Raw genomic sequence first — 116,043 nt, forward strand, 5'->3', positions numbered from 1 at the left:
GAGCAACTAACCCCACGCGCCGCAACCACTGACCCAGCGCTCTAGAGCGCACGAGCCACAACTACTGAGTCCACGTGACACAACCTCTGAAGCCCACATGCCTGGAGCCCGTGCTCTGCAACAAGAGAAGCCACCGTAATGAGAGGCCTGCGCACCGCAACGAAGAGTAGCCCCCGCTCGCTGCACCTAGAGAAAGCCCGCGCGCAGCAACAAAGACCCAACGCAGCCCAAAGTAAAAATAAAATTTAAAAATAATAACAAAAGAGCACTTGTTGCGTACGACTCAAGAAACAATAATAAAGTAAAATAAAATAATTTTTTTAAAAAAGACAGAAGGCTCGTCACCTTTTCTACATTTCTGGCCTCAGTTTTAGGAAGCTGCCTTTTTCCCAAGGAATTTTTCAAGTCTTCCAATTTGTTAGCATAAACATTTCCATAATGTCCCATAATATTCCCCTACATCCTCTTTGTTAATGTACATCTGATCCGTAACGTTGGCCCTCTTTCATTCCTCATATTGGGGATCAGCGTTCTTTCTATGTTTCCGTGATTCATCGTTCTAGGACTTGCTCGGTTTCCTTGCTCTTTTGAAAGAAGCGCATGGCTTCGTTCACCGTGTCCATAATTTGCTTTCTATCACTGATTTCCTCTCTTAGCTCTCTTATTACTTCATTTTATGTTTCCTTTGCTCTTCTTCTTCTAGCATCTCTCAATGGACTGTCAGCTCACTGATTTTATGTCCTGACTCTTTTCTAACAGAAGCATTTAGAGGAATACAGTTTCCTCCTGTCGCTTTTTGCTGCCTCCCACTAATTTTGGTAAGTTGTGCTTTTTTAGTATTCACTTGGAAACATTTTCTAAGTCCCTCTGTGTTTTTTCTCTTTGATCCATGGGTTTCCCAATATTTGAAGATATATTATCATTAGTACCATCAAATAAAATTCCCCCGTGATGAGAAAACTTATCATGTAAACTTGCAATACTGCTAAATTTATGGAGACTGTTTTACAACTCTGGTATGGCGTGTCCGGGTGAATGTGCAAAGCACCCTCGTAAAGAATCTGTGTACTCTGTGTGGAGGCCAGGGCCTTGCCCTGCCCACCCACCTCTGCAATTCCTGTGCCACCCGGACAGAGGCGACCTGAAGCTCTCGATGCCTCATGCAGTGGGCCAGAGCCCCTCCCTGGACCCCACAAATCCATCTGCCATGGCCAACAGCCTCCACCAGATCACAGCAGCCCCAGCACCTCCCCCCTCTCAGCTTCACTTACGCCCCCCCGTGGCCAGGCGGCTCCTCCCCGACCCCTCGCACTACATCCCCTCCATACACCCTCCCCCACCCACCAGCTGGTGGCGCTCCGCTCTGGGCCCTGGAAGCCGGGCGCCCCGCCATGCGTAGAGGTCAGACGGCCTCTCTCACCTCCCCACACCGGGGAGTCCTCCCCCGAGCACACTCAGCGCCAGGGGCTCTCGCTTCTCGTACCCCAGACGCAGAGCCCACCCGTCTTGCCCCCGCCCACCCGGGAGCCGGAGCCCCCTAACTGCCACGAGCGTCCTCCCCCCCACCCCACGCCCCGCCCTGCCCCGGCGGGAGCTCCCCTAACGCCTACCGCACCCGCGCCCGGGAGTCCTCCCCAGCGACCCCCGCCTCAGCCTTCCTCCCGCCACACGCAGCAGCCGTTAGCCCTCCCCTCCGGTCTCGGCCCCGGGGGTGGGGCCCGCCCGTCCGATCCTCCCCACCCCCGCAGCCAGTCGTCCTCTCCTCTGGCCCCCAAGGCCGGCCCCACCCGACCAGCAGGAAGCCCTCCGCTCAGGCCCCCCCCACGCTTAGCCATCAGCCCCACCCTCTGCACCCCGACTCCAGAACGCCCCCCACCAGCCACCCCGGAAGCCAGCGGTCCTCCCCTCTGACCCGCTCACTGGGGGACCCTTCCCTCAGCCCCCCTTCAGCCCGCTACCCTCCGCCGCCGCTCCCCCACTCCCAACCGAGCAGCCCGTAGCCCTCCCCCGACCTCCACTCCTTCCCGGGGCCCCCGGTACCTGCGGAGTCCAGCCCCCGGCAGAGCCCCCGCCTGTCTCCTGACTCGCTCTGACTCTGTGGATGGCTCCGGAGTCCCGCTCACGAGGGGCTGAAGAGCTCGTCTCAGCAGAGCAGCCAGGAACTGTGCCGCCGACTGTCCCAGGCACTCTGTGCGAACGCCACGTGGGCTTCCGGGAGCTTCCGGAAGATGAAGGAGAAAGTTCTAGACGTCTCTTTACCGAGAAACTGGTTGGATCAGAAGAGCACGTGAGGAGGCGCTCTGCTACGGAAGCAGCAGTAGCCATGCGCACTGAGGGCCTGAGGTCCCAAGGCTTGGCGCCTCCGGAAGCGAAAGACACGCCCATTGGCCTTCCACCAATAGGAAGGCCTCCTGCGAGGCTGCGGAGTTGGGGGAGCGAACTTGGCGATGCAGAGCCCGTTGTGGCAAGTACGTCCATTTGTCTTTACAGGTGGTTTTCTACTGTGATTGATAATGTCATAAACCTATTCTTATTTCTTTGGTTTGTTTTAACTTTTGAATTTTATTTTATGTATTTTTTTATACAGCAGGTTCTTATGAGTTACCCAGTTTATACCTATTAGCGTACATATGTCAGTCCCAATCTCCCAATTCATCACCCCCCCCGCCCGCCCCCACCATTTTCTCACCTTGGTGCCCATATGTTTGTGCTCTACGTCTGTGTCTCTATTTCTGCCCTGCAAAGCGGTTCATCTGTACCACTTATCTAGGTTCCACATATGTGCATTAATACACGATATTTGTTTCTCTCTTTCTGACTTCCTTCACTCTGTATGACAGTCTCTAGATCCATCCACATCTCTACAAATGACCCAATTTCGTTCCTTTGTACGGCTGAGTAATAAATAATAGTAATAAAGCTCTTCTTCATATGGACTGGTTTCTTGTCTAGCTGTATCAACTAGCCATCTTCTCACATGGCACAAGAGGATGAGGCAGCCGTCTGGGGCCTCTTTTATAAGGGAGGTAATCTCATTCATGAGGGCTCCCCCCTCATGGGCTAATCACTTCCCAGGGCCCCACCTCCAAATCCCATCCCTTTGGGGGTTAGAGTTTAACAGGTGAATGAGGGGGAGAGGTTTACAAATATTCAGTCCATAGCAGTGTCTGTCCATCTATTGTTGCTCCTATGTTCCCTTTTTCCTGCTGAGATAATCAAGGTTTTCATTTACATTTTAACTTCTCTACTGCCTTTTTAGGCAATTATCAGTTTTTGCTAAAACTTTACAATTCACCTATGAAATGGAAAAAAGCGCTCACCATCGCTGGGTCTGCAAAGTGCCTACCTTACCCTCTCCCCGGAGAGGTGTCCCATGGGTGCTGAGCAGGAATCGGACTCTGGACCCCCGCCCTCACCCGCAGCAGCCCTTTCCCTCCATTGCCCACAGCAGAGGCCAGACTCAGATGAAACGTTCAGGGAAATTTATTAAACAGAAACATTGACTGAAACCATTGAACACAGGGCATAACAACACACAGAGGAACTTCTAACGGCCACCGGAGCTCACGGGTCCCGGCCTCACCCAAGGTCCTCAAAAAGGTGCCTCCGCTACACCCCACCCGGCGGCCCTCCATCCCCCCCCAGTCTCCCTTCCTGAGGGCCCCGCGGGTGGCCTCTCGCCAGGAGGATGGGCGCCGGCCATGCCCGCTCCCCCCAGGGCAGACCCTCCATTTCAGGCCCACATGCCCGGGGCCTGGCCCTGCCCTATGGCGGGCACAGGACAGTCCCACAGCAGGGCGCACGCCACCGAGCCGGGGACGTGGAGTCCCGAGGAACAACGGGGTGGCCCAGCAGAACACAAGCCCTGGGGGGCCTCCCGCAGACCTCCTGCAGCCCCGGTCAAGGTCTTCCTTCCCAAGGTCCCAGGTGGGATCCCAGGTCCTGGGGTGGGTGCTGGCTGTGACCTCGTCCATCCCGTCCTTCCCGCCGGCTCCTGGGACTGGGCTCGGGGTCTCCACGCCACGCAGGGGTTGGGGGAACTGCTCAGAGGAGAACACATGCACATTTCCACAACAAGAAGCAGCGCTGGGCCTGAATCTATGACCAGAAAGCACACGTTGAGCTCACGACACTGGCCCACAGAGACCAGAGCCTTGGCTGGCTCGTGGCGCACCTCAGGGCTCTGCGAGGGGACGATGGCTAGGGTGTGTGTGTTGGGGGGAGGGGAGCGGGGGCTGGGGGGTTCCTTGACACCTGGGTCCCTCTGGGGCCTACAGGGACACATTTGGGCTTGCCAGTACAGGGAGCAACCTGCCCCAGGGGATGATGAATAGGGGTCCCCTCTCAGGAGGGAGGCCCAGGCACCTGGAGTGGCCCCTAATATGGGGCCAGTAGGCTGCCAGGCCTGGCCTCCCCCTGCCTGCAAGCCTGGCAGCCCCACGGCCTGCTGAGCCTAGTGGCCCGAGGTGGACCCCGGGGGGCTCATCTCTGCAGCCCCGTCCTCATTTCCCGGCTCTTCTGGGATGGGCTTGAGCCCCTCCTCGGGGGTCTCCTCGGCCTCCTGGCCTCCTGCCTGGGCGAGGCCCTCTGGCTCCCAGCCAGGACCTCCTGGGGCCACCGGGGAAGCACTGCCCATCCGGCCAGGCATGGGGACCCTGGGGGCATCTGAGGGTCCTGCCTGACCTAGGCCCGCAGGGGCGGCAGCACTTCCATCTTCCTGAGTGGCCGCGGACGCCTTGCTGGTCTCCCCAGGGCCAGGGGCTGCCCTGGCGGCACCATGGTCTTCAGGGGCCGCCTCGCCAGCCTTGGCAGTGCCGGCAACTGCCGCACTGGCCTCCTCACGTGCCGGGTGGTCCTCGGCGCTCCCTTCCTTGGAACGGGCGGCCTGGGCGGTGCTATCTTCACCATGTGCAGTGGTGCCTGCGGTGATGGCCTCATGGGCCGGGGCGGCCTGGGCGGCTGCTGCCAGGACTGCAACGTCCACACGGGCCTCTTCCTGCCCTGGGAAGTGCTCCCTGCTAGCCGGGTCGGCGTCCCAGGCCTCGGTCTTCTGGATGAGCCGCAGCATCCCCGCAAAGCCGGGAGGCCTCCTCATCAGCCGCCTCCTCCTCAGCGTGTCCCGGAGCGTGTCGTTCAGCCGGGCCCGCGTCAGCACCTGCCGGGCGCGCGCCTGGTCCGCCATGGCCGGGTGGATGGCCCCCTTCTCCAGGGCCGACTGCAGCAGGCCTTCCAGGCGCATCACGTACGCAGAGAGAGTCTCCTGGGGCCGCTGGGCACAGGTCACGAACTTCAGCCGAGCACTCCCCCGGGGGTCCTTGTTCCCAAACACCTGCACCAGCGCGGCCAGGCAGTCCTGGGCAGCCAGCTCGGGATCTTCCGCCAGGAGGCCGCGCAGGAGGTCCAGCGCGGGGCCGCGCAAGCTCTCCACCAGCCTCCTCCTCCTCTCCCTCTCAGACACGTGGCGCCACAGGTGCAGCGTGTGGCTGGCCTGCTCCAGCCAGCTCTCAGAGGACCCTTCCCCGTGGCCCGGCTCTTCCAGCCCAGAGAAGGTTCCCAGCTCCTGGTAGCCCATGCTGTCCAGCACGGGCTGCGAGGCCTGCCTCCACTGCTGGGTCCCGGGCCCTGCCTCACCCATGGCGCCTGCCGCTGTCACAACTGCTTCCTCAGGCGCAGCCATTGCCCCGCCCGTGGGTCCTGCCATACTCAGAAGTCCTGCCACGCCTGCAACATTTCTGTAACCTGCAGCTCCTTCCTCATCTGACTCAGCTCCTGCTTCACCTTCAGCTCCTGCTTGACCCTCAGCTCCTGCTTGACCCTCAGCTCCTTCCACACCTGCAGCTCCTTCCTCACCTGCAGCTCCCTCCTCACCTGCAGCTCCCTCCTCACCTTCAGCTCCCTCCTCACCTTCATCTCCCTCCTCACCTGCAGCTCCTTCCTCATCTGACTCAGCTCCTGCTTCACCTTCAGCTCCTGCTTCACCCTCAGCTCCTGCTTCACCCTCAGCTCCTTCCAGCCCTGCAGCTCCTTCCTCACCTTCAGCTCCTTCCTCACCTGCAGCTCCTGCTTCACCTGCAGCTCCTGCTTGACCCTCAGCTCCTTCCGCACCTGCAGCTCCTTCCTCACCTTCAGCTCCTTCCTCATCTGCAGCTCCTTCCTCATCTGACTCAGCTCCTGCTTCACCTTCAGCTCCTGCTTTACCTGCAGCTCCTTCCTCACCTGCAGCTCCTGCCTCACCTGAGGTTCCGTCGTCACCTGCAGCTCCTTCCTCATCTGACACTCCTGCTTCACCTTCAGCTCCTGCTTGACCATCAGATCTTTCCCCACCTGCAGCTCCTGCCTCACCTGAGGCTCCCTCCTCACCTGTATCTCCTGCCTCACCTGCAGCTCCCTCCTCACCTGCAGCTCCCTCCTCACCTGCATCTCCTGCCTCACCTGCAGCTCCCTCCTCACCTGCAGCTCCTTCCTCACCTTCAGCTCCCTCCTCACCTGAAGCTCCCACCTCACCTGCAGCTCCCTCCTCACCTTCAGCTCCCTCCTCACCTGCACCTCCCTCCTCACCTGCAGCTCCCTCCTCACCTTCAGCTCCTGCTTGACCCTCAACTCCTTCCAGACCTGCAGCTCCTTCCTCATCTTCAGCTCCCTCCTCACCTAAGGCTTCCTCCTCACCTGTGTCTCCCTCCATACCTGCGATTCCCGCCTCCCCTGCAGCTTCCTCCTCCCCTGCAGTTCCTGCCTCACCCGCCCTGCCAACCACTGCTTGTCCCTGGGGCTGCGCAGGGCAACTGGGTCTATCCTGTGAATCAGCATCAGGGGCCTGGGGCAGGCAGACCACAGTCCAGGGCCCTCCCTTGCCTGGTATTTGGCGGGGGAGCAAGCTTCGATTTAAACACTCAGCAAACTCGACCAGGGCAACACTCGACCCCAGCTCCTTTCTGTAGACCTTGCCCAGCACTCGGTACCTGCCCAGGGAACGCAGGGCAGCCTGCACAGCCTCCTGGAATTCCTGGTCTTTGCAGTCATCTGGGATTCCCAGGATGAGCAGAGATCGCTGAGCGTTCACGCCCATCGACCTGCACCAGTCCCGCAATACCGCCAGAGCCATCGCCATCTTCGAGGACCTGAGGGTGGGGGGAAGCGATCAAACAGGTGTGCACAGGCTGTTGAAGTGTGGGAATCGGCCTGTGGGTGCAAAGAGGAGAGAATCATGTTTGTGCCACACAGCCCACCCTAGTGCCCCTCACAGCAGCAGCCTGGAGCACCTCCCTGCCCTGTTTGGTTTGTTTGACTTTAGGAAACTTTTTTTATAAATTACATTTATTTACAAGATAGAAGGCTAGGGACTTCCCTGGTGGCGCAGTGGTTAAGAATCCACCTGCCAGTGCAGGACACACAGGTTCGATCCCTGGTCCGGGAAGATCCCACAAGCCGCGGAGCAACTAACCCCACGCGCCGCAACCACTGACCCAGCGCTCTAGAGCGCACGAGCCACAACTACTGAGTCCACGTGACACAACCTCTGAAGCCCACATGCCTGGAGCCCGTGCTCTGCAACAAGAGAAGCCACCGTAATGAGAGGCCTGCGCACCGCAACGAAGAGTAGCCCCCGCTCGCTGCACCTAGAGAAAGCCCGCGCGCAGCAACAAAGACCCAACGCAGCCCAAAGTAAAAATAAAATTTAAAAATAATAACAAAAGAGCACTTGTTGCGTACGACTCAAGAAACAATAATAAAGTAAAATAAAATAATTTTTTTAAAAAAGACAGAAGGCTCGTCACCTTTTCTACATTTCTGGCCTCAGTTTTAGGAAGCTGCCTTTTTCCCAAGGAATTTTTCAAGTCTTCCAATTTGTTAGCATAAACATTTCCATAATGTCCCATAATATTCCCCTACATCCTCTTTGTTAATGTACATCTGATCCGTAACGTTGGCCCTCTTTCATTCCTCATATTGGGGATCAGCGTTCTTTCTATGTTTCCGTGATTCATCGTTCTAGGACTTGCTCGGTTTCCTTGCTCTTTTGAAAGAAGCGCATGGCTTCGTTCACCGTGTCCATAATTTGCTTTCTATCACTGATTTCCTCTCTTAGCTCTCTTATTACTTCATTTTATGTTTCCTTTGCTCTTCTTCTTCTAGCATCTCTCAATGGACTGTCAGCTCACTGATTTTATGTCCTGACTCTTTTCTAACAGAAGCATTTAGAGGAATACAGTTTCCTCCTGTCGCTTTTTGCTGCCTCCCACTAATTTTGGTAAGTTGTGCTTTTTTAGTATTCACTTGGAAACATTTTCTAAGTCCCTCTGTGTTTTTTCTCTTTGATCCATGGGTTTCCCAATATTTGAAGATATATTATCATTAGTACCATCAAATAAAATTCCCCCGTGATGAGAAAACTTATCATGTAAACTTGCAATACTGCTAAATTTATGGAGACTGTTTTACAACTCTGGTATGGCGTGTCCGGGTGAATGTGCAAAGCACCCTCGTAAAGAATCTGTGTACTCTGTGTGGAGGCCAGGGCCTTGCCCTGCCCACCCACCTCTGCAATTCCTGTGCCACCCGGACAGAGGCGACCTGAAGCTCTCGATGCCTCATGCAGTGGGCCAGAGCCCCTCCCTGGACCCCACAAATCCATCTGCCATGGCCAACAGCCTCCACCAGATCACAGCAGCCCCAGCACCTCCCCCCTCTCAGCTTCACTTACGCCCCCCCGTGGCCAGGCGGCTCCTCCCCGACCCCTCGCACTACATCCCCTCCATACACCCTCCCCCACCCACCAGCTGGTGGCGCTCCGCTCTGGGCCCTGGAAGCCGGGCGCCCCGCCATGCGTAGAGGTCAGACGGCCTCTCTCACCTCCCCACACCGGGGAGTCCTCCCCCGAGCACACTCAGCGCCAGGGGCTCTCGCTTCTCGTACCCCAGACGCAGAGCCCACCCGTCTTGCCCCCGCCCACCCGGGAGCCGGAGCCCCCTAACTGCCACGAGCGTCCTCCCCCCCACCCCACGCCCCGCCCTGCCCCGGCGGGAGCTCCCCTAACGCCTACCGCACCCGCGCCCGGGAGTCCTCCCCAGCGACCCCCGCCTCAGCCTTCCTCCCGCCACACGCAGCAGCCGTTAGCCCTCCCCTCCGGTCTCGGCCCCGGGGGTGGGGCCCGCCCGTCCGATCCTCCCCACCCCCGCAGCCAGTCGTCCTCTCCTCTGGCCCCCAAGGCCGGCCCCACCCGACCAGCAGGAAGCCCTCCGCTCAGGCCCCCCCCACGCTTAGCCATCAGTCCCACCCTCTGCACCCCGACTCCAGAACGCCCCCCACCAGCCACCCCGGAAGCCAGCGGTCCTCCCCTCTGACCCGCTCACTGGGGGACCCTTCCCTCAGCCCCCCTTCAGCCCGCTACCCTCCGCCGCCGCTCCCCCACTCCCAACCGAGCAGCCCGTAGCCCTCCCCCGACCTCCACTCCTTCCCGGGGCCCCCGGTACCTGCGGAGTCCAGCCCCCGGCAGAGCCCCCGCCTGTCTCCTGACTCGCTCTGACTCTGTGGATGGCTCCGGAGTCCCGCTCACGAGGGGCTGAAGAGCTCGTCTCAGCAGAGCAGCCAGGAACTGTGCCGCCGACTGTCCCAGGCACTCTGTGCGAACGCCACGTGGGCTTCCGGGTGCTCCCGGAAGCCCCAGGAAGATGAGGGAGAAAGTTCTAGACGTCTCTTTACCGAGAAACTGGTTGGATCAGAAGAGCACGTGAGGAGGCGCTCTGCTACGGAAGCAGCAGTAGCCATGCGCACTGAGGGCCTGAGGTCCCAAGGCTTGGCGCCTCCGGAAGCGAAAGACACGCCCATTGGCCTTCCACCAATAGGAAGGCCTCCTGCGAGGCTGCGGAGTTGGGGGAGCGAACTTGGCGATGCAGAGCCCGTTGTGGCAAGTACGTCCATTTGTCTTCACAGGTGGTTTTCTACTGTGATTGATAATGTCATAAACCTATTCTTATTTCTTTGGTTTGTTTTAACTTTTGAATTTTATTTTATGTATTTTTTTATACAGCAGGTTCTTATGAGTTACCCATTTTATACCTATTAGCGTACGTATGTCAATCCCAATCTCCCAATTCATCACCCCCCCCGCCCGCCCCCACCATTTTCTCACCTTGGTGCCCATATGTTTGTGCTCTACGTCTGTGTCTCTATTTCTGCCCTGCAAAGCGGTTCATCTGTACCACTTATCTAGGTTCCACATATGTGCATTAATACACGATATTTGTTTCTCTCTTTCTGACTTCCTTCACTCTGTATGACAGTCTCTAGATCCATCCACATCTCTACAAATGACCCAATTTCGTTCCTTTGTACGGCTGAGTAATAAATAATAGTAATAAAGCTCTTCTTCATATGGACTGGTTTCTTGTCTAGTTGTATCAACTAGCCATCTTCTCACATGGCACAAGAGGATGAGGCAGCCGTCTGGGGCCTCTTTTATAAGGGAGGTAATCTCATTCATGAGGGCTCCCCCCTCATGGGCTAATCACTTCCCAGGGCCTGAGGGAGGACTGAGGGGAGCCTGGACCCCAGAACAGAGTTGGCCCTGGGAGGCCAAAGGGCGGAATGAGCACGTGCAGCACTTCCTGACATCCGGGTCTCAGAGACGCTGCGTAGGGGGAGCACGGGGCGGGGTCTCAGAGAGGCTGGGTAGGCGGTATAAGGGTCGGGGTGTCTGGTGGGCACGGGAGAGAATCCCAGGTCCTTCGTTGAGTCAAGGTGAGTGCCCTGAGGGAGGACTGAGAGGAGCCTGGACCCCAGAACAGAGCTGGCCCTGGGAGGCCATAGGGCAGAATGAGCACGTGCAGTACTTCCTGAAATCCGGGTCTCAGACACGCTGGGGAGGGGAGTATGGGGCGGGGTCTCAGAGAGGCGAGGGAGGGGGTATAAGGGTCGGGGTGTCTGGTGGGCACGGGAGAGAATCCCCGGTCCTCCGTGGAGTCAAGGTGAGGGCCCTGAGGGAGGACTGAGGGGAGCCTGGACCCCAGAACAGAGTTGGCCCTGGGAGGCCATAGGGCGGAATGAGCACGTGCAGCACTTCCTGACATCCGGGTCTCAGAGACGCTGGGGAGGGGAGTACGGGGCGGGGTCTCAGAGAGGCTAGGGAGGGGGTATAAGGGTCGGGGTGTCTGGTGGGCACGGGAGAGAATCCCAGGTCCTCCGTGGAGTCAAGGTGAGTGCCCTGAGGGAGGACTGAGGGGAGCCTGGACCCCAGAACAGAGCTGGCCCTGGGAGGCCATAGGGCGGAATGAGCACGTGCAGCACTTCCTGACATCCGGGTCTCAGAGACGCTGCGTAGGGGGAGCACGGGGCGGGGTCTCAGAGAGGCTGGGTAGGCGGTATAAGGGTCGGGGTGTCTGGTGGGCACGGGAGAGAATCCCAGGTCCTTCGTTGAGTCAAGGTGAGTGCCCTGAGGGAGGACTGAGAGGAGCCTGGACCCCAGAACAGAGCTGGCCCTGGGAGGCCATAGGGCAGAATGAGCACGTGCAGTACTTCCTGAAATCCGGGTCTCAGACACGCTGGGGAGGGGAGTATGGGGCGGGGTCTCAGAGAGGCGAGGGAGGGGGTATAAGGGTCGGGGTGTCTGGTGGGCACGGGAGAGAATCCCCGGTCCTCCGTGGAGTCAAGGTGAGGGCCCTGAGGGAGGACTGAGGGGAGCCTGGACCCCAGAACAGAGTTGGCCCTGGGAGGCCATAGGGCAGAATGAGCACGTGCAGTACTTCCTGACATCCGGGTCTCAGAGACGCTGCGGAGGGGGAGCACGGGGCGGGGTCTCAGAGAGGCTGGGGAGGCAGTATAAGGGTCGGGGTGTCTCGTGGGCACGGGAGAGAATCCCAGGTCCTCCGTGGAGTCAAGGTGAGGGCCCTGAGGGAGGACTGAGGGGAGCCTGGACCCCAGAACACAGTTGGCCCTGGGAGGCCATAGGGCGGGGTGAGCACATGCAGCACTTCCTGAGATCCGGGTCTCAGACACGCTGGGGAGGGGAGTATGGGGCGGGGTCTCAGAGAGGCTGCAGAGGGGGTATAAGGGGCGGGGTGTCTGGTGGGTACGGGAGAGAATCCCAGGTCCTCCGTGGAGTCAAGGTGAGTGCCCTGAGGGAGGACTGAGGGGAGCCTGGACCCCAGAACAGAGTTGGCCCTGGGAGGCCATAGGGCGGAATGAGCACGTGCAACACTTCCTGACATCCGGGTCTCAGAGACGCTGCGTAGGGGGAGCACGGGGCGGGGTATCAGAGAGGCTAGGGAGGGGGTATAAGGGGCGGGGTGTCTGGTGGGCACTGTGGAGAATCCCAGGTTCTGTGTGGAGTCAAGGTGAGGGCCCTGAGGGAGCACTGAGGGCAGCCTGCAGCCCAGAACTCAGTTGGCCCTGGAAGGCCGTCACGTGCAGCACTTCCTGACATCAGGGTGTCAGAGAAGCTGGGGACCTGGGATAAGGGGCGGGGTCTCATGAGGGCAGAGGGTAAAATGTCAGGTCCCTGGTGGACTAAGGTTAGGGCCCTTAGGCAGGACTGAGGGGACCCTGAGGGAGGACAAAAGGGACCCACCAGGTCACCGCCCTTGCAGGTGGCCGTGGGAGGCCCCGGGGTGGGATGAGCACGGTAGGCCTGTCCTGACGTCCTGACGTCAGGGTCTCGGAGAGACTGGAGACCTGGTATAAGGAGCAGGGACTCACACTGGCAGACGGGACAATCCCAGGTCCTGCCCAGAGTCCAGCCTGCACGCGAGGAAGGAAGGACTGAGGACGTTAGACCCCAACACAGGGAGGGATCCTTTGCCCTTCCGCGGGGGCCTTGGAGGCGCCAGAGCACGGTCAGCAGATGAGATGTTTCCTGACCTCTGGGTCGGGGTCCTCAGGAGGTCAGGTGTTTGGTGTGAGGGGTGAGCCTTCAGGTCCAGAGGGTGGACTCCCAGGACCCCGAGGGAGGACTGGAACAGGGGCCTCAACAGAAACCTGCCCCTGTGGTCAGCGCTGGGAGGCCAGGCAGGATGTGAGGAGGAGGTGAGGACCCAGCATCTCCCCATCCTAGGACCCTCGGGAGGCCCTGGGCAGGTGCGGCCACCTGTGGGGCCCCCTCACTGCTTTCTGTTCAGATTCGGGGTCCTGTTCTGAGTTTCCCCTCCGGCCTGCAAAGGGGAGGGTCCAGGCCCTTAAGGGGAACAGTGAGCACGACGAGCGACCCCGAGGGGACCACCCACCCCAGAACTCAGCACTGGGGGGACCTCACAGAGTCCGGCCCAATCCTCCTACCAGCACCGAGGCCCAGAGCTGTGCCACAGTGTACACAAGAGGTGCGCCCTCCATTCCTCTTACAGGGGCTCCAGGAACCGGGAGGCGAAGGCCCAGGTCTGAGGACCGTGTCCTCAGGGCACAGAGCAGAGGAGGCCCAGGCAGCGCCAGGAGCCAAGGGGAGGTGCGTGCCCTGAGTGTGTACCCAGGGGCTCCCCCTCCCAGAACAGAGGGGACCCCACAACACCCAAGTCACCCCACCGCCCTGTCAGCCCCAGAACCTGGGGCCGTGCTGGCTGCACCCTGAGGAGCCCCCTCACTTCCTTCTTCAGGTTGGCAGGGGACAGGCCACCCGGGAGGAGCGCCCCTGTGAGGCCCGAGGGCAGCCCTTGAGACGAGACCTGTAAGTGGCCTTTGTCAGGGCTGCCCAGGGTGCCTTTCTCCGCCGAGGCCGCTCACACCCCCTCTCTTCCCCAGGTACGAGGTCCCCTGCCCACACTCCCGTGGGCGGCCCGACCCCAGTGATCAGGCCCCCGGTCGAGATGAGTGAGCTCCGCCAGCCTGAGGCCGACCTTGAGGCCCCAGTCCCGGCCCAGGGTCCGGTGGAGGCGCCGCTGCTGGGGGCTGCGGGGGAGGAGGCCGCATCCCCCTCGTCCTCCGCCTCCCCTGGCGCCCCCTCCTTCTCCGCCTATGCCGAGCCCTTGTCCCGCGAGGCACTTGTTGCGCTGATGGCTGACCTGGTGGGGTTCCTGCTCGTCAAGTTTCGTACCGGGGAGCCGACCTCCGAGGCGGAGATGCTGAGTACGGTCGTCCGGGAGCATCGGGACCACTTCCCCGTGGTCTTCCGCCTCGTTTGCGAGTGCCTGCAGCTGCTGTTTGGCGTGGACGTGAAGGTGGTGGACCCCCGCCAGCGCACCTACGTCCTGGTCCCCACCCTGGGCCTCACCTGGGATGCAGTGCTGAGCGACTGGCAGCGCACGCCCGAGGCCAGCCTCCCTCTGCTGGTCCTGACCATGGTCACCCTGTTCGGTGACCGCGTCCCTGAGGAGGAGGTGTGGGAAAAGCTAGGCACCCTGGGGTTTTGTGGCGGGAGGGAGCTGCTCACCGAAGTGTGGGTGCAGACGGGCTACCTGAAGTACCGGCAGGTGCCCCACAGCGACCCTGCCCGCTACGAGTTCCTGTGGGGTCCCCGGGCCTACGCGGAGGCCAGCAAGCGGCAGGTCCTGCAGTATCTGCTCAGGATCAATAGCATGGATCCCAGGTTCTTCCCATCCGTGTCTGCAGGGAGTGTGAGCGATGAGGAAGAGGGAGCCTGAGCCAGTGCAGCAGCCAGTCCCACGTCCAGCAGCTTCTCCCGTGGGGCAGGAAGGGGGGCTGATCCTTCACTCTGAGTTTGAAGAGGGAGCGGTCAGCCTTCTAAGCAGTGAGAGCCGGGCGAGTTGGGGGAAGCCGGTGTGCAGCATTTTGGGTTCCTGTTGTGTATGTTGACATGGACTTCCATGTCGTTTTCTTTAGGAATTTTTCAAATGTTGGTTCTTTGAATAGAAGACTAAACAAGCTTCAGTGTCTAACTTTGTGTATGACGTTAATCCCACAGGTATTTGCACTAATTCAGTTCAAGAACAAGAGTTTTGCTGTTTTGTAAGAGAGGTTGGGAAATCTCCCAGTTCGTTTTGTGACCGTGTACAAGATAACAGGGAATTGGAATCAGAACTGCTCTGGAAAGGTGGAAGTACTTAGCAGTGCTATAGATGGGAGAAGAAATAGAAAAATAAGAGTCATTGTTGTTCCAATTCTTGCTTCCCTGTCTTGTCTGTCATTCTGTAAATAAAACGAACTATCTCTGTTGAGTTGGATTTGCACGGGTATTTTAAGAAAGTAGGAGAAGGTTCATCTGCGTCAATAAGCCCCCTGCCCACTGGCTTGTTTATTCCGCAGACCTCCACGGAGCCTCTGCTCTCCGGAAGGGCCTGTGTTAGTAGCGGGAACGCTAGGAAAAGCAGGACACACCCACACCTAGAGTGATGGTCTAGGAGCCACTGTCACATGAGGAAGGTGGTGAGACGTCCCCTAAGTCCCACAGAATAAGACAACATGGGACGAGGCGGTGGGGCTCCAGGAGCGAGCCCTGGAGTGTTAAGTGCCCCGAGCCAGGGCACTTCGGGCCTTTGGGAAGTGGGGGTTCCTTCTGTGGGAGGTGATGGTGATGAAGCTGGGTGGTGGCAGCAGCCGGACATGCAGAGGGTGTGTCTTGGGTTGCAGGGGAAAGTCTGAAATGGGACATTGCTGTGAGATGTCCTTCTGGGTCGTGGATGAAGCCGAGAGAAATCGCCCTGGGGCAGGAAGGAAGGGGTGCTGGCTCTCGTTGCATTGCAGTGGGCCACAGTGAAGAGGTAGGTGTTTCATAGCCGCCATCTGCAAGGATTTCCAGAGAAATGAGGGTCTTGCTCTTTGAAGCCCTGCTCGGTATTCCCGGGGCTGGCCCTCCTCTCCCTGCCCTGGGAGAGCCAATTACCAACTGTATGGAAACGACCATTTTAGTCACCTGGAGTTTACTTTGGCCACTTGTGAGCAAGGTCTAGATTTCAGTGGGATGAAATGAATGAAAATAGGGGGTTTGAAAGAAGAGAGGCTGCCGAAGTGGAAAGGAGTCGCCGTGTGACTGGAATCCTGGGAGCTTTGCGTGAGCTGCACCCAGCTGGGGAAATCACCACCCTTCCCTCCATGCCGACAGACACACACACACACATCCAAATTGAATAATATATCCTCCAGGAGTAAAACACACAGAACAGCAATTTTGACTGGTATTCTATTCCGTTTCCTATGGAGCTGCAAATTCTCTGAGATGTCATGAAAAGAAAGCAATTTCCAGAGGGGAGAAGGACAGAGTCTGGGATCAGAATAATACTAGAAATAAGTCCTAGCCCCTAAGAGGCAACGTCCGCCAGTGTCCCCGCGTTCAGGCAGGTGCAGAAATACGGCGGCATCAGAGACCCACAGGTTTGGGCTGTGACCTGGCATCGAAAGGAAGGGGCAACTCCTGGGCCTAATGGGATTGGGAGGTCACTGCAGTGGGAGGTGCAGACGGCGCCGGGGGCTAAAGAGGCAGCCCTCCCTGCTGAGCGCCGTACGACAACGTGAACATTACGTGGGATCCTGGATTTGAAGCACCTGCCATATAGCAGGTGGGCACTTGGAAAAGGTGGAGAATTTCAGGGCCAATGGAACCTGCTCAGACACTCCTGCCGGAAAAGAAGGGGATTTTGTCATCACAAATGGTAAGCACTCCCGGGGGAAAGCAGGGATTCCTAGTGCCCGTTCGTGCAGTGAACTGACTGATGGGGGGCAGTGCTAGCCCAGGGACGGCCGTGGCAGGCGGCGCAGCAGCGGCCGGGACACGCCAAGAGCGCCCCAGGGACATTCAGGGAGGCACTTTTCAGGGGGGCAGCAGCGCCCTCCCCAGTAGACTCTGGACGAGCACACATCACCCCGGCACACAGCCAGTCCTGACCAGGGCGGCGCAGGGCACACGGGAGCTGCTGCCCATCAGCGGGAAGCTCTGACGTTCTCTACGTGCGCTGAGCCTGCCCCCTGAGGGGCTGGTGTGAGTTGTCTCAGCCGTGGCCCTGTTTCCCGAGAAGCCCCCATTCCCCAGCCCCAGCTAAAGTCTGCTCTGAGCTCCAGCCTCCTTGGCAAAGGGCTGACCTCCCGCCTGGCTCTCGCCTACCCTCCTCTGTGGCAAATATCGCCGGCTGCTGCTTTAGGGGCCTTTGTGAGCAAGTGCGGGGCCCGGGCCTGTGCCTGTCCGTGGTCCCTGAGCTGGGGCTGGGCACAGGGATAGGGCTGGGTTGGTGGCGGGATGCAGGGTGTGAAGCCAAGTGACATTCACAAGACAGCAGCAGGGTGTAAAGCCACGTGTGAGCAAGCATCCAGGAGGAGGGGCATCCGCAGGGCCCTGAAGGGCACAGACACTCACGCCCCGTGGGGATGCGGAGAGTCCTCCAGCCCGGCGGTCCCCGTGCTTTGAATGCAGGCTTGCCGCCTGCCTGACAGCCAGTGTGCCCGGGGAAGTGAGCCTGCAGGAGAACGTGGGGCCACCACGCCGCTGGGACAGAAGGGAGCAGAGTGGGCAGTGGAAGGAGAGAGCAGGGCCCAAGCCTGAGCATAGGAGCCGCCTTCAGAGGGCCGTGCCTCGGACCCCCACGTCCGGGACCCTTCTCCATCCTCACGCCCTCAGTCCTAGACCCTCACCCTCCTCCCTGGCCCTCGTGTCCATTTCACGAGAGATGGTGACCTGATGGGGCTGGGGAGGCCACGTGGGCAGAATCCAGTGTCAGGCTCTCATGGGCACTAATGCCCGGCTTCCCTGTGTTTCCTCCATTATGTGGCCTGAGGCGTCAGGTAGTAGGACCCCGTGGAGGACAGCTGAATCCCCCTTGACTGTTGGGGAGACAGGTCAGGCCAGTGCGGGGATGGGTCTTTGCACGCATATGATGCTTAGCTTGAATAAGAGTCCTTCTAGTGACAAGCTGATCAAATCATGGAGACTCCCTACGCCTCGATTTCTCCATCTGTAAAATGGGCCTCCTAACAGTACCAGGCAAAAGCATTGGTGTGGGTTTCCCCACGATGTGACCTGCTTGTAAAAAGCCTGGGCCAAATGAAGTGGTCGGTGGCTGTAGCTCTTGTTACTGAGTGTGTAAGAAAGGTGCGCCCTCCCCCATGTTGTGAGGATTCCCGACCAGTGCACGTCTTGGGATCCCCGCGTACGTGGGTTAGCGCAGTTTTTCTTTCCTCGTGAACATTTGTTGTCAGAATGCTTGGGCTCGCCTTCCTCGTCTTCTCGCTTGTCCCCGTTCAAGATGAGGCGGTTGATCTGAGGTGTCGCCTCCATTGGAACACGGGTGTTTGCAGCTTTAGGTCCCAAGTGCCTCTTTGGCCGCGTGCCATAAGTCCTGGGGCCTTTGGTATGTGTTTTCTTCATTTCAAAGTATTTTCTAGTTTCCCTTGTGATGTCTTGTACGTTCCCTGGGCTATTGTTATGGACTGAACTGCGTCCCCCCAAAATTTGCATGTTGAAGCCCCAATCCCCTAGAACCTCAGAATGTCACTGTGGCTGGAGTTAGTGGTTCTTAGGTTGAAATGAGGCCATTAGGATGAGGTCTAATCCAAGATGGCTGGTGCCCTTGAGGGAAGAGCGGATCAGCACACGCAAGGAGAGAAGGCAGGGGCTGGGGGTGCGTGCACAGAGGGTGACCACGTGAGGGGCGGTAAGAGCACGGCCACCTGCAACCAAGGAGACCGGCCGCAGTACAAGCCACCCCTGCTGGACCCTCCCTCTCGGCCTCCTGGTCGGAACCACCGTGAGAATCTGTGTCTGCTGTTTCAGCCCCTCATCCTGTGCTGTGGGCTTTGGCATCGTCCCAGACTAATGCGGTTATTTGGGGACGCACGGCTCAATTTCCCTCTCTTTGCAGATTTCCCACATTTCCTTCTGTTATTGAGGTCTAATTTCACTCTATTTTGGCCAGAGAACATAATTGGTATGATTTCAGCCCTTTTGTTTGTATCCCCTTAAGTTTACTGAGGGATGCTGTGTGGCCTGACGCGTGGAGTACCCTGGAGAACGTTCTAGGTACGCTTGACGAGCACGTGTCTACTCTGTTCTTGGGGCTAATAGTCTACACATGTCATGAGACCTAGTCTTTGTACAGTGCTGTTCAAATCTGTGATTCCCGTACTGCGGTGCTGTCTGGTCGCTGTACCCATAATGAAAGCAGGCTGTGTTAGTCTGCTTAGAGCTGCCATAGCCAAGTCCCACAGAGGAGGTGGCTAAAACTACAGAAATGTACTGGGTGCCAGTCCTGGTGGCTAGAAGTCCAACGTCAACTGGCTGGAAAGTGCAGTCTCAGGTGAGGGAAGGCGTCTCTTCCTGGCTCGCAGACAGCTGGTTTTCTCTTGGTCCCTCACTTGGCTGCTTCTCTGAACAGGTTGTGGGGGAGAAGGGAGGCAGGGAGAGAGAGTGGGGGGGGAGAGAAATGGAGGGAGAGAGAGGGAGGATGGGAGGGAGGAAGAGAGGCTGAGGGAGGGAGAGAGGGAGGGAGATCTTCGGTGTCTCTTCCTCTTTTCCAAAGGACACCGCTCTTGTCGGACTGGGGCCCCACCCTTGTGACCTCATTTAACCTTACTGACTTCCCCAAGGGCGTTATCTCCAAATACATGCGCCTTGGGATTAGCACTGCAACAGGTGGACTTAATGGTTGGGGTGGGAGCTGGGGGATCCATTTGAATCCATCACAGGGGGGACCGAAGTCTCCCACTTCTACTGTAGACCGGTTTCTTCCGTCCCCTCTGTCCATTTTTGCATCGTTCACTTGGGGCGCTGCTGTTGGGCTGCTCAAGAGACCCCCCTGACGTGCACTAGCTGTTGCATTGTGACAGACGGGAGCGGCAGATGGGACCACCCCTCACCCGGGCAGACCCGGGGCTCCTCTGGCTGCTGGTGCTTGGATCATTCCTGGTACCTTGGGTCTACTTCCCCTCCTCCCCCAACCCACCTGTTTTTTTCTTTTCTGTGTTTCTGGCCACCCCACAAGGCTTGGGGGATCTTAGATCCCCGACCAGGGATTGAACCCGGGCCACCGCAGTGAAAGCATGGAGTCCTAACCCCTGGAACTCCAGGCAATTCCCGCTCCCCGCCCCCTCCTTAGCAGTGTTTGGGAGGGGATGTCGCCCTATCGCTGTGACAGCCACAGAGTCCTGGCCAGGTCCCCCGGCCCATCCCCCACACGTGGAGGCAGCAACTGTGAGCTGGGGGTGCGCCCTGGCCTTCAGTGCTCTGTACACATCACTGGGCGCTGACCACAAGGACTCGCGGTATAAGCGCGACACCCCAGCGCCCAGACGGTGGTGGAGCATGGCGCCCTTGAAGTGTTTAGCTCGAAAGGCAAGGAAAAGAGAACCAGGAAAATGTCTCCAGACGCAGGACCCGCAGTGAAAAGCAAACCTCAATCCTGCTGTCCAGACACCAGAGAGCACCCCCAAACTGAACACCCGCAGGCCCCTGCCAGGGACCGTCACCTCCACACCTGTGCGTCTCAGGACAGTAAGGGCTCTTTTCAGGCCTCTGACCAGGGGAGGCCTGAGCTCTTCTCATCTGTCAAATCGAGACCCTGCTGGACACGATGCCCCCGCAACTGTGAAGCCGCGGGTGCCAGGGCCTTCCTTGTGCTTGTCCAGCCCTTCAAGGGTCTTTCTAGTGGGTGGACACAGGGCGTCTGAGGGGCTTCTCCAGGTGTCTGCTAGGTGCCCGCACTGTGCCGGGGGTGGGCTGTCACCTGTCATCGTTTCCTGCTGAGGGGACTCAACTGCTCAGCCACGCCCAGGACGGAGGCGCCAGACACGTGTTGGGTGGAACATCGCTCTCATGTCCCCGTGCTCTTTACTGCCCTGCAAGGTTCTGGCCGTGTTACCACCTCCGTGTGTCTGCAGGGTCTGCCTGGTCAGGGTCCTCTGTGGGCCTGCCTGGAGGGGCCGGGTATTCCAGGAAAGAGCGGGAGCCCACGCAGCGATGGCAGAAGTGGCTCAGCGGCCGACGGATCAAGGTCAGGGAGGCGGCAGGCCTGGCGGCCACCTCAGGCACCCAGGGTGCGCAAGAGGCAGCAGCGCGGCCCCCGGGAACTGCGCGGGGTGGGGGGGCAGGCTGAGGAGTTGGGAGGGCGTGGCCGCCAGGCCCGGCACGGGCCAGGGAGGACTCATCTGGGCGGGAGGCCAGGCGCAGCAGAGCCAGGGCACCTCGGCTGGCTGGGCCACCCCTGCCAGGACAGGGACTAGAGGGACCAGAATCTGCACGTTGGGATCCGGCGCGGGGGGCTCAGCTGCTGTCCAAGGAGGGGCCGGAGCGACAGGGTCAGTCCCGGCCAGGGCGGAGGCATGGTCGAGTTGCGGGTAGCTCGGGGTCCCCTGGATGTGCTCAGGAGACGGTGGGAGGCCGTCCTGCGGCTCCGCGGCGCTGGGCGCCGGGAGGTGCCCCGGGGCTGCCGGCTCGCTGTCCACCTGCCCGGATGCTGGTTTAGTGTGTACTCTCGGCTTCATCCTCACCAGGAGGTGCGGGCAGTGTCTCTGAAACAGGGGACTGTGGTAGAAGTGTAACTGAGGTCGCGGTTGAGAGAGAAAAGGAAACCCCGAGTCACAAAAGAGTTGCTCGCAAGCAGCAGCCGCCTGGCTGGGCCCCTGGGCGCCCTCCCCCAGCCGACCCAGGGCCTCTTTGGAGAAAGCGGGACCCGGTCCCAGCAGGACGCTGTGCCCCAGCTTTGACATCCCTGAGACTCGCTCACTCACCATCACCTTTCGCCCTTGGAAAATGACTGAAAATGGCCCCTTAGTATGAGTACAAGGCCCACGAAAGGGGACTTGGCGTTTGCAGGTACGAGACTGCAACAAGGTTCGGTAGCTTTCTAAGGAAGTGTCCGAATCGCCCCCTGGCCAGCACCTCCAGGGGCCAGACCGGGGACGCTGACTGCTTCCCAGGAAAGGACCTGCGCCCCCACTCAAGTGATGCTCTGGAGCTATGGGAGTCAAGGGGGCACACAGACCTCCCCCCTCCCCCCGGCGGGCCACTGTCCCCGAGCAGGAGGACGGGAAGGGCCAGCGTTGCAGCAGTGTCCTCTTGTCCCCCGCTGTGACTGCGGGTCAGGCACGAGCGGCACTGCCCACGTGTCAGGAGTACAGGATGACGCCTTGCCCGCGTGTGCTGTGAAATGATCACCACAGGGGGTCCAGTTCACACGCATCACCTCACACAGACACACCAAAGGGAAAAGGAGGAGGGAGAGAAGTGACGTCCTTGTGCTGAGAACGTTTCGGGTCCCCCCATAACAACGTCCCAACACAGCTCGCGGCACTGCCAGCTCCGGCCGTCACGCCGGTGCCCAAGTACCACCTTTAAAGGAAGCTCTCCCGACACGCCTGCCGCCGTCCCAGGCGGCCCCGGGGTTGGCACCCGCCCCCCACCCCCGGGCCCAGCGGCTCAGCCCCTGGAGAGGGCTCCTCCCCCGCCGTCCCCCGCCCTCCTTACCTCGCTCAGGACGTGGGCGGGCCGCTCCTTCGTGGACAGGTTGGTCACGCAGAGGGACGTGTGCATGTCCTGGTACACTTTGCTGAATCCATAGCGGTTAAGCTGGCGGATGAAGCTCTCCACACGTTCTGTCTTGAACACCTTGTCTAGGCCGTCCCTGTCCAAAACCTCCTTTTGAAACAGCGGCCTGTTGACGCCTATGCAAGTTCCGTCTTCATTCCACCCAATGGATGCAAAGCGACTGCTGTGGACGTTCGTCCACAGCTTCCTGGGAAAGGGGTGGAAGAGCAGGCTGCCTTCCCACACGGCCTCGCAGGCGGTGCGAGGCCTTTTCAACAAAGGCTCTTCCGTCAAATCCTGGAAAGCGGCTTCTCCAGGCAGCAGCCTGAGGTCGGGGTGCCCCGCGGGCACGGGCTGGTCCAGGGCGAGGGACTGGGGGGTGCAGCTCCCTGAGCCGAGGGCCGGAGCCGCTGTGTCGGGAGGAAGAGGCGCCTCGCCGAAGCCGGGCGCCCTGCCCGCGGCGGGGCCCTTCTCGTCCGCAGCCATGCGGAGCGCGGCGTGCCCCTCCGCCACGTAAACGGGACAGTGCAGCGCGGCCGGCAGCACCCTGGGCTCACACTCCCGCTCAGCCCCTCACAGAAGTGCTCCGGTTGCTCGGGGGTGACAGCACAGCCCAGCCAGGAAGTGACATCCTAAAGGGCAGGCCCGTCAGCATGTCAGCCTCCTGCTTCACGCCCGTCATCGCAGGGGGCACGAAGACACTCGTGCACGGGTGCAGAGCCACAGGCCGAGCGCTCGTGCAAACCGGCCACGGCCTTCTGGTCCCGGAGCCCCCGGGCCAGGCAGACGTGCACGGACCCACGTGTGACCCACGAGGTCAGAAGTCCTCCTGTGTGTCCCCTGGCCTTCCGGGCCGTGCACAGCACCCATGATTTCAAGCACGAGCATCGCCCGAGACGCGGCCCACGGTCAAGGTCGCTAAAACTTTACGATTCACCTATGAACTGGAAGAAAAACCCTCACAATGTCTGGGGCTGCAAAGTGCCTACCTTACCCTCTCCCTGGAGAGGTGTCCCATGGGTGTTGAGCAGGAATCGGACTCTGGACCCCCGCCCCCACCCGCAGCAGCCCTTTCCCTCCATTGCCCACAGCAGAGGCCAGACTCAGATGAAACGTTCAGGGAAATTTATTAAACAGAAACATTGACTGAAACCATTGAACACAGGGCGTAACAACACACAGAGGAACTTCTAACGGCCACCGGAGCTCACGGGTCCCGGCCTCACCCAAGGTCCTCAAAAAGGTGCCTCCGCTACACCCCACCCGGCGGCCCTCCATCCCCCCCCAGTCTCCCTTCCTGAGGGCCCCGCGGGTGGCCTCTCGCCAGGAGGATGGGCGCCGGCCATGCCCGCTCCCCCCAGGGCAGACCCTCCATTTCAGGCCCACATGCCCGGGGCCTGGCCCTGCCCTATGGCGGGCACAGGACAGTCCCACAGCAGGGCGCACGCCACCGAGCCGGGGACGTGGAGTCCCGAGGAACAACGGGGTGGCCCAGCAGAACACAAGCCCTGGGGGGCCTCCCGCAGACCTCCTGCAGCCCCGGTCAAGGTCTTCCTTCCCAAGGTCCCAGGTGGGATCCCAGGTCCTGGGGTGGGTGCTGGCTGTGACCTCGTCCATCCCGTCCTTCCCGCCGGCTCCTGGGACTGGGCTCGGGGTCTCCACGCCGTGCAGGGGTTGGGGGAACTGCTCAGAGGAGAACACATGCACATTTCCACAACAAGAAGCAGCGCTGGGCCTGAATCTATGCCCAGAAAGCACACGTTGAGCTCACGACACTGGCCCACAGAGACCAGAGCCTTGGCTGGCTCGTGGCGCACCTCAGGGCTCTGCGAGGGGACGATGGCTAGGGTGTGTGTGTTGGGGGGAGGGGAGCGGGGGCTGGGGGTTTCCTTGACACCTGGGTCCCTCTGGGGCCTACAGGGACACATTTGGGCTTGCCAGTACAGGGAGCAACCTGCCCCAGGGGATGATGAATAGGGGTCCCCTCTCAGGAGGGAGGCCCAGGCACCTGGAGTGGCCCCTAATATGGGGCCAGTAGGCTGCCAGGCCTGGCCTCCCCCTGCCTGCAAGCCTGGCAGCCCCACGGCCTGCTGAGCCTAGTGGCCCGAGGTGGACCCCGGGGGGCTCATCTCTGCAGCCCCGTCCTCATTTCCCGGCTCTTCTGGGATGGGCTTGAGCCCCTCCTCGGGGGTCTCCTCGGCCTCCTGGCCTTCTGCCTGGGCGAGGCCCTGTGGCTCCCAGCCAGGACCTCCTGGGGCCACCGGGGAAGCACTGCCCATCCGGCCAGGCATGGGGACCCCGGGGGCATCTGAGGGTCCTGCCTGACCTAGGCCCGCAGGGGCGGCAGCACTTCCATCTTCCTGAGTGGCCGTGGACGCCTTGCTGGTCTCCCCAGGGCCAGGGGCTGCCCTGGCGGCACCATGGTCTTCAGGGGCTGCCCTGGCGGCACCATGGTCTTCAGGGGCCGCCTCGCCAGCCTTGGCAGTGCCGGCAACTGCCGCACTGGCCTCCTCACGTGCCGGGTGGTCCTCGGCGCTCCCTTCCTTGGAACGGGCGGCCTGGGCGGTGGTATCTTCACCATGTGCAGTGGTGCCTGCGGTGATGGCCTCATGGGCCGGGGCGGCCTGGGCGGCTGCTGCCAGGACTGCAACGTCCACACGGGCCTCTTCCTGCCCTGGGAAGTGCTCCCTGCTAGCCGGGTCGGCGTCCCAGGCCTCGGTCTTCTGGATGAGCCGCAGCATCCCCGCAAAGCCGGGAGGCCTCCTCATCAGCCGCCTCCTCCTCAGCGTGTCCCGGAGCGTGTCGTTCAGCCGGGCCCGCGTCAGCACCTGCCGGGCGCGCGCCTGGTCCGCCATGGCCGGGTGGATGGCCCCCTTCTCCAGGGCCGACTGCAGCAGGCCTTCCAGGCGCATCACGTACGCAGAGAGAGTCTCCTGGGGCCGCTGGGCACAGGTCACGAACTTCAGCCGAGCACTCCCCCGGGGGTCCTTGTTCCCAAACACCTGCACCAGCGCGGCCAGGCAGTCCTGGGCAGCCAGCTCGGGATCTTCCGCCAGGAGGCCGCGCAGGAGGTCCAGCGCGGGGCCGCGCAAGCTCTCCACCAGCCTCCTCCTCCTCTCCCTCTCAGACACGTGGCGCCACAGGTGCAGCGTGTGGCTGGCCTGCTCCAGCCAGCTCTCAGAGGACCCTTCCCCGTGGCCCGGCTCTTCCAGCCCAGAGAAGGTTCCCAGCTCCTGGTAGCCCATGCTGTCCAGCACGGGCTGCGAGGCCTGCCTCCACTGCTGGGTCCCGGGCCCTGCCTCACCCATGGCGCCTGCCGCTGTCACAACTGCTTCCTCAGGCGCAGCCATTGCCCCGCCCGTGGGTCCTGCCATACTCAGAAGTCCTGCCACGCCTGCAACATTTCTGTAACCTGCAGCTCCTTCCTCATCTGACTCAGCTCCTGCTTCACCTTCAGCTCCTGCTGGACCCTCAGCTCCTGCTTCACCCTCAGCTCCTTCCAGCCCTGCAGCTCCTTCCTCACCTGCAGCTCCCTCCTCACCTGCAGCTCCCTCCTCACCTTCAGCTCCCTCCTCACCTTCATCTCCCTCCTCACCTGCAGCTCCTTCCTCATCTGACTCAGCTCCTGCTTCACCTTCAGCTCCTGCTTCACCCTCAGCTCCTGCTTCACCCTCAGCTCCTTCCAGCCCTGCAGCTCCTTCCTCACCTTCAGCTCCTTCCTCACCTGCAGCTCCTGCTTCACCTGCAGCTCCTGCTTGACCCTCAGCTCCTTCCGCACCTGCAGCTCCTTCCTCACCTTCAGCTCCTTCCTCATCTGCAGCTCCTTCCTCATCTGACTCAGCTCCTGCTTCACCTTCAGCTCCTGCTTTACCTGCAGCTCCTTCCTCACCTGCAGCTCCTGCCTCACCTGAGGTTCCGTCGTCACCTGCAGCTCCTTCCTCATCTGACACTCCTGCTTCACCTTCAGCTCCTGCTTGACCATCAGATCTTTCCCCACCTGCAGCTCCTGCCTCACCTGAGGCTCCCTCCTCACCTGTATCTCCTGCCTCACCTGCAGCTCCCTCCTCACCTGCAGCTCCCTCCTCACCTGCATCTCCTGCCTCACCTGCAGCTCCCTCCTCACCTGCAGCTCCTTCCTCACCTTCAGCTCCCTCCTCACCTGAAGCTCCCACCTCACCTGCAGCTCCCTCCTCACCTTCAGCTCCCTCCTCACCTGCACCTCCCTCCTCACCTGCAGCTCCCTCCTCACCTTCAGCTCCTGCTTGACCCTCAACTCCTTCCAGACCTGCAGCTCCTTCCTCATCTTCAGCTCCCTCCTCACCTAAGGCTTCCTCCTCACCTGTGTCTCCCTCCATACCTGCGATTCCCGCCTCCCCTGCAGCTTCCTCCTCCCCTGCAGTTCCTGCCTCACCCGCCCTGCCAACCACTGCTTGTCCCTGGGGCTGCGCAGGGCAACTGGGTCTATCCTGTGAATCAGCATCAGGGGCCTGGGGCAGGCAGACCACAGTCCAGGGCCCTCCCTTGCCTGGTATTTGGCGGGGGAGCAAGCTTCGATTTAAACACTCAGCAAACTCGACCAGGGCAACACTCGACCCCAGCTCCTTTCTGTAGACCTTGCCCAGCACTCGGTACCTGCCCAGGGAACGCAGGGCAGCCTGCACAGCCTCCTGGAATTCCTGGTCTTTGCAGTCATCTGGGATTCCCAGGATGAGCAGAGATCGCTGAGCGTTCACGCCCATCGACCTGCACCAGTCCCGCAATACCGCCAGAGCCATCGCCATCTTCGAGGACCTGAGGGTGGGGGGAAGCGATCAAACAGGTGTGCACAGGCTGTTGAAGTGTGGGAATCGGCCTGTGGGTGCAAAGAGGAGAGAATCATGTTTGTGCCACACAGCCCACCCTAGTGCCCCTCACAGCAGCAGCCTGGAGCACCTCCCTGCCCTGTTTGGTTTGTTTGACTTTAGGAAACTTTTTTTATAAATTACATTTATTTACAAGACAGAAGGCTAGGGACTTCCCTGGTGGCGCAGTGGTTAAGAATCCACCTGCCAGTGCAGGACACACAGGTTCGATCCCTGGTCCGGGAAGATCCCACAAGCCGCGGAGCAACTAACCCCACGCGCCGCAACCACTGACCCAGCGCTCTAGAGCGCACGAGCCACAACTACTGAGTCCACGTGACACAACCTCTGAAGCCCACATGCCTGGAGCCCGTGCTCTGCAACAAGAGAAGCCACCGTAATGAGAGGCCTGCGCACCGCAACGAAGAGTAGCCCCCGCTCGCTGCACCTAGAGAAAGCCCGCGCGCAGCAACAAAGACCCAACGCAGCCCAAAGTAAAAATAAAATTTAAAAATAATAACAAAAGAGCACTTGTTGCGTACGACTCAAGAAACAATAATAAAGTAAAATAAAATAATTTTTTTAAAAAAGACAGAAGGCTCGTCACCTTTTCTACATTTCTGGCCTCAGTTTTAGGAAGCTGCCTTTTTCCCAAGGAATTTTTCAAGTCTTCCAATTTGTTAGCATAAACATTTCCATAATGTCCCATAATATTCCCCTACATCCTCTTTGTTAATGTACATCTGATCCGTAACGTTGGCCCTCTTTCATTCCTCATATTGGGGATCAGCGTTCTTTCTATGTTTCCGTGATTCATCGTTCTAGGACTTGCTCGGTTTCCTTGCTCTTTTGAAAGAAGCGCATGGCTTCGTTCACCGTGTCCATAATTTGCTTTCTATCACTGATTTCCTCTCTTAGCTCTCTTATTACTTCATTTTATGTTTCCTTTGCTCTTCTTCTTCTAGCATCTCTCAATGGACTGTCAGCTCACTGATTTTATGTCCTGACTCTTTTCTAACAGAAGCATTTAGAGGAATACAGTTTCCTCCTGTCGCTTTTTGCTGCCTCCCACTAATTTTGGTAAGTTGTGCTTTTTTAGTATTCACTTGGAAACATTTTCTAAGTCCCTCTGTGTTTTTTCTCTTTGATCCATGGGTTTCCCAATATTTGAAGATATATTATCATTAGTACCATCAAATAAAATTCCCCCGTGATGAGAAAACTTATCATGTAAACTTGCAATACTGCTAAATTTATGGAGACTGTTTTACAACTCTGGTATGGCGTGTCCGGGTGAATGTGCAAAGCACCCTCGTAAAGAATCTGTGTACTCTGTGTGGAGGCCAGGGCCTTGCCCTGCCCACCCACCTCTGCAATTCCTGTGCCACCCGGACAGAGGCGACCTGAAGCTCTCGATGCCTCATGCAGTGGGCCAGAGCCCCTCCCTGGACCCCACAAATCCATCTGCCATGGCCAACAGCCTCCACCAGATCACAGCAGCCCCAGCACCTCCCCCCTCTCAGCTTCACTTACGCCCCCCCGTGGCCAGGCGGCTCCTCCCCGACCCCTCGCACTACATCCCCTCCATACACCCTCCCCCACCCACCAGCTGGTGGCGCTCCGCTCTGGGCCCTGGAAGCCGGGCGCCCCGCCATGCGTAGAGGTCAGACGGCCTCTCTCACCTCCCCACACCGGGGAGTCCTCCCCCGAGCACACTCAGCGCCAGGGGCTCTCGCTTCTCGTACCCCAGACGCAGAGCCCACCCGTCTTGCCCCCGCCCACCCGGGAGCCGGAGCCCCCTAACTGCCACGAGCGTCCTCCCCCCCACCCCACGCCCCGCCCTGCCCCGGCGGGAGCTCCCCTAACGCCTACCGCACCCGCGCCCGGGAGTCCTCCCCAGCGACCCCCGCCTCAGCCTTCCTCCCGCCACACGCAGCAGCCGTTAGCCCTCCCCTCCGGTCTCGGCCCCGGGGGTGGGGCCCGCCCGGGGCCCGCCCGTCCGATCCTCCCCACCCCCGCAGCCAGTCGTCCTCTCCTCTGGCCCCCAAGGCCGGCCCCACCCGACCAGCAGGAAGCCCTCCGCTCAGGCCCCCCCCACGCTTAGCCATCAGCCCCACCCTCTGCACCCCGACTCCAGAACGCCCCCCACCAGCCACCCCGGAAGCCAGCGGTCCTCCCCTCTGACCCGCTCACTGGGGGACCCTTCCCTCAGCCCCCCTTCAGCCCGCTACCCTCCGCCGCCGCTCCCCCACTCCCAACCGAGCAGCCCGTAGCCCTCCCCCGACCTCCACTCCTTCCCGGGGCCCCCGGTACCTGCGGAGTCCAGCCCCCGGCAGAGCCCCCGCCTGTCTCCTGACTCGCTCTGACTCTGTGGATGGCTCCGGAGTCCCGCTCACGAGGGGCTGAAGAGCTCGTCTCAGCAGAGCAGCCAGGAACTGTGCCGCCGACTGTCCCAGGCACTCTGTGCGAACGCCACGTGGGCTTCCGGGTGCTCCCGGAAGCCCCAGGAAGATGAGGGAGAAAGTTCTAGACGTCTCTTTACCGAGAAACTGGTTGGATCAGAAGAGCACGTGAGGAGGCGCTCTGCTACGGAAGCAGCAGTAGCCATGCGCACTGAGGGCCTGAGGTCCCAAGGCTTGGCGCCTCCGGAAGCGAAAGACACGCCCATTGGCCTTCCACCAACAGGAAGGCCTCCTGCGAGGCTGCGGAGTTGGGGGAGCGAACTTGGCGATGCAGAGCCCGTTGTGGCAAGTACGTCCATTTGTCTTTACAGGTGGTTTTCTACTGTGATTGATAATGTCATAAACCTATTCTTATTTCTTTGGTTTGTTTTAACTTTTGAATTTTATTTTATGTATTTTTTTATACAGCAGGTTCTTATGAGTTACCCATTTTATACCTATTAGTGTACGTATGTCAATCCCAATCTCCCAATTCATCACACCCCCCGCCCGCCCCCACCATTTTCTCACCTTGGTGCCCATATGTTTGTGCTCTACGTCTGTGTCTCTATTTCTGCCCTGCAAAGCGGTTCATCTGTACCACTTATCTAGGTTCCACATATGTGCATTAATACACGATATTTGTTTCTCTCTTTCTGACTTCCTTCACTCTGTATGACAGTCTCTAGATCCATCCACATCTCTACAAATGACCCAATTTCGTTCCTTTGTACGGCTGAGTAATAAATAATAGTAATAAAGCTCTTCTTCATATGGACTGGTTTCTTGTCTAGTTGTATCAACTAGCCATCTTCTCACATGGCACAAGAGGATGAGGCAGCCGTCTGGGGCCTCTTTTATAAGGGAGGTAATCTCATTCATGAGGGCTCCCCCCTCATGGGCTAATCACTTCCCAGGGCCTGAGGGAGGACTGAGGGGAGCCTGGACCCCAGAACAGAGTTGGCCCTGGGAGGCCAAAGGGCGGAATGAGCACGTGCAGCACTTCCTGACATCCGGGTCTCAGAGACGCTGCGTAGGGGGAGCACGGGGCGGGGTCTCAGAGAGGCTGGGTAGGCGGTATAAGGGTCGGGGTGTCTGGTGGGCACGGGAGAGAATCCCAGGTCCTTCGTTGAGTCAAGGTGAGTGCCCTGAGGGAGGACTGAGAGGAGCCTGGACCCCAGAACAGAGCTGGCCCTGGGAGGCCATAGGGCAGAATGAGCACGTGCAGTACTTCCTGAAATCCGGGTCTCAGACACGCTGGGGAGGGGAGTATGGGGCGGGGTCTCAGAGAGGCGAGGGAGGGGGTATAAGGGTCGGGGTGTCTGGTGGGCACGGGAGAGAATCCAGGTCCTGTGTGGAGCCAAGGTGAGAGCCCTAAGGGAGGACTGAGGGGAGCCTGAACCCCAGAACAGAGTTGGCCCTGGGAGGCCGTCACGTGCAGCACTTCCTGACATCAGGGTGTCAGAGAAGCTGGGGACCTGGGATAAGGGGCGGGGTCTCATGAGGGCAGAGGGTAAAATGTCAGGTCCCTGGTGGACTAAGGTTAGGGCCCTTAGGCAGGACTGAGGGGACCCTGAGGGAGGACAAAAGGGACCCACCAGGTCACCGCCCTTGCAGGTGGCCGTGGGAGGCCCCGGGGTGGGATGAGCACGGTAGGCCTGTCCTGACGTCCTGACATCAGGGTCTCGGAGAGACTGGAGACCTGGTATAAGGAGCAGGGACTCACACTGGCAGACGGGACAATCCCAGGTCCTGCCCAGAGTCCAGCCTGCACGCGAGGAAGGAAGGACTGAGGACGTTAGACCCCAACACAGGGAGGGATCCTTTGCCCTTCCGCGGGGGCCTTGGAGGCGCCAGAGCACGGTCAGCAGATGAGATGTTTCCTGACCTCTGGGTCGGGGTCCTCAGGAGGTCAGGTGTTTGGTGTGAGGGGTGAGCCTTCAGGTCCACAGAAGGTGGACTCCCAGGACCCCGAGGGAGGACTGAGCAGACCCCCAGCCCTGGAACAGGGGCCTCAACAGAAACCTGCCCCTGTGGTCAGCGCTGGGAGGCCAGGCAGGATGTGAGGAGGAGGTGAGGACCCAGCACCTCCCCATCCTAGGGCCCTCGGGAGGCCCTGGGCAGGTGCGGCCACCTGTGGGGCCCCCTCACTGCTTTCTGTTCAGATTCGGGGTCCTGTTCTGAGTTTCCCCTCCGGCCTGCAAAGGGGAGGGTCCAGGCCCTTAAGGGGAACGGTGAGCACGACGAGCGACCCCGAGGGGACCACCCACCCCAGAACTCAGCACTGGGGGGACCTCACAGAGTCCGGCCCAATCCTCCTACCAGCACCGAGGCCCAGAGCTGTGCCACAGTGTACACAAGAGGTGCGCCCTCCATTCCTCTTACAGGGGCTCCAGGAACCGGGAGGCGAAGGCCCAGGTCTGAGGACCGTGTCCTCAGGGCACAGAGCAGAGGAGGCCCAGGCAGCGCCAGGAGCCAAGGGGAGGTGCGTGCCCTGAGTGTGTACCCAGGGGCTCCCCCTCCCAGAACAGAGGGGACCCCACAACACCCAAGTCACCCCACCGCCCTGTCAGCCCCAGAACCTGGGGCCGTGCTGGCTGCACCCTGAGGAGCCCCCTCACTTCCTTCTTCAGGTTGGCAGGGGACAGGCCACCCGGGAGGAGCGCCCCTGTGAGGCCCGAGGGCAGCCCTTGAGACGAGACCTGTAAGTGGCCTTTGTCAGGGCTGCCCAGGGTGCCTTTCTCCGCCGAGGCCGCTCACACCCCCTCTCTTCCCCAGGTACGAGGTCCCCTGCCCACACTCCCGTGGGCGGCCCGACCCCAGTGATCAGGCCCCCGGTCGAGATGAGTGAGCTCCGCCAGCCTGAGGCCGACCTTGAGGCCCCAGTCCCGGCCCAGGGTCCGGTGGAGGCGCCGCTGCTGGGGGCTGCGGGGGAGGAGGCCGCATCCCCCTCGTCCTCCGCCTCCCCTGGCGCCCCCTCCTTCTCCGCCTATGCCGAGCCCTTGTCCCGCGAGGCACTTGTTGCGCTGATGGCTGACCTGGTGGGGTTCCTGCTCGTCAAGTTTCGTACCGGGGAGCCGACCTCCGAGGCGGAGATGCTGAGTACGGTCGTCCGGGAGCATCGGGACCACTTCCCCGTGGTCTTCCGCCTCGTTTGCGAGTGCCTGCAGCTGCTGTTTGGCGTGGACGTGAAGGTGGTGGACCCCCGCGAGCGCACCTACGTCCTGGTCCCCACCCTGGGCCTCACCTGGGATGCAGTGCTGAGCGATTGGCAGACCACGCCCGAGGCCAGCCTCCCTCTGCTGGTCCTGACCATGGTCACCCTGTTTGGTGACCGCGTCCCTGAGGAGGAGGTGTGGGGAAAGCTAGGCACCCTGGGGTTTTGTGGCGGGAGGGAGCTGCTCACCGAAGTGTGGGTGCAGACGGGCTACCTGAAGTACCGGCAGGTGCCCCACAGCGACCCTGCCCGCTACGAGTTCCTGTGGGGTCCCCGGGCCTACGCGGAGGCCAGCAAGTGGCAGGTCCTGCAGTATCTGCTCAGGATCAATAGCATGGATCCCAGGTTCTTCCCATCCGTGTCTGCAGGGAGTGTGAGCGATGAGGAAGAGGGAGCCTGAGCCAGTGCAGCAGCCAGTCCCACGTCCAGCAGCTTCTCCCGTGGGGCAGGAAGGGGGGCTGATCCTTCACTCTGAGTTTGAAGAGGGAGCGGTCAGCCTTCTAAGCAGTGAGAGCCGGGCGAGTTGGGGGAAGCCGGTGTGCAGCATTTTGGGTTCCTGTTGTGTATGTTGACATGGACTTCCATGTCGTTTTCTTTAGGAATTTTTCTTTAGGAATTTTTCAAATGTTGGTTCTTTGAATAGAAGACTAAACAAGCTTCAGTGTCTAACTTTGTGTATGACGTTAATCCCACAGGTATTTGCACTAATTCAGTTCAAGAACAAGAGTTTTGCTGTTTTGTAAGAGAGGTTGGGAAATCTCCCAGTTCGTTTTGTGACCGTGTACAAGATAACAGGGAATTGGAATCAGAACTGCTCTGGAAATGTGGAAGTACTTAGCAGTGATATAGATGGGAGAAGAAATAGAAAAATAAGAGTCATTGTTGTTCCAATTCTTGCTTCCCTGTCTTGTCTGTCATTCTGTAAATAAAACGAACTATCTCTGTTGAGTTGGATTTGCACGGGTATTTTAAGACAGTAGGAGAAGGTTCATCTGCGTCAATAAGCCCCCTGCCCACTGGCTTGTTTATTCCGCAGACCTCCACGGAGCCTCTGCTCTCCGGAAGGGCCTGTGTTAGTAGCGGGAACGCTAGGAAAAGCAGGACACACCCACACCTAGAGTGATGGTCTAGGAGCCACTGTCACATGAGGAAGGTGGTGAGACGTCCCCTATGTCCCACAGAATAAGACAACATGGGACGAGGCGGTGGGGCTCCAGGAGCGAGCCCTGGAGTGTTAAGTGCCCCGAGCCAGGGCACTTTGGGCCTTTGGGAAGTGGGGGTTCCTTCTGTGGGAGGTGATGGTGATGAAGCTGGGTGGTGGCAGCAGCCGGACATGCAGAGGGTGTGTCTTGGGTTGCAGGGGAAAGTCTGAAATGGGACATTGCTGTGAGATGTCCTTCTGGGTCGTGGATGAAGCCGAGAGAAATCTCGCCCTGGGGCAGGAAGGAAGGGGTGCTGGCTCTTGTTGCATTGCAGTGGGCCACAGTGAAGAGGTAGGTGTTTCATAGCCGCCATCTGCAAGGATTTCCAGAGAAATGAGGGTCTTGCTCTTTGAAGCCCTGCTCGGTATTCCCGGGGCTGGCCCTCCTCTCCCTGCCCTGGGAGAACCAATTACCAACTGTATGGAAACGACCATTTTAGTCACCTGGAGTTTACTTTGGCCACTTGTGAGCAAGGTCTAGATTTCAGTGGGATGAAATGAATGAAAATAGGGGGTTTGAAAGAAGAGAGGCTGCCGAAGTGGAAAGGAGTCGCCGTGTGACTGGAATCCTGGGAGCTTTGCGTGAGCTGCACCCAGCTGGGGAAATCACCACCCTTCCCTCCATGCCGACAGACACACACACACACACACACACACACACACACACACACACACACACATACACATCCAAATTGAATAATAAATCCTCCAGGAGTAAAACACACAGAACAGCAATTTTGACTGGTTTTCTATTCCGTTTCCTATGGAGCTGCAAATTCTCTGAGATGTCATGAAAAGAAAGCAATTTCCAGAGGGGAGAAGGACAGAGTCTGGGATCAGAATAATACTAGAAATAAGTCCTAGCCCCTAAGAGGCAACGTCCGCCAGTGTCCCCGCGTTCAGGCAGGTGCAGAAATACGGCGGCATCAGAGACCCACAGGTTTGGGCTGTGACCTGGCATCGAAAGGAAGGGGCAACTCCTGGGCCTAATGGGATTGGGAGGTCACTGCAGTGGGAGGTGCAGACGGCGCCGGGGGCTAAAGAGGCAGCCCTCCCTGCTGAGCGCCGTACGACAACGTGAACATTACGTGGGATCCTGGATTTGAAGCACCTGCCATATAGCAGGTGGGCACTTGGAAAAGGTGGAGAATTTCAGGGCCAATGGAACCTGCTCAGACACTCCTGCCGGAAAAGAAGGGGATTTTGTCATCACAAATGGTAAGCACTCCCGGGGGAAAGCAGGGATTCCTAGTGCCCGTTCGTGCAGTGAACTGACTGATGGGGGGCAGTGCTAGCCCAGGGACGGCCGTGGCAGGCGGCGCAGCAGCGGCCGGGACACGCCAAGAGCGCCCCAGGGACATTCAGGGAGACACTTTTCAGGGGGGCAGCAGCGCCCTCCCCAGTAGACTCTGGACGAGCACACATCACCCCGGCACACAGCCAGTCCTGACCAGGGCGGCGCAGGGCACACGGGAGCTGCTGCCCATCAGCGGGAAGCTCTGACGTTCTCTACGTGCGCTGAGCCTGCCCCCTGAGGGGCTGGTGTGAGTTGTCTCAGCCGTGGCCCTGTTTCCCGAGAAGCCCCCATTCCCCAGCCCCAGCTAAAGTCTGCTCTGAGCTCCAGCCTCCTTGGCAAAGGGCTGACCTCCCGCCTGGCTCTCGCCTACCCTCCTCTGTGGCAAATATCGCCGGCTGCTGCTTTAGGGGCCTTTGTGAGCAAGTGCGGGGCCCGGGCCTGTGCCTGTCCGTGGTCCCTGAGCTGGGGCTGGGCACAGGGATAGGGCTGGGTTGGTGGCGGGATGCAGGGTGTGAAGCCAAGTGACATTCACAAGACAGCAGCAGGGTGTAAAGCCACGTGTGAGCAAGCATCCAGGAGGAGGGGCATCCGCAGGGCCCTGAAGGGCACAGACACTCACGCCCCGTGGGGATGCGGAGAGTCCTCCAGCCCGGCGGTCCCCGTGCTTTGAATGCAGGCTTGCCGCCTGCCTGACAGCCAGTGTGCCCGGGGAAGTGAGCCTGCAGGAGAACGTGGGGCCACCACGCCGCTGGGACAGAAGGGAGCAGAGTGGGCAGTGGAAGGAGAGAGCAGGGCCCAAGCCTGAGCATAGGAGCCGCCTTCAGAGGGCCGTGCCTCGGACCCCCACGTCCGGGACCCTTCTCCATCCTCACGCCCTCAGTCCTAGACCCTCACCCTCCTCCCTGGCCCTCGTGTCCATTTCACGAGAGATGGTGACCTGATGGGGCTGGGGAGGCCACGTGGGCAGAATCCAGTGTCAGGCTCTCATGGGCACTAATGCCCGGCTTCCCTGTGTTTCCTCCATTATGTGGCCTGAGGCATCAGGTAGTAGGACCCCGTGGAGGACAGCTGAATCCCCCTTGACTGTTGGGGAGACAGGTCAGGCCAGTGCGGGGATGGGTCTTTGCACGCATATGATGCTTAGCTTGAATAAGAGTCCTTCTAGTGACAAGCTGATCAAATCATGGAGACTCCCTACGCCTCGATTTCTCCATCTGTAAAATGGGCCTCCTAACAGTACCAGGCAAAAGCATTGGTGTGGGTTTCCCCACGATGTGACCTGCTTGTAAAAAGCCTGGGCCAAATGAAGTGGTCGGTGGCTGTAGCTCTTGTTACTGAGTGTGTAAGAAAGGTGCGCCCTCCCCCATGTTGTGAGGATTCCCGACCAGTGCACGTCTTGGGATCCCCGCGTACGTGGGTTAGCGCAGTTTTTCTTTCCTCGTGAACATTTGTTGTCAGAATGCTTGGGCTCGCCTTCCTCGTCTTCTCGCTTGTCCCCGTTCAAGATGAGGCGGTTGATCTGAGGTGTCGCCTCCATTGGAACACGGGTGTTTGCAGCTTTAGGTCCCAAGTGCCTCTTTGGCCGCGTGCCATAAGTCCTGGGGCCTTTGGTATGTGTTTTCTTCATTTCAAAGTATTTTCTAGTTTCCCTTGTGATGTCTTGTACGTTCCCTGGGCTATTGTTATGGACTGAACTGCGTCCCCCCAAAATTTGCATGTTGAAGCCCCAATCCCCTAGAACCTCAGAATGTCACTGTGGCTGGAGTTAGTGGTTCTTAGGTTGAAATGAGGCCATTAGGATGAGGTCTAATCCAAGATGGCTGGTGCCCTTGAGGGAAGAGCGGATCAGCACACGCAAGGAGAGAAGGCAGGGGCTGGGGGTGCGTGCACAGAGGGTGACCACGTGAGGGGCGGTAAGAGCACGGCCACCTGCAACCAAGGAGACCGGCCGCAGTACAAGCCACCCCTGCTGGACCCTCCCTCTCGGCCTCCTGGTCGGAACCACCGTGAGAATCTGTGTCTGCTGTTTCAGCCCCTCATCCTGTGCTGTGGGCTTTGGCATCGTCCCAGACTAATGCGGTTATTTGGGGACGCACGGCTCAATTTCCCTCTCTTTGCAGATTTCCCACATTTCCTTCTGTTATTGAGGTCTAATTTCACTCTATTTTGGCCAGAGAACATAATTGGTATGATTTCAGCCCTTTTGTTTGTATCCCCTTAAGTTTACTGAGGGATGCTGTGTGGCCTGACGCGTGGAGTACCCTGGAGAACGTTCTAGGTACGCTTGACGAGCACGTGTCTACTCTGTTCTTGGGGCTAATAGTCTACACATGTCATGAGACCTAGTCTTTGTACAGTGCTGTTCAAATCTGTGATTCCCGTACTGCGGTGCTGTCTGGTCGCTGTACCCATAATGAAAGCAGGCTGTGTTAGTCTGCTTAGAGCTGCCATAGCCAAGTCCCACAGAGGAGGTGGCTAAAACTACAGAAATGTACTGGGTGCCAGTCCTGGTGGCTAGAAGTCCAACGTCAACTGGCTGGAAAGTGCAGTCTCAGGTGAGGGAAGGCGTCTCTTCCTGGCTCGCAGACAGCTGGTTTTCTCTTGGTCCCTCACTTGGCTGCTTCTCTGAACAGGTTGTGGGGGAGAAGGGAGGCAGGGAGAGAGAGTGGGGGGGGAGAGAAATGGAGGGAGAGAGAGGGAGGATGGGAGGGAGGAAGAGAGGCTGAGGGAGGGAGAGAGGGAGGGAGATCTTCGGTGTCTCTTCCTCTTTTCCAAAGGACACCGCTCTTGTCGGACTGGGGCCCCACCCTTGTGACCTCATTTAACCTTACTGACTTCCCCAAGGGCGTTATCTCCAAATACATGCGCCTTGGGATTAGCACTGCAACAGGTGGACTTAATGGTTGGGGTGGGAGCTGGGGGATCCATTTGAATCCATCACAGGGGGGACCGAAGTCTCCCACTTCTACTGTAGACCGGTTTCTTCCGTCCCCTCTGTCCATTTTTGCATCGTTCACTTGGGGCGCTGCTGTTGGGCTGCTCAAGAGACCCCCCTGACGTGCACTAGCTGTTGCATTGTGACAGACGGGAGCGGCAGATGGGACCACCCCTCACCCGGGCAGACCCGGGGCTCCTCTGGCTGCTGGTGCTTGGATCATTCCTGGTACCTTGGGTCTACTTCCCCTCCTCCCCCAACCCACCTGTTTTTTTCTTTTCTGTGTTTCTGGCCACCCCACAAGGCTTGGGGGATCTTAGATCCCCGACCAGGGATTGAACCCGGGCCACCGCAGTGAAAGCATGGAGTCCTAACCCCTGGAACTCCAGGCAATTCCCGCTCCCCGCCCCCTCCTTAGCAGTGTTTGGGAGGGGATGTCGCCCTATCGCTGTGACAGCCACAGAGTCCTGGCCAGGTCCCCCGGCCCATCCCCCACACGTGGAGGCAGCAACTGTGAGCTGGGGGTGCGCCCTGGCCTTCAGTGCTCTGTACACATCACTGGGCGCTGACCACAAGGACTCGCGGTATAAGCGCGACACCCCAGCGCCCAGACGGTGGTGGAGCATGGCGCCCTTGAAGTGTTTAGCTCGAAAGGCAAGGAAAAGAGAACCAGGAAAATGTCTCCAGACGCAGGACCCGCAGTGAAAAGCAAACCTCAATCCTGCTGTCCAGACACCAGAGAGCACCCCCAAACTGAACACCCGCAGGCCCCTGCCAGGGACCGTCACCTCCACACCTGTGCGTCTCAGGACAGTAAGGGCTCTTTTCAGGCCTCTGACCAGGGGAGGCCTGAGCTCTTCTCATCTGTCAAATCGAGACCCTGCTGGACACGATGCCCCCGCAACTGTGAAGCCGCGGGTGCCAGGGCCTTCCTTGTGCTTGTCCAGCCCTTCAAGGGTCTTTCTAGTGGGTGGACACAGGGCGTCTGAGGGGCTTCTCCAGGTGTCTGCTAGGTGCCCGCACTGTGCCGGGGGTGGGCTGTCACCTGTCATCGTTTCCTGCTGAGGGGACTCAACTGCTCAGCCACGCCCAGGACGGAGGCGCCAGACACGTGTTGGGTGGAACATCGCTCTCATGTCCCCGTGCTCTTTACTGCCCTGCAAGGTTCTGGCCGTGTTACCACCTCCGTGTGTCTGCAGGGTCTGCCTGGTCAGGGTCCTCTGTGGGCCTGCCTGGAGGGGCCGGGTATTCCAGGAAAGAGCGGGAGCCCACGCAGCGATGGCAGAAGTGGCTCAGCGGCCGACGGATCAAGGTCAGGGAGGCGGCAGGCCTGGCGGCCACCTCAGGCACCCAGGGTGCGCAAGAGGCAGCAGCGCGGCCCCCGGGAACTGCGCGGGGTGGGGGGGCAGGCTGAGGAGTTGGGAGGGCGTGGCCGCCAGGCCCGGCACGGGCCAGGGAGGACTCATCTGGGCGGGAGGCCAGGCGCAGCAGAGCCAGGGCACCTCGGCTGGCTGGGCCACCCCTGCCAGGACAGGGACTAGAGGGACCAGAATCTGCACGTTGGGATCCGGCGCGGGGGGCTCAGCTGCTGTCCAAGGAGGGGCCGGAGCGACAGGGTCAGTCCCGGCCAGGGCGGAGGCATGGTCGAGTTGCGGGTAGCTCGGGGTCCCCTGGATGTGCTCAGGAGACGGTGGGAGGCCGTCCTGCGGCTCCGCGGCGCTGGGCGCCGGGAGGTGCCCCGGGGCTGCCGGCTCGCTGTCCACCTGCCCGGATGCTGGTTTAGTGTGTACTCTCGGCTTCATCCTCACCAGGAGGTGCGGGCAGTGTCTCTGAAACAGGGGACTGTGGTAGAAGTGTAACTGAGGTCGCGGTTGAGAGAGAAAAGGAAACCCCGAGTCACAAAAGAGTTGCTCGCAAGCAGCAGCCGCCTGGCTGGGCCCCTGGGCGCCCTCCCCCAGCCGACCCAGGGCCTCTTTGGAGAAAGCGGGACCCGGTCCCAGCAGGACGCTGTGCCCCAGCTTTGACATCCCTGAGACTCGCTCACTCACCATCACCTTTCGCCCTTGGAAAATGACTGAAAATGGCCCCTTAGTATGAGTACAAGGCCCACGAAAGGGGACTTGGCGTTTGCAGGTACGAGACTGCAACAAGGTTCGGTAGCTTTCTAAGGAAGTGTCCGAATCGCCCCCTGGCCAGCACCTCCAGGGGCCAGACCGGGGACGCTGACTGCTTCCCAGGAAAGGACCTGCGCCCCCACTCAAGTGATGCTCTGGAGCTATGGGAGTCAAGGGGGCACACAGACCTCCCCCCTCCCCCCGGCGGGCCACTGTCCCCGAGCAGGAGGACGGGAAGGGCCAGCGTTGCAGCAGTGTCCTCTTGTCCCCCGCTGTGACTGCGGGTCAGGCACGAGCGGCACTGCCCACGTGTCAGGAGTACAGGATGACGCCTTGCCCGCGTGTGCTGTGAAATGATCACCACAGGGGGTCCAGTTCACACGCATCACCTCACACAGACACACCAAAGGGAAAAGGAGGAGGGAGAGAAGTGACGTCCTTGTGCTGAGAACGTTTCGGGTCCCCCCATAACAACGTCCCAACACAGCTCGTGGCACTGCCAGCTCCGGCCGTCACGCCGGTGCCCAAGTACCACCTTTAAAGGAAGCTCTCCCGACACGCCTGCCGCCGTCCCAGGCGGCCCCGGGGTTGGCACCCGCCCCCCACCCCCGGGCCCAGCGGCTCAGCCCCTGGAGAGGGCTCCTCCCCCGCCGTCCCCCGCCCTCCTTACCTCGCTCAGGACGTGGGCGGGCCGCTCCTTCGTGGACAGGTTGGTCACGCAGAGGGACGTGTGCATGTCCTGGTACACTTTGCTGAATCCATAGCGGTTAAGCTGGCGGATGAAGCTCTCCACACGTTCTGTCTTGAACACCTTGTCTAGGCCGTCCCTGTCCAAAACCTCCTTTTGAAACAGCGGCCTGTTGACGCCTATGCAAGTTCCGTCTTCATTCCACCCAATGGATGCAAAGCGACTGCTGTGGACGTTCGTCCACAGCTTCCTGGGAAAGGGGTGGAAGAGCAGGCTGCCTTCCCACACGGCCTCGCAGGCGGTGCGAGGCCTTTTCAACAAAGGCTCTTCCGTCAAATCCTGGAAAGCGGCTTCTCCAGGCAGCAGCCTGAGGTCGGGGTGCCCCGCGGGCACGGGCTGGTCCAGGGCGAGGGACTGGGGGGTGCAGCTCCCTGAGCCGAGGGCCGGAGCCGCTGTGTCGGGAGGAAGAGGCGCCTCGCCGAAGCCGGGCGCCCTGCCCGCGGCGGGGCCCTTCTCGTCCGCAGCCATGCGGAGCGCGGCGTGCCCCTCCGCCACGTAAACGGGACAGTGCAGCGCGGCCGGCAGCACCCTGGGCTCACACTCCCGCTCAGCCCCTCACAGAAGTGCTCCGGTTGCTCGGGGGTGACAGCACAGCCCAGCCAGGAAGTGACATCATAAAGGGCAGGCCCGTCAGCATGTCAGCCTCCTGCTTCACGCCCGTCATCGCAGGGGGCACGAAGACACTCGTGCACGGGTGCAGAGCCACAGGCCGAGCGCTCGTGCAAACCGGCCACGGCCTTCTGGTCCCGGAGCCCCCGGGCCAGGCAGACGTGCACGGACCCACGTGTGACCCACGAGGTCAGAAGTCCTCCTGTGTGTCCCCTGGCCTTCCGGGCCGTGCACAGCACCCATGATTTCAAGCACGAGCATCGCCCGAGACGCGGCCCACGGTCAAGGTCGCTAAAACTTTACGATTCACCTATGAACTGGAAGAAAAACCCTCACAATGTCTGGGGCTGCAAAGTGCCTACCTTACCCTCTCCCTGGAGAGGTGTCCCATGGGTGTTGAGCAGGAATCGGACTCTGGACCCCCGCCCCCACCCGCAGCAGCCCTTTCCCTCCATTGCCCACAGCAGAGGCCAGACTCAGATGAAACGTTCAGGGAAATTTATTAAACAGAAACATTGACTGAAACCATTGAACACAGGGCATAACAACACACAGAGGAACTTCTAACGGCCACCGGAGCTCACGGGTCCCGGCCTCACCCAAGGTCCTCAAAAAGGTGCCTCCGCTACACCCCACCCGGCGGCCCTCCATCCCCCCCCAGTCTCCCTTCCTGAGGGCCCCGCGGGTGGCCTCTCGCCAGGAGGATGGGCGCCGGCCATGCCCGCTCCCCCCAGGGCAGACCCTCCATTTCAGGCCCACATGCCCGGGGCCTGGCCCTGCCCTATGGCGGGCACAGGACAGTCCCACAGCAGGGCGCACGCCACCGAGCCGGGGACGTGGAGTCCCGAGGAACAACGGGGTGGCCCAGCAGAACACAAGCCCTGGGGGGCCTCCCGCAGACCTCCTGCAGCCCCGGTCAAGGTCTTCCTTCCCAAGGTCCCAGGTGGGATCCCAGGTCCTGGGGTGGGTGCTGGCTGTGACCTCGTCCATCCCGTCCTTCCCGCCGGCTCCTGGGACTGGGCTCGGGGTCTCCACGCCGTGCAGGGGTTGGGGGAACTGCTCAGAGGAGAACACATGCACATTTCCACAACAAGAAGCAGCGCTGGGCCTGAATCTATGCCCAGAAAGCACACGTTGAGCTCACGACACTGGCCCACAGAGACCAGAGCCTTGGCTGGCTCGTGGCGCACCTCAGGGCTCTGCGAGGGGACGATGGCTAGGGTGTGTGTGTTGGGGGGAGGGGAGCGGGGGCTGGGGGTTTCCTTGACACCTGGGTCCCTCTGGGGCCTACAGGGACACATTTGGGCTTGCCAGTACAGGGAGCAACCTGCCCCAGGGGATGATGAATAGGGGTCCCCTCTCAGGAGGGAGGCCCAGGCACCTGGAGTGGCCCCTAATATGGGGCCAGTAGGCTGCCAGGCCTGGCCTCCCCCTGCCTGCAAGCCTGGCAGCCCCACGGCCTGCTGAGCCTAGTGGCCCGAGGTGGACCCCGGGGGGCTCATCTCTGCAGCCCCGTCCTCATTTCCCGGCTCTTCTGGGATGGGCTTGAGCCCCTCCTCGGGGGTCTCCTCGGCCTCCTGGCCTTCTGCCTGGGCGAGGCCCTGTGGCTCCCAGCCAGGACCTCCTGGGGCCACCGGGGAAGCACTGCCCATCCGGCCAGGCATGGGGACCCCGGGGGCATCTGAGGGTCCTGCCTGACCTAGGCCCGCAGGGGCGGCAGCACTTCCATCTTCCTGAGTGGCCGTGGACGCCTTGCTGGTCTCCCCAGGGCCAGGGGCTGCCCTGGCGGCACCATGGTCTTCAGGGGCTGCCCTGGCGGCACCATGGTCTTCAGGGGCTGCCCTGGCGGCACCATGGTCTTCAGGGGCCGCCTCGCCAGCCTTGGCAGTGCCGGCAACTGCCGCACTGGCCTCCTCACGTGCCGGGTGGTCCTCGGCGCTCCCTTCCTTGGAACGGGCGGCCTGGGCGGTGGTATCTTCACCATGTGCAGTGGTGCCTGCGGTGATGGCCTCATGGGCCGGGGCGGCCTGGGCGGCTGCTGCCAGGACTGCAACGTCCACACGGGCCTCTTCCTGCCCTGGGAAGTGCTCCCTGCTAGCCGGGTCGGCGTCCCAGGCCTCGGTCTTCTGGATGAGCCGCAGCATCCCCGCAAAGCCGGGAGGCCTCCTCATCAGCCGCCTCCTCCTCAGCGTGTCCCGGAGCGTGTCGTTCAGCCGGGCCCGCGTCAGCACCTGCCGGGCGCGCGCCTGGTCCGCCATGGCCGGGTGGATGGCCCCCTTCTCCAGGGCCGACTGCAGCAGGCCTTCCAGGCGCATCACGTACGCAGAGAGAGTCTCCTGGGGCCGCTGGGCACAGGTCACGAACTTCAGCCGAGCACTCCCCCGGGGGTCCTTGTTCCCAAACACCTGCACCAGCGCGGCCAGGCAGTCCTGGGCAGCCAGCTCGGGATCTTCCGCCAGGAGGCCGCGCAGGAGGTCCAGCGCGGGGCCGCGCAAGCTCTCCACCAGCCTCCTCCTCCTCTCCCTCTCAGACACGTGGCGCCACAGGTGCAGCGTGTGGCTGGCCTGCTCCAGCCAGCTCTCAGAGGACCCTTCCCCGTGGCCCGGCTCTTCCAGCCCAGAGAAGGTTCCCAGCTCCTGGTAGCCCATGCTGTCCAGCACGGGCTGCGAGGCCTGCCTCCACTGCTGGGTCCCGGGCCCTGCCTCACCCATGGCGCCTGCCGCTGTCACAACTGCTTCCTCAGGCGCAGCCGTTGCCCCGCCCGTGGGTCCTGCCATACTCAGAAGTCCTGCCACGCCTGCAACATTTCTGTAACCTGCAGCTCCTTCCTCATCTGACTCAGCTCCTGCTTCACCTTCAGCTCCTGCTGGACCCTCAGCTCCTGCTTGACCCTCAGCTCCTTCCAGCCCTGCAGCTCCTTCCTCACCTGCAGCTCCCTCCTCACCTGCAGCTCCCTCTTCACCTTCAGCTCCCTCCTCACCTTCATCTCCCTCCTCACCTGCAGCTCCTTCCTCATCTGACTCAGCTCCTGCTTCACCTTCAGCTCCTGCTTCACCCTCAGCTCCTGCTTCACCCTCAGCTCCTTCCAGCCCTGCAGCTCCTTCCTCACCTTCAGCTCCTTCCTCACCTGCAGCTCCTGCTTCACCTGCAGCTCCTGCTTGACCCTCAGCTCCTTCCGCACCTGCAGCTCCTTCCTCACCTTCAGCTCCTTCCTCATCTGCAGCTCCTTCCTCATCTGACTCAGCTCCTGCTTCACCTTCAGCTCCTGCTTTACCTGCAGCTCCTTCCTCACCTGCAGCTCCTGCCTCACCTGAGGTTCCGTCGTCACCTGCAGCTCATTCCTCATCTGACACTCCTGCTTCACCTTCAGCTCCTGCTTGACCATCAGATCTTTCCCCACCTGCAGCTCCTGCCTCACCTGAGGCTCCCTCCTCACCTGTATCTCCTGCCTCACCTGCAGCTCCCTCCTCACCTGCAGCTCCCTCCTCACCTGCATCTCCTGCCTCACCTGCAGCTCCCTCCTCACCTGCAGCTCCTTCCTCACCTTCAGCTCCCTCCTCACCTGAAGCTCCCACCTCACCTGCAGCTCCCTCCTCACCTTCAGCTCCCTCCTCACCTGCACCTCCCTCCTCACCTGCAGCTCCCTCCTCACCTTCAGCTCCTGCTTGACCCTCAACTCCTTCCAGACCTGCAGCTCCTTCCTCATCTTCAGCTCCCTCCTCACCTAAGGCTTCCTCCTCACCTGTGTCTCCCTCCATACCTGCGATTCCCGCCTCCCCTGCAGCTTCCTCCTCCCCTGCAGCTTCCTCCTCCCCTGCAGTTCCTGCCTCACCCGCCCTGCCAACCACTGCTTGTCCCTGGGGCTGCGCAGGGCAACTGGGTCTATCCTGTGAATCAGCATCAGGGGCCTGGGGCAGGCAGACCACAGTCCAGGGCCCTCCCTTGCCTGGTATTTGGCGGGGGAGCAAGCTTCGATTTAAACACTCAGCAAACTCGACCAGGGCAACACTCGACCCCAGCTCCTTTCTGTAGACCTTGCCCAGCACTCGGTACCTGCCCAGGGAACGCAGGGCAGCCTGCACAGCCTCCTGGAATTCCTGGTCTTTGCAGTCATCTGGGATTCCCAGGATGAGCAGAGATCGCTGAGCGTTCACGCCCATCGACCTGCACCAGTCCCGCAATACCGCCAGAGCCATCGCCATCTTCGAGGACCTGAGGGTGGGGGGAAGCGATCAAACAGGTGTGCACAGGCTGTTGAAGTGTGGGAATCGGCCTGTGGGTGCAAAGAGGAGAGAATCATGTTTGTGCCACACAGCCCACCCTAGTGCCCCTCACAGCAGCAGCCTGGAGCACCTCCCTGCCCTGTTTGGTTTGTTTGACTTTAGGAAACTTTTTTTATAAATTACATTTATTTACAAGATAGAAGGCTAGGGACTTCCCTGGTGGCGCAGTGGTTAAGAATCCACCTGCCAGTGCAGGACACACAGGTTCGATCCCTGGTCCGGGAAGATCCCACAAGCCGCGGAGCAACTAACCCCACGCGCCGCAACCACTGACCCAGCGCTCTAGAGCGCACGAGCCACAACTACTGAGTCCACGTGACACAACCTCTGAAGCCCACATGCCTGGAGCCCGTGCTCTGCAACAAGAGAAGCCACCGTAATGAGAGGCCTGCGCACCGCAACGAAGAGTAGCCCCCGCTCGCTGCACCTAGAGAAAGCCCGCGCACAGCAACAAAGACCCAACGCAGCCCAAAGTAAAAATAAAATTTAAAAATAATAACAAAAGAGCACTTGTTGCGTACGACTCAAGAAACAATAATAAAGTAAAATAAAATAATTTTTTTAAAAAAGACAGAAGGCTCGTCACCTTTTCTACATTTCTGGCCTCAGTTTTAGGAAGCTGCCTTTTTCCCAAGGAATTTTTCAAGTCTTCCAATTTGTTAGCATAAACATTTCCATAATGTCCCATAATATTCCCCTACATCCTCTTTGTTAATGTACATCTGATCCGTAACGTTGGCCCTCTTTCATTCCTCATATTGGGGATCAGCGTTCTTTCTATGTTTCCGTGATTCATCGTTCTAGGACTTGCTCGGTTTCCTTGCTCTTTTGAAAGAAGCGCATGGCTTCGTTCACCGTGTCCATAATTTGCTTTCTATCACTGATTTCCTCTCTTAGCTCTCTTATTACTTCATTTTATGTTTCCTTTGCTCTTCTTCTTCTAGCATCTCTCAATGGACTGTCAGCTCACTGATTTTATGTCCTGACTCTTTTCTAACAGAAGCATTTAGAGGAATACAGTTTCCTCCTGTCGCTTTTTGCTGCCTCCCACTAATTTTGGTAAGTTGTGCTTTTTTAGTATTCACTTGGAAACATTTTCTAAGTCCCTCTGTGTTTTTTCTCTTTGATCCATGGGTTTCCCAATATTTGAAGATATATTATCATTAGTACCATCAAATAAAATTCCCCCGTGATGAGAAAACTTATCATGTAAACTTGCAATACTGCTAAATTTATGGAGACTGTTTTACAACTCTGGTATGGCGTGTCCGGGTGAATGTGCAAAGCACCCTCGTAAAGAATCTGTGTACTCTGTGTGGAGGCCAGGGCCTTGCCCTGCCCACCCACCTCTGCAATTCCTGTGCCACCCGGACAGAGGCGACCTGAAGCTCTCGATGCCTCATGCAGTGGGCCAGAGCCCCTCCCTGGACCCCACAAATCCATCTGCCATGGCCAACAGCCTCCACCAGATCACAGCAGCCCCAGCACCTCCCCCCTCTCAGCTTCACTTACGCCCCCCCGTGGCCAGGCGGCTCCTCCCCGACCCCTCGCACTACATCCCCTCCATACACCCTCCCCCACCCACCAGCTGGTGGCGCTCCGCTCTGGGCCCTGGAAGCCGGGCGCCCCGCCATGCGTAGAGGTCAGACGGCCTCTCTCACCTCCCCACACCGGGGAGTCCTCCCCCGAGCACACTCAGCGCCAGGGGCTCTCGCTTCTCGTACCCCAGACGCAGAGCCCACCCGTCTTGCCCCCGCCCACCCGGGAGCCGGAGCCCCCTAACTGCCACGAGCGTCCTCCCCCCCACCCCACGCCCCGCCCTGCCCCGGCGGGAGCTCCCCTAACGCCTACCGCACCCGCGCCCGGGAGTCCTCCCCAGCGACCCCCGCCTCAGCCTTCCTCCCGCCACACGCAGCAGCCGTTAGCCCTCCCCTCCGGTCTCGGCCCCGGGGGTGGGGCCCGCCCGGGGCCCGCCCGTCCGATCCTCCCCACCCCCGCAGCCAGTCGTCCTCTCCTCTGGCCCCCAAGGCCGGCCCCACCCGACCAGCAGGAAGCCCTCCGCTCAGGCCCCCCCCACGCTTAGCCATCAGCCCCACCCTCTGCACCCCGACTCCAGAACGCCCCCCACCAGCCACCCCGGAAGCCAGCGGTCCTCCCCTCTGACCCGCTCACTGGGGGACCCTTCCCTCAGCCCCCCTTCAGCCCGCTACCCTCCGCCGCCGCTCCCCCACTCCCAACCGAGCAGCCCGTAGCCCTCCCCCGACCTCCACTCCTTCCCGGGGCCCCCGGTACCTGCGGAGTCCAGCCCCCGGCAGAGCCCCCGCCTGTCTCCTGACTCGCTCTGACTCTGTGGATGGCTCCGGAGTCCCGCTCACGAGGGGCTGAAGAGCTCGTCTCAGCAGAGCAGCCAGGAACTGTGCCGCCGACTGTCCCAGGCACTCTGTGCGAACGCCACGTGGGCTTCCGGGTGCTCCCGGAAGCCCCAGGAAGATGAGGGAGAAAGTTCTAGACGTCTCTTTACCGAGAAACTGGTTGGATCAGAAGAGCACGTGAGGAGGCGCTCTGCTACGGAAGCAGCAGTAGCCATGCGCACTGAGGGCCTGAGGTCCCAAGGCTTGGCGCCTCCGGAAGCGAAAGACACGCCCATTGGCCTTCCACCAATAGGAAGGCCTCCTGCGAGGCTGCGGAGTTGGGGGAGCGAACTTGGCGATGCAGAGCCCGTTGTGGCAAGTACGTCCATTTGTCTTTACAGGTGGTTTTCTACTGTGATTGATAATGTCATAAACCTATTCTTATTTCTTTGGTTTGTTTTAACTTTTGAATTTTATTTTATGTATTTTTTTATACAGCAGGTTCTTATGAGTTACCCAGTTTATACCTATTAGCGTACATATGTCAATCCCAATCTCCCAATTCATCACACCCCCCGCCCGCCCCCACCATTTTCTCACCTTGGTGCCCATATGTTTGTGCTCTACGTCTGTGTCTCTATTTCTGCCCTGCAAAGCGGTTCATCTGTACCACTTATCTAGGTTCCACATATGTGCATTAATACACGATATTTGTTTCTCTCTTTCTGACTTCCTTCACTCTGTATGACAGTCTCTAGATCCATCCACATCTCTACAAATGACCCAATTTCGTTCCTTTGTACGGCTGAGTAATAAATAATAGTAATAAAGCTCTTCTTCATATGGACTGGTTTCTTGTCTAGCTGTATCAACTAGCCATCTTCTCACATGGCACAAGAGGATGAGGCAGCCGTCTGGGGCCTCTTTTATAAGGGAGGTAATCTCATTCATGAGGGCTCCCCCCTCATGGGCTAATCACTTCCCAGGGCCCCACCTCCAAATCCCATCCCTTTGGGGGTTAGAGTTTAACAGGTGAATGAGGGGGAGAGGTTTACAAATATTCAGTCCATAGCAGTGTCTGTCCATCTATTGTTGCTCCTATGTTCCCTTTTTCCTGCTGAGATAATCAAGGTTTTCATTTACATTTTAACTTCTCTACTGCCTTTTTAGGCCATTATCAGTTTTTGCTAAAACTTTACAATTCACCTATGAAATGGAAAAAAGCGCTCACCATCGCTGGGTCTGCAAAGTGCCTACCTTACCCTCTCCCCGGAGAGGTGTCCCATGGGTGCTGAGCAGGAATCGGACTCTGGACCCCCGCCCTCACCCGCAGCAGCCCTTTCCCTCCATTGCCCACAGCAGAGGCCAGACTCAGATGAAACGTTCAGGGAAATTTATTAAACAGAAACATTGACTGAAACCATTGAACACAGGGCATAACAACACACAGAGGAACTTCTAACGGCCACCGGAGCTCACGGGTCCCGGCCTCACCCAAGGTCCTCAAAAAGGTGCCTCCGCTACACCCCACCCGGCGGCCCTCCATCCCCCCCCAGTCTCCCTTCCTGAGGGCCCCGCGGGTGGCCTCTCGCCAGGAGGATGGGCGCCGGCCATGCCCGCTCCCCCCAGGGCAGACCCTCCATTTCAGGCCCACATGCCCGGGGCCTGGCCCTGCCCTATGGCGGGCACAGGACAGTCCCACAGCAGGGCGCACGCCACCGAGCCGGGGACGTGGAGTCCCGAGGAACAACGGGGTGGCCCAGCAGAACACAAGCCCTGGGGGGCCTCCCGCAGACCTCCTGCAGCCCCGGTCAAGGTCTTCCTTCCCAAGGTCCCAGGTGGGATCCCAGGTCCTGGGGTGGGTGCTGGCTGTGACCTCGTCCATCCCGTCCTTCCCGCCGGCTCCTGGGACTGGGCTCGGGGTCTCCACGCCGTGCAGGGGTTGGGGGAACTGCTCAGAGGAGAACACATGCACATTTCCACAACAAGAAGCAGCGCTGGGCCTGAATCTATGCCCAGAAAGCACACGTTGAGCTCACGACACTGGCCCACAGAGACCAGAGCCTTGGCTGGCTCGTGGCGCACCTCAGGGCTCTGCGAGGGGACGATGGCTAGGGTGTGTGTGTTGGGGGGAGGGGAGCGGGGGCTGGGGGTTTCCTTGACACCTGGGTCCCTCTGGGGCCTACAGGGACACATTTGGGCTTGCCAGTACAGGGAGCAACCTGCCCCAGGGGATGATGAATAGGGGTCCCCTCTCAGGAGGGAGGCCCAGGCACCTGGAGTGGCCCCTAATATGGGGCCAGTAGGCTGCCAGGCCTGGCCTCCCCCTGCCTGCAAGCCTGGCAGCCCCACGGCCTGCTGAGCCTAGTGGCCCGAGGTGGACCCCGGGGGGCTCATCTCTGCAGCCCCGTCCTCATTTCCCGGCTCTTCTGGGATGGGCTTGAGCCCCTCCTCGGGGGTCTCCTCGGCCTCCTGGCCTCCTGCCTGGGCGAGGCCCTCTGGCTCCCAGCCAGGACCTCCTGGGGCCACCGGGGAAGCACTGCCCATCCGGCCAGGCATGGGGACCCCGGGGGCATCTGAGGGTCCTGCCTGACCTAGGCCCGCAGGGGCGGCAGCACTTCCATCTTCCTGAGTGGCCGCGGACGCCTTGCTGGTCTCCCCAGGGCCAGGGGCTGCCCTGGCGGCACCATGGTCTTCAGGGGCCGCCTCGCCAGCCTTGGCAGTGCCGGCAACTGCCGCACTGGCCTCCTCACGTGCCGGGTGGTCCTCGGCGCTCCCTTCCTTGGAACGGGCGGCCTGGGCGGTGCTATCTTCACCATGTGCAGTGGTGCCTGCGGTGATGGCCTCATGGGCCGGGGCGGCCTGGGCGGCTGCTGCCAGGACTGCAACGTCCACACGGGCCTCTTCCTGCCCTGGGAAGTGCTCCCTGCTAGCCGGGTCGGCGTCCCAGGCCTCGGTCTTCTGGATGAGCCGCAGCATGCCCGCAAAGCCGGGAGGCCTCCTCATCAGCCGCCTCCTCCTCAGCGTGTCCCGGAGCGTGTCGTTCAGCCGGGCCCGCGTCAGCACCTGCCGGGCGCGCGCCTGGTCCGCCATGGCCGGGTGGATGGCCCCCTTCTCCAGGGCCGACTGCAGCAGGCCTTCCAGGCGCATCACGTACGCAGAGAGAGTCTCCTGGGGCCGCTGGGCACAGGTCACGAACTTCAGCCGAGCACTCCCCCGGGGGTCCTTGTTCCCAAACACCTGCACCAGCGCGGCCAGGCAGTCCTGGGCAGCCAGCTCGGGATCTTCCGCCAGGAGGCCGCGCAGGAGGTCCAGCGCGGGGCCGCGCAAGCTCTCCACCAGCCTCCTCCTCCTCTCCCTCTCAGACACGTGGCGCCACAGGTGCAGCGTGTGGCTGGCCTGCTCCAGCCAGCTCTCAGAGGACCCTTCCCCGTGGCCCGACTCTTCCATCCCAGAGAAGGTTCCCAGCTCCTGGTAGCCCATGCTGTCCAGCACGGGCTGCGAGGCCTGCCTCCACTGCTGGGTCCCGGGCCCTGCCTCACCCATGGCGCCTGCCGCTGTCACAACTGCTTCCTCAGGCGCAGCCGTTGCCCCGCCCGTGGGTCCTGCCATACTCAGAAGTCCTGCCACGCCTGCAACATTTCTGTAACCTGCAGCTCCTTCCTCATCTGACTCAGCTCCTGCTTCACCTTCAGCTCCTGCTTGACCCTCAGCTCCTGCTTGACCCTCAGCTCCTTCCGCACCTGCAGCTCCTTCCTCACCTGCAGCTCCCTCCTCACCTGCAGCTCCCTCCTCACCTTCAGCTCCCTCCTCACCTTCATCTCCCTCCTCACCTGCAGCTCCTTCCTCATCTGACTCAGCTCCTGCTTCACCTTCATCTCCTGCATCACCTGCAGCTCCTTCCTCACCTGCAGCTCCTGCCTCACCTGCAACTCCTGCCTCACCTGAGGTTCTGTCGTCACCTGCAGCTCCTTCCTCATCTGACACTCCTGCTTCACCTTCAGCTCCTGCTTGACCCTCAGATCTTTCCCCACCTGCAGCTCCTGCCTCACCTGAGGCTCCCTCCTCACCTGAAGCTCCTTCCTCGCCTGCATCTCCTGCCTCACCTACAGCTCCCTCCTCACCTGCATCTCCTGCCTCACCTTCAGCCCCCTCCTCACCTGCAGCTCCCTCCTCACCTGCAGCTCCCTCCTCACCTTCAGCTCCCTCCTCACCCTCAGCTCCCTCCTCACCTGCAGCTCCTTCCTCATCTGACTCAGCTCCTGCTTCACCTTCAGCTCCTGCTTCACCTGCAGCTCCTTCCTCACCTGCAGCTCCTTCCTCATCTGAGGCTCCCTCCTCACCTGCAGCTCCTTCCTCACCTGCAGCTCCTGCCTCACCTGCAACTCCTGCCTCACCTGAGGTTCTGTCGTCACCTGCAGCTCCTTCCTCATCTGACACTCCTGCTTCACCTTCAGCTCCTGCTTGACCCTCAGATCTTTCCCCACCTGCAGCTCCTGCCTCACCTGAGGCTCCCTCCTCACCTGCAGCTCCTGCCTCACCTGCAGCTCCCTCCTCACCTGCAGCTCCTGCCTCACCTGAGGCTCCCTCCTCACCTGCAGCTCCCTCCTCACCTGCAGCTCCCTCCTCCCCTTCAGCTCCCTCCTCACCTAAGGCTCCCTCCTCACCTGTGTCTCCCTCCATACCTGCGACTCCCGCCTCCCCTGCAGCTCCCTCCTCCCCTTCAGCTCCCTCCTCACCTAAGGCTCCCTCCTCACCTGTGTCTCCCTCCATACCTGCGACTCCCGCCTCCCCTGCAGCTTCCTCCTCCCCTGCAGTTCTTGAGTGACCTGCAGTTCCTGCCTCACCCGCCCTGCCAACCACTGCTTGTCCCTGGGGCTGCGCAGGGAAATTGGGTCTATCCTGTGAATCAGCATCAGGGGCCTGGGGCAGGCAGACCACAGTCCAGGGCCCTCCCTTGCCTGGTATTTGGCGGGGGAGCAAGCTTCGATTTAAACACTCAGCAAACTCGACCAGGGCAACACTCGACCCCAGCTCCTTTCTGTAGACCTTGCCCAGCACTCGGTATCTGCCCAGGGAATGCAGGGCAGCCTGCACAGCCTCCTGGAATTCCTGGTCTTTGCAGTCATCTGGGATTCCCAGGATGAGCAGAGATCGCTGAGCGTTCACGCCCATCGACCTGCACCAGTCCCGCAATACCGCCAGAGCCATCGCCATCTCCGAGGACCTGAGGGTGGGGGGAAGCGATCACCAGGAGTGCACAGGCTGTTGAAGTGTGGGAACCGGCCTGTGGGTGCAAAGAGGAGAGAATCATGTTTGTGCCACACAGCCCACCCTAGTGCCCCTCACAGCAGCAGCCTGGAGCACCTCCCTGCCCTGTTTGGTTTGTTTGACTTTAGGAAACTTTTTTTACAAATTACATTTATTTACAAGATAGAAGGCTAGGGACTTCCCTGGTGGCACAGTGGTTAAGAATCCACCTGCCAGTGCAGGACACACAGGTTCGATCCCTGGTCCGGGAAGATCCCACAAGCCGCGGAGCAACTAACCCCACGCGCCGCAACCACTGACCCAGCGCTCTAGAGCCCACGAGCCACAACTACTGAGTCCACGTGACACAACTACTGAAGCCCACATGCCTGGAGCCCATGCTCTGCAACAAGAGAAGCCACCGTAATGAGAGGCCTGCGCACCGCAACGAAGAGTAGCCCCCGCTCGCTGCACCTAGAGAAAGCCCGCGCGCAGCAACAAAGACCCAACGCAGCCCAAAGTAAAAATAAAATTTAAAAATAATAACAAAAGAGCACTTGTTGCGTACGACTCAAGAAACAATAATAAAATAAAATAAAATAATTTTTTTAAAAAAGACAGATAGAAGGCTCGTCACCTTTTCTACATTTCTGGCCTCAGTTTTAGGAAGCTGCCTTTTTCCCAAGGAATTTTTCAAGTCTTCCAATTTGTTAGCATAAACATTTCCATAATGTCCCATAATATTCCCCTACATCCTCTTTGTTAATGTACATCTGATCCGTAACGTTGGCCCTCTTTCATTCCTCATATTGGGGATCAGCGTTCTTTCTATGTTTCCGTGATTCATCGTTCTAGGACTTGCTCGGTTTCCTTGCTCTTTTGAAAGAAGCGCGTGGCTTTGTTCACCGTGTCCATAATTTGCTTTCTATCACTGATTTCCTCTCTTAGCTCTCTTATTACTTCATTTTATGTTTCCTTTGCTCTTCTTCTTCTAGCATCTCTCAATGGACTGTTAGCTCACTGATTTTATGTCCTGACTCTTTTCTAACAGAAGCATTTAGAGGAATACAGTTTCCTCCTGTCGCTTTTTGCTGCCTCCCACTAATTTTGGTAAGTTGTGCGTTTTTAGTATTCACTTGGAAACATTTTCTAAGTCCCTCTGTGTTTTTTCTCTTTGATCCATGGGTTTCCCAATATTTGAAGATATATTATCATTAGTACCATCAAATAAAATTCCCCCGTGATGAGAAAACTTATCATGTAAACTTGCAATACTGCTAAATTTATGGAGACTGTTTTACAACTCTGGTATGGCGTGTCCGGGTGAATGTGCAAAGCACCCTCGTAAAGAATCTGTGTACTCTGTGTGGAGGCCAGGGCCTTGCCCTGCCCACCCACCTCTGCAATTCCTGTGCCACCCGGACAGAGGCGACCTGAAGCTCTCGATGCCTCATGCAGTGGGCCAGAGCCCCTCCCTGGACCCCACAAATCCATCTGCCATGGCCAACAGCCTCCACCAGATCACAGCAGCCCCAGCACCTCCCCCCTCTCAGCTTCACTTACGCCCCCCCGTGGCCAGGCGGCTCCTCCCCGACCCCTCGCACTACATCCCCTCCATACACCCTCCCCCACCCACCAGCTGGTGGCGCTCCGCTCTGGGCCCTGGAAGCCGGGCGCCCCGCCATGCGTAGAGGTCAGACGGCCTCTCTCACCTCCCCACACCGGGGAGTCCTCCCCCGAGCACACTCAGCGCCAGGGGCTCTCGCTTCTCGTACCCCAGACGCAGAGCCCACCCGTCTTGCCCCCGCCCACCCGGGAGCCGGAGCCCCCTAACTGCCACGAGCGTCCTCCCCCCCACCCCACGCCCCGCCCTGCCCCGGCGGGAGCTCCCCTAACGCCTACCGCACCCGCGCCCGGGAGTCCTCCCCAGCGACCCCCGCCTCAGCCTTCCTCCCGCCACACGCAGCAGCCGTTAGCCCTCCCCTCCGGTCTCGGCCCCGGGGGTGGGGCCCGCCCGTCCGATCCTCCCCACCCCCGCAGCCAGTCGTCCTCTCCTCTGGCCCCCAAGGCCGGCCCCACCCGACCAGCAGGAAGCCCTCCGCTCAGGCCCCCCCCACGCTTAGCCATCAGCCCCACCCTCTGCACCCCGACTCCAGAACGCCCCCCACCAGCCACCCCGGAAGCCAGCGGTCCTCCCCTCTGACCCGCTCACTGGGGGACCCTTCCCTCAGCCCCCCTTCAGCCCGCTACCCTCCGCCGCCGCTCCCCCACTCCCAACCGAGCAGCCCGTAGCCCTCCCCCGACCTCCACTCCTTCCCGGGGCCCCCGGTACCTGCGGAGTCCAGCCCCCGGCAGAGCCCCCGCCTGTCTCCTGACTCGCTCTGACTCTGTGGATGGCTCCGGAGTCCCGCTCACGAGGGGCTGAAGAGCTCGTCTCAGCAGAGCAGCCAGGAACTGTGCCGCCGACTGTCCCAGGCACTCTGTGCGAACGCCACGTGGGCTTCCGGGTGCTCCCGGAAGCCCCAGGAAGATGAGGGAGAAAGTTCTAGACGTCTCTTTACCGAGAAACTGGTTGGATCAGAAGAGCACGTGAGGAGGCGCTCTGCTACGGAAGCAGCAGTAGCCATGCGCACTGAGGGCCTGAGGTTCCAAGGCTTGGCGCCTCCGGAAGCGAAAGACACGCCCATTGGCCTTCCACCAATAGGAAGGCCTCCTGCGAGGCTGCGGAGTTGGGGGAGCGAACTTGGCGATGCAGAGCCCGTTGTGGCAAGTATGTCCATTTGTCTTTACAGGTGGTTTTCTACTGTGATTGATAATGTCATAAACCTATTCTTATTTCTTTGGTTTGTTTTAACTTTTGAATTTTATTTTATGTATTTTTTTATACAGCAGGTTCTTATGAGTTACCCATTTTATACCTATTAGCGTACATATGTCAATCCCAATCTCCCAATTCATCACCCCCCCCGCCCGCCCCCACCATTTTCTCACCTTGGTGCCCATATGTTTGTGCTCTACGTCTGTGTCTCTATTTCTGCCCTGCAAAGCGGTTCATCTGTACCACTTATCTAGGTTCCACATATGTGCATTAATACACGATATTTGTTTCTCTCTTTCTGACTTCCTTCACTCTGTATGACAGTCTCTAGATCCATCCACATCTCTACAAATGACCCAATTTCGTTCCTTTGTACGGCTGAGTAATAAATAATAGTAATAAAGCTCTTCTTCATATGGACTGGTTTCTTGTCTAGTTGTATCAACTAGCCATCTTCTCACATGGCACAAGAGGATGAGGCAGCCGTCTGGGGCCTCTTTTATAAGGGAGGTAATCTCATTCATGAGGGCTCCCCCCTCATGGGCTAATCACTTCCCAGGGCCCCACCTCCAAATCCCATCCCTTTGGGGGTTAGAGTTTAACAGGTGAATGAGGGGGAGAGGTTTACAAATATTCAGTCCATAGCAGTGTCTGTCCATCTATTGTTGCTCCTATGTTCCCTTTTTCCTGCTGAGATAATCAAGGTTTTCATTTACATTTTAACTTCTCTACTGCCTTTTTAGGCCATTATCAGTTTTTGCTAAAACTTTACAATTCACCTATGAAATGGAAAAAAGCGCTCACCATCGCTGGGTCTGCAAAGTGCCTACCTTACCCTCTCCCCGGAGAGGTGTCCCATGGGTGCTGAGCAGGAATCGGACTCTGGACCCCCGCCCTCACCCGCAGCAGCCCTTTCCCTCCATTGCCCACAGCAGAGGCCAGACTCAGATGAAACGTTCAGGGAAATTTATTAAACAGAAACATTGACTGAAACCATTGAACACAGGGCATAACAACACACAGAGGAACTTCTAACGGCCACCGGAGCTCACGGGTCCCGGCCTCACCCAAGGTCCTCAAAAAGGTGCCTCCGCTACACCCCACCCGGCGGCCCTCCATCCCCCCCCAGTCTCCCTTCCTGAGGGCCCCGCGGGTGGCCTCTCGCCAGGAGGATGGGCGCCGGCCATGCCCGCTCCCCCCAGGGCAGACCCTCCATTTCAGGCCCACATGCCCGGGGCCTGGCCCTGCCCTATGGCGGGCACAGGACAGTCCCACAGCAGGGCGCACGCCACCGAGCCGGGGACGTGGAGTCCCGAGGAACAACGGGGTGGCCCAGCAGAACACAAGCCCTGGGGGGCCTCCCGCAGACCTCCTGCAGCCCCGGTCAAGGTCTTCCTTCCCAAGGTCCCAGGTGGGATCCCAGGTCCTGGGGTGGGTGCTGGCTGTGACCTCGTCCATCCCGTCCTTCCCGCCGGCTCCTGGGACTGGGCTCGGGGTCTCCACGCCGTGCAGGGGTTGGGGGAACTGCTCAGAGGAGAACACATGCACATTTCCACAACAAGAAGCAGCGCTGGGCCTGAATCTATGCCCAGAAAGCACACGTTGAGCTCACGACACTGGCCCACAGAGACCAGAGCCTTGGCTGGCTCGTGGCGCACCTCAGGGCTCTGCGAGGGGACGATGGCTAGGGTGTGTGTGTTGGGGGGAGGGGAGCGGGGGCTGGGGGTTTCCTTGACACCTGGGTCCCTCTGGGGCCTACAGGGACACATTTGGGCTTGCCAGTACAGGGAGCAACCTGCCCCAGGGGATGATGAATAGGGGTCCCCTCTCAGGAGGGAGGCCCAGGCACCTGGAGTGGCCCCTAATATGGGGCCAGTAGGCTGCCAGGCCTGGCCTCCCCCTGCCTGCAAGCCTGGCAGCCCCACGGCCTGCTGAGCCTAGTGGCCCGAGGTGGACCCCGGGGGGCTCATCTCTGCAGCCCCGTCCTCATTTCCCGGCTCTTCTGGGATGGGCTTGAGCCCCTCCTCGGGGGTCTCCTCGGCCTCCTGGCCTCCTGCCTGGGCGAGGCCCTCTGGCTCCCAGCCAGGACCTCCTGGGGCCACCGGGGAAGCACTGCCCATCCGGCCAGGCATGGGGACCCCGGGGGCATCTGAGGGTCCTGCCTGACCTAGGCCCGCAGGGGCGGCAGCACTTCCATCTTCCTGAGTGGCCGCGGACGCCTTGCTGGTCTCCCCAGGGCCAGGGGCTGCCCTGGCGGCACCATGGTCTTCAGGGGCCGCCTCGCCAGCCTTGGCAGTGCCGGCAACTGCCGCACTGGCCTCCTCACGTGCCGGGTGGTCCTCGGCGCTCCCTTCCTTGGAACGGGCGGCCTGGGCGGTGCTATCTTCACCATGTGCAGTGGTGCCTGCGGTGATGGCCTCATGGGCCGGGGCGGCCTGGGCGGCTGCTGCCAGGACTGCAACGTCCACACGGGCCTCTTCCTGCCCTGGGAAGTGCTCCCTGCTAGCCGGGTCGGCGTCCCAGGCCTCGGTCTTCTGGATGAGCCGCAGCATGCCCGCAAAGCCGGGAGGCCTCCTCATCAGCCGCCTCCTCCTCAGCGTGTCCCGGAGCGTGTCGTTCAGCCGGGCCCGCGTCAGCACCTGCCGGGCGCGCGCCTGGTCCGCCATGGCCGGGTGGATGGCCCCCTTCTCCAGGGCCGACTGCAGCAGGCCTTCCAGGCGCATCACGTACGCAGAGAGAGTCTCCTGGGGCCGCTGGGCACAGGTCACGAACTTCAGCCGAGCACTCCCCCGGGGGTCCTTGTTCCCAAACACCTGCACCAGCGCGGCCAGGCAGTCCTGGGCAGCCAGCTCGGGATCTTCCGCCAGGAGGCCGCGCAGGAGGTCCAGCGCGGGGCCGCGCAAGCTCTCCACCAGCCTCCTCCTCCTCTCCCTCTCAGACACGTGGCGCCACAGGTGCAGCGTGTGGCTGGCCTGCTCCAGCCAGCTCTCAGAGGACCCTTCCCCGTGGCCCGACTCTTCCATCCCAGAGAAGGTTCCCAGCTCCTGGTAGCCCATGCTGTCCAGCACGGGCTGCGAGGCCTGCCTCCACTGCTGGGTCCCGGGCCCTGCCTCACCCATGGCGCCTGCCGCTGTCACAACTGCTTCCTCAGGCGCAGCCGTTGCCCCGCCCGTGGGTCCTGCCATACTCAGAAGTCCTGCCACGCCTGCAACATTTCTGTAACCTGCAGCTCCTTCCTCATCTGACTCAGCTCCTGCTTCACCTTCAGCTCCTGCTTGACCCTCAGCTCCTGCTTGACCCTCAGCTCCTTCCGCACCTGCAGCTCCTTCCTCACCTGCAGCTCCCTCCTCACCTGCAGCTCCCTCCTCACCTTCAGCTCCCTCCTCACCTTCATCTCCCTCCTCACCTGCAGCTCCTTCCTCATCTGACTCAGCTCCTGCTTCACCTTCATCTCCTGCATCACCTGCAGCTCCTTCCTCACCTGCAGCTCCTGCCTCACCTGCAACTCCTGCCTCACCTGAGGTTCTGTCGTCACCTGCAGCTCCTTCCTCATCTGACACTCCTGCTTCACCTTCAGCTCCTGCTTGACCCTCAGATCTTTCCCCACCTGCAGCTCCTGCCTCACCTGAGGCTCCCTCCTCACCTGAAGCTCCTTCCTCGCCTGCATCTCCTGCCTCACCTACAGCTCCCTCCTCACCTGCATCTCCTGCCTCACCTTCAGCCCCCTCCTCACCTGCAGCTCCCTCACCTGCAGCTCCCTCCTCACCTTCAGCTCCCTCCTCACCCTCAGCTCCCTCCTCACCTGCAGCTCCTTCCTCATCTGACTCAGCTCCTGCTTCACCTTCAGCTCCTGCTTCACCTGCAGCTCCTTCCTCACCTGCAGCTCCTTCCTCATCTGAGGCTCCCTCCTCACCTGCAGCTCCTTCCTCACCTGCAGCTCCTGCCTCACCTGCAACTCCTGCCTCACCTGAGGTTCTGTCGTCACCTGCAGCTCCTTCCTCATCTGACACTCCTGCTTCACCTTCAGCTCCTGCTTGACCCTCAGATCTTTCCCCACCTGCAGCTCCTGCCTCACCTGAGGCTCCCTCCTCACCTGCAGCTCCTGCCTCACCTGCAGCTCCCTCCTCACCTGCAGCTCCTGCCTCACCTGAGGCTCCCTCCTCACCTGCAGCTCCCTCCTCACCTGCAGCTCCCTCCTCCCCTTCAGCTCCCTCCTCACCTAAGGCTCCCTCCTCACCTGTGTCTCCCTCCATACCTGCGACTCCCGCCTCCCCTGCAGCTCCCTCCTCCCCTTCAGCTCCCTCCTCACCTAAGGCTCCCTCCTCACCTGTGTCTCCCTCCATACCTGCGACTCCCGCCTCCCCTGCAGCTTCCTCCTCCCCTGCAGTTCTTGAGTGACCTGCAGTTCCTGCCTCACCCGCCCTGCCAACCACTGCTTGTCCCTGGGGCTGCGCAGGGAAATTGGGTCTATCCTGTGAATCAGCATCAGGGGCCTGGGGCAGGCAGACCACAGTCCAGGGCCCTCCCTTGCCTGGTATTTGGCGGGGGAGCAAGCTTCGATTTAAACACTCAGCAAACTCGACCAGGGCAACACTCGACCCCAGCTCCTTTCTGTAGACCTTGCCCAGCACTCGGTATCTGCCCAGGGAATGCAGGGCAGCCTGCACAGCCTCCTGGAATTCCTGGTCTTTGCAGTCATCTGGGATTCCCAGGATGAGCAGAGATCGCTGAGCGTTCACGCCCATCGACCTGCACCAGTCCCGCAATACCGCCAGAGCCATCGCCATCTCCGAGGACCTGAGGGTGGGGGGAAGCGATCACCAGGAGTGCACAGGCTGTTGAAGTGTGGGAACCGGCCTGTGGGTGCAAAGAGGAGAGAATCATGTTTGTGCCACACAGCCCACCCTAGTGCCCCTCACAGCAGCAGCCTGGAGCACCTCCCTGCCCTGTTTGGTTTGTTTGACTTTAGGAAACTTTTTTTACAAATTACATTTATTTACAAGATAGAAGGCTAGGGACTTCCCTGGTGGCACAGTGGTTAAGAATCCACCTGCCAGTGCAGGACACACAGGTTCGATCCCTGGTCCGGGAAGATCCCACAAGCCGCGGAGCAACTAACCCCACGCGCCGCAACCACTGACCCAGCGCTCTAGAGCCCACGAGCCACAACTACTGAGTCCACGTGACACAACTACTGAAGCCCACATGCCTGGAGCCCATGCTCTGCAACAAGAGAAGCCACCGTAATGAGAGGCCTGCGCACCGCAACGAAGAGTAGCCCCCGCTCGCTGCACCTAGAGAAAGCCCGCGCGCAGCAACAAAGACCCAACGCAGCCCAAAGTAAAAATAAAATTTAAAAATAATAACAAAAGAGCACTTGTTGCGTACGACTCAAGAAACAATAATAAAATAAAATAAAATAATTTTTTTAAAAAAGACAGATAGAAGGCTCGTCACCTTTTCTACATTTCTGGCCTCAGTTTTAGGAAGCTGCCTTTTTCCCAAGGAATTTTTCAAGTCTTCCAATTTGTTAGCATAAACATTTCCATAATGTCCCATAATATTCCCCTACATCCTCTTTGTTAATGTACATCTGATCCGTAACGTTGGCCCTCTTTCATTCCTCATATTGGGGATCAGCGTTCTTTCTATGTTTCCGTGATTCATCGTTCTAGGACTTGCTCGGTTTCCTTGCTCTTTTGAAAGAAGCGCGTGGCTTTGTTCACCGTGTCCATAATTTGCTTTCTATCACTGATTTCCTCTCTTAGCTCTCTTATTACTTCATTTTATGTTTCCTTTGCTCTTCTTCTTCTAGCATCTCTCAATGGACTGTTAGCTCACTGATTTTATGTCCTGACTCTTTTCTAACAGAAGCATTTAGAGGAATACAGTTTCCTCCTGTCGCTTTTTGCTGCCTCCCACTAATTTTGGTAAGTTGTGCTTTTTTAGTATTCACTTGGAAACATTTTCTAAGTCCCTCTGTGATTTTTCTCTTTGATCCATGGGTTTCCCAATATTTGAAGATATATTATCATTAGTACCATCAAATAAAATTCCCCCGTGATGAGAAAACTTATCATGGAAACTTGCAATACTGCTAAATTTATGGAGACTGTTTTACAACTCTGGTATGGCGTGTCCGGGTGAATGTGCAAAGCACCCTCGTAAAGAATCTGTGTACTGTGTGTGGAGGCCAGGGCCTTGCCCTGCCCACCCACCTCTGCAATTCCTGTGCCACCCGGACAGAGGCGACCTGAAGCTCTCGATGCCTCATGCACTGGGCCAGAGCCCCTCCCTGGACCCCCACAAATCCATCTGCCATGGCCAACAGCCTCCACCAGATCACAGCAGCCCCAGCGCCTCCCCCTCTCAGCTTCACTTACGCCCCCCCGTGGCCAGGCGGCTCCTCCCCGACCCCTCGCACTGCATCCCCTCCATACACCCTCCCCCACCCACCAGCTGGTGGCGCTCCGCTCTGGGCCCTGGAAGCCGGGCGCCCCGCCATGCGTAGAGGTCAGACGGCCTCTCTCACCTCCCCACACCGGGGAGTCCTCCCCCGAGCACACTCAGCGCCAGGGGCTCTCGCTTCTCGTACCCCAGACGCAGAGCCCACCCGTCTTGCCCCCGCCCACCCGGGAGCCGGAGCCCCCTAACTGCCACGAGCGTCCTCCCCCCCACCCCACGCCCCGCCCTGCCCCGGCGGGAGCTCCCCTAACGCCTACCGCACCCGCGCCCGGGAGTCCTCCCCAGCGACCCCCGCCTCAGCCTTCCTCCCGCCACACGCAGCAGCCGTTAGCCCTCCCCTCCGGTCTCGGCCCCGGGGGTGGGGCCCGCCCATCCCGTCCTCCCCACCCCCGCAGCCAGTCGTCCTCTCCTCTGGCCCCCAAGGCCGGCCCCACCCGACCAGCAGGAAGCCCTCCGCTCAGGCCCCCCCCACGCTTAGCCATCAGCCCCACCCTCTGCACCCCGACTCCAGAACGCCCCCCACCAGCCACCCCGGAAGCCAGCGGTCCTCCCCTCTGACCCGCTCACTGGGGGACCCTTCCCTCAGCCCCCCTTCAGCCCGCTACCCTCCGCCGCCGCTCCCCCACTCCCAACCGAGCAGCCCGTAGCCCTCCCCCGACCTCCACTCCTTCCCGGGGCCCCCGGTACCTGCGGAGTCCAGCCCCCGGCAGAGCCCCCGCCTGTCTCCTGACTCGCTCTGACTCTGTGGATGGCTCCGGAGTCCCGCTCACGAGGGGCTGAAGAGCTCGTCTCAGCAGAGCAGCCAGGAACTGTGCCGCCGACTGTCCCAGGCACTCTGTGCGAACGCCACGTGGGCTTCCGGGTGCTCCCGGAAGCCCCAGGAAGATGAGGGAGAAAGTTCTAGACGTCTCTTTACCGAGAAACTGGTTGGATCAGAAGAGCACGTGAGGAGGCGCTCTGCTACGGAAGCAGCAGTAGCCATGCGCACTGAGGGCCTGAGGTCCCAAGGCTTGGCGCCTCCGGAAGCGAAAGACACGCCCATTGGCCTTCCACCAATAGGAAGGCCTCCTGCGAGGCTGCGGAGTTGGGGGAGCGAACTTGGCGATGCAGAGCCCGTTGTGGCAAGTACGTCCATTTGTCTTTACAGGTGGTTTTCTACTGTGATTGATAATGTCATAAACCTATTCTTATTTCTTTGGTTTGTTTTAACTTTTGAATTTTATTTTATGTATTTTTTTATACAGCAGGTTCTTATGAGTTACCCAGTTTATACCTATTAGCGTACATATGTCAATCCCAATCTCCCAATTCATCACACCACCACACCCCTGCCCCCAACACTTTCCCACGTCGGTTTCCATATGTTTGTTCTCTACATCTGTGTGTCTATTTCTGCCCTGCAAACCAGTTCATCTGTTCCATTTTTCTAACTTCCACATATATGCATTAATATACGATATTTGTTTTTCTCTTTCTGACTTCCTTCACTCTGTGTGACGGTTTCTAGATCCACCCACGTCTCTACAAATGACCCAATATCGTTCCTTTTTATGGCTGAGTTATATTTCATTGTATATATATTTACCACGTCTTCTTTATCCATTCGTCTGTCAATGGACAGTTAGGTTTTTTCCATGTCCTGGCCCTTGTAAATAGTGCTGCAATGAACACTGGGGTATGTGTGTCTTTTTGAATTATGGTCTTTTCAGGGTATATGCCCAGTCGTGGGATTGCTGGGTTGTGTGCTAGCTCTATATTTAGTTTTTTAAGGAACCCTCATACTGTTCTCCATAGTGGTTGTATCAATTTACATTCCCACCAACAGTGCAAGAGGGTTCCCTTTTCTCCACACCCTCTCCAGCATTTATTGTTTCTAGATTTTTTGATGATGGCCATTCTGACTGGTGTGAGGTGATAACCTCATTCCAGTTTTGTTTTGCAATTCTCTAATGATTAATGACGTTGAGCATTCTTTCAAGTGTTTGCTGGCAATCTGTATATCTTCTTTGGAGAAATGTCTATTTAGGTCTTCTGCCCATTTTTGGATTGGAGTGTTTTTTTTTTTAATATTGAGCTGCATGGGCTGTTTATATATTTTGGAGATAAATCATATGTCCGTTGATTCATTTGCAAATATTTTCTCCCATTCTGAGGGTTGTCTTTTTGTCTTGTTTGTAGTTTCCTTTGCTTTGCAAACGCTTTTAAATTACCTTAGGTCCCATTTGTTTATTTTTCTTTTTATTTCCATTACTCTAAGAGGTGGTTCAAAAAGATCTGCTGTGATTTATGTCAAAGTGTGTTCTTCCTATGTTTTCCTCTGAGAGTTTTATAGTGTCCGGTCTTACTTTTAGGTTTTTAATCCATTTTGAGCTTATTTTTGTGTATGGTGTTAGGGAGTGTTCTAATTTCATTCTTTTACATGTAGCTGTCCAGTTTTCCCAGCACCACTTATTGAAGCGGCTGTCTTTTCTCCATTGTATATCCTTGCCTCCTTTGTCATAGATTAGTTGACCATAGGTCATGGGTTTAGCTCTGGGCTTTCTATCCCGTTCCATTGATCTATATTTCTGTTTTTTTGCCAGTACCGTATTGTCTTGATAACTGTAGCTTTGCAGTATAGTGCGAAGTCAGGGAGTCTGATTCCTCCAGCTCCATTTTTTTCCCTCAAGACTGCTTTGGCTATTCAGGGTTTTCTGTTTCTCTGTACAAATTTTAAGATTTTTTGTTCTAGTTCTGTAAAAAATGCCATTGGTAATTTGATAGGGATTGCTTTGAATCTGTAGATTGCTTTGGGTAGTATAGTCATTTTCACAAAATTGATTCTTCCAATCCAGGAACATGGCATATCTCTCCATCTGTTTGTATCATCTTTAATTTCTTTCATCAGTGTCTTATACTTTTCTGCATACAGGTCTTTTGTCTCCCTAGGTAGGTTTATTCCTAGACTTTTTATTCTTTTTGTTGCAATGGTAAATGGGAGTGTTTCCTTAATTTCTCTTTCAGATTTTTCATCATTAGTGTATAGGAATGCCAGATTTCGGTGCATTAATTTTGTATCCTGCTACTTTACCAAGTTAATTGATTAGTTCTAGTAGTTTTCTGGTGGCATCTTTAGGAATCTCTATGTATAGTATCATGTCAGCTACAAACAGTGACAGTTTTACTTCTTCTTTTCCAATTTGGATTCCTTTTATTTCTTTTTCTTCTCTGATTGCCGTGGCTAGGACTTCCAAAATTATGTTGAATAACAGTGGTGAGAGTGGACTTCCTTGTCTTACTCCTGATCTTAGAGGAAATGCTTTCAGTTTTTCTCCATTTAGAATGATGTTTGCTGTGGGTTTGTCGTATATGGCCTTTATTATGTTGAGGTAGGTTCCCTCTATGCCCACTTTCTGGAGATTTTTTTTTATCATAAATGGGTGTTGAATTTTGTCAAAAGCTTTTCCTGCCTCTATTGAGATGGTCATATGTTGTTTTTCTTCAATTTGTTAATATGGTGTATCACATCGATTGTTTTGCATATATTGAAGAATCCTTGCATCCCTGGGATAAATCCCACTTGATCATGGTGTATGATGCTTTTAATATGTTGTTGGATTCTGTTTGCTAGTATTCTGTTGAGGATTTTTACAACTATATTCATGAGTGATATTGGTCTGTACTTTTCTTTTTTTGTAGTATCTTTGTCTGGTTTTGGTATCAGGGTGATGGTGGCCTCATAGAATGAGTTTGGGAGTGTTCCTTTCTCTGCAATTTTTTTGGAAGAGTTTGAGAAGGATGGGTGTTAGCTCTTCTCTAAATGTTTGATAGAATTCACCTGTGAAGCCATCTGGTCCTGGACTTTTGCTTGTTGGAAGATTTTTAATCACAGTTTTAATTTCATTACTTGTGATTGGTCTGTTCATACTTTCTATTTCTTCCTGGTTCAGTCTTGGAAGGTTATACCTTTCTAAGAATTTGTCCATTTCTTCCAGGTTGTCCATTTTATTGGCATAGAGTTGCTTGTAGTAGTCTCTTAGGATGCTTTGCATTTCTGCAGTGTCTCTTGTAACTTCTCCTTTTTCATTTCTAATTTTATTGATTTGAGTCCTCTCCCTCTTTTTCTTGATGAGTCTGGCTAAAGGTTTATCAATTTTATCTTTTCAAAGAACCAGCTTTTAGTTTCATCGATCTTTTTATTTTATTTTAGTCTCTATTTCATTTATTTCTGCTCTGATCTTTCTGATTTCTTTCCTTCTACAAACTTTGGGTTTTCTTTCCTCTAGTTGCTTTAGGTGTAAGGTTAGGTTGTTTATTTGAGATTTTTCTTGTTTCCTGAGGTAAGATTGTATTGCTGTAAATTTCCCTCTTAGAACTGCTTTTGCTGTGTCCCATAGGTTTTGGATTGTCATGTTTTTGTTGTCATTTTTCTCTAGGTATCTTTTGATTTCCTCTTTGACTTCTTTAGTGATCTCTTGGTTATTTAGTAACATATTGTTTAGCCTCCATGTGTTTGTGTTTTTTACTTTTTTTTCTCTGTAATTGATTTCTAATCTCATAGTGTTGTGGTCAGAAAAGATGCTTGATATGATTTCAATTTTCTTAAATTTACTGAGGCTTGCTTTGTGACCCAAGCTGTGATCTATCCTGGAGAATGTTCCGTGCGCACTTGAGAAGAAAGTGTAATCTGCGGTTTTTGGATTGAATGTCCTATAAGTATCAATTAAATCTATCTGGTCTATTGTGTCATTTAAAGCTTGTGTTTCCGTATTAATTTCCTGTTTAGATGATCTGTCCATTGGTGTAAGTGAGGTATTAAAGTCCCCCACTATTGCTACTCCAGCTTTCTTTTGATTTCCATTTGCATTGAATATCTTTTTCCATCCCGTCACTTTCAGTCTGTATGTGTCCCTAGGTGTGAAGTGGGTCTCTTGTGGACAGCATATATATGGGTCTTGTTTTTGTATCCATTCAGCGAGCCTGTGTCTCTTGGTTGGAGCATTTAATCCATTCACGTTTAAGGTAATTATCGATATGTACGTTCCTATTACCATTTTCTTAATTGTTTTGGGTTTGTTTTTGTAGGTCCTTTTCTTCTCTTGTGTTTCCCACTTAGAGAAGTTCCTTTAGCATTCGTTGTAGAGCTGGTTTGGTGGTGCTGAATTGTCTTAGCTTTTGCTTGTCTGAAAAGCTTTTGATTTCTCCTTCGAATCTGAATGAGATCCTTGCCGGGTAGAGTAATCTTGGTTGTAGGTTCTTCCCTTTCATCACTTTAAATATGTTATGCCACTCCCTTCTGGCTTGTAGTGTTTCTGCTGAGAAATCAGCTGTTAACCATATGGGAGTTCTCTTGTATGTTATTTTTCGTTTTTCCCTTGCTGCTTTCAATAATAAACTTTCTTTGTCTTTAATTTTTGCCAATTTGATTACTGTGTGTGTCGGTGTGTTTCTCCTTGGATTTATCCTGCATGGGACTCTCTGCACTTTCTGGACTTGTGTGGCTGTTTCCCTTCCCATGTTAGGGAAGTTTTCGACTATAATCTCTTCAAGTGTTTTCTCGGGGCCTTTCTCTCTCTCTTCTCCTTCTGGGACCCCTATAATGCGAATGTTGTTGCGTTTAATGTTGTCCCAGAGGTCTCTTAGGCTGTCTTCATTTCTTTTCATTCTTTTTTCTTTATTCTGTTCCACAGCAATGAATTCCACCGTTCTGTCTTCTAGGTCACTTATCCGTTCTTCTGCTTCAGTTATTCTGCTATTGAATCCTTCTAGTGTATTTTTCATTTCAGTTATTGTATTGTTCACATCTGTTTGTTAGTTCTCTAATTCTTCTAGGTATTTGTTCTTTAATTCTTCTAGGTCTTTGTTAAACATTTCTTGCATCTTCTCGATCTTTGCCTCCATTCTTTTCCTGAGGTCCTGGATCATCTTCACTATCATTATTCTGAATTCTTTTTCTGGAAGGCTGCCTATCTCCACTTCATTTAGTTGTTTTTCTGGGGTTTTATCTTGTTTCTTCATCTGGTACATAGCCCGCTGCCTTTTCATCTTGTCTGTCTTTCTGTGAATGTGGTTTTTGTCCCACAAGCTGCAGGACTGTAGTAGTTCTTGCTTCTGCTGTCTGCCCTCTGGTCAACATGTGAATTCATTCAGAGCCCTGAGCAGTGGGAGCTGCAGCCCTGACTCCAGCAGAGGCCTGAGGCCCAGTTGGTCCTCAGCAGGGAGTGTCAGGATGGGCACTGGGGGCTCCTGAGCACCTTTTATCAGCGTCTGTGGCCTCAGATTGAGGAGCAGTAACCTCGGGAGCTGGAGCAGTCCATTCACTGTGAAATTCCTCCTCATGTGTGGCCTCTTCTGCAGCCCCTGCCCTTCCTTTCCAATCTCTTCAGGATCTGTGGAGGTGATTTTCATAGGACACTACAACCAAATTGGAAATCTTGGGATTCCTAAAAGCCCCTTTGTCCAAATAAGATTTCCAAGGTTGGATTTATATAAAGCAAGACCAGAGCTCGATGGCTGTTACGAATATCCTCATACGTTTCTATACTGCCTAGGCCAATGGGACTGTTGTGCTCTAGTAAGTTTTTAACCCGTAGCAAATCAGAAGCTGCCAGCCATGCAGGGGAGCAGAGAGACCTACCTCCCTGCAAGACTCTGCATGAATTCTGCAAGCGTGCACTTCTAAGCCACCACCCTCCTCACACATCACCACCACCAGCAGCATTGGACTGTGGTGGGAGTGTGAAATAAGCTTTCATCGTCTTTAGCCACAGACATTTTCTGGTCGTTGGCTACAGCAGTTAGCCTATCCTGATTAATATACATTAGAAACAAAAGAGCAGGTCTGTACGATTCGGATTTACCAGGAGAAATGGAGAATGGGCTGAAGAAGACTTAATGTAGTAACAGTGACAACAGGGAGCGTGTAGCATTGATCACCTGTAGCGTTCAATGCCCACTTTACAGACAGGGAAACAGAGTTTCAGCTCAATGAAGTGTCACCCAGTGTCCACAAATGTGTGGTCACTACCCAGGCCTGTGCAATTGTCATGTCTTCTCTGGTGCGTCACATTTGACGTTTCAAAATGAAAAGTTCTGTGACACTTCTTACACGTTATATCTGTTTGCTTTCAAGAGGGCTTTTGAATTTTTCAATTGAGACAAAATTCACAAAACATGAAATTATTCATTTTAAAGTCTACAGTGGAATTTAGTGCATTCACAGTGTTGTGCAACCACCACCCTATCTAGTTCTAGAACATTTTCATCACTCTAGAAGGAGACCCCGCCACTCCCCATTCGCCTTCCCTCAGCCCCTGGTAACCAGCAATCTGTTTTCTGTCTCTCTGGATTTGTCTATACTGGGACATTTCATGTAAATGGAAGCATATGTTATATAGGCCTTTGTGTCTTACTTCTTCAACCCAGTGTAATGATTTTGAGATTCATCCACGTTGCACACAGAAACAATTCATTCCTTCTTGCTCAGCAGTGCTCTGTGCTGTGAATGCAGTGCGTTACCCATTCATCTGCTGCCAGTTGGGGCTGTTATGAATAGAGCTGCTATGAACATTGTTCTACACATCTTTTTGTGAACATATGCTCTCATATGTGGAATTGTTGGATAATAGGGTAGACGTATAGTCAACTTTTTTTAAAATTTTTAAAATTTTATTTATTTATTTTTGACTGTGTTGGGTCTTCATTTGCTACACGTGGGCTTTCTCTAGTTGTGGCAAGCAGGGGCTACTCTTCATTGTGGTGCATGGGCTTCTCACTGTGGTGACTTCTCTTATTGCAGAGCACAGGATCTAGGCACACGGGCTTCAGTAGTTCCGGCACACAGGCTCAGTAGTTGTGGCTCGCGGGCTCTAGAGCGCAGGCTCAGTAGTTGTGGCGCGCGGGCTTAGTTGCTCCTCAGCACGTGGGATCCTCCCGGACTGGGGCACGAACCCATGTGCCCTGCATCAGCAGGCGGACTTTCAACCACTGTGCCACCAGGGAAGCCCTGGTCAACTTTTAAAGAAGCTGTTTTCCAACATTGTTGTACCATTTTATGTTCCCACCAGGAGTGTGTGAGAGTTCTGGTTGCTCCACGCTCTTGCCAACACTTGGTATGGTCAGTCTTTGCAACTTTAGCCCCTTAAATTCAGGTGTCACTTGGTGCCCCTAAGCTCCAGATTGTGTCAGCATAGCCCAGATTTTCTCAACCTGAACACCACTGACATTTTTGACCAGATGATTCTCTGTTGTAGGAGGCCGTCCTGTGCATTGCAGGATATTTAGCCGTGTCCCTGGTCTCTACACACTAGATGCCAGTAGCACCCCGGAGGGATTTCGTCTGGCTGTCCTAACAAGGTATGCCAAACTTGGTGGCTGTAAACAACAGAAATTTATTCTCTCATGGTTCTGGAGTTGAGCAGTCTGAAATCAGTTTTCCTTGGGCAAAGCGTGTCGGCAGGGCTGTATCCCTGTGGAAGCTCTAGGGGACAATCTGTTCCTGGCCTCTTGCAGCTTCTAGGGGCTGCGGGCTTCCTTAGCCTGTGGCCTTGTCACTCCAGTCTTCAAGGGCAGCATCTTCCCCTCTCCCTCTGCTCGGTCCATCTTCTGAGGATGCGTGTGATGGCACACGTGCTCGGGAGGAGCTGCTCTGTCCCTGCCATGTTACCCCATCTGACCCGTGCTGCCTCACCCCTCGTACCTCTTTCTCCACCTCAGACTTCTCCTCCAAGTTTCAGGCTGTTAGGCTCTAGCTCAGTTTGTCAAAGCCCATGCTCAGATGTGAACAAGAATATACTCTTCTGCAACAACAATAATGTCTGAGACCACTTGTATTGGAGAGGGTGGCCTTAACAGCTTTGGAAGATTTGGGGGGCATTTTGGTTGACTGACCATGATTTTGTCTTTGTAAGAGCATTTTCCACAGTGGTGCATTTGCCTCCGCGGCTGTAGGAGATGGACAGAGAGGAGTCCTTGACCAAGGGAGGGACAAGAGAGGAGAGTCAGCCGTGTCACAAGCCAGGACGGTGCTGCTGCCTTGCAGAGGGCGAGGAGGCTGGGCGCTGGAGAGAAGGGGAGATGGAGGGAATAGCCTTATACATTAACATCTTCTTATTTAGGAATCCCTTCAAGAATGTGTTTAAGAGTATAGTCATGGGGGCTTCCCTGGTGGCGCAGTGGTTGAGAGTCCGCCTGCCAATGCAGGGGACAAGTGTTTGTGCCCCGGTCCGGGAAGATCCCACATGCCACGGAGCGGGTGGGCCTGTGAGCCATGGCCGCTGAGCCTGCGTGTCCGGAGCCTGCGCTCCGCAACGGGAGAGGCCACAACAGTGAGAGGCCTGCATACTGCAAAAAAAAAAAAAAAAAAAAGAGTATAGTCATGGGACTTCCCTGGTGGTCCAGTGGTTGAGAATCTGCCTTTCAATGCAGGGGACGTGGGTTCGAGCTCTGGTCGGGAAACAGATCCCACACGACGCGTAGCAACTAAGCCCGTGGGCTGCAACTACTGAGCTTGTGCGCCTCAACTAGAGAGACTGTGTGCTGCAAACTACAGAGCCCACGTGCCCTGGAGCCCTGGAGCCCACGCGCCACAACTAGAGAGTAGCCCGCGTGCCACAACTAAGCCCCGACACAGCGAAATAAATAATAAATAAATTTTTAAAAAATCATAAAATTTTTAAAAAGAGTATAGTCAAACATTCTTATAAATATATATTAATGAAGAAGCTACGTGTTGACTTCGTACTTGTGAAGAACATATTCATGAATTTACACTTGGACGTGGTTAGTATCTTAAATGTCCTTGCAGCTCCATCCTTCATGTAAATGGGGAATCTGCTTTCGGGGTGGACACCCCACCATCTCCCTGTCTTTGTGGGTGGTAGCCTCAGCCACATTGTCAGACCAATCTCTTCTCAACAGGGAACAAGGCAGAGACTGATGGAATAGTCCTTGAAATACCATCACGAACTGGCTCTTAATTAATTGGCTTCAGCAAATGCGTGTTCAGCTTCTCAGCTGCCTGGGGGCCATCTCCACGTGGTGCCATTCAAGTCCCTGAAGTAGGACCTAGTTGACCCGCTCACCTCCCATTCCCTGTCGGTGCCTGTGCTTCTCTGCAGGGCCCCGGGCCCCAGCCGTTCTCCAGCCTCACCACCCCTGGCTCAGGTCAGGCCTTCCTTGGCTCTTCCCTAAAGACCTAGGAGCTGCTGTTTGGAAATATTCCAAACCCAGGGAAAAACAGAGAAGAACATGATGAAGGTTATATGACCGCCCCCAGCTTTCTCAAGTCTTAATATATTTGCTTCAAATTTTTTTTAAGAAATAAAAGTTTAAAAGATGATTCGCCTGAAACTCTCACATTCCCCGTCCCCCTTTCTGCCCACCTCACTATCCTCACTAGGCGCTTTTCCAGGCATGTTTTTAGACTTTTGCTACTTACATACGTGGCCATAAACAACAGGTCGTGATGTTTTATTTGTGTTTTTTTTAACAGGTCTACTGAGATATAATTTACTTGCCATAAAATGCACCATTTTAACTGTTTCAATGATCTTTAGTAAATTTACTGAGTCGTGCAGTCGTTACCACAGTCCGATTTTGGTTTTTGTTTTAAACAGCTTTATTGAGCTACAATTCACATCCCATACAATTCAGCCACTTAAGTGTAAAGTTCAGGGTTTTTAGCAAAATATTCACAGAGCAGTCTCAGTCCAGAACATTGTCGTCGCTTCCAAAAGAAATTCCATCCCCACTAGCAGTCAGTCCCCACCTCCTACCCCGTCCAGCCCCCGGAGATCACAGCTTTATTTCTGTCTTTGTGGACTGGCCTATTCGGGACATTTCTTCTAAAAGGAATCATACAACATGTGGTCTTTTGTGACTGCTCCATCACTGTAATCCACAGACTTCTATGGAAGAACTACTGCAAACCAAGCACTGGTGCGGGACTCTGTATGGAATTTAACAGCACTCACGGACAGTTTAGATCTCGATTTGTGCAACTTCTAGTTTATTGCTATTTTTGTAAAGCCGTTACAAAAGAGTGACTATATATAAAAGATACATGAATATCGGTGTGGGTGTGTGGCTGACGTGCACCTGGGGTGTTCTGAGGCAGCCCTGGAGGAGGAGGAGGAAGGTGGATTCTGAACCCAAGTCTAGTCCTGAGGGAGGACCGCTCAGCCCCAGAACAAGCTTGGGGCCGGGCGCTCAGGGAGTGTTACTTTCTCTTTTGCTCCCAAGACAAGTGCAGCTGGAAGGACAGGTGAATGAGCACCTACAGGGGCACCTGGACAACATTTACCACCTCAAACAGAATCTGGCCTGCACCGAGGAGAGAATGGCCTATCTGTCCTACGAGAGAGCCAAGGAGATACGGGTGAGAACCTCACAGGGGGACCTTGTGAGAAGCGGCCAGTGAGAAGGCCGTGGGGACGAGAGAAGCAGATGAGTGAATCCGCTCTGACACCCCTGAACCGAGGGAAGAGGCAGGTCCTCAAGCTGTGCCCCACAGCATCCCGTGTTCCCGCTCATGCCGCCCTTTCCCCGGCTCCGGCTCCGGCTTAGCCGATCTGGGAACTCGCACGCTGAGGCTCCGGTGCCCCCGGCGGGCGGGAGGTCGGCGTGACAGCGTCACTCTCTTCCTCCTGCAGGAGGTTATGGACACGTTCAAGAGCCGTGTAGCCAAGTTGGAGGCTCTGCAGCAGGTGACCCAACTGGAGGTGACGGAGAGCGTGCGTAGCCGGCCCCGGGGCTGCCTGTGCCGCTGGGCGCGCCGCTGCTCACGCTGGCCACCGTCCTCCGCGTCCTGGTCTCCAGCGCGTGCGCCTGCCCAGTGCCGCTGCTGAGCTCGCGCCTGCGCACGGCCACCGCGCTCCTGCTCGTCGGGCTGGGTGCCCTGGCCTGGCGGAGAAGCAGCGTGCCGTCCCCGCCGCAGACTGGCAGGCCCGGGTCCCCTCCAGATGGAGACTGTGTTCCGGGGATTCCAAGCCTCTTCCAGAGGGGCCTTAAAGGGCCTGGCTTCGCTAGCTCCTCCCGCCTCCCCAGACAGCTGCTTCTCGGCTCTCCCTTTCTTGTTCCATCACCAGCAGCCCAATGAGAGGTACGTGGACGCCCGCCCGCCTCGCGCTCGCCTTTCTTGCGATCTTTCTATCCCGTCTGTAGACACGAGGCTTAGAAAAGATGAGCAACTCCAGAGTACGGTGCTGTGCCCCTCTCTCCCCCACGTGCTCTCTCACGACCCAGTGACCCAGCGCTCAGAGGCTCGAGTGCCCCAAAACTGCAGTGGCAGCCTCTATGACTCGGTTGCTTTTGGCAAAGAGAAACTACATTTATTTCACAGGGATGGAGAAAAGGGGCAGGGGCGGGGTGGCCGAAGCCCCGGAGGGTGGGACCGGTTACGTTTTCCAGTGGGAGACAGGCGACTCAGGCAGGTGACACCGAAGAGACAGATGAGGCCTCTGTTTTGGAAACGCTGGAGAGTTCAGAGCTGTCATCCACCTTCTTCCCAAAAAGCTGCAAGATGCAGTTTCGAAACTGCAGGACAGAAAGTGTTACTGAGCAGAGCAGGCAGGGCCAACATGCTAGGCTAAATGTAATGCTGGGGCACTCCGAGGAGAGCGCTCACTCAGTGTCACCTTGATGGCTCACACACTCACAATCTACAGGGACAATGGGGGCAGCCTCCAGTTACTCCTTGCACATGGCGATGGTCTATTCCTGAGTATTCGATTATCTAAGTCATGTAGTTTAGCAGTTGACGGTGACTACTGTGGGCCCAATTGTGCCCCCCAGAGATATGTTCAAGTCCTGACCCCTGGAGCCTGTGACTGTCACCTTATTTGGAAATAGTCTCTGCAGATGTGATTAAGATGCATATTATCATGAGGTCGTGCTGGAGTAGGGTGGGCGCTAATCCAATGACTGGTGTCCTCATGAAAACAAGGGAACTTGGAATCAGACCCAGAGGGAAGGTAAAGGCAGAGATTGGGGAGACTCATCTACAAGCCAGGGGACACCAGAGGTTATGGGTACCTGTCAGGACCTAGGAGAGGGGCCTGGAACACCAGAGGTTACGGGTACCTGTCAGGACCTAGGAGAGGGGCCTGGAACAGACTCTTTCTAAGAAACCGCCAACACTGCCCACACCTTGATCTCAGATCTCTTGCCACCAGAACGATCATCTCTTCAGCAAAGAGAGTCTTCTGGCGTCAGGAGCGCTCTGCTCTTTGCTGCTCCACCCCTAAAGGCATGTGGGCTCTATTCACTTCTCAGATGGTATCTCCTGTCGTCACTGAGTTAAGAACAATGCTTTGAGGATACAAAGCATTGCTGTATATTTTGGGCCTCTTCTCGACTACATCCAGCTACTCCAACATCAAAACTCTTTAAAAAAAACCCCATAATTGCTGAAATCCATAACATTGGGCTGGACAGCAGAACTGACTCAGCTGAAGAGCTGGCAGATGAGGCTGAGGAGTTCAGCTCTTCAGCTGAGTCAGTTCTGCTGTCCAGCCCCATTCTTGTTATTGATTTCAGCAATTATGGGTTTTTTTAAGAGTTTTGATGTTGGAGTAGCTGGACGTAGTCGAGAAGAGGCCCGAAATATACAGCAAATGCCTCTGCTTTGAATTCTCAAAGCATTGTTCTTAACTCAGTGATGATAGGAGATATAATCTACATACCGGGCACCCACTCTGTACTAGACTGTGTCCTCGGGGCATCAGCAGCAAACCAAAATGAGCAAAATTCCACGTCTTTGTGGAGCTCAATTCCAGAACATTCTCTCTTGAATGCAACAGGAAGGGATAACAGTGTGGAAAGCAAAGTTCGAAAGTCTGGAGAGTCTGGAAGTGCAGATGATTGTAGAGGAGGGGGAGTTCTAGAAGGAGAGAATGGAAAGGCTCAAGTAAAGACAATACTTGGCAAGATGGCCTAGGATTCCACAACCAAAAGCCAGACCTAAAAAGAGACCCATGTGAAAGACAGGAAACAGTGGTCAGGTGCAGAGCTGTGCTCTGGGTGTTGAGGTGCCAACAGTGGAGTCCCGGGGACTCCTTTGTGGTGCCGGTCCTACTTGATACTTAGACGTTACCATGGTGAGATGGGACGCCCCTGAGGGGGTGGTATTTCTGACCCACAGACCTTGCTGGTCATCATCAAGTCCCATCACAGCTGCACCTTAGTGAAGTGGATACGATGGATTCAAGGACGAATAAGGCAAATTGCACTTGGAAGATGATGAGCCTGGATCACCCGTAACCTACTAAGAGGCCTAGGACTTGTGGGCTGCCATCTAGCAAGACCACAGCATGTCCTGCCTGAACTAACCCATAAAGTCACAGCAGCCAAAGATCAGCCCAGGCAAGAAGGGCCTCTTTGTGTCCTGGTCACTGTTAGCGTTTGAAGATGGAAAGATTAAGTTCAAGAGAAGAGTTGTGTCTATGAAATCAAGAAGGGCATGCCTAGGGGACATATAGACACGATCTGGCAATCCTAGGCTGTCTGAGCTCCGGGCTCGCCCAAAGGCCAGCAGAGGGGAGGGGCGCGCAGCACACAGTGCACTGGAGGAAATGCCCACCCTCAGCCCCAGATCATAAAGGGATCCAGAGGGAGGGCTGGCTGGGGCTGGGTCGCATGCTCGGCCTTCCCCGGTTATTGTCCTGGGGGTCATTGTCAGTCCTCCCACAGACACGCTTCCAGGTGGGGGCCATCCCTGGGCTCTTCCGGGGTCCATTTCCGGTTTGCTGTGTGCACCGCGTGACTCACCTGCCGGTTCATAAAGACATAGATAATGGGGTTGTAGATGGTGGCACTTTTGGCGAAGTAGGATGGCAGGGCGGCCACCAGAGGGTGGAAGGCGTAGCCAGGGTGGGCAGCGGCGAAGCACGCAAAGAATGTGTAGGGCCCCCAGCAGACGCAGTACGCAAAGATCATCACCATCACCATGCGGGTTACCTCCTTCTCCGCCTTCCGGGTGGATTCGGATTCTTTCTGCTGCTTCGCCACCTGGGGGGGACAGAGAGTGGCCCTGGGGACATTGAGTGGGAGGACCCCTCAGGGCTCCGTACCCCAGGGGACTCCATGTTGCTGCTGCTTGGGTAGCTGGTCAGGGAGGGTAGCGGGGAGAAGCAGACGGGCCCAGCTGTGCAGTACCCGGGCCACCCGAGTGGGGCCAGCCTTGCGGGAGCTCTTCCAGGCTTGGAGGTGGTACAGCCGGGCTCGGCTAAGACAGCCCCGCACTGCGCTCGCTGAGTTCTTGGCTTAGCTGGCTTGCTGTTAGGAGTCTGTGAAGGAGGTAAGGAGGCTGTGCCTAGCCTCACCTGGTCCCTTACCAGTGTCCCCTCCCATGGTCAGGTCTGAGGGGCCGGGCAGGAGAAGACACAGGGGCGGCCGCCACCTGCTGCGGGCAGGGACTGGCGGCAGACAGCTGAATGGGGACGAGGGGTGACTGAGGGCTGGAGTGCGTTCTGGAGCCTGGGCTGCGCAGCCCAGAGCTCACTCGGACCCAGCTGTGTGCGGATACCTGTGGGAGTCGGCTAAGCAGCTTCCGATCCCTGACCGCCAGCGCGGTGAGGGGAGCGAGGAGGGAACAGGTCACACACTGAAGGCAGTGAGGTCGGGGGAGCTTAGCTCCAGCCCGTGGCCTCCGCCCCACAAAGAGCTCATAAGCACATGCTGATCCGATTGTGGGCACAAGCCGCTTCGTAGAGGAAAGGTGCCGCCCCAGAGGCCTCTTACTCCCTGTGCCAGGCAGGAGCCCAACAGGGACAGATGGCTGGTTGTAGGTAAGCTGATTGACAAAGGGACAACGTACCCACGGTGCTCAGGACCCCGATCTCATTCTCCTGCTTCGCTCTGATTTCCCACACCAGGGGATCCCCTTCCAGGGGGAGGGGGGAGTACAGGTCTGGGGGGCAGATGGCGCGTGAACGGGACACGAGCGCTCCGGCAGCAGCCTTTGCAAAACACCCCTTGACCGGCAAGTGTAGCCTCTGGATCTGGCCGGCTGTGCTCCACTCCGTGGCAGAGGCTGGCGTACCACCCCCGGGATCAGGAGGAAATGCAGCTGTGGTCCCTTATGGGGTCCCTCCACGAGGAGGCGGGCAGTCCCTTCCCACCCTGTAGGGGCGAGGCCGAGGGAGCCAGGGCTGCACCTGCCACCTCGAAGGCATTGGCAGATCCTGGCAATTCCAGGTATCTGGCTTTGGGGCTGGAGAGCGGACTGGGCGGTCCTCTGTGCCAGCCTAGACCTCCCTGGCGTTCACGAGCCTGCCTGCAGGGGTGAAGCTGGGGGGGGTGTGGGGCTCACCGCTCGGATGGCCAGCCACACTTGCAGGTAGCAGAGCACGATAACGCTGAGCGGGATGAAGCAGCAGGTGATCATGAGCGTGATCATGTAAGACTGCACCCCGGGGTAAGAGCTGCCGCTGAACACATCCGGGCCGCACGACGTCTTCAGGCCGTGGGGCCAGTACCTGGGGAGAAGGGCCGGCAGCCCGTCCTGAGGTGGGCAGGGACCCAAGCCCCTGCCCGCCCCAGCGCACCACTGACTCGGGTAGGGTTGCTGGGCTTTTTAGTGAGGTGAAATTCACGTTACACGAATTAACCATTTTTGAAGTGAACAGTTCGGAGGCATTTAGTGCGTTCGCAATGTCGTGCAGCCACCACCTCCGTCTGTGGCTCCGGAGCGTTTTCATCGCCCCCAAAGGAAGCCCTTCAGAAGGGCCTCGGGAAATCCTTGTCCGTCTCCGGTCTCACGTTCCCTTCTGTTTTTACTGAGGTAAGATACACATAACATAATGATGAGGTTTGGTACATTCACAGTGTTGTGCATCCGTCACCGCTATCTGGTTCCACAACATCTTCACAGCCCCAATCACATGCCCTCTTTACGAAGGGAAGGCGAGGCACCCTCGTCTTAACACCCGTGAACCCCTGAGGATTCAATGAGGACGTGTCCAACAGTCACAGCCACTGTGGGCACGGGAGCATGAGGAGGGGACAGACAGGGCCTGGTTCCTCGCACTGATGGCAGCTTCCCAAAGAAAGACCACACCCTCTCCAGACACCACAAGAACTTGTTCACCAGCCTGCAGTGCAAGATACAATTGCAACGGCCTCGTCCCGTCCAGCCCCCTCAAACACCTGAGCCGTTTCCTTGGAAATGCGGGACTTCCCCCAAAGGAGCCACCTGGAGGGGACACTGTAAGCGACAGCCCAGGTGTACCTACGACCCAAGGAGCCTCGGAAAGGGGGCCCCTCAGCAGGTGCAAGAAGGAGGCCTGGGGCAGAGTAGGCAAGAGGGCTCTGGAATCCAAACGTGCCTGTGGCCTCAGCCGGCAGCGTTTCTCTATGTGTTCTCATGAGCTGCTCCTGTTTGGGAGAAACAGACTTTTCCAGAGGCTTGGGGACCACAGGGCCCATTTCCACATTGCAGCCAGGCAGAGTCACGCGTTCACAGACAGTGCGCGCTCCAAGGGGTCTCAGCGAGAGTCAGGTCCATCCTCAGTTTACTCGTGGAGGCACAAAGGCCCAGGGACTGGAAATGATTTGCCCCAAGGTCACAAAGGGAATCACGAGTTTGACCCTCCCTGCTCTGCTCTAAACGAATCGCCTTCCTGGCACCCTGGCACCCTTACCTGCTCCAGCCAAAGATGGGTGGAGCTGTCCACACAGCAGCCCAGATCCAGGAGAAGGCAATGCCCGCAATGGCCAGCTTGGCATCAAATCTCACGTTGCCGAAGGGCTTGCAGACCACCATCCACCTCTCCCAGGAAATGATGGCCAAGGACCAGAGACCGGTGATCCCTGCAGGGGTAGAAGCAGACAGAGGAGGGCTTTGAGGCAACGCTTTTCAAGATCAAGAGGACACCCCCCGGCTACCCGCAAAAGCTAATTCTCTAAAAAGTGTTTTCCGGTCCGGGGAGCAGCGGGTCTCTTGGTCAGTTTCTTTCTCTAACCCCTGCTTTCCCGGCTCCTTCCCCACTGGGCCTGCACCCGCCTCCCCTTGCCTTCTCTGATCTGGCCTCATGGCCCACCTCGCTTCCCATCTCTCTTTTACTCAGCCACCAGCCTTTCTTGTGATGCTGTCAGTGCAACTCCTGACGGCCATGTACACACGTGAGGCCACACTGAGGTACTGCAGTCCCAGCCCAGAGCAAGGAAACAGGACGTGTGCAGAAAGCCGTGCCCCCCTGCCGGTGGGCAGGCCTCCCCTCAGCCCGGGCCTCTCAGCACCGCCCACCATGCAGCGGCCTGTGGATGGAATCCGGGGCTCCATGAGCTGGGGTGGGGAAAATCATGTCTTTGTTTCCACTAAGCTCTACTGGACGCTTGGCCTTCTTTACTTCCATTGCGAGTGTGGTAGCATTAGCAGTGCCCGTGACTTGGTCACTTTACAGGGGTGGCAGACGTTTCCCAATATGACTACATTCATTACTACTTTGACATTTCAGTGACTGTCTGGCCAGATACAGTTATTTGATACCTTAATAAAGAATGGCGTCACGAATACTTCTAAAAATACTGTTAATACTAATACTTTTTGTGTGTGTGTGGCATGCGGGCCTCTCACTGCTGTGGCCTCTCCCGTTGCGGAGCACAGGCTCCGGACGCGCAGGCTCAGCGGCCATGGCTCGCGGGCCCAGCCGCTCCGCGGCATGTGGGATCTTCCCGGACCGGGGCACGAACCCGCGTCCCCCGCACCGGCAGGCGGACTCTCGACCACTGCGCCACCAGGGCAGCCCGATGCTAATGCTTTTAATGAAGGAGTCTGTCACTAGTGTTTAACACTTTGATGGCTGTGTTTCAGCATCATTGGCTTCCTTTGTAATGCTATGGATCTCACTGTGCACATTTGCCAACGTTCTTCTAAGAAGGGGTCCACGGGCTTCCCCAGAGGGCCCCAAAACTGGCGACCCGAGAGCAGACCTCGAGCAGTTACAAAGGCAAGACAGGCGTAAGCGAGGAGCCACCCAGGGGCGCCAGGCACCAGCTACCGAGGTGCACGGAGTGTTGGAACTTGGGATGGACTTTCTCTGCCTAACCTTCCCTGGTAAAGTAACTTGGTGGAGCTGACACCACTAGTAATTCAAGTCATTGACCAGGTCCCCGCTCCCCTGTCCCTCTAGTCCTAGTGTCTTTCTGTCATTCGTCTCCTCAGAATCTGAATTGGAGATCACTTCAGGCGGTAACAAGACAAACCCAAGTTAGATGTGGAAGCTAAGGACCCAGGCATTGTGACCAGGTGGCCCTGGGAAACTTGAAAAATGGGAAGGCAGCTGCAAGCCTTCACTGCTTTGATGGCCGGGGGCCTGGAGACAGGCTGCACGTGGTGAGTGCTGTGGCCCTTGGGCTCCCTGTCATCTCAGGTGGACGCCAAGCTGCAACCCCACAGCCCTTGGTTCTGTCCCTGCACGGAGCCGGGAGCGCAGGTGCTTATGGCCAAAGTTGACGGGAACAGGGTCACAACCCCCGGAGATATTAGCAATGGGGCTGGCAGGATCTAGTTTCAATATCTCGGAGGCCTCCCCTCCCACACTGTTCTGAGATTATGTGGCTCTGTCTGTCCCCGTTCAGAGGTGTGCCTCGAACACGCCCCAGAGGCACACCTGCGGATTTTGCCGCATGAGTGTTTCCTTTACGCACGGGAGGCTGTGCCCAGGCCCCGGCTGGCTTACCACACAAGGAGACAGTGAAGCCCTCCACAATGCACAAGGGGTGGCCCAGCACAAAGTAGCCGTACATCTGGTTCACAACGCTGATGGTGCTGGCAATGACCGTCTCCGCCAGGTCAGCGACGGCCAAGTTCACCAGCATCCAGTTCAGAGGGTGGCGCAGCTTCTTGAACTTCATGGTGGCTGCCAGCACGGGCCCGTTCGTGAAGATGGAGGCGATGAGCACGAAGACCATCCAGACGCTGGTCAGGTGGTACACCCATCTGGGGGCGATGTGGTAATTGGGGCCGTCGAAGGGGTCTGGAGGCAGGAGACACAGAGGGCACAGCTGCATCTGTGCCGCCCCCCTCACCCCATCAGAAGCTCCCCTCAGCCCTCCTGCCTTCCGCCCGCCACACTCACCTTTGCGACTGGTCTTCCCCTCTAGCTTTGCCCGCCTGCAGACAACCTTCCCTCCATCCCGTCTCTCAAGCTCGAGGCCACGGCCTGCTAGATGCCTGCACGGGCATCCTTGAACTTAACAAGGCAGCACCCTTCATCATCGCTGCCGGGTGCCGCGCCCCCCCTTCTGATCTGCGCCCCGCCATATGCCACGTCGGCCTCCTGGAGTGTGGTTGGCTGGCTTGGTCCTCTCCCCCGAACCCTTCTGTGCCTGGGCCTCATTCGCCCCTACCGCAGGGAGCTCCCAGAAACCTGCCGACAATATCTGCAACCACGCTGGATACCACAGGCTCCCAAGGAACAGGCCTTTGACTACGTAACACCTGTGTAGTGCCCGTTTCTGTGCAAAAGGGAGCAGAGGGAAAGCACTGGGGCTGCTGCTGGCCCCGAGAACAGCAACCCCCAAAGCATCTGGAACTAGGAGGCGTGTGGAACGCTCCGGCGTGCAGGCAAGTGAGAGGGGCTGGGATGGTTTCGAAACAAGGCAGCCCAACCGTCCTTCCTGGACCACCCATGGAGTCTGGATCAGGCAGGGATGAGGGCCGTGTGTGGCACAGAAGGGACAGGAGCGCTCCGAACGTGGGAAGCAAAATGAGGGGGCCTCCGGCAGTGCAGCAAAAGCAGGTGCACCGGCCTGCCCCCTTCTCCTGGAAGTTTCAGGTCTAGTTCTGTGAAGAAATGAGCGCGAGAAGGGTATCACAGTCAACTCCCAGGTAAGGGTCTCCTGAGAAGTACAGGGTGGGAGGGAATTGGATATGGGGGCTGGCAGGAAGCCAGCTTGTAAATATTTTATTCCATAATTAGAAAACAACATTAAATTTTAAAAAGCAATCCCTGAAAAATCAAAAATAAAACAAATGGACCTGACCGCATATGCTCTCAGTGGCATGGTCACATAGAGAGGGGCTACTCGGAGGGACTCCAAAAGACGCTAGTCTGCCTATTCGAGCCTGGTGGCACGTTCCCAAAGGATGAAAAGACCCGTCCAAAGGTTAAGCTTTGGGTAGTGATGTTGTTGGCGATAGTGTTGGCGTCATCATTCTGAGACCATTTTGAGTGTGTTTGAGATAAAGCAAATGAGTAACGAAATGATATTCTAATTCCAACTCTACCCACAGCCCTTAAGAACACGATTCTTAGTGGGAGAGAAAGGAGACGCAGAGGTCAAACCCAACTGGCTCCATTGGGGAACCAAGTCACTATTTGGAACTGGGCGAAATAGAAGGAGACTCAAGCATCTCTTCTGCCTTTCCCACGCACACCGTATCCCTGGGCAACCCGATGGCACGTGAGAGCCTGTTTCTCTTTATCAAAGTAGTGAAGCTAATAAATGAAGACAGGGTCACAAGAATCCCAATGTCACCATTTCGAAATCCTGGCATTGAGTGTGAGCAGCTGCCAGCACTGTGGAAAAAGGGACCCCCTCCTAATGGAGCGGGCTCGCCCCAACATCGGACACATCCGCCTGGCTGCCCGGCAGACCTTCAGCTCGGCAGCTCGCTGACGGAAACAGGCGTGGCAGAAGGGTGTGGGGAGCCTTCAGCAAAGTCTGAAGTGGGTGAGTCTGGGGACAACAGACTCGCTTTCTTCAACAAATAAATTGCAAGGAGGTTGAGGGGGAACCTCTAAAAGTATGACCTTGTGGTAGTGTTTTTAAAGAGTCCTCTCTTCTTACAGGTACCCGAAGATTTACAGAGGAAATGATGTGATGTCTTGGATGTGCTTGCAGAAATCGGCAGGAGTGGTTAGCGGAGGGGGTTAGAGATGAAATAAGACAAGTGATGGATACCCGGGGGCCATTATACTCTCCCCTCTACTTTGGTAGACACTTGAACTTTTGAAAAAATTTTACAGTAAGGAATCTTGTGCATCGATGAAGCCCCATGGGCCTCCGGGGAGAGCATTGCTGTGTCTACATCGAGGACATTCTGGGGTGCAGTCAGGTCAAGGTGAACTTCACGGCTGTCAAGGAGCTGGTGTGGCTTCTGGAAACTGCAGCACGTGAGACATTCTTAAAGGAACGGAAGGTCTTTGGTTTGAAGAAGGGACCCGGGGAGGGGGGCCAGGGCTGAGGGTCATTACAGCCCTCAGGTGGGCTGGCATGCCCAGGGCAGAACTCGGGCTGCCTCGATGGACTTTTCGGCTTTCTTTTGGGCCAAAGCCCTCTCTACTGGGACAGCTCGGAGCAGAACAGCTGCCCCGGGAGCCGAGCTAGCCTCTTCCCTAGCATGTACCGCCAGAGGCCGAGGGCTCTGGGCGTGAACTGGGACAAGATGGCCACCACCACCACGGTCTCTTCTCCCCTTAGGCTCTCGAAGTCACTCACCCTCCTGCGGGCCAACCCAGCCTGTCACTCCTGCTGGTGGCCTCCATTTGGCTTTGGGAGATGCAAAGACGAGTCAGGCCCAGTTCCCTCCCTGGCAGCTCAAGGATGAGTGTATTGAGCGCTCAGGGATGAGTGTACTGAGCGCTCACTAGCAGTCTGGGGCCACACGGGAAGAGTTCATGAACTTTCCTGGGACAGGAATTCTCAGAGGGTCTGGGAAGCCCATGTGGTTTGAAAATGTGTATTCGATATTACGGTGTCCTTTCACGTTCAGAGAGGACCCCCCCATTCATGTTATCATGAAGGCTAAGAGAGACGGCCGCTCGGGCCTGTGTCCCAGGAGGGCCGCCGTAGCCAGCGTGACCCAGCCTTGGCCCCTACTCGCTCACCTCTGGTGGAGTTGCTGTTGGTGTAGGTGAAGACGCTCCCCTGGGTGCTGTCCTCGAAGCTGGTCTGCGGCTGCCCACCTGCAAACCTCTGAGGGCCCCACTGCTGGGCCATGGCTCTGGAGAACCCCGTCCCCGATGCCTGCGGACCTGGCGCTGCCCGGCGGTCACGGTGCTTTATACCAGCCCAGCTCTCCTCACCTTAAACGCTCCCAAACCTTTCACCATCTGATCTCTTAATTGGGCCTGGGACTTAGACCTCCTGCTTCCCCACCCCTGGGCCTCCTGGCTCCTCAGGCGAGCCCACGAGGGCGGCTCAGAGGGATTTGCTGGGAGCCGGGCTCAGAGCCAGGGTGGCTGTGGAGGCTGCCGGGGGCCCTCGCTGCTGTTTCCCTGTCCTCTCTTCCCTTCTACCGTCCAGCGTCTGCTCCTAGGCCGGGCAGGCACGAGTGTCGGGCTTTTCAGCCCGAAGCCCAGACCCACCTTTCCCAGCGGCTGCCCCCCGAGTGACGTCGCGGGGCTGAGGCCTGGAACTGGAACCTCCCTGTGGGTCAGACCATCTCGGGGGCCCAGATGGATGCAAGTCGTGCCAGTGGGGCCCCTTCCCCGGGACGGGATGGACAGGCCTGGGGTGGGAGAGACTCCGCCGCACATCTTGCTTCTCCCTCACCCCACCGCCTTGCTCCCCGTGGGCTGCAGCTCGTTCCGTCACCAGGGAGCTCAGCCAGGCCCTCCCAACAGCCCTCCCGAAGCAGCTGAGGGTGCCCAGAAGCCCTCAGACCCCACCTCAACTCTCCCTCCCCTGAGTTGACAACCTTTCCTTGGCCTGCCCGTGACTACAGCCTCGCTCTAGACTTGCCTTCAAAAGCAAAGCTCTCAACAGAGCGTTGCAGGCAGGCTGCCTTCACGGTCCCACTGCAGCCTGGCTGCTGGCATCGCTTACCTGCTAATTGCCCAACTCCGCAGCCTTGCGTGTTTCCACACAAGGCGGCGAATAGGAATGCTCAGAGCAGCATTATTCACAAAAGGTCAAAAGGGAGTCGACAGCTGAATGGATAAACAAAGTGCCCTCTATCCATGCAATGGAATATTATTCAGCCATAATAAGGAGTGGAATTCTGACACATGTTCCAACATGAGTGAACCTTGGAAACGTGATGCTAGGTGCAAGGAGCCAGACACAGAAGACCTCACACTGTATGATTCTGTGTATATGAAATGTCCAGAATAGATAAATCCACAGAGACAGAAAGCAGCCTGGTGGTGCCAGGGGCTGGGCTGGGGGTGATGGAAAGTGACTGCTAACGGGGATGGGGATGCCTTTGGTGGTGATGAAACTATTCTAAAATTAGATGGTGATGGTGCAGCCACTGTGGAAAACAGTTTGGCAATTCCAAAGATTGAAAAATAGAATTACCACGTGATTCAGCAATTCTCCTTCTGGGTACGTAACCAAAAGAACTGAAAGGGGTTTTGAGGGGCTTACGATGCGAACATGGCATGTTTGATGGTACAAGGTCAGATGCCTAGAGCTCAACCCCAGGTTCTTCTGACTTCCAAGGCCATGCTTTTCCCTCTTCCTGGATCCCCGGGGGCTCTGCCTGTCCCCCCGCCACCAGAGTCAAAGAATCAGCGCATCTGAGAATGTGAGAGCCGGAGGTGGGCCCCCTCTGAGATCACCTGCTCAACCTGGTCCCTTCTGAGCACTGGCTTCCCAGCACTGCCATGGACTGGCCAGGTGGCCTTGAGTGGGGTGACCCCTCCCTCTCAGGCCAGGTTCACCTTCTGTCTAAAAGGAGAGGACCCATCCTGCCTGCCCCTGCCTACCCCCCTCCCTCACGGGGCTGCCGCGGGCCCTGTGGAAGCCCTCTGTGAAGCCTCCAGCCGGAGCTGGCCCACCGCTTGCCCAGCCTGCCCCTGTCCAGCATGGCACCAATGACTGAGCTCAGCGGCAGGGCTGCCCCAAGACCCTGGGGAACGAGGGGACAGGGCAAAGGGAGGAGGTGGCGATGGCAGTGAGTCCTGGACCCTCCCCTGGACCGTCTGCAGAGTCGGGTGCTAATTGATGATTAGGGCTAACAGAAGATCAGGTCCAGTTTTAGCCAAAAGCAGATTACTGCCCTGGAAAGTCCCCTGGCACCTGGGCGCACACGTGTGCTTCCCGAGGCCCAGCGAAAGCTCACTGGGTCCTGCACTCCGGCAAAGCGTGGAGAAAAAGGGAGGGGCTCTCGAGAGGGAGATGAAGAAAAGTGAGTGGGGCCAAAATGTGAGTGAGGAGAGATAGGAGGGGGGCGGGGGAGAAAGGGCCCAGCCCGGAGGCTAGCGTGCTTCAGGCAGCGGCCCCCTGGGCAGAGGCCAGGCCCTCCACTCGGCCCTGGGTCACCCGCCCTCGCTCCAGCTGGGGCGCCCCGCCCAGGCTGGAAGATGAGATGTCAGCCTTGTCTCTAATCCAACTACTGCGAAGTTACTCGACATGGAGGTGCTGATTAGGGGCCCTGGGAGCTGGCTGTCACCTTCCTTCAACTCTTGGCTGTGGCCAGCAGACCAGGGGCTTTGTCTTTAATAGCCGGTGGCTGCTACAGCTACAGGGCAAGGAATCCTTTGGCCATTTGCCTTTGACCTTTTTTTTTTTTTGATGCGGAGCTTGTGGCCTCTCCCGTTGCGGAGCACAGGCTCCGGATGCGCAGGCTCAGCGGCCACGGCTCACAGGCGCAGCCGCTCCGCGGCATGTGGGATCCTCCCGGACCGGGGCACGAACCCGTGTCCCCTGCATCGGCAGGCGGACTCTCAACCACTGCGCCACCAGGGAAGCCCTGACCTTTTTTTTTTAATGTAACAAAATAAACATAACATCAAGTTTACCACGTTAACCATTTTTCGGCGCCCAGCTGGGCGGCATTAAGTACATTCAGGTTGGTGTGCAGCCATCCCCACCATCCATCTCTAGAACCGTTCGTCTTCCCCAAGGGAAACCCTGTCCCCGTTAGACACTAGCCCCCCTCCCCCTCCCCCAGCCCGTGCCCCGCCCCCATCCTACTTTCTGTCCCTAGGAACCTGCCGGCTCTAAGCAGCTCATACAGTGGAGTCACACAGTATCCGTCCTTTGTGTCTGGCTTATCTCACTTAGCACAGTAGTTTCAAGGATCATCCATTGCCTTTGTGTTTGGAAAAGATTTATATACACTGAATTTTCATTTTTATGTGGTCAAATATGACTCCATTTCCCTTTTGGTTTCTGTTGGGAAAGTTCTCCCAGCTTAAGCTCCTCAGAGATCTGCAAACAGGCACCACAGATATGAAGTCCAAAGACAAGGGGAGGGCTGTTTCCCCGTTTCTGTGGTGGTCCCACCAAGTCCCCGATCGCTCACCTCAGAACCGACATGCATCAGATTTCCCTCACCCGTCCAGGTGGCTGATCCCCCAAACTGGCCGAGAGGTCCTCCTCAGTCTAGTCTGCAGACACTCACCTCAGGCCCACACTTTCACCCCGTCCATCTGCTGCGGGCCTCCCGAAGTGCTGCCCCTGCCGCGCTCTGTGACCTTGAGCACATCAGCCACCATCTCTGGGGGGTGTGTCCTCGTCGGGAAGATGGGGATGACATTTACTTGCTGGAAAGCTTGAATGAGGTCATCCTTGAAAAGTTCTAGCGGTTCATTCCACAGCGACCCAGCAAGCACCTATGGTGGCCAGGCCATGTTCTAGGCTCCAGGTGAACAAACAGATGGAGATCCCTGCCTTCTTGCAGCTGCCATTCTAGTTGGGGGCGGGGAGAATACAACACGAACACTAGACATAATAAATAAGCTGTGATAAGTAGGATGGAGAATGAGAGAAAGAGAACGGGTTGTGGAGGTCGGGGAGGGAATGGATGCCCGTTTTCATAGGGCAGCCTGTTGGGCCTCTCCGAGACAGGGACATGTGAGCAAAGACTCAAAGGAGGGAGGGAGCCATGCGGAGAACTGAGGAGGGCATCCCAGGAGAGGGCCCAGCAAGTGCAAAGGCCCTGGGGCAGGAGCGTGCCTGGCGTGTTAGGGGAGCAGTAAGGAGACCAGGGAAGCCGAAGCAGAGTGAGCCAGTGGAGACTAAGAAAGGGAAGGTCAGAGAGGGGATGAGGGCCAGAGACTGTGTGTCCGGAGCCTGTTTTCAGCATTACCTTTCACTGCGAATGAAATGGAGAACATTTTACGATTTGGAGTGCAAAGTGACACGGTGTGATTTAGATGCTAACAAAGTCCCTCTGGTTGCTGTTCTGAGAGTGGTGGGGGCCAGGCAGGAAGCAGCGGTATTGTATTGGGTGGCAGGCCCTTTGGGCATCCAGGTGAAAGAGGGTAAAGGCTCCCAGCAGGGAGGGGCCCCAGGCCTGGCAATGGTGTGGATTGGGGGATAGCTTGGGAGCTGAGCAACTAGAGGGATGGAGTTGTCTGCAGCCCAGAAGTCAGGGCAATGGGGGTGCGGCTGGTGGAGGGAAGGTGTGACCGTCAGGAATCCAAGCATAGATGTCCAGTGTGAGGAATGAGAAGGGGCCGGCACCGCAACCCAAGTTATTCCAAAGAGGATGTGCTGATCGCTTGATTCAAATCAATGTGAGCATTTGGATGAAATGGACAAGCTCCTAGAGAGACACAAAGTAACCAAATGAGCCCGAGAAGAAATAGAAAATCTGAAGGACTCTGTATCTATGAAGACATTGAAGCCCTAGCTTCAAAGCTGCCCACAAGGACTGCCTCTGTTCTGTTTCTCCTCCCCACAAAGCTTCAGATAATTTTGGGCCAGACTGTGACTTTTTTGTATCATCTTCATCAGTAATTCCCACATCTTTGCAGCTCATCCCCAGAAGTCTTTATGTCCTGCCCCAACATCAGAATTAACAAGTGATAGCTTAAAACGTTTGCTGCAAATATCCGAAATTTGAATGGACTAAAAGTTGTCACACCTCCACCCCCCCATATGATCACCACTGAGAAGAAACACAGTTTTGTTCGTTTGCAATATTATGAAATTTTACTCTAGAAAAACCTGTTGGGCTTTTGTTGCTTTTTCTTTCTTTGTTTCTTCTTCCTTGCGTTTTAAATTTTATTTTTCTTCTTTTTACTCGCACAGAATTTCCACTGTAATTAAACTATCTGTTTTGGAATAGAAAGAGCCTTCAAAGAGAGATGTTCTCCAAAGCCAGTTACGAAAGGACAGAGAAAGTAGCGGGGTAGGGCCAGGGGCTGGGGGAAGGGAGATGTAGAGTCAATGTTTCATGGAGACCGAGTTTCGGTTTTGCCTCATGAAAACTTTCTGGAGCTGCACAGAGTGTAACACTACTGAACTGTACATCTAGAAATGATTGAGTTGAAGTGTGTGATGCAAATACAATTAAAAACTATATTTATATTTCCCATGACACTGTCAGCGACATCACATCCATGGTGAATGTATGTTCCTGCAGGACAAAATTAAAATGGCAGAAGTCACCTTTGGCAACAGTGTACCCCATCGGCCCCTGCGACTAAAAATACACGAAGTTGTTAAACGGTTGGCACTGAAGTCTCTGATAGGGGAACGTGGGGGTCTACGACAGCGGTGTTGTCCCTTTGCAGGTATTGGTGTCCACTCCAAACAGGCCAACCACGCGTTTGGCTTTGAGCTTGAAGCTGCATTGGGCCAGGGCCAGTCACTTCTTAAGCGCCTGGGGTTTCTGGGAGCTGCCCCTGCACACCTGAGGCACCGTCTGGTCTGTAGGAACCTCCCGTGGGAGGGGGATCCACACTGCAGCACGTGGGCGATGGGGCGCTGAGCCGGGCTAGGCTCCGCTGGGAGGGGACCGGCTAGAGGACGCGGGAGCCAGCTTGAGGGGCTGCCCCCGGCCATACTCGCGACACATTGAGCATCGAACAGAATTTCTGAGAGCAGTGGAGTGTGTGCAAGCCTCTGAGTCCATGCTGGCGCGCAAAATGTTTCGCTGCGAGTGAAACGACTCGGGTTTTCCTAACCGCCAGCTCTCGGCGCGGGGACCCTGAGCGGGCGGGGGAGGGAAGGGACTCCGCTGGGCCCGCGCCGGCTCTCGGGCGCCCTCTCCTGGCCTCGTCGTGCCGCGCGCCCAGCTAGACCTCGCCGCGCGGCCGTGCCGCTCTCGGAGCCTCCTCCATCCCTCCACCCGCACCGCCTCGGTCGTGAGCCCCCTCAGATCTGCCCACTGCTGTCCCCGCGCGGCAGTGGGCCGTGTCCCGATGGGCTGGATCCCAGCCGGTGCGTCCTGGGGACGCCTGGGACCCTTCCTGCCGCCCTGCTGCCCCGCCACACCCTAGTGGCTTCTGGTGTACAGATTCTTCTGGTTGCCAGTTGTCTGTGCTTTCTGGTTCCCCGAAACACGTGAATTGGGGGTGGAGGGAGTTTCATGCGTTTTTATGTTTCTGTGCTTTTAGAAGTGGGGGAGTTCGGATTTTTTGCTGCTCCCTACTCCTACCTGAACCCAGAAATCTCTTCATTATCCTTTTTAAAAAATTAGGTTTTAAATTGTGGTAAAACACCCATAACAAAATTAACCATCGTAACCGTTTCTAAGTGTACAATTCAGTGGCATTAGTACATTAGCACTGTCTTCATTGTCATTTTCGTATTAAGATCATTTAAAAATTTTTTAAATTTTATTTTTGGCTGCGTTGGGTCTTCGTCGCTGCGCGTGGGCTTTCTCTAGTTGTGGAGAGCAGGAGCTTCTCATTGCGGTGGCTTCTCTTGTTGCAGAGCACCGGCTCTAGGCGCACGGGCTTCAGTAGTTGCAGCAGACAGGCTCAGTAGTTGTGGCGCAAGGGCTGTTGCTCCGCGGCATGTGGGATCTTCCCGGACCAGGGCTCGAACCCGTGTGCCCTGCATTGGCAGTCGGATTCCTAACCACTGTGCCACCGGGAAAGTCTTGTATCAAGATCATTAATTCAGTTTGTGGTCCAGTTAATTATTATTTTTTAAATTTTCACTATCACAAACAGTGGAAATCAGACAAAACTTACCCAATGTATACGCAATTAAATTACCAACAAGATGTGCATATACACTATGACTCCCTTTAATTGTCCACCATGGTTAGGGAAGAAATTCCAAACAGAAGCCTAGGGAGAATCCGTGTTTTAACAGTAGTATTTGCTGTAGCTCAGGGCTCCGTGTTTTTATTGTGTGTATTCACATTATCTGTTACTGTGTGTGTTCCTTTTGTCTGTCCTGCCTTTTATACACAGTTCAACAAGAGAGATGCTGCTTTGTTTCCATTGTTCGAGAAAGGTTTTTTTACTGTCTTGATTCAGGGAGCCAAGGACAGAGGCTCATCCGCACCGGGTCCAATTGCAGGGCGCCCCTCTTTCTCTAGGGGAGTGACCTGCTTGCTTCTCTGTAAAGCTGTGACCCTCCACGTCGTTAGGGGACTCCCCAGGCCGTTTTCTGCAAGGTCGACTCGGGCTTTCTTCTCTAAGGCTGGGTGTCTGAATCCGATAAGATGCGCTTTACCTTTATAAGTGACATTTCTGGTGAGGTTGTGATTAGAAATTCAATTTACCCACAAGCCCGACGCGGGTGGACCGATGCAAATGACTGCTTTGCTCTGAAGCCCAGCGTGGCCGCACAGTGCTCAGGGATGCGCCAACTGCCTTCGGTCAAGGTCTCCATTGACTTGTTATAAACTTCACCTGAGGTTACTTATCAATGTACTATGATCTTGCTATGACCTGAATGTCTGTGTCCTCCCCAAATTTATATATGGAAATCCAAATGGCCAATGTGCTGGTATTAGGAGGTGAGGCCTCTGAACGGTGATAAAATCACAAGGGCGGAACCCTTGTGAATGTGTGTCCTCGTAAAAGAGGCCTGAGAGAGACTCCCTCCGCTTCTGCCATGTGAGGATACAACGAGAAATCTGAGACCCCGAAGAGGGCCCCCATCTGACCATGCTCACACTCTCATCTCCAACTTCCAGCTCCCAGCCCTGTGCAAAATCACTGTTTGTGGTTTACAAGCTGCTCCAGTCTCTGGTATTTTGTCACAGTGGCCCGAACCGACCAAGACAGGAACTTGGTACCGAATAGCGGGAGTGTTGCTGTAACGAGTACGGAAAAATGTGGAAGCAGCTTTGGAAGCCCGTCATGAGTAGAGGCTGGAAGAGTTTAGAAGCAAGTTTGATGTGGACCCAGAAGGTAAAGAGGAGAGCCTCAGTCTTCTCAGAGAAAGCCTAAGTGGTCGCGAGCAGAATGTTGGTAGAAGTGTGGACGGTAAAGGCCATTCTGATGAGGTTGCAGATGGAAATGAGGAAGAAAGGCCATCTTTGCTGTAAAATGGCAAAGAACTTGTCTAAATTGTGTTCATGTTCTTCTAGTGTTTTGTAGAAGGTAGAATTTGTGAGCACTGAAATTGGCTATTTGGTTGAGGAAATACCTAAGTAAGGTGGTCAAGGTGTGGCTTGGCTTCTCTTGAATGTTCACAGTAAAATTCAAGAACAGAGAAATGACTTAAAGATGGAACGATTAATCAGAAGGGAAGCAGAGCTTAAAAGTTTGGAAAATTCTCAGCCTGTCCGTCTTGCAAAAAATGAGAAAGCGTGTTCGGAAGAGAACGCTAAGGCTGTGGCCGAGGAGCCTTTGATGAGCAGACGAGCGCGGCTGCGAGCTGAGGATTTCACCAGCCACCTCAGCGGAGAGCGGCCAACTGGAACCGAAGGGGACGGAGACGGGAAGGAGTGAAGGGAGGCGCTTCAGCGATCATCAGCGCCGCCTTCTCTTTTTCAAAAAGAGGTCTGGGTTTCATCCCTCCACCTGGGTTTTGAAGGATGGAGGGCACCTGGTGCTGCAGGCGTGAGACCCAGGCAGACAGCCTCGGCTTGGGCAACACCCAGCGGAGCCGTGGGGCTGGCACTGCCCCCGGAGCCCAAGACTGGTCAAACCACGGGCATGTGACTGGAGCCTGGGTGGGCTGCGGGCGCCCAACTCCAGTCCGTGAGACCTGCTGCGTGGGCGGTGCCCAGCAAAGCCCTGGGGACAGGGACGCCCCAGTTGTCTGGAAGGCAGGACTCCTGTTCCCCTGGGTCTGGTGGGCAGAGCATCGGGCTAAAGAAGCTGATACTCAAGCCTTTGTGTTTGATGTTTCGCACTTGCTTGGGACTTTCTTTCTGATTTCTCCCTTTTGAAATGGGAGCATTCACCCTCTGCCTGTCCCGCTGTTGTATATTGGAAGCACAGCACTTGTTTGATTTACAGGTTTACAGCTGGAGAGGACTTTGCCTCAGGATGGATTGGACGTCAAGTCTGACCCGTATCTGATTGAGATGATATTTAGATGAGACTTTGGACTCTAGACTTTTGAGTCAATGCTGGGACAGCTTAAGACTTTGAGGGCTGTTGGGATGGAATGAATGTATTTTGCATGTGAGAAGGACGTCACTTTGTTGGGGGGGGGGGTCCAGGGGCAGAAGGCTAAGACAAATGTGAATGAATAAAAGTCAAGGTTAATGTCCTGGCAACCCAAATTCCTCCATCAAAAGACAGCTGTGGGCTTTCGAATCCATTTGCGATACAGCGGATCTGCATCTCGCTCTGTACTCATCGTCCTCGGGTTTTCTGGAGCATTTTCTGCATTGCAGTGCTTCCCATTTGCATGGTGGCAACAGGAAAATCTAACGTGACCCTGGTGTCAGTGGGCTGCGTAGTACAGTCTGCACAGGTGTAACCTGTTAAATGGAGAGCTAGCGAAAGAGCAAGAAGAAAAGGTTTCTTTTTTTAAATTAATTTATTTACTTTTGGTTGCATTGGGCCTTTGTTGCTGCGCGTGGGCTTTCTCTAGTTGCGACGAGCGAGGGCTACTCTTTGTTGCAGTGCACGGGCTTCTCATTGCAGTGGCTTCTCTTGTTGCGGAGCATGGGCTCTAGGCGCACAGGCTTCAGTAGTTGTGGCATGTGGGCTTCAGTAGTTGTGCTGCATGGGCCTAGCCACTCCGCGGCATGTGGGATCTTCCCGGACCAGGGATCGAACCCGTGTCCCCTGCATTGGCAGGTGGATTCTTAACCACTGCGCCACCAGGGAAGCCCCTGAAGAAAAGGTTTCATTGTGTGACTATTAGAAAATGGGACACGAAGGACAATGCCCGCAAAATGCCAGGACAGATCATGATAGCTGGCTCTCCCTCAACCATTTCACTTGTTCCCTGAACGTTTCTGGTAATTACGCCTTGCTCACTGGTCTTTGGCCAGCAGCCCACCCCAGGAAGTCACCTGCTTCTGGTCAGGGTTGATCCTAGGAATCTTGAGCCTTCGTCCGGTACAGGTTGACGTGGGTTCTTCAGGTAGATCAGGCTGTTCTCAGGAGTTACATACATTCTGCGATTTGGTCTGGATCTCCGTATCTGTTATCCAGTGCTGCTTTTAGCCAGCCACCCTAAAAGCACAGTGGTTTGTTACTTCTTATGAGTTGATGTGTTGGCTAAGCTCTGGGGGGGTCTTTGCTCCACCTGGTATTGGTTGCGGTCCCTCTTGTGACTTCATTCAACTGGGCGCATAGCTGAGGAGGCTGGAACGTTCTAGACGGCCTCAATCCCGTGTCTCGCAGTTGGTGCTGGCTGTTGGCTAGGTTCTATTATTCTCTTCCACATGGCATCTCATCCTCCAGGGCCTCTCAAGCAAAACAGCTCAAACTTTTTTTCCATGGGACTGGATTCCAAGAGGGCAAGTACAGAAACTGCAAAGCCTCTTCTGCTTAGACCTGGAAGTCACCCAGTGTCACTTCTGCCACAGTTGATTAGTCAAAGCAAGTTGCAGGGCCAGACCTGGTCAAGAGAAGGGGAAATAGACTCCACCTCTTGTTGGGAGGAGGGGTGGCCCAGGCATATTGCAGAAGGACGTGCAGAATGGGAGCCACTGCAGTGGCCATCTGTGGAAACAGTCCGCCCATCGGTGAGAAGTGCTGCCAGCCCCCACATCTGAGAGAAAACCCAAGAGACAGGAAGACGTTGTTAAAAGTTGGCACTGAGGCTTCCCCGGTAGCGCAGTGGTTGAGAGTCCGCCTGCCGATGCAGGGGACGCGGGTTCGTGCCCCGGTCCGGGAAGATCCCACATGCCGCGGAGCGGCTGGGCCCGTGAGCCATGGCCGCTGAGCCTGCGCGTCCGGAGCCTGTGCTCCGCAACGGGAGAGGCCACAGCAGTGAGAGGCCCGCGTACCAAAAAAAAAAGTTGGCACTGAGGTCTCTGATAGGGGAACATGTGGGTAGGCGACAGCAGCACTGCCCCTTCCTAAGTATTGGTGCCAGGCTGCCCACCATGATACTGTCCTGCGGGGCCATGTGTTTCCAGCCACCTTGGGCCTGACAATCTGTCCATTTTGTGTGTCCCTAAAGCTATTAATAAACAAGGGGATTTTAAACCTTGCAATATGATCTTGCAGTAGGTATAAAAGTCATTGTGCCAAAACATATTTTAACTGTTTTTATTGAAGTGAAATTCATATAACATAAAATTAACCATCTTAAAATGTACAATTCAGTGGCATTAGTACCGTCACAATGTTGTACAACTATCACTGCTGTCTAATTCCAGAACACTTTCATCATCCCAAACAGAAACCCTGCGCCCATTAGCAGTCGCTCGCCATTCCCTGCTCCCCCAGCCTTGGCAACCCCCCAATCTGCTTTCCGTCCCTGTGGATTTGCCTGTTCTGGACGTTTCATATAACTGGAGTAATGCAATATGTAGCCTTTTGTGTCTAGCTTCTTTCATGGAGCATCGTGTTTTTGAGATTCATCCAAAATATAGCATGGATCAGTACTTTATTCCATTTTATCAAAACATATTTAAATTAATAACATCTAAATAAATGTACAGGGTAGCTTTTATAATCCCACTGAGTGATTTTTTAATAACTATGTTGCATTCGTTTTTAAATGAACCCTTTTTTTAGATAAATTTACTTATTTATTTATTTATTTATGGTTCCGTTGGGTCTTCGTTGCTGTGCGCGGGCTTTCTCTAGGTGCGGCGAGCAGGCTTCTCATTGCGGTGGCTTCTCTTGTTGCAGAGCACGGGCTCTAGGTGTGCGGGCTTCAGTAGTTGTGGCACACAGGCTTCAGTAGTTGTGGCTCACAGACTCTAGAGCACAGGCTCAGTAGTTGTGGCACACAGGCTTAGTTGCTCTGAGGCATGTGGGGTCTTCTTGGACCAGGGATCGAACTCCTGTCCCCTGCATTGGCAGGCAGATTCTTAACCACTGTGCCACCAGGGAAGTCCAAACTAACCCTTTTTTGTTGAAGTATGGTTAATTTACAATGTTGTGTTCGCTTCAGGTGTACAGCAAAGTGATTCACCTATATATATATATATATATATATATATATATATATATATATATATATATATACATATATTCCTTTTCAGATTCTTTTCCATTATTGGTTATTATAAGTCATTGAATATAGTTCCCTGGGCTGTAGAGTAGGACTCTGTTGTTTATCTATTTTATATAAAGTAGTGTGTATCTGTTAATCCCAAACTCCTAATTTATCCCCCCCCGTCGCTATTGCCTTTGGTAACCATGTTTGTTGAACCAGTTTTTAGGGTTTTTTAAAAAATTTTATTGGAGTACAGTTTATTTGCAATGTTGTGTTAGTTTCAGGTGCACAGCAAAGTGATTCAGTTATACATATACATGTATCCATTCTTTTTCAGATTCTTTACCCATGCAGGTTGTTACAGAATATTGAGTAGAATAACCAGCTTTTAGTTTCATTGATCTTTTCTACTGTTTTTCTTAGTCTCTATTTCATTTATTTTCTGCTCTGATCTGTATGATTTATTTCCTACTACTAACTTTGGGTTTTGTTTGCTCTTCTTTCTCTAGGTGCTTTACACATAAGGTTAGGTCGTTTATTTGAGACTTCTCTTGTTTCCTGAGGTAAACTGGTATCACTATAAACTCCTCTTAGAACAGCTTTTGCTGTGTCCCACAGGTTTTGGATTGTCATGTTTTTGTTGTCATTTGTTTCTAGGTATTTTTTGATTTCCTCTTTGATTTCTTCAGTGATCCATTGGTTGTTTAGTAGCATATTATATTGGTTGTTTAGTAGCATATTAGCCTCCACGTGTTTGTGTTTTTTGCAGTTTTTTTCTTTTAGTTGATTTCTAGCTTCATAGTGTTGTGGCCAGAAAAGATGCTTGATATGATTTCAGTTTTCTTAAATTTACAGAGGCTTGCTTTGTGGCCCAGCATGTGATCTATGCTGGAGAACGTTCCATGTGCACTTGAAAAGAATGTGTATTCTGCTGCTTTCAGATGGAATGTCCTATAGATATCAATTAAGTCCATCTGATCTAATGTGCCATCAAAGGCCTGTGTTTCCTTATTGATTTTCTGTCTGGATGATCTGTCCATTGATGAAAGTGGGGTGTTAAAGTCTCCCACTATTTTATTTTTTTAAATTTTTTTATTTTTTGCGGTACGCGGGCCTCTCACTGTTGTGGCCTCTCCCGTTGCGGAGCACAGGCTCCGGATGTGCAGGCTCAGCGGCCATGGCTCACGGGCCCAGCCGCTCCACGGCACGTGGTATCTTCCCGGACCGGGGCACGAACCCGTGTCCCCTGCATTGGCAGGCGGACCCTCAACCACTGCGCCACCAGGGAAGCCCGAAAATCCCCCACTATTATTGTGTTACTGATGATTTCTCCTTTTATGTCTGTTAACATTTGACTTATATATTGAGGTGCTCCTATGTTCAGTACATATATATTTACAGTTGTTATATCTTCTTCTTGGATTGATCACTTAATCATTATGTAGTGTCCTTCTTTGTCTCTTGTGACCGTCTTTATTTTAAAGTCTATTTTGTCTGATATAAGTATTGCTACTCTGGCTTTCTTTTGATTTCCATTTGCGTAGAATACCTTCTTCCATTCCCTCACTTTCAGTCTGTATGTGTTTCTAGATTTGAAGTGAGTCTCTTGTAGGCAGCATATATATGGGTCCTGTTTTTGTATCCATTCAGCCAGTCTATGTGTTTTGGTTGGAGCATTTAGTCCATTTACATTTAAGGTAATGTAGTGGAAATCACTGCCGCCAAACAGAAAAGAGAATGAAAAGAAATGAGGACAGTTTAAGAGACCTCTGGCAGAACATCAAGTACACTAATATTCACATTATGGGGTCCCAGAAGAAGAAGAGAGAGGAAAAGGGCCTGAGAAAATATTTGAAGACATTATAGTTGAAAAATTCCCTAAACTGGGAAAGGAAGTAGTCACCCAAGTTCAGGAAGTGCAGAGAGTCCTATACAGGATTAACCCAAAAAGGAACACACCAAAACACATTGTAATCAAAATGATGAAAATTAAAGATAAAGAGAGAATATTAAAAGCAGCAAGGGGGGCTTTCCTGGTGGCGCAGTGGTTGAGAGTCCACCTGCCAATGCAGGGAACACGGGTTCGTGCCCCAGTCTGGGAAGATCCCACATGCCGCGGAGCGGCTGGGCCCGTGAGCCATGGCTGCTGAGCCTGCATGTCCGGAGCCTGTGCTCCGCAATGGGAGGGGCCACAACGATGAGAGGTCGGCGTACAGGAAAAAAAAAAAAAAAAAAAGCAGCAAGGGAGGGACTTCCCTGGTGGCGCAGTGGTTAAGACTCTGTGCTCCCAATGCAGAGGGCCTGAGTTCGATCCCTGATCAAGGAACTGGATCTCACATGCATGCCACAACTAAGAGCTCGCATGCCACAACTAAGAGCTCACATGCCACAACTAAGGAGCCCATGTTCTCCAACTAAGGAGCCCACGTGCCACAACCAAGACCCGGTGCAACCAAATAAATAAATATTTTTTAAAAAAGCAGCAAGGGAAAAGAAACCAATAACGTACAAGGGAACTCCTAAAAGGCTATCAGCTGATTTTTCAGCAGAAACTCTGCAGGCCAGAAGGGAGTGAAATGATATAGTTAAAGTGAAGAATGGGAAAAACCTACAACCAAGAATACTGTACCCTGCCAGGCTCTTGTTCAAATTTGATGGAGAAATCAAAAGCTTTACAGACAAGCAAAAGCTAAAAGAATTCAGCACCACCAAACCAGCTTTATGGCAGATGTTAAAGGAACTTCTCTAGGTGAAAAAGAAAAGACCACAACCAGAAACAAGAAAATTATGAAATGGAAAAGCTCACTGGTAAAGTCAAACATACAGTAAAGGTAGGAAGTCATCCACACACAAAGCTAGTTGGGAGATTAGAAGACAAAAGTAGTAAAATGATCTGTATCCCCAATACGCAGTTAAGCGATACACAAAACAACTAGATGTGCAATGTGATATCAAAAACAATCATCATGGGGACTTCCCTGGTGGGGCAGTGGTTAAGAATCCTCCTGCCAATGCAGGGGCCACGGGTTCAAGCCCTGGTCCAGAAAGATCCCACATGCCGCGGAGCAGCTAAGGCTGTGCGCCACAACTACTGAGCCTGCGCTCTAGAGCCCGCGAGCCACAACTACTGAGCCCGCGCTCTAGAGCCCATGAGCCACAACTAATGAGCCCATGTGCCACAACCACTGAAGCCTGTGTGCCTAGAGCCCATGCTCTGCAACAAGAGAAGCCGCTGCAATGAGAAGCCCACACACCACAACCAAGAGTAACCCCTGCTCACGGCAACTAGAGAAAGCCTGCGTGCAGCAACAGAGACCCACTGCAGCTGAAAATAAATAAATTAATTAATTAATTTTAAAAAAAACAGTCATCATGAGGGGAGGAGAGTACAAATACATTTGAAATTAAGAGATCAGCAACTTAAAACAATCACATATATAGAGAGAGTGCTATACAAAAACCTCACAGTAGCAGCAAAAAAAAATCTATAATAGATATACACACAAAAAAGAAAAAGGAATCCAAACATAACACTAAAGATAGTCATCAAATCACAAGACAAGAGAACAAAAGAAGAGGGAAGAGAGACCTACAAAAAGAAATCCAAAACAATTAACAAAATGGCAATGGGAACATACACATGGTGCGTTCTGATCATGCCTCGTTATTCCTGACCCCCCCTTGTTCACATGCACTGTACAGTGGGTCACCCAAGCCAGACAAAGGGGCAAACCTTGCTGTTATTAGGCAGCCATCTACCAAGGATGGTGGCGTGGAGAAGACCCTCGTCAGCACTGTTATTCATTTGAGGACTGACCTTGGAGAAGACCAGTACCAAAGAGCATTGTGAAAGGAGAGTTGTCAACGGCTTGATAAGAGCAGAGATGCCCTAGAACAAGAAATGCCTGTGGCCTTGACAGTGTAACAAGAGTCACAATATTTGATAACAACCCACAGGAGAAAGTAACACAATAATCAGTAAGAATTTTAGCTCCTCCGTTAAGGAAGGTCCTTTGCTCCTTGTTTTGTTTGCTTGTTTATTTTCCTACAATTGGCCTCAGTTGTGAAATAACCGTACCAAGGGGCAGCAGGGAAGCACCTGTGTTAACGGAATTTTGAGCTGTCAGTTCCTACTAGGGTGAGAAAAAAACCTCTGCCCTCTGGGTAGAATACCTGTGCTGAAAAGATACTGATTACTTAAAGACCCCTTTCTTCTGAGCGCCCAGGCCTCTCTACTGTATTATACATAAGTTTTTTAAACATTTATTGACTTAATACACCTTTACGTATATTATGCAAATTTACACTTACATACAGTGACAGTGAAAGATGTTCAGGTGGCAATGTTATTTAAAGCGTTAAGATTTGAAGTTTTCAAACACAACCAAAACCACCAGGCAGAGCACAAAGCAATGCTTATGCTACGGTAATTTTCTGAATTTGAGTGTTATGAGAAGCAATTTTGTTTTTTCACAGACAAGAATGTATCAGCAAAAACTGATCATGTACTTCTGGGGACTTCCCTGGTGGTCCAGTGGTTAAGACTCTACACTCCCAATTCAGGGGGCCCAGGTTCGATCCTTAATCAGGGAACTAGATCCCACATGGCACAAAGAAAAGATCCCACACGCGGCAACGAAGATCCCGCATGCCGCAGCTAAGACCCTGCACAGCCAAAAAAAAATGTGATCATGTACTTCTGTATTCTCTGTCTCTATGAATTTTAATTCTTTTGGAGATTGTCCAGGTAAAGATTATTTGCTAATTACCTCAATTTATTATTCACCCAAGGTCTCAAAGTCAATGGATTAGGGAATCTTAGAAATTATAGTGGGTCGAGATAGAAGAAAAGTACAATCACAGTTGATGAATGAGAATTACTCACTTTACAAAGTGGAGTAGCTTTGTAGAGCTACATAATTACTGCTATTGTTGGAAATTTAAAAGGATCAATTTTTAAAACAAAAACATTAATTATGGGACTTCCCTGGTGGTGCAGTGGTTAAGAACCCACCTGCCAATGCAGGGGACACAGGTTCGAACCCTGGTCAGGAAGATCCCACATGTCATGGAGCAACTAAGCCTGTGCACCACAACTACTGAAGCCCATGTGCTACAACTACTGAAGCCTGCGTGCCTAGGGCCCGTGCTCCACAACAAGAGAAGCCGCCGCAATGAGAAGCCCACACACCGCAACGAAGAGTAGCCCCCGCTCGCCGCAACTAGAGAAAGCCCACGTGCAGCAACGAAGACCCAACGCAGCCAAAAATTAATTAATTAATTAATTTAAGAAAATGCATTATTTTAACTCAATTTAGTTCAACTCACGTGTTTACATTTACATAACCATAGATATTTAATGTAAGAAGTGATAACATATCTGATCTATAACTATCATGAGTTTAGGAAGTTACATTCAATAAAGTTTCTTGTAAAAAATTAATAATAAATACATCTCAAATCTTGCAAAAACCCAAATATAGTGTTTGCATGATATTTTACATTGTGATAAAACTGGGGAGAAGACAGAGCTATCTTTTAAATGAAAATTAACAAAATAATTTATTGAAGGGTTTACCTTGCATAGAAATATTGAAGGAACTTGGAGTTTTAGATTACTACCTTGGCTTTATTTCATCAAATGGAGTACAACTAAGGTCACGACTTGATGAGTGGGGTTCAAAAATTTTAATCACAAAAAATGAAGTGTTGTGTCATTTGGAGATGAATGCAGTGACCAGGGCCTTTGCAACCCAAGACCCCCCAGTTTCCAGCTTAAGTGGCCCTGGAATCCGGTGACTGGTGGGGACTTGAGAAGCCGCCCAAGTGTTGGCACCCATGCCTCGGTCCTGGAGGTGTGTGGGGCAGACAAACTTCAAGGCTCAGGGCCTTCCTCTTGGCTTTCGCGTTCCCGTCGGGCTTGCAGGCCACTGCCCCATTTATCTCTCTTATGTTGTTAAGGCCCTTGACGTATTGGTGAGAGTGTTTAATACGGAAGGGGTTCCTGAAGCTTCTTTATAACTGCTAACGTTTGGCCTGATAGCAATATATGTTTCCTTTCCCTTATTCTGTAACTTAGCAACCAGGATATTGCGACAATTACAGAAAAAAAAATCCAGTTTTCCATTTTCTCTCCTCCAAAAACTTTTTTTAGAGAGTGAAAGAATGTATTGAGGAAAGAGGGCTACTGCTTAGACTTTTACTATAATAGCCTAGTTGGTTTTATATGGTTATTTATACATTTTTAAAAACTTATTAGAGTATAATAACCTCAAGTTCTATGATTTTATTGATTAATTTTTCTCTTTTCCTTTTTGAGCATTTAGAAATGACCTTTGTGCACAGAAAGAAACCCGTGATGTGATATTGTCCCCACAAGATCAATTTCTTTAATTTATTTAAATATCTGAATAGGTATACTGACCGGAGGGCAGGTCCACATTGTGTGGGTTCTGAAGTTTAAACAATCTGGATCCTTCTTTAAGAAAAAGACACACATTTAGTTCCAAAAGTGTATATTTATTTAGGAAAAGAAAAGCAAAGCAAAATTCTACTATTGTATTATAATTTCAACTTCAGCTGACTGTATTATCTTTTTCTCCCTTCGTTTTGCCTGTATGCTCTGATCACATCTTCATAGGACAATGATTGTGAAACAGGATTTTCTTTTAAGGGAATAGCACAGTAAGTAAAGCTGTCTTCCTCCCAGCCTGCCTGATGGAAACGGCTTACTGTGGATGGTTTAGAAGAGTCTGTTTCCGTTTCGCTGGTCCTTGTCAGGAAAGCAACCTCAGAGCTTCCTCTGAGGTTTTTTGCTCAGAGGCCCAGCCCTTGGGGCTGAGCTGAGCTGTGGGTGTGAGCGTGGCCCAGACCCTGCCGGTGTTCCAAGCCAGCCTGTGGTTTCTTCTGTGTCCTCACCTTGAGGGACCAGGACTTTTACAGCATCAGAGGTGCGGGCTTAACACTTCCAAAGGTTTTCCTCCTGGGAGTCTTTGAGACCAATGAGAACAGGAGTTCTCTGGGCTTTGAGAACCTCAGTATCTTTGCTTGTTCATTTCTTCCGGAAGTGGGCAAAAGTAGCTTTCCAAGGAAACTCCTCCCACTGATACGCATACGGAGGAAAAGGCCTCGCTGTCGCCCAGCAGAAGCATCTTCTTGAACTCACCGGTATGCTGGAGACTGTCAAGGAGTCCCCCCCACTGCAACTGTGCCCCAACTGGGGGTCCTCATTGGGTGCGGGGTCGATAGGGTCAGGAGCTCCTGGGTGCGAATTGGCAGGTGGAGTGGAGCGCCCACATTTCCTGGAACTTTCCCACAACTTCTCCTGCCGTCCTGCCACGTGGGTCTGTTCCTGGGATTCCTCTGCTTCTTCAGAGGGGAAGAAAGACAGAAAGCCGACAATAAAACACCATGACACATGCACCAGATTGGCAAGAATTAACAGTCCCAACTCTGACAGCACCAAGTCGGCAAGGGACACGAAGTCTCAGGAGCCCTCGGGCCTTGCGGCTGGGACCGCAACCTGGCGCACGTGCTGGGAGAAAGTCTGCTCAGCATGACCAGGCACATGCCCTTGGCCCCAGGCAGTCACTCCCAGGTGTGTATCTGTGCCCAGCAGAGAGGCATGCTACGCACGGGCTCCAAGACGAACTTTCATAGCAGAATGTTTGACTCTTTGTCATGAGCAAAAACCGGTAACCACATAAATGCCCATCAGCAGTAGAACAGAGAAATAAACTGTGCTGTAGCCACACATCGGAAGATCATACAGGAGTGACAGTTAAGTATAGCTGCATCGAATAACACACGTAAATCTCATAATAGTGAGTGAAAGAAGACAGGCACCAACTAACCTATACTGCGTTACTCCATTCACATAAAGTCCCAAAATAGGCCAAAGGAAACTCCTGTTTGGGGAAGCTCCTTTAGGGGGCAACACTCTAAAGAAAAATGAGGACGTGAGTATTGCAAAAGTGAAGACAGGAGTGCCAGCTGGCTGTGGGAAGAGAACTGCGGCTGAGAAGTGGTGACACAGGTGTTCGCTTCGGAATTGTTCTCTAAACTGTACAGTATATTTCATGCGCTTTATTTCAAACAGATTTATTGAGGTATAACTTACATACGACAAAGTATATTGTTTAAAGTGTACAATGTGGCACGTTTTGACACATATATACACCTGAAAAACCACCACAATCAAAATGATGAGCATAGCCATCACTCCAGAAAGTTCCTTGCACCCCCTGTAAATCCTCTCCCCGCAGCTCTCCTCATAGACCAATCCCTGGGCAACTCCGATCTACTTTCTATCACTATATGTTAGCTTGCATTTTCTAGAGTCTTATATCAATGGACTCACAGTATATACACTTGTTCTGTCAGCTTCTTTCTCTCAGCACGATTACTTCGAGGTTTATCCAGGTGGCTGCATGTTTCGATATTTCCTTCTTTTTTGTTGTTGAGCAGTATTCCCTTGCGTGGGTGGACCACAGACTGGTCCCCATTCATACTCTGAAGGGCATTTGAGTTGTTTCCAGTTGGAACTATTACAAATAAAGCCGCTCTGAACATAAAGATGCGGAGAGTTTAAGATTGAACATCTGTATCTAATTCTGCCCTTCAGTAAAGCTACAGTCGAGAGACTTTCGAGAGAAAAAACAACATAAATCTCTGAAAGGGGAGGGCAGAGGCTGAGACCACAGCAACAATGTTTTGGGAGCTGAGAAAACAGGTAGGTGTGTGGAAACTGACTTAGCCGACCAGAAAGTCGGAGGACAAAACAAGGAGTCAATGGGCCGTGAAATTCTACCTGGACAGGGCAGAGAGCCCTTCCCTCTGCACCCAGATGGGGGCCTCCAGGCAGGGTGTTACAAGTGTCTTCTCTGGGGAGTCCAGGTGGGACTGAGCTTCCAGTCACTCGCCCAGGATTGCAGGACAGGAGCTGCCAGATTGAGAGAAGGCCCAGTGCTTGGAGGAAAACAGAGCCTGATGCTTTCTTTAGAGCACTGAGGACGAAGGGAAGAGTCAACAAGTTTCCAGAGAGAGGGGCCAGAATTTAGGAGAAAGAGTCAGGATTCAGAAGGGCAACCCCTGAAACCAGAGCTAATGCACCAATTTCTTCTAGACGCCGGAGGAGAATCGTTTCCAGCCCAGCATTCTGTGAGTAGCCAAATTATCACTGGGTTCCCACAAGTGTCTCTCCTGCTCACTTTTCTCAGGGAACTGAAGGTAAGCACAACAGAGGAAAGCAAGAGCCACAGGGAAACAAGCTCCAACAGAGGAGAGAGACGGCGAGAGAGTTCCATCCAGGAGGAGCCAGCCTGGATTGGAAAAAACGTTATGCAAAAGACAGACGCAGGTGGTCCCCGGTCTCCATCCCGGCCCTGCCACACGCCCGACCAGGGAGCCCTGTCTCCCAGCGGTCACTCATGACCTTGCCCGCTGGCATCTCCAGCAGGGAGCTCCCTGAGAAGCAGAGGCCAGACCACAACCCGGAAACTCCGTGCAGCCTCCCGTCTCTGGGGAGCCTGGACCCTGCAGTGATGATCTGACAAAGATTCTAGTTCCTCTTGACACTGATAATAAAGGCGACAGAGATGCAGGTGTGTCTTGAGAATGTCTCTGTTAGGTCAACTGACATTTGAGTGCCAAGGACGGGTGGAGAACAAGGTGTGCAGCTGCGATTTCACGTGTTGTGGTGCAGAGGGCTTCTCGGAGCCGGGACACTTGAGCAATTGCTTCCGATTTCCTTTGAAGCATAGCCTGTGACCACTCTTTGTAAATTTCTCATTGGAACCAGAAAACATGTATTCCTGTAGTATACACAGCTTGATACATAGAAAACCAGTGTCATGGGTTATAGCTTTGGCCAACTGTACTGTACTGTAAACATTTAAAATGTCTCTGTATATTATGACGTTTCGACATTCTGGCTCCGGGGAGACTGCCCTTCCCAGGGCTAGCCAATTCTTCGAGATAGCAAAGGGCCCAGCCGGGAGTATGTCTTGGATGTGAAGAGCAATCCAGTGCCAGGCCTCCTCCATCTTCCCTGACAGCCTGGGAGGCAATACTCCTCCACCTTCATCGTCCAAAGGCCAGGTGCCAGGCGACTAGAGACACCCCCATAGCCCAAAGCCCGCGAGAGTGTTCACCCTGTCCCACCTGGCCTTTCCCTCGGAAACCCCAATAAAGGCCTTAGCCTAAAGCTTCCCCTCAGTCCTGTTCTCTGACTCCTGACCATCCCGGGGCTTCCCCATGTGGCTCTGCAGGGGAAGCATCCTGTCTCTAGGAGCCGGGAAGGGAAGGCACTTTGTCTTCCTGAGACTCTCTTCTGTCTCCTCTTGCGGTCGCACCAGATGGATCACCCTTTAAAAGAATACGAAACGCCACTCAGAGCCTTCTCTTTGTTTTGCCCCAAGTATAAGACTGTTATATTTCTGCCCATTTCTTCTTCGCGTATTTCCAGCAAATCGTGCTTTCTGTGCTTCCGTGAAATGCTGCTCGTAAAGATTCATTACAGTGGCTTCTTTATGGTGAAGTGCTCTCCTTATTGACATAAAAGTATCACTTTGAATTCTCCTTTGTCAGACACTAATATTGCTTTTCCCGTTAATTTACGAAGGAGGCACATCTAAGGGACAAACCAGCGCGCCTTGGCTTGGAGTGCTGGGTCCACAGGGTGGAGGGAGGCTGGGGGGCATCTCTGGTAACTGGTTCAGGGGTAATCATCCCATTTTGGAAATGAGTGATTATCTGAAAGGAAACATTCTGAAGAATGACGGTGAGCATGAAATCCATGAAGATTGGGAACTGTGGAGCTGCTGTCCCCAAACACAACATACACGTCTGGAAGCGTGAGTTTACAGAAATAATAGTTCAGAGAATGCAATCAGGGCTGGAGGGAGAAGAGGTAGGACAAAGTCCCAGTGGGCTGACTTCCTTAATTTTTGATAACAGCGATTGCTCAGTGTTGTTCAATCAAGGAGTGAAGGTTTGACTATATTATTTAAAGGTATAAGTGAAACCACGAGAAAATCTAAAAGTAATAATGTAAACGGAAAGTTTGGAGGAGCAGAGGGCAGGGAGGGAGGGAGGTGGCAAGGAAGATGCGTGTGTTAATTTCCTAGTCTTATAAAGTAGAGAATTCATTGATGGGCCTGCCCCAGGCCTTTTTGGCCTCACATCCATGCCTCTGCTGGGTACTACGGCAGAGGGGAATGACAGACAAACCAGTGACCAAATATTAAGCCAGAAAGGATCCTGAAGAAATTTCCAAAATAGAAAAGAAAGTAACCAGAACACATTCTTGGCATAGAACGTTAACAACAAAAGCGGAAAAGAAAAGAGAACAAAAACCTACCTATAGAATTTAGAACACCCTTAAAAAACATCTTTGGTTAAAAAAAAAAAGCCAAAAAAAAATTGCAGAATATCTAAAAAACAGGAATTATGAGAACAGAAAGTACTGAGTTGGAACACAGAGAAATCAGAGAACTAATAAATCAATCCCAAAACTGGTTTTTTGAGAACGCAAAAACAAGACAAAAAGATAAAACAGTAGCCAACCTAAGCAAGGTCAAAAAACAAAGCAAAGTTAAAAAACCCAAACTAGGAAATAACAACACATACTGATGGAATCTTTAATCTCCCAAAACCCCACAGAAGTGGCTATAATCCACCCTAGGGCCACAAGCACCTTGTGATCAAGGCAACAGAAAAAGTAGTTATGGCAGGGGAACCCTTAACTACAGAAAAAGTTCTCGTAAAGAGACCTCTGAGGCCTGACTGAGCTACCGCCACCATTTCAGTTGTCACCTTCAGGCTCAACGCAGTCCAAGCGGAGCAGAGGGGCTGAGGCCTCCCAGAAGCCCCTGAAGGGTTTGCCTGAACTTCTCATTGGCCGGAACTAGGTTACGGGCCACCACAGTTCCTTGCAGCAGGATTTCTTCCTGATTTACACAAGAAAAGAGTGGGATTCAGAATCTAAGCAGAGGGATTTCTCCAGGGGTCCAGTGGTTAAGACTCCGGCTGCCAATGCAGAATCTAAGCAGAGCTCTACCAACGAGGCAGAAGGGGCTCTGCTCAGTCCCGTTGATCATTTGTCTCTTTCAGCATGAAAGCTGCACTATTTCCCTCAATGTCATTTCCCCGTGTGTTTGGATAGCTGGTAAGGCAAGTCTTCCCCCGAGTCAACATTTTCTTTACCCATCTTGTGCATTTACTCTGATGAACCTTAGAATCATATTGTCACGTTCTATGACACTCAGGTAGGAAAAAATGGGTATCATTTCTTGGGCACCTTCAAACCCCAATATGCTTTTGTTTCCCGAACTTCCTCCAGTCTCCTACCTCCCCCTTAGTGATTATCTTTTCATCTTTATCAGGCTGGTATGTAAATGTTAACTCTGACAGTATACAAGTAAAGTGTAGCTGATACCAAGTGGTCAAAGATACATGGCTATTGAAAGTTAAGGGAACAAGAGATCTGAGTGTATTATTCAAGCTTACAAGGAACTAAAGATAACAGTGTGAATATCAAATATGGTGTGTCAGGAGTCCCCAAGACCACCCTCAGGAACACCCAGGCCTGCCGAGTTAACCCTTCACTACACCTGAGGGGAAGAGGGTTGTGTCCCACCTGTAACAAAACCTGCCTCCATGTTTCGTGCACAGGTTGACTCTAAAAGTTGAAAAGCCGAAGGCAAAAATTCACATTATGATGTTTCTGTAAATATTTTAAAATGCCAGATCAAGAAGACGTATAACTAGGATTACATCAAATCTAATTTGATGACCCCCGTTTGAAAAGAGAAGTTTCTTAGCAACAAGGGCCAGTGGATTCTCTTTTCTTAAACATCATCAACTGGTAGATTTATATTTTACTTTCCTTCTTATTCTGATCATAACTTCCTGATACAGTTCTTTTTTTCCCTGCTGTTTCTAATTGGTTTCCTTATTTTCTTGAACTAATTACCGTCATCATATTTAATTTTCTTCAAACTCCCAATCACACTATCTAATATGTTGAGTTCACATACATACACTTTAAAAAAAATAAAAATAAAATAACTTTTCCTCTCTCCCAGAGCCTGCCATTCTCATATTCCAATCTGGACAGATTGCCAGTCAGGCCCTCTGCCCAGTTGGCATCCCTGGTATTTCCTGTCACTGCTCTCCTAGATTAGATCCACTGTCTTGTGGATCCCACATCTTCCTTTTTCTTGGCTTACACCCTTGTTTTGCTGGAGAACATCCTTAAGTAGCTTCCTAAGAAAATATATTTGAGAGGTAAATTTTCTTAGGTATTGCATATTTTTAAATGTTTTTATTTCATTTCACACTTGATGGATATCTTGGCTGGTGTAGAATTCTAAACTGAAAATCATTTTCTCTTGGAAGTTTGAAAGCATTTCCCTATTATCACTTTTTAATTGTTGCCCTATTATCTTTTCTTTTTTTTTCTTTTTTTTACATCTTTATTGGAGTATAATTGCTTTACAGTGGTGTGTTAGTTTCTGCTTCATAACAAAGTGAATCAGTTATACATATACATATGTTCCCATATCTCTTCCCTCTTGCGTCTCCTTCCCTCCCACCCTCCCTATCCCACCCGTCCAGGCGGTCACAAAGCACAGAGCTGATCTCCCTGCGCTATACGGCTGCTTCCCACTAGCTATCTACCTTACGTTTGGTAGTGTATATATGTCCATGTTGCCCTATTATCTTTTATCATCCAGTGTTACTATGAGGTCCGATTCCTATTCCTTTTTCTTGGTTTTATCTTGTGAAAACTATTGTTAATTGCTTGCTGAACTTCCTAGATCTCTTGCAAAGTCCTTATATTTTCTCTATTTTTTGTCTGTGTTGCTTTGTTCTATTTTCTAGGAGACTTCTTCAGTTTTATCTTTCAATATTTCTATTGGAGGGACTTCCCTGGTGGTCCAGTGGGTGAGACTCAGAGCTCCCAATGCAGGGGGCCCAGGTTCAATCCTTGGTCGGGGAACTAGATCCCACATGCATGCCGCAGCTAAGTCTGCATGCCACAACTAAGAAGTCCACATGCCGCAGTGAAGATCCTGAATGCTGCAACTAAGACCTGGCCAGAGCAGCCTAAATAAATAAATTAATTAATTAAATATTTTAAAAAATATTTCTATTGGAATTTTAACTTCAGTAATCACATTTAATTTCCAAGAATTATTTCTTGTCCTCTACTCCTTTTACGTAATATTCTGTTCTTGTTCTGTGGATACAGTCTTTTCTTGGTTCTCTGAATATGCTAATTAAATTTTTAAAATTTCCTATATTTTCCTCTGCATTTTCTGGGATTCTTCCAAGCTCATTTTTCCCCTATAGTTTATACTTGACTATTTTTCATGTTGAAGTCTTTCTTCAAATTTCTGATGATGCTTTGTGGTTTAGAAGGGCTGGATAGCTTTTGCAGATTTAATCGGCTTTAGGGCAATGGGTCAATTCTCCTGCTATGACTCCTCTGTGTAAAACAGGGAGCTGAGGAACAGAGTTGCCCGCATCCCTGCTGGAAGCCCTAGTTCTCTACAGACATTTCATTTAATTTCTTTAGAGAACTGTCAGGTATTTTCCCTGCAGGCCTGCACCAGCTGCTAGCTCAGCTGTCTGGTGGAGGAGAGGAAGTCTCAAATGATGCAGTCATTCTGTATTGGGGCCTTCAATTAATCCCCATGTGTTCAGACCCATTTAATTCTGTTGCTTCCACCACGTGCCTGCTGATTCTGAGCCTACTCTCTGGTGTTATATCTGGCTCCACCTCCTCTGTAGTTCCTTTGTCAAATATTCTAGGCTGGATTTTTCCTTCTTACTTTATTATTCAACTAATTCCCATCTGCTTTCCAAAAAATTGTTGAAATGTGTCAACTGAGGATAACCTCCCATCCTCACCACATTCTCTTCACTCTGACGAGTCTATTCCTTTCTGTTCCTAGATACTTTTCTTGTAGTGAGCATCTAAGGGTAAAGAAAGAAAATTCCCTGTGTGTGTATGTGTGGGTGTGCACGCATAAATGTGGGCATGATGTGCAAGAATCAATCCATTTCTTATCTATTTTCCTCTTTTTAGTCAGTCAAATATTTCTTTCTTTATTTACAATTATTTATTTATTAAATAAGTTATTTATTAAATTGAAGTATAGTTGATTTACAATGTTGTGTTAATTTCTGCTGTATGGCAAAGTGACTCAGTTATACATATATATATATATTTATTTACATGCTTTTTCATAAACTTTTCTATGTTGGTTTATCACAGGATATTGAATATAGTTCCCTGTGCTATACAGTAGGACCTTGTTGTTTATCCATACTATACATATATACTAGTTTGCATCTGCTAACCCCAAACTCCCAATTGTTCCCTCTCCCATATTTTCTTCTTTTCTAATAAATGTAGTTATGGTTATTAATTTTTCTATATGACCACTTGGGCCACACAGCATAGGTTTTAATATGTACGGCTCTCATTGTCGGTCATATCTGAAGAGTTTATAATTTCAGTTTATGTTTCCCCTTTAACCAAAGAATTATTTTGAAGCCTGTTTTAAAACTTTTTGCTTTGTTTTACTTTTGCCCATTCTTTTGTTCTTAAGTTTTAATTTTATTGTATTGTTGCCAGAGACTGAAATGCATGATTTCTACGTTTTGGAATTTACTGAGATTTTTTTTTGAGAGGTCTAATTCATAAGCAACTTGAGGAAATGTTCCATAGAGTTTGAAACATATTTGTGTGTTTTATGTTTTGTGGTATCATCTGGGATGTTAGTTCTAAAATTTTGAACTGCTTTACCCTTCTCATTTTCTGTTGTCATTTTGGATTTGCTCTAAATATATATATATATATTTTCTGTCAGTTCAAGGGATTTAGACGGAGCAGAAGTTTGGGCTCTGTCTGCCATATAGATAAAATCCCTCAGGTTGGGGCTTTTCGGTCAATTGCTATCTATACTATATTTTTCTTCTTTTTATCTTCTATAGACCCATTTTCAAGGGGATGCATTTTAAAATTGTTATAGTAGTCCCATTTTAAAAAATGCCCCATTTTAAATTCTACTAGTAAATACTTTAAACTCTACTATATTTTTCTACTTTTCAATGGCAGAGTGAAATTGTATCACTTAAGTTCCGTTTATTCAAACTAAAGAATTTGGCAAGACCCTCGTCATTGGTTTTCTCTTTCAAAAATGTCTTGACATCTAGTCTTGTACACCTACTCTTCTCGCCTAGATTTTGACTCAGGCAAAGAATTTCCAGATTAATTTATGAAGAATTGACATCTTTATTATGTCAACTCTTCCTTTCCAGGATTGTGGTAGTTTCTCTTTTTTTTCAGGTCTTCTTTTATGTTTTTCAGTAAAGTTTTACAGTTTTTTAATATAGTATTTTGGCGTTTTTTATTAAGTTTATTCCCAGCTGTTTTATAATTTTTGTGGAGTGAGTTGAATCTTTTTTTTCCCGTTACTTTTCCAGCTTGTTGTTACTGGCTGGATCTGTATGCCTGCGTCCTAACAGCAAGGGAATCCATTTGGGATTAATGGGTCTTTCTCTTCACGATGAAACTCCAAGGATAAGGTTTAAAAGAGAATGGGAGGTGAAGGATGTGTGTTTTATTTTACATGAATGATGTTGCACCATAGATCTTGTTCTATTTCTTGCTTTGTTCCCCCTTAACACCATTAAATGTGACCTTTCCTTTAAGTTTTTTAAGAGGTACCTTTGATCAGATTAAGGAAATTCCCTTCTATTCATAGTTCTCTGAGTTGCTGCTGGTTTTTATTTTTATCATAAGCAGGTGTTGAATTTTATCAAAGGCTTTTCCTGCATCTATTGACATGATCACATAATTTGTTCCCCTTAAATCTGTTAAGTTTGATTTTCTAATTTTAAACCATCTTTGCATTCTTAGAATAAAACTCAGCTTGGTTAGGATATATCAATATATACTGCTGGGTTCAGTACATTTGTCTAGAATTTTTACATCTATTTCCATATCCTGTGTCTTCCTTTCATTGGTTTGTTATAGTAATTATATTAGTCTCACAAAACAAGTTTGGGGAGATTTCTTTCTTTTTTATGATTGGAATTACCCAATCATTAAAAGTTTGGTAGATGTCATCTGTAAAGTTCTCTGAGCTTTTTTGGCGGGAAGGGTAGATTTTTTAAAAAACATAGTCAATTGCTTTGTGGTCATAGAGGGTCTATCTAGACTTTCTGTTTCTAGAATCAGTTCTGGTAAGCTGTGCTTTTCTAGTAACTTATTCATTTTGCTTATGTTTTCCAATTATGATATACAGTAGTTTATAATACCTTTTAGAAAATTTACCTGTTTTATCTATTATCTATTGTATAATCTATTGTATCTATGGTTATGTTTCCTTTTCATTTCTAATATAATTTACTTGTGTCTTCTCTTTCTCTATCTAAGAGGGCTGGCTTTTGTTTCCAGCTTTTCAAACCATCAGCTTTTGATGTTCTCAGTCTTCTCAATCGGTTGTTTCTGTTTAATCAAATTCTGCTTATCCTTATTTTTCTTCCTTCTGTTTCCTCCAGGTTTACTTTGCTGTTCCTTTTATAGTTTCTTGAGTTAGATGTTGAGCTTGTTGACTCAACCACCTACTCAACATCTCGTCTCAACATTGCAGGTCTAATAGGCACCCCAAGCTTAACATGGCCAAAACAAAATTCTTGATCTGTACCTCCCAAAATGTGCTTTTCCTACAGTTTTCCCCATCATGGTGAAATCACCCATTCACTCAGTTGCTCAGGCCAAAAACTCAGGACCCCTCTTTGTTTTTTCTCTTTCTCTGTACGCTACATCCAATCCTTTCTGCTCAATTTTGAAAATATAGCTTGAATTTCACAACTTCTCAGAACCTCCACTGCTACCACCCTAGTTAAAAACCACTCTCACCTCTGC

At 54.5% G+C, this 116,043-nt stretch overlaps 14 protein-coding genes across 14 annotated transcripts; 3 read left to right on the forward strand and 11 right to left on the reverse strand.

Annotated features, from left to right (window-relative positions):
• Positions 1–3,350: 3,350 nt before the first annotated feature.
• On the reverse strand, positions 3,351–5,681 carry LOC307179969 (paraneoplastic antigen Ma6F-like). The gene has a single exon (XM_079909857.1). It carries the CDS (start codon positions 5,675–5,677, stop codon positions 4,454–4,456), a length of 1,224 nt encoding a protein of 407 aa, XP_079765983.1. The 5' UTR covers positions 5,678–5,681; the 3' UTR covers positions 3,351–4,453.
• Positions 5,682–12,957: 7,276 nt separating this feature from the next.
• Positions 12,958–14,561, forward strand: LOC307180684 (melanoma-associated antigen 10-like; the record flags this gene model as incomplete). The annotated part of the gene is made up of 4 exons (XM_079911049.1): positions 12,958–13,017; positions 13,332–13,429; positions 13,578–13,648; positions 13,723–14,561. The coding sequence occupies exon 4, from the start codon at positions 13,788–13,790 to the stop codon at positions 14,559–14,561; it is 774 nt and encodes a 257-aa protein (XP_079767175.1). The 5' UTR covers positions 12,958–13,017; positions 13,332–13,429; positions 13,578–13,648; positions 13,723–13,787.
• A 6,292-nt stretch (positions 14,562–20,853) lies between these two features.
• Positions 20,854–22,870, reverse strand: LOC307180685 (heat shock transcription factor, X-linked-like; the record flags this gene model as incomplete). Its single annotated transcript, XM_079911050.1, has 2 exons — positions 20,854–21,369; positions 22,325–22,870. 2 exons carry the CDS (start codon positions 22,868–22,870, stop codon positions 20,854–20,856), a joined length of 1,062 nt encoding a protein of 353 aa, XP_079767176.1.
• A 751-nt stretch (positions 22,871–23,621) lies between these two features.
• Positions 23,622–25,738, reverse strand: LOC307180165 (paraneoplastic antigen Ma6F-like). Its single transcript, XM_079910305.1, has one exon. It carries the CDS (start codon positions 25,732–25,734, stop codon positions 24,481–24,483), a length of 1,254 nt encoding a protein of 417 aa, XP_079766431.1. The 5' UTR covers positions 25,735–25,738; the 3' UTR covers positions 23,622–24,480.
• Positions 25,739–31,518: 5,780 nt separating this feature from the next.
• LOC307180686 (melanoma-associated antigen 10-like) lies at positions 31,519–33,283 on the forward strand (the record flags this gene model as incomplete). The annotated part of the gene is made up of 4 exons (XM_079911051.1): positions 31,519–31,739; positions 32,054–32,151; positions 32,300–32,370; positions 32,445–33,283. Exon 4 carries the CDS (start codon positions 32,510–32,512, stop codon positions 33,281–33,283), a length of 774 nt encoding a protein of 257 aa, XP_079767177.1. The 5' UTR covers positions 31,519–31,739; positions 32,054–32,151; positions 32,300–32,370; positions 32,445–32,509.
• A 6,346-nt stretch (positions 33,284–39,629) lies between these two features.
• On the reverse strand, positions 39,630–41,646 carry LOC307180687 (heat shock transcription factor, X-linked-like; the record flags this gene model as incomplete). The annotated part of the gene is made up of 2 exons (XM_079911052.1): positions 39,630–40,145; positions 41,101–41,646. The coding sequence occupies 2 exons, from the start codon at positions 41,644–41,646 to the stop codon at positions 39,630–39,632; spliced, it is 1,062 nt and encodes a 353-aa protein (XP_079767178.1).
• A 727-nt stretch (positions 41,647–42,373) lies between these two features.
• LOC307181028 (paraneoplastic antigen Ma6F-like) lies at positions 42,374–44,556 on the reverse strand. The gene has a single exon (XM_079911781.1). It carries the CDS (start codon positions 44,496–44,498, stop codon positions 43,257–43,259), a length of 1,242 nt encoding a protein of 413 aa, XP_079767907.1. The 5' UTR covers positions 44,499–44,556; the 3' UTR covers positions 42,374–43,256.
• Positions 44,557–45,122: 566 nt separating this feature from the next.
• Positions 45,123–48,925, reverse strand: LOC307180688 (paraneoplastic antigen Ma6E-like; the record flags this gene model as incomplete). The annotated part of the gene is made up of 3 exons (XM_079911053.1): positions 48,363–48,925; positions 45,620–46,060; positions 45,123–45,403 (listed from the first exon to the last, which is right to left on the reverse strand). The coding sequence occupies exons 2-3, from the start codon at positions 45,987–45,989 to the stop codon at positions 45,123–45,125; spliced, it is 651 nt and encodes a 216-aa protein (XP_079767179.1). The 5' UTR covers positions 45,990–46,060; positions 48,363–48,925.
• A 757-nt stretch (positions 48,926–49,682) lies between these two features.
• On the reverse strand, positions 49,683–52,025 carry LOC307181029 (paraneoplastic antigen Ma6F-like). Its single transcript, XM_079911782.1, has one exon. The coding sequence runs from the start codon at positions 51,965–51,967 to the stop codon at positions 50,786–50,788; it is 1,182 nt and encodes a 393-aa protein (XP_079767908.1). The 5' UTR covers positions 51,968–52,025; the 3' UTR covers positions 49,683–50,785.
• Positions 52,026–52,035: 10 nt separating this feature from the next.
• LOC307180689 (paraneoplastic antigen Ma6E-like) lies at positions 52,036–53,639 on the reverse strand (the record flags this gene model as incomplete). Its single annotated transcript, XM_079911054.1, has 3 exons — positions 53,269–53,639; positions 52,909–53,088; positions 52,036–52,064 (listed from the first exon to the last, which is right to left on the reverse strand). Exons 1-3 carry the CDS (start codon positions 53,636–53,638, stop codon positions 52,036–52,038), a joined length of 579 nt encoding a protein of 192 aa, XP_079767180.1. The 5' UTR covers position 53,639.
• Positions 53,640–57,323: 3,684 nt separating this feature from the next.
• Positions 57,324–59,666, reverse strand: LOC307180758 (paraneoplastic antigen Ma6F-like). The gene has a single exon (XM_079911152.1). It carries the CDS (start codon positions 59,606–59,608, stop codon positions 58,427–58,429), a length of 1,182 nt encoding a protein of 393 aa, XP_079767278.1. The 5' UTR covers positions 59,609–59,666; the 3' UTR covers positions 57,324–58,426.
• Positions 59,667–59,676: 10 nt separating this feature from the next.
• On the reverse strand, positions 59,677–61,554 carry LOC307180690 (uncharacterized protein; the record flags this gene model as incomplete). The annotated part of the gene is made up of 4 exons (XM_079911055.1): positions 60,889–61,554; positions 60,547–60,726; positions 59,971–60,438; positions 59,677–59,705 (listed from the first exon to the last, which is right to left on the reverse strand). The coding sequence occupies exons 1-4, from the start codon at positions 61,274–61,276 to the stop codon at positions 59,677–59,679; spliced, it is 1,065 nt and encodes a 354-aa protein (XP_079767181.1). The 5' UTR covers positions 61,277–61,554.
• A 2,380-nt stretch (positions 61,555–63,934) lies between these two features.
• TEX28 (testis expressed 28) lies at positions 63,935–75,357 on the forward strand (the record flags this gene model as incomplete). Its single annotated transcript, XM_079911056.1, is given in 5 exon segments — positions 63,935–64,079; positions 73,052–73,097; positions 74,175–74,310; positions 74,585–74,699; positions 74,702–75,357. Coding segments are annotated over 5 exon segments (771 nt in total). The 3' UTR covers positions 75,031–75,357.
• Positions 75,357–85,907, reverse strand: OPN1LW (opsin 1, long wave sensitive; the record flags this gene model as incomplete). The annotated part of the gene is made up of 6 exons (XM_079910521.1): positions 85,766–85,907; positions 82,613–82,909; positions 80,573–80,741; positions 79,243–79,408; positions 77,700–77,939; positions 75,357–75,467 (listed from the first exon to the last, which is right to left on the reverse strand). The coding sequence occupies exons 1-6, from the start codon at positions 85,875–85,877 to the stop codon at positions 75,357–75,359; spliced, it is 1,095 nt and encodes a 364-aa protein (XP_079766647.1). The 5' UTR covers positions 85,878–85,907.
• Positions 85,908–116,043: the final 30,136 nt, after the last annotated feature.

The sequence above is a fragment of the Stenella coeruleoalba genome (genome assembly GCF_951394435.1).
Source record: "Stenella coeruleoalba genome assembly, chromosome: X".
In the NCBI taxonomy this organism is placed as follows: domain Eukaryota; kingdom Metazoa; phylum Chordata; class Mammalia; order Artiodactyla; family Delphinidae; genus Stenella; species Stenella coeruleoalba.

Coding starts and splice junctions, on each gene's coding strand:
- LOC307179969 (XM_079909857.1), bottom strand. CDS start 5,677: ATGGCTGCGCCTGAGGAAGCAGTTGTGACAGCGGCAGGCGCCATGGGT.
- LOC307180165 (XM_079910305.1), bottom strand. CDS start 25,734: ATGGCTGCGCCTGAGGAAGCAGTTGTGACAGCGGCAGGCGCCATGGGT.
- LOC307181028 (XM_079911781.1), bottom strand. CDS start 44,498: ATGGGTGAGGCAGGGCCCGGGACCCAGCAGTGGAGGCAGGCCTCGCAG.
- LOC307181029 (XM_079911782.1), bottom strand. CDS start 51,967: ATGGGTGAGGCAGGGCCCGGGACCCAGCAGTGGAGGCAGGCCTCGCAG.
- LOC307180758 (XM_079911152.1), bottom strand. CDS start 59,608: ATGGGTGAGGCAGGGCCCGGGACCCAGCAGTGGAGGCAGGCCTCGCAG.